At 40.0% G+C, this 127,268-nt stretch overlaps 4 protein-coding genes and 1 long non-coding RNA gene across 10 annotated transcripts; 3 read left to right on the top strand and 2 right to left on the bottom strand.

The window, feature by feature from the left end:
• Positions 1-6,186: 6,186 nt before the first annotated feature.
• Positions 6,187-11,481, bottom strand: LOC137885158 (uncharacterized). The gene is made up of 3 exons (XR_011104789.1): positions 10,743-11,481; positions 6,623-6,708; positions 6,187-6,525 (listed from the first exon to the last, which is right to left on the bottom strand). It is a non-coding gene; the product is annotated as an uncharacterized lncRNA (long non-coding RNA).
• Positions 11,482-14,121: 2,640 nt separating this feature from the next.
• LOC137884683 (myotubularin-related protein 7-like) lies at positions 14,122-54,966 on the top strand. 2 transcript variants are annotated; one of them, XM_068726583.1, is made up of 14 exons: positions 14,122-14,390; positions 15,121-15,246; positions 29,915-30,077; positions 30,242-30,399; positions 38,658-38,786; positions 39,108-39,242; positions 41,833-41,965; positions 42,136-42,245; positions 46,584-46,709; positions 46,841-46,890; positions 48,408-48,608; positions 49,381-49,515; positions 49,743-49,869; positions 51,042-54,966. In XM_068726583.1, exons 1-14 carry the CDS (start codon positions 14,367-14,369, stop codon positions 51,414-51,416), a joined length of 1,992 nt encoding a protein of 663 aa, XP_068582684.1. In that variant the 5' UTR covers positions 14,122-14,366; the 3' UTR covers positions 51,417-54,966. The 2 variants fall into 2 exon arrangements, with proteins under 2 accessions (XP_068582684.1, XP_068582685.1); XM_068726584.1 differs by having other exon boundaries at positions 49,743-49,918; positions 51,042-51,208.
• On the bottom strand, positions 54,218-65,063 carry pmm2 (phosphomannomutase 2). 2 transcript variants are annotated; one of them, XM_068726586.1, is made up of 8 exons: positions 64,786-65,063; positions 57,903-58,029; positions 57,602-57,678; positions 57,313-57,404; positions 57,040-57,139; positions 56,639-56,714; positions 56,214-56,329; positions 54,218-54,908 (listed from the first exon to the last, which is right to left on the bottom strand). In XM_068726586.1, the coding sequence occupies exons 1-8, from the start codon at positions 64,849-64,851 to the stop codon at positions 54,804-54,806; spliced, it is 759 nt and encodes a 252-aa protein (XP_068582687.1). In that variant the 5' UTR covers positions 64,852-65,063; the 3' UTR covers positions 54,218-54,803. The 2 variants fall into 2 exon arrangements, with proteins under 2 accessions (XP_068582687.1, XP_068582688.1); XM_068726587.1 differs by having other exon boundaries at positions 57,918-58,029.
• An 8,273-nt stretch (positions 65,064-73,336) lies between these two features.
• hmgb2a (high mobility group box 2a) lies at positions 73,337-76,914 on the top strand. Its single transcript, XM_068727066.1, has 5 exons — positions 73,337-73,443; positions 74,252-74,411; positions 74,822-74,973; positions 75,122-75,296; positions 75,437-76,914. Exons 2-5 carry the CDS (start codon positions 74,265-74,267, stop codon positions 75,608-75,610), a joined length of 648 nt encoding a protein of 215 aa, XP_068583167.1. The 5' UTR covers positions 73,337-73,443; positions 74,252-74,264; the 3' UTR covers positions 75,611-76,914.
• Positions 76,915-78,364: 1,450 nt separating this feature from the next.
• On the top strand, positions 78,365-121,841 carry wdr17 (WD repeat domain 17). Of its 4 annotated transcripts, none has more exons than XM_068726581.1 (32): positions 78,365-78,455; positions 81,566-81,694; positions 82,098-82,281; positions 82,872-83,102; positions 83,675-83,785; positions 84,084-84,224; positions 85,693-85,815; positions 86,247-86,434; positions 86,542-86,710; positions 87,916-88,007; positions 88,293-88,375; positions 88,476-88,562; positions 89,013-89,177; positions 89,961-90,076; positions 93,945-94,031; positions 99,791-99,940; positions 100,026-100,156; positions 101,411-101,536; positions 107,701-107,856; positions 108,522-108,586; positions 109,823-109,955; positions 110,174-110,262; positions 112,749-112,848; positions 113,051-113,190; positions 113,622-113,733; positions 113,869-114,010; positions 114,558-114,660; positions 114,790-114,891; positions 115,660-115,758; positions 118,099-118,166; positions 121,500-121,597; positions 121,693-121,841. In XM_068726581.1, exons 2-32 carry the CDS (start codon positions 81,572-81,574, stop codon positions 121,810-121,812), a joined length of 3,834 nt encoding a protein of 1,277 aa, XP_068582682.1. In that variant the 5' UTR covers positions 78,365-78,455; positions 81,566-81,571; the 3' UTR covers positions 121,813-121,841. The 4 variants fall into 4 exon arrangements, 3 of the variants coding, with proteins under 3 accessions (XP_068582682.1, XP_068582683.1, XP_068582681.1); XM_068726582.1 differs by lacking the exon at positions 78,365-78,455 and adding an exon at positions 78,882-78,958 and having other exon boundaries at positions 82,872-82,964; XM_068726580.1 differs by lacking the exon at positions 78,365-78,455 and adding an exon at positions 78,882-78,958.
• Positions 121,842-127,268: the final 5,427 nt, after the last annotated feature.

Genomic DNA, 127,268 nt, shown 5'->3' with positions numbered 1-127,268 from the left:
ATTAATTAATTAATTCTGGTAGCCAGGATGGAGGTCAAGATTTTATAGTCTACGCATAGGAGGCTTATTGGACGATAGCTAGTACATTGTAAGGGATCTTTTCCTTCTTTATGTAGGACCGTAATGATGGCTTCGGGCCATGATTTCGGTGGGTCTCCCGATTTTAATACATAGTTATATACTTTGCATAGTATAGGAGTGAGGTCATTCACAAAGGCTTTGTAATATTCTCCAGCAAACCCGTCTGTTCCTGGCCATTTGTTGTTTTTAAATTTAGCAATGGTTTCTCTAATTTCGTCTTGTGTGATGGGATCTACTAATTTGATTGCTTCATCATTGGACATTTTGGTCACTTTGAGTGGTTTTAAAAACTCCTTTATTTTCTCTTTTTTGGATTCTTGTGCTTGACTCTTATATAATTGTTTGTAGTATTTTGCGAAAGCATCTGATATTTCTTAGGGTGAGTCTCAAGACGGTTAGATTCAGGGTGTTTAATTTTAGGGATTGCACGATTAGATTGGGCTTTCCAGAGTTGAAAAGCCAGCAACCTGCTAGCTTTATTTCCCATTTCGTAGTATTTTCTATTTATATACCTAAGAGCTCCTTCTGCCTTATACGATAGTGCCTCGTCCAACTGTAGCCTAACTTCTCTGAGCTTTTTAAGTGTATCATCTTTCCTATGTGTTTTATGTTCCCTCTCTAATATTTTTAGTTCAAGTTCCAATTCCTGTTGTTTTGCAAGTCTTTGTTTCTTTATTCTAGATCCTATAGAAATAATCATCCCCCTCATTGTGGCCTTTCCAGTGTCCCATACCACTGAGGGAGAAACATTACCATCATCATTTATGGCAAAGTACTCAGATAGATCGGATTGTATTTCTTGTTTAATTTGAGTGTCTGCCAACAATGAGACATTGATCCTCCAGTATCTAAAATTATTCTCTAGACCTAAATTAATTTTCATAATGACTGGACCATGGTCGGAAATTGTAATTGGTTCAATTGTACTTTGTTTAACTCGATGTATGTCTCTCCTTGACATGCAGAAATAGTCTATCCTCGAATAGTTCCCATGTACTTGGGACATGAATGTGAAATCTTTCTCCCCAGGGTGAAGATGTCACCAGCTCCTTCAACATATCTGATAGATCCTTATACATCCTAGACTGGGGTCTTATTGTTGCTGGTAGTCTGTGTAATTTGGTGTTCAGTATACAATTAAAGTCTCCTCCTAGAAGTATAATCCCTTTGGCTTTATCAGCCACTAGAGCCGCAATCTTCTTAAAGAAAAGTGGACAGTCTTCATTTGGGGCATATATGTTTAAGATGGTTATCCTCATGCCCCCAACGGTTCCAATCACCATTACGTAACGGCCCTCCGCATCTTGGAAAGTTTTCTCATTACTGTAGTACATAGATTTATTAAAAAGGATAGCTACCCTTCTTTTCTTCCCCTTCTTACATGATGCACTATAGACCTGGTCCACCCACTCTCTTTTTAGTTTTAAATGTTGTAATTCAGATAAGTCTGTTTCCTGAATTAGGGCTACAGAACACTGCATTTTTTTTAATTACCCTAGGATTTTTTTCTTTTAATTGGGTTGTTAATTCCTTTTATATTGTAACTGATGAAATTCAGATAAGCCATAGTCTCTACGTATTGTTATAAGATGTTCTCTTCTCTGCCTGTGCATGCATGTCAAAAATAAAGATAATGAAAATAAAAATAAAAATAAAAAAAACTTGAGTTGTGTAAACCTCAACATTCTTGGGTCTTTAACATCTGTCAATGAAAATATGAAAATAACATGAATAATTAAAGCTGCAAGCAGCATTGATCGGGCCCTCGCAACGTCACACACGTCGAGGGTACTGGCAGGACTCTGGTTGATGCGGCAATGCATTTCTGTGACCATCATACACTGCATGCGACATGCGTCGACCAGCAGCATAGCAAGACCATGTTGCCAGGTCTTAAGCCTCAAATGTTTTGAGTGTACCTCCGATACAATCATAAATGTAAGCCTGTTAAGATCATTAAGAAAATGAATGTGTGAATGTGCTTCAGTATTTGTAACATAACAGACTGTCAGGTTACTGGGATGGAGTTCAACTCCCTGCAGTGTCCTACTGATTGTATTTGGACTTACATGAAAGTTAACAGAACAGCAGTGTCATTTGTTTTTACTTGAACACTTTAATTTGACACTGTTTTCATTCTAAGCTCTTCTGTAACTTTAGATTGTAGTGTGAAGCATTCATTGTAACATTTAACCTGATTCTCATGTAGAAGCTCTAGACAGATCATTTATACTAATGCCCACTGACATGGTTTGAAAAACACTGTTGATTAACTTTTGTTCTCCAAGCATCTTAGTTTGCACATATTTAGATCAGAGAAGTCTTTTTCTCATGGTGTGCCCACAAACCCTGTTTGGGCTGCTGTTATTATAGAATTCTGTTTACGTCCGTGGTTGCCAGTAGGTGGCGCTATGACTATGAGTTAATATTGGCATGCAGAAGTCCTAAAATCACGACAGCAATCAAGCATGTCAAGTTTGGGGCAGTTTTGACAAAGTACAGTTGAGTTACAAAAGCTTGATGGATGATGGCGAATCATGTAAAATTGCCGCGACACCAAGTCCATGTTATCCGATGAAACATCAAGCTTTTAGTAACTTTTAATCGTTAAGGTCTTTAGGTTGTTCTGACCAAATTCAAAGCTGATTGGATTATTTCCCTAGGAGGAGTTCGTAGTGCAGCACCTGGAAAAGGAAATAAAACCACAAGAAATTCATACAAAATTCAAATTGGCTGACTTCCGTTTGGGTTTAGAGCATGGACCCCTAAGACTTTTTTTTAAGTCTACATGTGATACACCTGCTTACTTAATTTCATACATCTAGGTGAAACGTACTGCGAGGGCTGCATCGTCGAAATATTGTAGGGGGCGCTATCGAGCCGAGTTGCCACTCTGAAGCATTAAAATCACATCAGATAACTACATTCAGGATTTTAAATGTGTGTGACAAGTTTGATTTTGTTTTGAGTATTTTTAGCCCCTCAAAAACACCTTTGTTTTTCATGGCGAGGAATGCATCGCCACGGCAACGGCATTTCACGAAACAACAAGCTTTGAGTAACTTTTAATCACAAAGGTCTTTAGATTGTTCTGACCAAATTCTAAGTTGATCTGATTAGTTCCCTGGGAGGAGATCGTTAAAGTAGAGCGCCTGGAAATTGAAAAAACGACACTAGAAATTCAGACTAAATTCAAAATGGCTGACTTCCGGTTGGGTTTAGGGCATGGCCCCAAGAGACTTTTATTTAAGTCCACATGTGATACATGTGCCTACCAAATTTTGTTAATCTATGTGAAACGTACTGCGAGGGCTGCTTCGTCGAAATTTTGTAGGGGGCGCTATTGAGCCGATTTAACACTGATTGAATAAAATCATATTATAGAACTACATTTTGGCCTTGTGATCTGTGTGTCAAGTTTGCTTGTGTTTCGAGCTTTTTTAACCTCTCCAAATGACCATCGTTTTTCACGGCGAAGACTGCGTTACCACGGCAACGACGTTCAACGAAACATCAAAAGCTTAGAGAACTGGCATTATGAACTTCTTACATTTGTGTGGAACAAATTTGATATTGATCTGATTTTCCAACTAAGAGAAACAAGCCAAAGTATAAAGACTTTAACTTACTGTTGCCAGTAGGTGGCGCTATGACTATGATTCAAAATTGGCTTGCAGATGTCTTCAGGCCTGGAGTTTAATCAAACATGTGAAATCTGGTAAAGATCTGATGATGCAGAGTCGAGTTACATCAGTTTATTCGTTCATGGTGAAGGATCGAAGTTCGCCGAGCCGCCACGTCGCCGCCCTTCGACAACTTCCTACAATTTTCACAATGAAGCATTATCAAGGTCTTAAGGCTTTTGTGACAAAATTTGAGAGAGATCTGATTAATCTGTGAGCAGTAGGGTGTCAAAGTACACAACCTATGACTTCCTGTTGCCACTAGGTGGCGCTATTACTATGATTCAAAATTGTCATATACATGTGTTCAGGGTCAGGATGTTATGACATATGAGAAATTTGGAGCAGATTAGGCAATGTACAGCCGAGTTACAACAACTTCCTGTTTCATGGCGAATGGTGTTTTTTTGCCGCCACGCCACGGACACATAGTTCGATAACTTTTTGATCTTTGAGTATCGTTTCACTGCCAAGGTCTCAAGAGCATACTGACCAAATCTGAAGGCAATCGGGTTTAATCTCTAGGAGGAGTTCGTTAAAGTACGGCGCCTTGAAACGGTCCAAAAACGTCATAAAATTCAAAATGGCCGACTTCCTGTTTGGTTTAGGATATACCTCCTTTTGACTTTTTTGTACGTCCCATCACGTTCCACATACCTACCAAATTTCATACAGCTAGGTCAAACCCAAAGTTGGGGCTACTCTGTAGGGGGCGCTATCGAGCCAAAATGTCATGCACATATTGGACACCCCAATAATACTGGAATTTTCACCACGATTGAATTTTGTGCCAAATTTCAAAAGATTCCCAGTATCCCAAGCACCTCCTTTTTGCGATGAAACTGGTACGATAATAATAATAATAATAATAATTAAAGCTGCAAGCAGCATTGATCGGGCCCTCGCAACTTCACGCACGTCGAGGGTATTGGCAGGACTCTGGTTGACGCGGCCATGCATTTCTGTGACCGTCATACACTGTGTGCACGAGTTAGATGATTTTTCCTGCGTCGACAAGCAGCGTAGCAAGATCATGTGGCCAGGTCTTAAGCCTCAAATGTTTTTAAGTGTACCCCCAATACAATCATAGATGTAAGCCTGTTAAGATCATTAAGAAAATGAATGTGCGTGAATGCGCTTCAATGTTTGAAACATAACAAACTGTCAGTTTACTGGGATGGGGTTCAACTCCCTGCAGTGTCCTGCTGATTGTATTTGAACTTACATGAAAGTTAACAGAACAGTAGTGTCATTTGCTTTTACTTGAACACTTCAATTTAACACTGTTTTCATTTTAAGCTCTTCTGTAACTTTAGATTGTAGTGTGAAGCATTCATTATAACATTTAACCTGATTCTCATGTAGAAGCTCTGGACAGATCATTTATACTAATGCCCACTGACATGGTTTGAGAACCACTGTTGTCTAGCTTTTGCTCTCCAAGCATCTTAGTTTGCACATATTTAGATCAGAGAAGTCTTTTTCTCATGGTGTGACCACAAACCCTTTTATTAAGTTCAATGTTTGGGCCGCTGTAATTATAGAATCCTGCTTACGTCTGTGGTTGCCAGTAGGTGGCGCTATGACTATGAGTTAATATTGGCATGCAGATGTCCTAAAATCATGACAGTAATCAAGCATGTCAACTTTGGGACAGTTTTGACAAAGTACAGTTGAGTTACAACAGCTTGATGGATGATGGCGAATCATGTAAAATGGCCGCTACACCAAGTCCATGTTTGATGAATTCTAAACTTTTAATCACAAAGGTCTTTAGATTGTTCTGACCAAATTCTAAGCTGATCTGATTAATTACCTAGGACTAGTTCGTAGTACAGCACATGGAAATGGAAAAAAACAGGAGAAATTCATACAAAATTCAAAATGGCTGACTTCCGGTTGGGTTTAGAGCATGAACCCCTAGACTTTTTGTTAAGTCTACATGTGATACATCTGCTTACCAAATTTTATACAGCTAGGTGAAACGTACTGCGAGGTACTCCGAGCTCTGTTAGTAGCGTCGCTGCATTCGCTAGTGTTGTGAAGGTCTTCTCTCCGGTGCTCAGTTTAAGTTTCAGTTGTGCTGGGTACAGGCATTTCGCTTGTATGTCCTTCTCTTTAAGCTGCTCGACAACTTCGTGAACTTTCATTCATCTCTTTTGTAGATCTGGTGAATAGTCCTGGTTGAAGAAGATCCGTGTGTCTTGGAAAAAGACCTGTCCCTGGCTCCATGCTTGCCATATGATCGTTTCTTTCACCGCTGTGTGGACAAATCTTACTATTATCGATCTCGGGGGGGCTGTAACATCGCTAGGCTTGGAGACCAGCGAACGATGAGCCCTTTCAATCTTAATGTCCATTTCTGGTTGTCAGGTTTCACAAAACGACAGACAAGAACCCAATAGCACGACACAGAAAACAATTCAGGTGTAGAAACAGGGTTTAATAACCAGCAGAGGTCAAACCAGGTAGTAACCCGCGTAGCAAACAAATCCAGTGGGAGCAGGCAAAAGGGAAGGTCCAAAGTCCAAAAAGGCAGGTCAATACACGAACAATCAGAATTAGAATCAGAATCAGAATGATAGGTTGCTGGATAGCTAGGGAAACACACTAGACAATCTGGCAAAGAACTGAGGGAAATGGACCGGTACATATACACTGAGGGGCTGATTGCTGATGAGGAGCAGGTGAGTATGGAGGTGGGGCAGGCCAGGTGAAATGAAATCAGCAATTAGTGCAGAGCAGGAGGGAGTGGCAGATTCTGAAATGACATGAGAGTTAGTGTGGCAAAACAGGAGACAGACAAATGAAAAACTAAAGCCTGGCTGAAGTTGTGACACTGGTGGTGGTTTGAGTACCTTATGCAGCAGCTCTTTCACGAGTCTCTTCCTTCACTTCCTTCTGGGATTTTAAAGATTCTTATGTTGTTCCGTCTCAGTCTGTTCTGGAGGTTGTCACATTTCGCCGTGAGATCCATGTCGCGGTCAGAGATGGGCAAAAATGCATCGATACAAAACACAAAATACCCGTCAAATAAATGTATTCAAATAAAATACAAAATACTGGTGCCAGAAAATGTAACAAAATACAATACATGTATTTTGTATTTAAAATATAGGAAATACTTTTTTCTGGATTTTCAGTTTTCTCACAATTTGGTATAGCAGAGCATTCAGGTTTGGGCTATATAATGTACACAAAGCTCTGGTGAACCCCACAAAAAGGAAGAGCAGTCACAGAATGCCAGTGTAACTAAGCAAAGCTATTAAAAGACAACAACTTGATTGATTATATATATATATATATATATATATATATATATATATATATATATATATATATATATATATATATATATATATATATATATATATATATATATTATTAATGGGACTTAACAGCCCATAAACTTTGGCTTTGTATCAACAAGAAAATATTCATCACATATGAATAGCATCACACATTAGGCCTATGTATACTATAAAAGCAAAATATATAATTAAAACCAGTTGTACACAGGTAAAGAGCCTAAATAAATGACTGTACTGAGACATGTTGTCCACCTGGCCAACTGTAGAATGTATGAAATAATACAACTAAGAATACTTTCATAATATGCCTTTTAAATAAAATAAATTGGATATTTAATGTTTTTTAATTTTTTTTAACAAATGGACATCTACTGTCATAGCCTGGCTAACTGTGAACTATATTATCTGCCAGTAATTGAGAAGATACAGCATCACTTGTAATACAGTGCAAGATTAGATGGTCAGACGTCTCTTGATAAGGTTATCATGAACATACAAGCTCCCAATGTCCCTCTTCCTATAGCTAGCTACTCGACTGATAAGTTAAGTTGCTAAACACTGGCTATGCACTAGCCTAGACAGCATGCTAGCATTATTAGCATGTTAGCATCGATCACTAGCTTGATATTATAACCATCACCATGTATATACGATAGGCTATGAAGCCAGACCCAGACATAAATCATACATCAAGCTAGTTGACATCTGTCACACTCAGATCAAATATTGACCTTGACAGACAATCTGTTGAACTTGAAAATCTGAAGACTGGACTCGTGAACTGTTTTTTGATTCGTGGAGAAAGTATTTTGAGTATTTTAAATACAAAATTACTCCACTCTAAAGTATTTTGTTACAAATTACGTTCGATTTTTTATCGGCAATATCAAATACAAATTACAAAATACTTAAAAGCAAGTAATAGAAATACTGCCCATCTCTGACAGTGTAAGATACAGTGCAGATATTTAAACCATCCTGGTTCAACTTGATTGACAGTCAACAGTCATAGTTGTGGTAAAGTTAGACTGCTGTGGAGGTTTAAGGTTGAGTTTGAGATGTAAATGTACATCAAAGAGGGAAGTGTTGCTCTGTTTTTGCCATCAGTCACAACAAGTTATTATATTAATCCAACGACAAGTCTAGGCAGAGGAGGGCCTCCAGGTATCCCATACAAATTCACACACACAAATGCCAATCACAACATGCTCACAGACACACTCTTACATACACATGAACATGCACAGCCGATCTGAGTGCACAAAATCACAACCTTGAACAAGGAGTGGCTGGATAAGACTTGCAGAAACTTGACACCTGATGCATTTAGCTCTACTGTTATCTGAGGCAAATACAGAGTAGTATGAGAAGAGGCTACAACACTTTACAAAACAAGAAGAAAAAAAAAATATTTCAGAAGAACTACATTAACATCTATTGCTCAAAGCCAGGATTTGAAATGTGTTATGAGATAGAAAGTCAAAATTATGAGATAAAAAGTCATAATTATGAGATAAAAAGTCATAACTATGAGTTAGAAAGTCATAATTATGAGATAGAAAGTCAAAATTATGAGATAGAAAGTCATAATTATGACTTTTAATATCATAATTATTAAATAATTATGAGATAGAAAGTCAAAATGATAAGATACTTAAACACAACAGTCATTGAAGCAGCTCTTTGGCTTAGGTTACCCTACATTTGACATAGAAATGGATTGTGAGTACATTGAAGACTACTTTAAACGTGGCTTTACAACAGATGAAATCTATGGGTAAATGGGTGCATTTTTGAAGCAGTGCATGCTAAAAGTATGTGAGCAGGTGTGCTCCGACCAGATACAGACTTTTAAAAATGTCAGTTTGTGAAGAAACACCATCGCATACTGAGTTGACCGTCAGTGAGGAGCTCTTGGATGTAGCTGCTTGAATGGGACGACGAAGGGGAGGGACATTAGTGATGCAGAGAGGTGACAAAAATAGCTTTGAACAAAGTTAATGTAATAACTTGTGTTTGATGATATTTGTCTTTGATATTTTCTTTAAAAGTTTGATCTTTGATAGAGAAATGTGGGTTTCTTAACCCTAAATAAAAAGATTGATATAGTATATATTATATATTATAATAACAGAAATGTGCAATGTTGTTGCACTTGATTAAACAATAATCAAATGCAGAGACAGTTATTTAACAATATGTTAGGGAGTAGTTACAGTTATACAGTCTTACAATTACAACCGGCCCTTTGAGGGCAACCATAATGCTGATGACAGGGGTGTCAGAGTGAAAATGAGTTTGACACCCCTGATCTAAAAAGTAATATTTGTCATTTGTCATTTTTACTTGACAGACTTTTACTTGTGGTAAAGTTATTTTCAGCTGAGCAGCTGAAAAACTTTTCACAGAAAATGTGCACCTGAGATCCTTTCGGCCCCCTGTGATTTGCTGTGAGAATGAAGTAATTTTATAAGTACCCTGTCACATGATTACAGATCTCGTATTCATAGTTTCAACGCTTGTGTGCTCATGTTTATTTTTATTAAGAACATCTCGTTATGTAAGTTTGAGAAGTATTGAGTCGTACTTCATACTGGTTGGTTGGAGCATTTTATCCTAGTTAACCTAGTTGTTCTTATGCCTTTCTTCAAAGTTACTTGTGTAGACCTGCACTACACCAATAAGTAATTCAAGACATGTATCAGCTCCCATAACAAGGAATTGCAATGTACTGTACTGCATGGGGCAAACCAATGTCACAAAGTGACTTTTGAAAGACAATAATCAGCACTTACAGATAAGTAATGGGTTTATGTTACTGCTATTGATCAACAACCACATAAAAACGAGGCCCATGTTATCATTATATGTGTTCCTGGCTGTGGCAACGGAGGTGCATACCACACACAGAAAGCCCCAAGGAGAAGCTCTGAGTCTTTTTTAGTCCTGGGCAGCCCTGCAGGATGATGCAGAGGACAACACCTTATGTAACACTGAATGTAACACAGATTCCTGCTGCAGAAGAAATATCCATTAGGTTAGGCTACACCAAGCACACTTTGCTGTATGGACACTCACTATATGCTATAGGCAGTAGCATCGACATTACTGCACAATGCCATTCATAAATGCAACAGCAGAGGGACTTAGACATATGCGCTTGGCCTAAGTAACCACACACAATCATACAAATACAGCTTGCAAATTGCTAACACATGTACATACAACTGCAGGATACCTGCTTGCACACAGACATGCACTGACATGAAATAATAATCCAAGTTCCTTGAAAGATCTGTTAGGCTGCTGAGAGTATACCATTGTAGAGTGAACGGGTCCCGCCCCGGGGAAAGCGGGGTAGGCTTACACACCTAACACGGTGGTAACTCCGTCGGCTGTCCCACCTGCGAGGATATACGTTCCTCCTGGAGGTGTCGAAACAATACCTCTGGCCTTTTATCTCACCCTGTAGTTGAATCGTTAGGATTTCGGATTAATCGTCTTCACGAGAATGTTGTACGGCTACACCCTTGGCGTTCTCGTTAGGCTGCAACCCTAGTACCCAGTATGGATAGTTATGTAGAACGTCTGTACTTTACTATCGCCTATTGTGAACATTCTCACCATTTATGACTAATTCTGCCAAGTCTTCACCAAGGGAACTTACCTTAAGCTCCTCTGGTAGAGTCGGTCGTCACCTCTGTATCACACAGATGAGGGACAGGGAAGAGGGTCAATTTGTTCTAAAAAACAGTCTCTAGTTTAGGTCCAGTTACTTAAAAATGGCAAGGCTGTGGTTTTATTAAAGTTTTTCACACAAAATTCACATACTACAATTTAAATTCAATGAAACGGTCTCTGTGCTACATTTACTAATTCTAACACTCCTACTCTAAAAGAGTTTTGATTTTTTCTAATCAGTTTTCACTGATTTGCAATGATGTAAAATCCCGGTCTCTCTTGGGATCTACCCCTCCTCTTCTCCTCTGCTCTGCTTTGCTCTCTCCCTTCCTGTTTTGCAGGCTTTCCTCAGTCCACTCTCTGAGAGTTTTTTTTTTTTCTTTCCCCTTTTTTTGTTTTTCTCTTCTTCATGCTTCCCTCTGATAGCAGAAGGGTCTTCTGTCCCCCTACAAGTAAGTAAGACAGAAGTCTTCCTGTCCACTCAAGAAGTCTATCCCATTCTCTAGTTGGGGAAAAGCCCAAACTCACTTCTCAGGGTGTAATGTCCCTGACTTGGGGGGAAAAAAGAACCCAAGCTTACTTCTCAGGGTGTAATGTCCCTGACTTGGGGAAAAAAGCCCAAGCTCACTTCTCAGGGTGTAATAAAATATCTCCCTTTAAACCGGGGTCTCTAACTTCTTGTGGAGAAATCTGTCCCGTCTCTAGAGATGGGGAAAAAAGCCCAATCTCACTTCTCAGGGTGTAATGTCCCTGTCCAGTTGGGGGGGAAGCCCAAACTCATTCAGTTTTCTGCTGCTTTTATGCTACTCTCTGAGGCTAGTACCTCCTTCAGGTTCATGCGTCACTCACATGAGTCCTCCTCTTTCTAAGTCAGACACAGAACGTAACTGGTTGTGACTGGTTTGGCCCAGATAGAACCGAAGTACTATACAAGGCTCAAGTGACCTTGTTACATTAAAGTGTCTAAGCAGGCTATATGTTTCTATCACTTCTATCATGAAAATAAAACAGTTTATGTTAAATCACATCTAATATGAAATAAAACAATTTATAGGTTACAATTGGTTATAATAAGTGTAAACAAGTTATATATATTGTGATGATTATAAAAAGTGAACAAGCTATATGTTATGATGGTTATACTTTTATGCTTTCATATTTTTCTACAATCTCTTAACACCAATTACATTAATGTTGACATAGTGAAATATTCAATATTACAAGCTAACCATCGTCGCTGCCTTCGCCGGAGAAGCTGGGGTATCAGGAGAAAAATAAATGTCTTTATTTTCAGTGATTTACTTTAAAAAAAAAAAAATCACAAATCACAAATTTACCTCAGAGGGCTTTACAATCTGTACACATATGACATCCTCTGTCCCAGGACCCTCACATCGGAACAGGAAGAACTCTTAGAGAGAACAACAGAGGAGGGATCCCTCTATCAGGATGGACAGAAGTGTGATGTCATGTGTACAGAATGAACAACATAACAGAGTTACAACACATTCAATGCATATGACAGAAATTATTAATATAATAAGTGTACGCCTAATAATGATGGAAACATCACGACTAGCAATAACAGCAGAAGTGGATATAGTAGAATAACAGTGATAACAAAAGCAGTAATGGTATCACTTACCATTTTAGCCCTGTGTGATTATGAGCAACCTGCTGACCGCAGCGTTCCCCTGAATACACCCTGACTACATTATGACTGCATCTACATCAGATTTATAACGCAGATTCTCCAAATTCATGCTTTGAGGTCGGAACAGCAATGGTCCAATTGACTAATTCCCTTTTAGATGTTTAGTGCTTGCTGTCAGTTTTGTCACGAAGCCCCCCTCCCTCCCCACACACACACACCTTCCCACACTCACGCACCTGTGGATAACAGTCCAGCCTACTCATGTGTTCAGGGACTATTGTTTTCTTGGACATTAATTGCGGTAGTGATACTTTTTTTTGATATAGGCGAAGCCATACGTCACTCAAGCTCATGCATTATGTAGATTTTATTGTTATCCTCTACACAATGCTAGGCTAGTTCACATGTATATCGTCACATCATTTATTGTGTTTTTGTTTTGTTTATTTAGTCCTTTTGGTGTATTCAACTGCTCTACCAAAGGACATTTTCATTTCTAACACTGCAATCTAGTGGCCAAATAAAGACTGACAAGTGGAGATTACATGGACTTTAGTCCTGACTCTACTCGATCAGTGTGACACAGTAAAGTAGTTACATTTAAAACAAACATTTAAGCACTTGGAGAAATGTGACCGATGTGGGGTATTGCTACAGTTGCATGACGAAAAAAGTGACAAAGTATCAGTTTAGTGTAAAAGTGTTACAGTATATAATTACTTAATTGCATTGTGTAACATAGAGTAAAAGTGTAACTTTGTCAGGAAGTAAACCATATCCAAAATAACAGATAGCTAAAACACATATACCATTTAAAGACGATAGGGTAAAATTAAAGAGTGAATTAATGAAAATAAATATTTCATGGAACAAAGATTCCAATACGAATTATATAATCATTCAATCTTGCTGTATAAAGTTTCAAGTTCAGGTATCATTGTTATTGCACAAAAGTTTTTTACTACTATGGAAGGCATGTGACATTAGCTATGTAGCATCGCTTAAAGTGAAGTGTTTCCAGAGAATTAAACCTTTACGATGACAATAAACTTGATTTAGAGTCACATTGATAAAGATCCAAAAAGACTGAAAAAGTGAGTACCAACATTACACAAAACTTCAAAATAGGACTGCAAAAAAAAGTTAGTTTATCCAAAATTATTGTTGTGAAATTAAATGTTAAATCACTCCGATTAAACTCCTCATTCATGGATGGATCACTACAGAAGGAGGCTGCTGGACGTTAAAATATTGAAAAATAAAAGATTAAGATAGATGAATAAAAACACAACAAATATGTAATTACACGATTTCTACATTTGAAAAAGCAGGATTTTGCGCATGCGAGCATGCTCTTGGCAAGAGCTGTGAGCCAGTATCAAGTTTGCAAAAATGAATGATTTAACTCTCACTCCCAATTTTCAAAATAAAATACAGGTTTTAAATTGATACGGAACATTAGGTATTAAAAACATTGGAAGATATTTCCCGCAAAATATATAGGCTATGGTGAGCCATATATTGTGCAACTGGGGGATGCAGAAACGCTATTCAGTATATCAGATCAGAATGCCACTACTAAAGCTTAGAAACATGTCTTCCTCCGAACATAAACGTACTGGATTTTATTTTGAAAGGAATAACATCCTGATTAACCTGACAGTGTAGTACGGAGTAATGCAGCTGCTATCAGCGTCCCTACATCTACCACTGAGACAGCCTGGGTACCCATAACAACGGGCAGTGGTAACGCTAGTATAGAATCCCTTTTCCTTCCACTTTAATAGAACAAAGGAAATCATGGGAATTCCTCCAGGCCACTGCGGGTACAACAGCCACAGAGTTTACGCCTCATGTGTTGAGGTAAATCTGGGAATATAACTGCTGACGGCAAAAAAAACCTAAAAAACACGCCAGGGCACTTTATCTCCATCTCCACCATTTTGGTTGTCGGTGATGGAGCACATCCGGACGCCCAAGGTAACAACACTCGCCATTTCAACATCTCGTCTGCCTCCGTAACACGGCACAATTTCGATCAATTATCTGTAAAGCATCCCCGAACTGATGGGGCAGCCTGCAGGAAGACGTCCTCTGATGGGGACACCATGCTAGCAGGAGGCTACATTTGAAAAAACCGTGTGTCCAGACGGTGGAACCCTGTTTGTTTGTCGCTTAGCGAATACTAACATACCGTTTTCACAGGAAACAGCAAATCTCTGCGAAGCTAACATGATGTGTCTGATAAATGACTCATCCATTGAATCCCCGGCTAGCTCAAGTATTTGGCTATGATGCTCAACGTTTTTTCTGACTACATATGGAATATGAATGTGTAATTATATTCTGCCCAATCATGATGTAGCATTGTACTGGCAAACAGGCCATCCCCTCATCACCACATCACTGATCTGACGGTGTCTATAAATATGAATTAGTTAATAGGCCTATGCAGAATCTGTACTGATATACTCACTACAGAAACAAATCCTCTCAACTAGTGCAAACACAATGTCCTTGATTTTCAGACACTTTAATTTGAGCTCAGTGAAATATGTTGAGTCATGCCAGAGTAAGCAGTTACTACAGTTAAATAATGTGTGCTGTGTTCATGTGTGTGTCTTAGTGAGTGAGGAGACATATTTCCTAACTATTCGTCATGTTTCGATCTGAGTATTTTTCCATCTCTAATAATTTGTGCCTCTGGTAGGTGGAAAATGTGCGTCTCCTGGACCGGTCGTCAGGACAGAGAAAGGCCAGCGTCGGGACTCTCTACCTTTCTGCCACGCACACCATCTTCGTAGAAAACAACCCTGAGACACGCAAGGAGACATGGGTAAGCTGGGCACTACACTATGAGCACTACCTCTACACTTAATCTGGGTCACAGTCAAGGTGGATACATTTTATTAGGGCCCGAGCACCGACGTAGTCGGAGCGGAGGACCTATTGTTATTCTAATGTTTTTTATTATTATTATTATTATTATTATTAGGGCCCGAGCACCGACGTAGTCGGAGCGGAGGACCTATTGTTATTCTAATGTTTTTTATTAGGGCCCGAGCACCGACGTAGTCGGAGCGGAGGACCTATTGTTATTCTAATGTTTTTTATTATTATTATTATTATTATTATTATTATTATTATTATTATCGTACCAGTTTCATCGCAAAAAGGAGGTGCTTGGGATACTGGGAATCTTTTGAAATTTGGCACAAAATTCAATCGTGGTGAAAATTCCAGTATTATAGGGGTGTCCAATATTTGCATGACATTTTGGCTCGATAGCGCCCCCTACAGAGTAGCCCCAACTTTGGGTTTGACCTAGCTGTATGAAATTTGGTAGGTATGTGGAACGTGATGGGACGTACAAAAAAGTCAAAAGGAGGTATATCCTAAACCAAACAGGAAGTCGGCCATTTTGAATTGTATGACGTTTTTGGACCGTTTTAAGGCGCCGTACTTTAACGAACTCCTCCTAGAGATTAAACCCGATTGCCTTCAGATTTGGTCAGTATGCTCTTGAGACCTTGGCAGTGAAACGATACTCAAAGATCAAAAAGTTATCGAACTATGTGTCCGTGGCGTGGCGGCAAAAAAACACCATTCGCCATGAAACAGGAAGTTGTTGTAACTCGGCTGTACATTGCCTAATCTGCTCCAAATTTCTCATATGTCATAACATCCTGACCCTGAACACATGTATATGACAATTTTGAATCATAGTAATAGCGCCACCTAGTGGCAACAGGAAGTAATAGGTTGTGTACTTTGACACCCTACTGCTCACAGATTAATCGGATCCCTCTCAAATTTTGTCACAAAAGCCTTAAGACCTTGATAATGCTTCATTGTGAAAATTGCAGGAAGTTGTCGAAGCATGGCGACGTGGCGGCTCTGCGAATTTCGATCCTTCGCCATGAACGAATAAACTGATGTAACTCGACTCCGCATCCTTTACCAGATTTCACATGTTTGATTAAACTCCAGGCCTGAAGACATCTGCAAGCCAATTTTGAATCATAGTCATAGCGCCACCTACTGGCAACAGTAAGTTAAAGTCTTTATACTTTGGCTTGTTTCTCTAAGTTGGAAAATCAGATCAACATCAAATTTGTTCCACACAAATGTAAGAAGTTCATAATGCCAGTTCTCTAAGCTTTTGATGTTTCGTCGAACGCCGTTGCCGTGGTAACGCAGTCTTCGCCGTGAAAAACGATGGTTATTTGGAGAGGTTAAAAAAGCTCGAAACACAAGCAAACTTGACACACAGATCACAAGGCCAAAATGTAGTTCTATAATATGATTTTATTCAATCAGAGTGTTAAATCGGCTCTATAGCGCCCCCTACAAAATTTCGACGAAGCAGCCCTCGCAGTACGTTTCACATAGATTAACAAAATTTGGTAGGCACATGTATCACATGTGGACTTAAATAAAAGTCTCTTGGGGCCATGCCCTAAACCCAACCGGAAGTCAGCCATTTTGAAATTTGTATGAATTTCTAGTGTCGTTTTAGATATTTCCAGGGGCTCTACTTTAACGAACTTCTCCTAGGGAATTAATCAGATCGACTTCAAATTTGGTCAGTACAATCTAAAGATCTTTGTGATGAAAAGTTACTCAAAGGTTGTTGTTTCGTGAAAGGCCGTTGCCGTGGCGACGCATTCTTTGCCATGAAAAACAAAAGTGTTTTTGAGGGGCTAAAAATGCTCAAAACGTAACCAAACTTGTCAAACACATTTAAAATCCTGAATGTAGTTATCTGATGTGATTTTAATGCTTCAGAGCGGCAAGTTGGCTCGATAGCGCCCCCTACAATTTTTTGACGATGCAGCCCTCGCAGTACGTTTCACCTAGCTGTATAAAATTTGGTAAGCAGATGTATCACATGTAGACTTAACAAAAAGTCTTAGGGGTTCATGCTCTAAACCCAACCGGAAGTGAGCCATTTTGAATTTTGTATGAATTTCTCCTGTTTTTTTCCATTTCCATGTGCTGTACTACAAACTCCTCCTAGGGAATTAATCCGATCAACTTAGAATTTGGTCAGAACAATCTAAAGACCGTAGCGATTAAAAGTTACTAAAAGCTTGAGGTTTCATCAAACAACATGGACTTGGTGTAGCAGCCATTTTACATGGTTCGCCATCATCCACCAAGCTGTTGTAACTCAACTGTACTTTGACAAAACTGCCCCAAACTTGACATGCTTGATTACCGTCATGATTTTAGGACTTTTGCATGCCAATATTAACACATAGTCATAGCACCACCTACTGGCAACCACAGAAGTAAGCAGGATTCTTTAATTACAGCAGCCCAAACACTGAATTTATTGAAAGGGTTCGTGTGCACACCATGAGAAAAAGACTTCTCTGATCTAAATATGTGCAAACTAAGATGCATGGAGAGCAAAAGTTAGACAACAGTGGTTCTCAAACCATGTCAGTGGGCATTAGTATAAATGATCTGTCCAGAGCTTCTACATGAAAATCACGTTAAATGTTACAATGAATGCTTCACACTACAATCTAAAGTTATAGACGAGCTTAAAATGAAAACAGTGTTAAATTAAAGTGTTAAAGTAAAAGCAAATGACAATACTGTTCTGTTAACTTTCATGTAAGTTCAAATACAATCAGCAGGACACTGCAGGGAGTTGAACCCCATCCCAGTAAACTGACGGTCTGTTATTTTATAAACACTGAAACACATTCACACATATTCATTTTCTTAATGATCTTAACAGGCTTACATTTATGATTGTATCGGAGGTACACTCAAAACATTTGAGGCTTAAGACCTGGCAACATGATCTTGCTACGCTGCTGGATGAGGCAGGAAATACTGTTTAACTCGTGCACGCAATGTATGATGGTCACAGAAATGCATTGCCGCGTCAACCAGAGTCCTGCCAGTACCCTCGACGTGCGTGAAGTTGCGAGGGCCCGATCTTTGCTGCTTGCAGCTTTAATTATTATTATTATTATTATTATTATTATTATTATTATTATTATCGTACCAGTTTCATCGCAAAAAGGAGGTGCTTGGGATACTGGGAATCTTTTGAAATTTGGCACAAAATTCAATCGTGGTGAAAATTCCAGTATTATTGGGGTGTCCAATATTTGCATGACATTTTGGCTCGATAGCGCCCCCTACAGAGTAGCCCCAACTTTGGGTTTGACCTAGCTGTATGAAATTTGGTAGGTATGTGGAACGTGATGGGACGTACAAAAAAGTCAAAAGGAGGTATATCCTAAACCAAACAGGAAGTCGGCCATTTTGAATTTTATGACGTTTTTGGACCGTTTCAAGGCGCCGTACTTTAACGAACTCCTCCTAGAGATTAAACCCGATTGCCTTCAGATTTGGTCAGTATGCTCTTGAGACCTTGCAGTGAAACGATACTCAAAGATCAAAAAGTTATCGAACTATGTGTCCGTGGCGTGGCGGCAAAAAAACACCATTCGCCATGAAACAGGAAGTTGTTGTAACTCGGCTGTACATTGCCTAATCTGCTCCAAATTTCTCATATGTCATAACATCCTGACCCTGAACACATGTATATGACAATTTAGAATCATAGTAATAGCGCCACCTAGTGGCAACAGGAAGTCATAGGTTGTGTACTTTGACACCCTACTGCTCACAGATTACTCGGATCCCTCTCAAATTTTGTCACAACAGCCTTAAGACCTTGATAATGCTTCATTGTGAAAATTGTAGGAAGTTGTCGAAGCGTGGCGATGTGACGGCTCTGCGAATTTCGATCCTTCGCCATGAACGAATAAACTGATGTAACTCGACTCCGCATCATCAGATCTTTACCAGATTTCACATGTTTGATTAAACTCCAGGCCTGAAGACATCTGCAAGCCAATTTTGAATCATAGTCATAGCGCCACTTACTGGCAACAGTAAGTTAAAGTCTTTATACTTTGGCTTGTTTCTCTTAGTTGGAAAATCAGATCAACATCAAATTTGTTCCACACAAATGTAAGAAGTTCATAATGCCAGTTCTCCAAGCTTTTGATGTTTTGTCAAACGCCGTTGCCGTGGTAACGCAGTCTTCACCGTGAAAAACGATGGTCATTTGGAGAGGTTAAAAAAGCTCGAAACACAAGCAAACTTGACACACAGATCACAAGGCTAAAATGTAGTTCTATAATATGATTTTATTCAATCAGAGTGTTAAATCGGCTCAATAGCGCCCCCTACAAAATTTTGACGAAGCAGCCCTCGCAGTACGTTTCACATAGATTAACAAAATTTGGTAGGCACATGTATCACATGTGGACTTAAATAAAAGTCTCTTGGGGCCATGCCCTAAACCCAACCGGAAGTCAGCCATTTTGAATTTAGTCTGAATTTCTAGTGTCGTATTTTCAATTTCCAGGCGCTCTACTTTAACGAACTCCTCCCAGGGAATTAATCAGATCAACTTAGAATTTGGTCAGAACAATCTAAAGACCTTTGCGACTAAAAGTTACTCAAAGCTTGTTGTTTCGTGAAAGGCCGTTGCCGTGGCGACGCATTCTTTGCCATGAAAAACAAAAGTGTTTTTGAGGGGCTAAAAATGCTCAAAACGTAACCAAACTTGTCAAACACATTTAAAATCCTGAATGTAGTTATCTGATGTGATTTTAATGCTTCAGAGCGGCAAGTTGGCTCGATAGCGCCCCCTACAATTTTTTGACGATGCAGCCCTCGCAGTACGTTTCACCTAGCTGTATAAAATTTGGTAAGCAGATGTATCACATGTAGACTTAACAAAAAGTCTTAGGGGTTCATGCTCTAAACCCAACCGGAAGTGAGCCATTTTGAATTTTGTATGAATTTCTCCTGTTTTTTTCCATTTCCATGTGCTGTACTACAAACTCCTCCTAGGGAATTAATCCGATCAACTTAGAATTTGGTCAGAACAATCTAAAGACCGTAGCGATTAAAAGTTACTAAAAGCTTGAGGTTTCATCAAACAACATGGACTTGGTGTAGCAGCCATTTTACATGGTTCGCCATCATCCACCAAGCTGTTGTAACTCAACTGTACTTTGACAAAACTGCCCCAAACTTGACATGCTTGATTACCGTCATGATTTTAGGACTTTTGCATGCCAATATTAACACATAGTCATAGCACCACCTACTGGCAACCACAGAAGTAAGCAGGATTCTTTAATTACAGCAGCCCAAACACTGAATTTATTTAAAGGGTTCGTGTGCACACCATGAGAAAAAGACTTCTCTGATCTAAATATGTGCAAACTAAGATGCATGGAGAGCAAAAGTTAGACAACAGTGGTTCTCAAACCATGTCAGTGGGCATTAGTATAAATGATCTGTCCAGAGCTTCTACATGAAAATCACGTTAAATGTTACAATGAATGCTTCACACTACAATCTAAAGTTATAGACGAGCTTAAAATGAAAACAGTGTTAAATTAAAGTGTTAAAGTAAAAGCAAATGACAATACTGTTCTGTTAACTTTCATGTAAGTTCAAATACAATCAGCAGGACACTGCAGGGAGTTGAACCCCATCCCAGTAAACTGACGGTCTGTTATTTTATAAACACTGAAACACATTCACACATATTCATTTTCTTAATGATCTTAACAGGCTTACATTTATGATTGTATCGGAGGTACACTCAAAACATTTGAGGCTTAAGACCTGGCAACATGATCTTGCTACGCTGCTGGATGAGGCAGGAAATACTGTTTAACTCGTGCACGCAATGTATGATGGTCACAGAAATGCATTGCCGCGTCAACCAGAGTCCTGCCAGTACCCTCGACGTGCGTGAAGTTGCGAGGGCCCGATCAATGCTGCTTGCAGCTTTAATTAATTATTGTATTTCAAAACGCTATTAACATAATTTGTATTTCATCAGCCTTTACAGTCCGAAATGTTTACAAAACCTGGCAGACTAATGTAGAACATTCTGAGTAGTGGAGAAGTGCTTAGTGGCGAATTGAAAACCACCTCTAACAGACCTAGCGTCTGTGTCACAGTGATATCCGGTCTGTCCAAAGACGAGGATTGTAACCAATTAGATGTAGAAACTGGGTCCGCCCACTTACTGTCAAAAAGAAAAACTGCAAGCGAGCGAGCGAGCAGAGTAAAGTTTCGCGCGCGAAGTGATGTCAAAGTCGTCAAAGTAAAATACGCGCGCAGCTGTTTGATTTGTGCGCGCGCGTGGATCTCATTTGCGCTCTCGGATTTTGACAGTGATGTTTGACGCGCTCAACCCAGTTAGTAAGGGATTGCGCAATCTGAGGTGAGGCTTTTGTGCAATAACAATGATACCTGAACTTGAAACTTTATACAGCTCTTCGCCGCCTCACCTCATGTCCCTCCTCTATTTGAACAGGACATGCGCTAATTCAGCGATTTTGATTATAAAAATACTTGAAATGATTGGAATTATAAATTACATTTACAGCACAGATCTGTAGAGAAATATTAATATTTATTTTATTTTAGCATTATTTGTTTTTTACTTTTCATATCAGGTGAGGCTCTGCCTCCCCTGACCGCACGTCCCTGAGGTAATAGCACCTCTTTCAAAAGGCTAGGATGATTTTCTTTCACAAATATAAACATGCAAGATGGAGATTTCAGCCTGCTTGATTCAAACCGTACTGAAGCTCAACAACGGCTAGCTTCCTAGTGCCCTGTCATCATGGCAACTGTACCTTAATGCCACAGAAGAGGAGGAACTGTAGAATGACATATTTCGATTTAGTAAATGTAATTAAAGCTGCAAGCAGCATTGATCGGGCCCTCGCAACGTCACACACGTCGAGGGTACTGGCAGGACTCTGGTTGATGCGGCAATGCATTTCTGTGACCATCATACACTGCATGCACAAGTTAGATGATATTTCCTGCGTCGACCAGCAGCATAGCAAGACCATGTTGCCAGGTCTTAAGCCTCAAATGTTTTGAGTGTACCTCCGATACAATCATAAATGTAAGCCTGTTAAGATCATTAAGAAAATGAACGTGTGAATGTGCTTCAGTATTTGTAACATAACAGACTGTCAGGTTACTGGGATGGAGTTCAACTCCCTGCAGTGTCCTACTGATTGTATTTGGACTTACATGAAAGTTAACAGAACAGCAGTGTCATTTGTTTTTACTTGAACACTTTAATTTGACACTGTTTTCATTTTAAGCTCTTCTGTAACTTTATATTGTAGTGTGAAGCATTCATTGTAACATTTAACCTGATTCTCATGTAGAAGCTCTGGACAGATCATTTATACTAATGCCCACTGACAAGGTTTGAAAAACACTGTTGATTAACTTTTGTTCTCCAAGCATCTTAGTTTGCACATATTTAGATCAGAGAAGTCTTTTTCTCATGGTGTGCCCACAAACCCTGTTTGGGCCGCTGTTATGATAGAATTCTGTTTACGTCCGTGGTTGCCAGTAGGTGGCGCTATAACTATGAGTTAATATTGGCATGCAGATGTCCTAAAATCACGACAGCAATCAAGCATGTCAAGTTTGGGGCAGTTTTGACAAAGTAAGGTTGAGTTACAAAAGCTTGATGGATGATGGCGAATCATGTAAAATTGCCGCGACACCAAGTCCATGTTATCCGATGAAACATCAAGCTTTTAGTAACTTTTAATCGTTAAGGTCTTTAGGTTGTTCTGACCAAATTCTAAGCTGATCGGATTATTTCCCTAGGAGGAGTTCGTAGTGCAGCACCTGGAAAAGGAAATAAAACTACAAGAAATTCATACAAAATTCAAATTGTCTGACTTCCAGTTGGGTTTAGAGCATGGACCCCTAGACTTTTTTTTAAGTCTACATGTGATACACCTGCTTACTTAATTTCATACATCTAGGTGAAACGTACTGCGAGGGCTGCATCGTCGAAATATTGTAGGGGGCGCCATCGAGCCGAGTTGCCACTCTGAAGCATTAAAATCACATCAGATAACTACATTCAGGATTTTAAATGTGTGTGACAAGTTTGATTTTGTTTTGAGTATGTTTAGCCCCTCAAAAACACCTTTGTTTTTCATGGCGAGGAATGCATCGCCACGGCAACGGCATTTCACGAAACAACAAGCTTTGAGTAACTTTTAATCACAAAGGTCTTTAGATTGTTCTGACCAAATTCTAAGTTGATCTGATTAATTCCCTGGGAGGAGTTCGTTAAAGTAGAGCGCCTGGAAATTGAAAAAACGACACTAGAAATTCAGACTAAATTCAAAATGGCTGACTTCCGGTTGGGTTTAGGGCATGGCCCCAAGAGACTTTTATTTAAGTCCACATGTGATACATGTGCCTACCAAATTTTGTTAATCTATGTGAAACGTACTGCGAGGGCTGCTTCGTCAAAATTTTGTAGGGGGCACTATTGAGCCGATTTAACACTCTGATTGAATAAAATCATATTATAGAACTACATTTTGGCCTTGTGATCTGTGTGTCAAGTTTGCTTGTGTTTCGAGCTTTTTTAACCTCTCCAAATGACCATCGTTTTTCACGGCGAAGACTGCGTTACCACGGCAACGGCGTTTGACGAAACATCAAAAGCTTAGAGAACTGGCATTATGAACTTCTTACATTTGTGTGGAACAAATTTGATGTTGATCTGATTTTCCAACTAAGAGAAACAAGCCAAAGTATAAAGACTTTAACTTACTGTTGCCAGTAGGTGGCGCTATGACTATGATTCAAAATTGGCTTGCAGATGTCTTCAGGCCTGGAGTTTAATCAAACATGTGAAATCTGGTAAAGATCTGATGATGCAGAGTCGAGTTACATCAGTTTATTCGTTCATGGCGAAGGATCGAAATTCGCAGAGCCGCCACGTCGCCACGCTTCGACAACTTCCTACAATTTTCACAATGAAGCATTATCAAGGTCTTAAGGCTTTTGTGACAAAATTTGAGAGAGATCCGATTAATCTGTGAGCAGTAGGGTGTCAAAGTACACAACCTATGACTTCCTGTTGCCACTAGGTGGCGCTATTACTAAGATTCTAAATTGTCATATACATGTGTTCAGGGTCAGGATGTTATGACATATGAGAAATTTGGAGCAGATTAGGCAATGTACAGCCGAGTTACAACAACTTCCTGTTTCATGGCGAATGGTGCTTTTTTGCCGCCACGCCACGGACACATAGTTCGATAACTTTTTGATCTTTGAGTATCGTTTCACTGCCAAGGTCTCAAGAGCATACTGACCAAATCTGAAGGCAATCGGGTTTAATCTCTAGGAGGAGTTCGTTAAAGTACGGCGCCTTGAAACGGTCCAAAAACGTCATAAAATTCAAAATGGCCGACTTCCTGTTTGGTTTAGGATATACCTCCTTTTGACTTTTTTGTACGTCCCATCACGTTCCACATACCTACCAAATTTCATACAGCTAGGTGAAACCCAAAGTTGGGGCTACTCTGTAGGGGGCGCTATCAAGCCAAAATGTCATGCCGCAGCTGGACACCCCAATAATACTGGAATTTTCACCACGATTGAATTTTGTGCCAAATTTCAAAAGATTCCCAGTATCCCAAGCACCTCCTTTTTGCGATGAAACTGGTACGATAATAATAATAATAATAATAATAATAAAAAACATTAGAATAACAATAGGTCCTCCGCTCCGACTACGTCGGTGCTCGGGCCCTAATAATAATAATAATAAAAAACATTAGAATAACAATAGGTCCTCCGCTCCGACTACGTCGGTGCTCGGGCCCTAATAATTAAAGCTGCAAGCAGCATTGATCGGGCCCTCGCAACTTCACGCACGTCGAGGGTACTGGCAGGACTCTGGTTGACGCGGCCATGCATTTCTGTGACCGTCATACACTGTGTGCACGAGTTAGATGATTTTTCCTGCGTCGACAAGCAGCGTAGCAAGATCATGTTGCCAGGTCTTAAGTCTCAAGTGTTTTTAAGTGTACTCCCAATACAATCATAGATGTAAGCCTGTTAAGATCATTAAGAAAATGAATGTGCGTGAATGCGCTTCAATGTTTGAAACATAACAAACCGTAAATTTACTGGGATGGGGTTCAACTCCCTGCAGTGTCCTGCTGATTGTATTTGGACTTACATGAAAGTTAACAGAACAGCAGTGTCAGTTGCTTTTACTTGAACACTTCAATTTCACACTCTTTTCATTTTAAGCTCTTCTGTAACTTTAGATTGTAGTGTGAAGCATTCATTATAACATTTAACCTGATTCTCATGTAGAAGCTCTGGACAGATCATTTATACTAATGCCCAGTGACATGGTTTGAGAACCACTGTTGTCTAACTTTTGCTCTCCAAGCATCTTAGATTGCACATATTTAGATCAGAGAAGTCTTTTTCTCATGGTGTGTCCACAAACCCTTTTATTAAGTTCAGTGTTTGGGCCGCTCTAATTATAGAATCCTGCTTACGTCCGTGGTTGCCAGTAGGTGGCGCTATGACTATGAGTTAATATTGGCATGCAGATGTCCTAAAATCATGACAGTAATCAAGCATGTCAACTTTGGAACAGTTTTGACAAAGTACAGTTAAGTTACAACAGCTTGATGGATGATGGCGAACCATGTAAAATGGCCGCTACACCAAGTCCATGTTTGATGAATTCTAAACTTTTCATCACAAAGGTCTTTAGATTGTTCTGACCAAATTCTAAGATGATCTGATTAATTACCTAGGACTAGTTCGTAGTACAGCACCTGGAAATGGGAAAAATACACGAGAAATTCATACAAAATTCAAAATGGCTGACTTCCGGTTGGGTTTAGAGCATGGACCACTACGACTTTTTTTAAAATCCACATGTGATACATCTGCTTACCAAATGTTATATATCTAGGTGAAACGTACTGCGAGGGCTGCATCGTCGAAATATTGTAGGGGGCGCTATCGAGCCGAGTTGCCACTCTGAAGCATTAAAATCACATCAGATAACTACATTCAGGATTTTAAATGTGTGTGACAAGTTTGATTTTGTTTTGAGTATTTTCAGCCCCTCAAAAACACCTTTGTTTTTCATGGCGAGGAATGCGTCGCCACGGCAACGGCATTTCACGAAACAACAAGCTTTGAGTAACTTTTAATCACAAAGGTCTTTAGATTGTTCTGACCAAATTCTAAGTTGATCTGATTAATTCCCTGGGAGGAGTTCGTTAAAGTAGAGCGCCTGGAAATTGCAAAAACGACACTAGAAATTCAGACTAAATTCAAAATGGCTGACTTCCGGTTGGGTTTAGGGCATGGCCCCAAGAGACTTTTATTTAAGTCCACATGTGATACATGTGCCTACCAAATTTTGTTAATCTATGTGAAACGTACTGTGAGGGCTGCTTCGTCGAAATTTTGTAGGGGGCGCTATTGAGCCGATTTAACACTCTGATTGAATAAAATCATATTATAGAACTACATTTTGGCCTTGTGATCTGTGTGTCAAGTTTGCTTGTGTTTCGAGCTTTTTTAACCTCTCCAAATGACCATCGTTTTTCACGGCGAAGACTGCGTTACCACGGCAACGGCGTTCGACGAAACATCAAAAGCTTAGAGAACTGGCATTATGAACTTCTTACATTTGTGTGGAACAAATTTGATGTTGATCTGATTTTCCAACTAAGAGAAACAAGCCAAAGTATAAAGACTTTAACTTACTGTTGCCAGTGGGTGGCGCTATGACTATGATTCAAAATTGGCTTGCAGATGTCTTCAGGCCTGGAGTTTAATCAAACATGTGAAATCTGGTAAAGATCTGATGATGCGGAGTCGAGTTACATCAGTTTATTCGTTCATGGCGAAGGATCGAAATTCGCCGAGCCGCCACGTCGCCGCCCTTCCACAACTTCTTACAATCTTCACAATAAAGCATTATCAACATCTTAAGGCTTTTCTGACAAAACTTTAGAGGGATCGGAATAATCTGTGAGGAGCAGGATGTCAAAGTACATAATGTACAACTTCCAGTTGCCACTAGGTGGCGCTATTACTATGATTCTAAATTGTCATATACATGTGTTCAGGGTCAGGATGTTATGACATCTGAGAAATTTGGAGCAGATTAGGGGCCCTAATAATAATAATAATAATAAAAAACATTAGAATAACAATAGGTCCTCCGCTCCGACTACGTCGGTGCTCGGGCCCTAATAATAATAAAAAACATTAGAATAACAATAGGTCCTCCGCTCCGACTACGTCGGTGCTCGGGCCCTAATAATAATAATTCCTACAGTTTCAATAGGGACCTCGCGGCCCGACGTTGTCGGTGCTCGGGCCCTAAATATGTGTTTCTCTTGTAAATGGAGTCAATTTGCTCAGATTGATTTAAATTCACGCATCATTCTATTACAAACAATGTGTGTTTGATAGTCAAACCTCTTGTGACAAACAGCTCAAAGAAGCTCTTTGATCTTAATTGATTAAAACATGATGTTATCATATTTAATCAGAAGAAATATAATGTAGTTGTATATAATATGAGCAACAATTTGGACCCGCTCAAGGATCTGTAGCCAAGATTAGGGACCACTGTTTCTATATTAACTGTTTGCCCAACTTAAATCACTGACAAGTAATTAGTGGATGAAAAAGTATTCAGATCCTTCACTGCAGTAAACGTACTAATACTGATGAAACAATCCATTACGAGTAAATACTTGCATTCAAAACCTTAGTGAAGTATGTTATTATCAGCAAAATGTACTTTAAGTGCAGAAAGTAAAAGTACCCGTGCAGTAAGATGTACATTATTACTGCACGAGTAGTGCAATCTGAAAATCTCTGAAAATCTGAGTCTGTCACAGTGATATCCGGTCTATCCAAAGACGAGGATTGTAACCAATTAGATGTAGAGACTGGGTCCGCCCACTTACTGACAAAAAGAAAAACTGCGAGCGAGCAGAGTAAAGTTTTGCGAGCGAGCGGGAAATTTGCTCGTGGAGTGATGTAAAAGCGCTCGACAAAGTAAAATACGCGCGCAGCTATTTGATTTGCGCGCACGAGTGAATCTCATTTGCGCTCTCGAATTTTGACAGTGATTTGCCTTCATACTTTTGCTTTCTCATTGTTTGTCACCACTGTAATATTTGTAGACACTTTTATTATATGTCCTTTCTTTCCATAGAATAGGTACTGTATTTCACGTATGTGTAGAACATATTTAGTGTTGCTGATCTGACAGAAACCGCAGTGAAAAAGCACAGAGGGGCAAACACTACTCTGCCTCAAAAATGAGGGCGTGCGAGAGCCCACAGGTCGGGTTTATGCTTGTTCTGTCATTGCTCTTCTTCTACACTTTTCTTCTTCTACACTTCTCTTCTTCTTCTTATATTTTGCTTTGACCACAAAAATGTAAGATTCTATATCCAAGCTTAAAAATGTCTCAGAAAACAGGGAAATATGACCAAATCAACAGCAATTAAACGTCAGACAGGTAAAGTAACCTTTTATGTGTTTGTTGTTCTCTTTACACATCCGTGGTTGTTACACAGATTATCGCGGGATCTCACGATTTTCGCGGGTAGTACCCGCGAGTGCTCCGCTTCTGAAACGCTCTTGGTGGGGCAGATCGCGGCGCACACGCTCGTGGTGGAATCAAATATGTACTTTACCTATGTGTGTGTAAAGAATGCTGATGTGAAATATGAAAAACAACCAGTAGTCAATGTGCAGGTTGCCAATTGAATGGTGATTTGAGCTACTCTATTGGGTTTATATATTTGTAAATGTGACTTATGTAATGTCAGTGCCTCACCAGCCACAAACCTCACCGCACGTCACTGTATTACCTCATCACTATTCGTGATGACGGATTGTGTAAGTGCTGAGTTTCTAGACTCAGGAAAGAAAGATGTCCCCCTTCCCCATTTTAAATCTCCTGCAGAAGGTGGTGGAGGATACTGTCCTGGCCCCCTGGACGTGATTAGATAAAACAGGCATCCAGGGGTGTCAGATTTCACCCAACAGGCAGCAACTCTGTCAACCGGATTAGCAGAGACAAAAAAGACAGATTCCAATTAGCTTGTGTAAAAAAAATGACTGCAAAAGCAACTGTATTCTTCTTCTTCTTCTTCCCCAAACAGAATTCACTTCCTGTGAGAAAAACCCAAAAGATTCCTATTAAACTGATGTTGACATTCCTATTTGAGTAATATAGCTCACAAAACAGATACACAATAATGTGACTTGTGATGAGGCTATTTCTTTTAATAGCGATGATTGATATCACTAACTTCTGTTCACATTAAAGCCCCATTAGTTATTTACAAAATGGCCTGAGATGAAATAAATAGAACACTGTGTGTGTTGTGTTTGTGTGCACCTCTTTATGTTGGATTATTGGATAGCTGTGTTGGAGGCTTCAAAGAGCCCAGTTGGCTGTTTGTCTCTTCCTGCACTGTGATATTCATTTATCTCTGTTATGTTTGTTTATTTTTAATTTTATTGTTTGAATTGTGCAAAATAAATAAACTAAACTATAAACTGTGTGTCTATGGGTGTTTCAGGTGTTGCACAGTATGGTGAGCAGTGTGGAGAGGCCACCCACCATTCCCGCAGGAAGTCAGCTGATCCTGCATTGTAAGGACTTCCGGGTCTTCCAGATCCTCATTCTGCAAGAGAGAGACTGTTTGGACATCCACACGTCATTGGTCAGATTGTCACGGCCAGGTGTGTGAGTGTATATATGTATGTAAGTTGTTAAATGTGTGTTAGAGGGATTTCATGCACACAAGACTTGTATGGCAGGGTGTCATGACAGGTGTGTTAGTGTAATGCTTTTACAGTATGTTAAATGTATATAGGATACTGATTTAACATGATCCTCTCCTCAGAGAAGTACAGTGAGCTGTACTGCCTGTCCTTTAATCCCAATGTGAACAAAGTGGAGAGAGAAGAGTCCTGGAACTTCATAGACCTCATGGCCGACTTCAAGAGGATGGGAGTTCCTAATAACTTGTGGGTCGCTACAGTGGCCAACAGCGAATACAGGGTCAGTCCATCTGTTACTTGTGCGTAACGTGTAGAAATAAGTGTCAGGTATAAAAGTGTTTTTTTTTTAAAAAGAGGAATAGAACAACCCATCAGTTGAGGAGTTTGACTTTGAGAAGAGAAGAGATAATGGCTACATTTATTCTGGATGATAGATAGATGAAAGATATTTCATAAAACAGGATGGACTTGAAGTGAATTTGTACCTCAACTAAAGTTAGACTCTGATATACTCTGTCTATGGTTCTCTTGTTATTTGGAGTGAATTGTATCAAGGCTATTTACAAGGTCATAGATGAGATAGTACGAGCCCTCCTTCAGCACTGACTGCTTATCAACAGCTCTCCAACATGAGGTGTATACAACAGTCCTCTCAAAGTGAGACCATAGAGTATTAACTCACATTTTTAAAAATCTGTTATTACTATCACTGAAACGTCCCTCTATTGCTGTTTGTATACCTTGAAAGACAGAGGAGAACAGAAGACCTCAGGAAGGGACAGATGAGGAGAAAGAAGCAGGAGACAAGGATAAGAAAGTCTACAGGCGAGGGAAACAAGAGAGGAAAGGAAAGAGGGGAAGATGTAACAAGCTCACAAAAAACTTCCAAAGATAGGAAGTTACAATGTGACCCAAATTAGCCTGAAAAACAAAGGTTGTACTATACTTAAAATGGTTACGTTTTAGAAAAATGTCTGCATTTTTGTCAGTACTATATTCCTCACATCATCAGGAGGGTTTTACAGCAAGGGGCAGACATTTGACTCAAACATAGCTCAACCATGTTATTAGGGCCCGAGCACCGACGTAGTCGGAGCGGAGGACCTATTGTTATTCTAATGTTTTTTATTATTATTATTATTATTATTATTATTATTATTAGGGCCCGAGCACCGACGTAGTCGGAGCGGAGGACCTATTGTTATTCTAATGTTTTTTATTATTATTATTATTAGGGCCTGAGCACCGACGTAGTCGGAGCGGAGGACCTATTGTTATTCTAATGTTTTTTATTATTATTATTATTATTATTATTATTAGGGCCCGAGCACCGACGTAGTCGGAGCGGAGGACCTATTGTTATTCTAATGTTTTTTATTATTATTATTATTATTATTAGGGCCCGAGCACCGACGTAGTCGGAGCGGAGGACCTATTGTTATTCTAATGTTTTTTATTATTATTAGGGCCCGAGCACCGACGCCCCCTACAGAGTAGCCCCAACTTTGGGTTTCACCTAGCTGTATGAAATTTGGTAGGTATGTGGAACGTGATGGGACGTACAAAAAAGTCAAAAGGAGGTATATCTTAAACCAAACAGGAAGTCGGCCATTTTGAATTTTATGACGTTTTTGGACCGTTTCAAGGCGCCGTACTTTAACGAACTCCTCCTAGAGATTAAACCCGATTGCCTTCAGATTTGGTCAGTATGCTCTTGAGACCTTGGCAGTGAAACGATACTCAAAGATCAAAAAGTTATCGAACTATGTGTCCGTGGCGTGGCGGCAAAAAAACACCATTCGCCATGAAACAGGAAGTTGTTGTAACTCGGCTGTACATTGCCTAATCTGCTCCAAATTTCTCATATGTCATAACATCCTGACCCTGAACACATGTATATGACAATTTAGAATCATAGTAATAGCGCCACCTAGTGGCAACAGGAAGTCATAGGTTGTGTACTTTGACACCCTACTGCTCACAGATTAATCGGATCCCTCTCAAATTTTGTCACAAAAGCCTTAAGACATTGATAATGCTTCATTGTGAAAATTGTAGGAAGTAGTCGAAGCGTGGCGACGTGGCGGCTCTGCGAATTTCGATCCTTCGCCATGAACGAATAAACTGATGTAACTCGACTCCGCATCATCAGATCTTTACCAGATTTCACATGTTTGATTAAACTCCAGGCCTGAAGACATCTGCAAGCCAATTTTGAATCATAGTCATAGCGCCACCTACTGGCAACAGTAAGTTAAAGTCTTTATACTTTGGCTTGTTTCTCTTAGTTGGAAAATCAGATCAACATCAAATTTGTTCCACACAAATGTAAGAAGTTCATAATGCCAGTTCTCTAAGCTTTTGATGTTTCGTCGAACGCCGTTGCCGTGGTAACGCAGTCTTCGCCGTGAAAAACGATGGTCATTTGGAGAGGTTAAAAAAGCTCGAAACACAAGCAAACTTGACACACAGATCACAAGGCCAAAATGTAGTTCTATAATATGATTTTATTCAATCAGAGTGTTAAATCGGCTCAATAGCGCCCCCTACAAAATTTCGACGAAGCAGCCCTCGCAGTACGTTTCACATAGATTAACAAAATTTGGTAGGCACATGTATCACATGTGGACTCAAATAAAAGTCTCTTGGGGCCATGCCCTAAACCCAACCGGAAGTCAGCCATTTTGAATTTAGTCTGAATTTCTAGTGTCGTTTTTTCAATTTCCAGGCGCTCTACTTTAACAAACTCCTCCAAGAGATTAAACCCGATTGCCTTCAGATTTGGTCAGTATGCTCTTGAGATCTTGGCAGTGAAACGATACTCAAAGATCAAAAAGTTATCGAACTATGTGTCCGTGGCGTGGCGGCAAAAAAACACCATTCGCCATGAAACAGGAAGTTGTTGTAACTCGGCTGTACATTGCCTAATCTGCTCCAAATTTCTCATATGTCATAACATCCTGACCCTGAACACATGTATATGACAATTTTGAATCATAGTCATAGCGCCACCTACTGGCAACAGTAAGTTAAAGTCTTTATACTTTGGCTTGTTTCTCTTAGTTGGAAAATCAGATCAACATCAAATTTGTTCCACACAAATGTAAGAAGTTCATAATGCCAGTTCTCCAAGCTTTTGATGTTTTGTCAAACGCCGTTGCCGTGGTAACGCAGTCTTCGCCGTGAAAAACGATGGTCATTTGGAGAGGTTAAAAAAGCTCGAAACACAAGCAAACTTGACACACAGATCACAAGGCCAAAATGTAGTTATATAATATGATTTTATTCAATCAGAGTGTCAAATCGGCTCAATAGCGCCCCCTACAAAATTTCGACGAAGCAGCCCTCGCAGTACGTTTCACATAGAACAAAATTTGGTAGGCACATGTATCACATGTGGACTCAAATAAAAGTCTCTTGGGGCCATGCCCTAAACCCAACCGGAAGTCAGCCATTTTGAATTTAGTCTGAATTTTTAGTGTCGTTTTTGCAATTTCCAGGCGCTCTACTTTAACAAACTCCTCCCAGGGAATTAATCAGATCAACTTAGAATTTGGTCAGAACAATCTAAAGACCTTTGTGATTAAAAGTTACTCAAAGCTTGTTGTTTCGTGAAATGCCGTTGCCGTGGCGATGCATTCCTCGCCATGAAAAACAAAAGTGTTTTTGAGGGGCTAAAAATACTCAAAACAAAATCAAACTTGTCACACACATTTAAAATCCTGAATGTAGTTATCTGATGTGATTTTAATGCTTCAGAGTGGCAACTCGGCTCGATAGCGCCCCCTACAATATTTCGACGATGCAGCCCTCGCTGTACGTTTCACCGAGATGTATGAAATTAAGTAATCAGGTGTATCACATGTAGACTTAAAAAAAAGTCGTAGTGGTCCATGCTCTAAACCCATCCGGAAGTCAGCCAATTTGAATTTTGTATGAATTTCTTGTGGTTTTATTTCCTTTTCCAGATGCTGCACTACGAACTTCTCCTAGGGAAATAATCCGATCATCTTAGAATTTGGTCAGAACAACCTAAAGACCTTAACGATTAAAAGTTACTAAAAGCTTGATGTTTCATCGGATAACATGGACTTGGTGTAGCGTCAATTTTACATGATTCGCCATCATCCATCAAGCTTTTGTAACTCAACCTTACTTTGTCAAAACTGCCCCAAACTTGACATGCTTGATTGCTGTCGTGATTTTAGGACTTCTGCATGCCAATATTAACTCATAGTCATAGCGCCACCTACTGGCAACCACGGACGTAAACAGAATTCTATAATAACAGCGGCCCAAACAGGGTTTGTGGGCACACCATGAGAAAAAGACTTCTCTGATCTAAATATGTGCAAACTAAGATGCTTGGAGAACAAAAGTTAATCAACAGTGTTTTTCAAACCATGTCAGTGGGCATTAGTATAAATGATCTGTCCAGAGCTTCTACATGAGAATCAGGTTAAATGTTACAATGAATGCTTCACACTACAATCTAAAGTTACAGAAGAGCTTAAAATGAAAACAGTGTCAAATTAAAGTGTTCAAGTAAAAACAAATGACACTGCTGTTCTGTTAACTTTCATGTAAGTCCAAATACAATCAGCAGGACACTGCAGGGAGTTGAACTCCATCCCAGTAACCTGACAGTCTGTTATGTTACAAATACTGAAGCACATTCACACGTTCATTTTCTTAATGATCTTAACAGGCTTACATTTATGATTGTATCGGAGGTACACTCAAAACATTTGAGGCTTAAGACCTGGCAACATGGTCTTGCTATGCTGCTGGTCGACGCAGGAAATATCATCTAACTTGTGCATGCAGTGTATGATGGTCACAGAAATGCATTGCCGCATCAACCAGAGTCCTGCCAGTACCCTCGACGTATGTGACGTTGCGAGGGCCCGATCAATGCTGCTTGCAGCTTTAATTAGGGCCCGAGCACCGACGTAGTCGGAGCGGAGGACCTATTGTTATTCTAATGTTTTTTATTATTATTATTATTATTATTATTATTGTACCAGTTTCATCCCAAAAAGGAGGTGCTTGGGATACTGTGAATCTCTTGAAATTTGGCACAAAATTCAATCGCGGTGAAAATTCCAGTATTATTGGGGTGTCCAGCTGCGGCATGACATTTTGGCTCGATAGCGCCCCCTACAGAGTAGCCCCAACTTTGGGTTTCACCTAGCTGTATGAAATTTGGTAGGTATGTGGAACGTGATGGGACGTACAAAAAAGTCAAAAGGAGGTATATCCTAAACCAAACAGGAAGTCGGCCATTTTGAATTTTATGACGTTTTTGGACCGTTTCAAGGCGCCGTACTTTAACGAACTCCTCCTAGAGATTAAACCCGATTGCCTTCAGATTTGGTCAGTATGCTCTTGAGACCTTGCAGTGAAACGATACTCAAAGATCAAAAAGTTATCGAACTATGTGTCCGTGGCGTGGCGGCAAAAAAACACCATTCGCCATGAAACAGGAAGTTGTTGTAACTCGGCTGTACATTGCCTAATCTGCTCCAAATTTCTCATATGTCATAACATCCTGACCCTGAACACATGTATATGACAATTTAGAATCATAGTAATAGCGCCACCTAGTGGCAACAGGAAGTCATAGGTTGTGTACTTTGACACCCTACTGCTCACAGATTACTCGGATCCCTCTCAAATTTTGTCACAACAGCCTTAAGACCTTGATAATGCTTCATTGTGAAAATTGTAGGAAGTTGTCGAAGCGTGGCGATGTGACGGCTCTGCGAATTTCGATCCTTCGCCATGAACGAATAAACTGATGTAACTCGACTCCGCATCATCAGATCTTTACCAGATTTCACATGTTTGATTAAACTCCAGGCCTGAAGACATCTGCAAGCCAATTTTGAATCATAGTCATAGCGCCACTTACTGGCAACAGTAAGTTAAAGTCTTTATACTTTGGCTTGTTTCTCTTAGTTGGAAAATCAGATCAACATCAAATTTGTTCCACACAAATGTAAGAAGTTCATAATGCCAGTTCTCTAAGCTTTTGATGTTTCGTCGAACGCCGTTGCCGTGGTAAAAGTCTTCGCCGTGAAAAACGATGGTCATTTGGAGAGGTTAAAAAAGCTCGAAACACAAGCAAACTTGACACACAGATCACAAGGCCAAAATGTAGTTCTATAATATGATTTTATTCAATCAGAGTGTTAAATCGGCTCAATAGCGCCCCCTACAAAATTTCGACGAAGCAGCCCTCGCAGTACGTTTCACATAGATTAACAAAATTTAGTAGGCACATGTATCACATGTGGACTTAAATAAAAGTCTCTTGGGGCCATGCCCTAAACCCAACCGGAAGTCAAAAAGTCTAAAAGTCTAAAAGTTTAGAATTCATCAAACATGGACTTGGTGTAGCGGCCATTTTACATGGTTCGCCATCATCCATCAAGCTGTTGTAACTCAACTGTACTTTGTCAAAACTGTCCCAAAGTTGACATGCTTGATTACTGTCATGATTTTAGGACATCTGCATGCCAATATTAACTCATAGTCATAGCGCCACCTACTGGCAACCACGGACGTAAGCAGGATTCTATAATTACAGCGGCCCGAACACTGAACTTTATAAAAGGGTTTGTGGACACACCATGAGAAAAAGACTTCTCTGATCTAAATATGTGCAAACTAAGATGCTTGGAGAGCAAAAGTTAGACAACAGTGGTTCTCAAACCATGTCAGTGGGCATTAGTATAAATGATCAATCTGGAGCTTCTACTCGAGAATCAGAATAAATGTTGCAATAAATGCTTCACACTACAATCTAAAGTTACAGAAGAGCTTAAAATGAAAACAGTGTTAAATTAAAGTGTTCAAGTAAAAGCAAATTACACTACAGTTCTGTTAACTTTCATGTGAGTCCAAATACAATCAGCAGGACACTGCACCCAGTAAACTGACAAGTCTGTTATGTTACAAACACTGAAGCGCATTCACGCACAATCATTTTCTTAATGATCTTAACAGGCTTACATTTATGATTGCATCGGAGTAAACTCAAAACATTTGAGGCATAATGCCTGGCAACATGATCTTGCTACGCTGCTGGTCGACGCAGAAATATCATCTAACTCGTGCACGCAGTGTATGATGGTCACAGAAATGCATGACCGCGTCAACCAGAGTCCTGCCGGTATCCTCGACGTGCGCGTAGTTGCGAGGGCCCGATCAATGCTGCTTGCAGCTTTAATTTGTTATGCTACTTCAGTAGACTTTAAGAACAAATATTACTGGGACCAGTATAGAAAATCGCACAAGCATTTAATGTCCAAGAATTGACATTATAGACAGCCTGACTACCCGTGTACCAATTTGACTCCAATTTTTAGCACATTGATCATACACTGTCCAGGTTTCCACCTAGTCTTGTTCAGCTCAGTCTGGCTCCAGACTGTGTATTATTACATTATATTCACGATGCTGGTGGACTGCATATAGAATGCATATTAGCAATACTTGTATTATATTAAATTAATAAGATATAGTTAAATAGTTTGTTATATATTAATCAGGACTAGGCACTCATGTTCCCTAAAGGAATAGTTTAAACACTTTTCTTTTTTTTTAATTAGTTTAAGATAGATAGTTAAGTGGACATGGTCAATTTTAAATGTTTAGTGATTATGTCCATGATATTGTTGTAATGTCCCATTACTGCACATTATGACCCAAGTTTAGCACAACGACTGTACTTACTGGTCCTTGCCAAGAAATAGTCTAACATGTAGCCTCCTGTAGAAAGTTCCACAAACAAGATACAACATGTTAATTAGTGAGCTGCAGAGGTGCTGGTAGACATATTGTGTTGCCTTTTGACAGAACTAAGCTTACCGTTGGCGGTAGTTACTTATTTAGCTTGTAGACCTAAGAGTGGTTTTGATATTCTCATCTTATTCTCAGCAAGAAAGCCAATAAGCATATTTCCCAAAATGTTGAATTTAAAGTGATGTCATTGAAACCACACATTGTGTCTCCTCTTCACTGACACACATCATTATAAACAGAAAGGAGAAAGTGATGCTCTAGATGTTTGTTTGGAATGATAGCCTAAAGATTTCTAACATTCATCCCCTCAAACCAAGTCTGAAAAGCCTTCAATAGTCAAGAATATACATATGTTCATAACACCACTGTACTCAGAAGCCTTTCAAATGCTGGTAATTGTGGTAAAGGTATAGTTAAAAAATACATTAAGCTGCAGAGTGACCATTCAGGGAATGTATAGTAAGGACTTTATTAATGACTAAGTTTGGCAATATTCTGTTCTTTATTGTCAACAAATGCCATGAAGAGCCCCAGACTGCTTTTGACATGTTTTTTGTCAGCTTTATCCTTTAGCCTTACACTAGATTTGACTGCCATCCGAAATATCTCTTAATATATGTGGTGGACAGAAACATAATTCAGAAATAACAGTTTCTGATGTGTATCAAACTTGTGTGTGTGTGTGTGTGTGTGTGTGTGTGTGTGTGTGTGTGTGTGTGTTTGTCCCAGGTTTGTGATACATACCCATCACAGCTGTTTGTTCCAAAGTCTGCCACATCCGCCATCATCGTGGGCAGCTCAAGGTTCAGGAGTCGAGGACGATTCCCTGCTCTGTCCTACTTCCACCAGGACACACTGGTCAGTGTGATGCACCCACACACACACACACACACACACACACACACACACACACACACACACACACACACACACACACACACACAGGAAGAATCATGTGTATATCTTTTGAAAGATTGAACCGTTAACTTATCCTTTAAGTAAGAGTTGAGTTGAGTGTACAACAGAATTATCCAGATCATCAAAATCTAAATAAGTTTGGAATCAGTGATGTTTTTTCTATTTTTGACTTTTCTACTGATGCAAATGGAAACATTGACTACATCTGTACTAGTAAAATGTGTAATGTTTAAATGATTATGATGTTTCATTGTCATCCAGGCAGCAGTGTGTCGGTGTAGTCAGCCACTGTCCGGCTTCAGTGGACGCTGCCAGGAGGATGAGATGATGCTGCAGGTTGTGATGAAGTCCAACCCTGGCAGTGACTACATCTATGTGGTGGACACCAGGCCAAAGGTATCTTCTCCCCCCACTCTCTTCGTAACTCACACATCCAAGTATCACAAGTTAATAATATGAATATACTATTGAGCTATATACACAATATACAATACACATATTCGTATTGAACCGTACGGTACGAGGCTCACGGTTCGGTACGCATTACGAACCGAACAATATGTTTGAATAATACTATTGCATTTACAGTTGTGGTCAAAAGTTTACATACACTTGTAAAGAACATAATGTCATGGCTCTCTTGAGTTTCCCCGTTATTTCTACAACTCAGATTTTTCTCTGATAGAGTGATTGGAACTGATACTTCTTTGTCACAAAAAACATTCATGAAGTTTGGTTCTTTCATGACTTTATTATGGGTTAACAGAAAAAGTGACAAAATCTGCTGGGTCAAAAATATACATACAGCAGTGCTAATATTTGGTTACATGTCCCTTGGCCATTTTCACTTCAATTAGGCGCTTTTGGTAGCCATCCACAAGCTTCTGGCAAGCTTCTCGTTGAATCTTTGACCACTCCTCTTGACAGAATTGGTGCAGTTCAGTTAAATTTGATGGCTTTCTGACATGGACTTGTTTCTTCAGCATTGTCCACATGTTCTCAATGGGATTTAAGTCAGGACTTTGGGAAGGCCATTCTAAAACCCTAATTTAGCCATTCCATTACCACTTTTGATGTGTGTTTGGGGTCATTGTCCTGTTGGAACACCCAACTGCGCCCAAGACCCAACCTTCGGGCTGATGATTTTAGGTTATCCTGAAGAATTTGAAGGTAATCCTCCTTCTTCATTATCCCATTTACTCTCTGTAAAGCACCAGTTCCATTGGCAGCAAAACAGCCCCACAGCATAATACTACTACCACCACCGTGCTTGACGGTAGGCATGGTGTTCTTGGGGTTAAAGGCCTCACCTTTTCTTCTTCAAACATATTGCTGGGCATTGTGGCCAAACAGCTCGATTTTTGTTTCGTCTGACCACAGAACTTTCCTCCAGAAGGTCTTATCTTTGTCCATGTGATCAGCAGCAAACTTCAGTCGAGCCTTAAGGTGCCGCTTTTGGAGCAAGGGCTTCCTTCTTGCACGGCAGCCTCTCAGTCCATGGAGATGCAAAACACGCTTGACTGTGGACACTGACACCTGTGTTCCAGCAGCTTCTAATTCTTGGCAGATCTGCTTTTTGGTGGTTCTCGGTTGACTCTTCACCCTCCTGACCAATTTTCTCTCAGCAGCAGGTGATAGCTTGCGTTTTCTTCCTGATCGTGGCAGTGACAAAACAGTGCCATGCACTTTATACTTACAAACAATTGTTTGCACTGTTGCTCTTGGGACCTGCAGCTGCTTTGAAATGGCTCCAAGTGACTTTCCTGACTTGTTGAAGTCAATGATTCGCTTTTTCAGATCCATGCTGAGCTCCTTTGACTTTCCCATTGTAGCGTTTGTGGGCGTTTGTATCCAATGAGCCCTATTTAAATGGCCTCAGAGAAGTCACCAGCTGTAGTCACTCATAATCACTCACAAGAAGTTAAGAGGCCATGCTATGAAGCTCATTTCATTGACACAACTTTCTGAGTCACCAAAATTGCTAATTCATGTTGCTGTATGTATATTTTTGACCCAGCAGATTTTGTCACTTTTTCTGTTAACCCATAATAAAGTCATGAAAGAACCAAACTTCATGAATGTTTTTTGTGACAAAGAAGTATCTATTCCAATCACTCTATCAGAGAAAAATCAGAGTTGTAGAAATAACTGGAAACTCAAGAGAGCCATGACATTATGTTCTTTACAAGTGTATGTAAACTTTTGACCACAACTGTATGTAGAAGCTTAAATTGTGGGAAATATAATGTTCTCTCGGTGGAGCCACTGTGCTCAACATGGCAACCCACCCTGACACGTAACAGACAACCTGCTGTCTGACACTCCCACCACGTAAGAAAAACATTCTACTCTGGTGAGCCACGTTTGTTCTGAGAGGCTATGCTAATCTAGTTTAGCAGGAAAACCAACACACACGCTAAAAACTCTCCCGGCAGCGGTTAGGTAGCTATTCCCCACCAATTCAAACAGGGCTAACGGTATATTTATAGCTGCGGATATGAGACCCTACTCTGGAGAGGAACACGCAGGCTGTACGAACATGTTTAATGTTATTGAGCCCCGTGACATTACTCATTCACGAGCCCATTTCGCCAGACCATAATTCCTGCTTTGTAAAAGAAAACAAAAGCTCAAACAGAGAATAAAATGTCCGAAGCACCTGCTGTCGCTCTGACAACAGACGGCCGGACGTCACGGACTACACAAAACTACCTGACTGTAACGACACATTACCTCACTACTGAATGGAATGAAGAGCCATGTTCTTCAGACACGTCTCCTTGAGAGGGTCACCAGCAAGGGTTTTTGCTGTATTAGAAACGTACCGAACTGTGGCACCACTGTATCGTATTGAACCGAACCGAGAATTGAACCGTTACACCCCTAAAATATATATATATATATATATGAGCTAATATTCACATACAGCACTGTGTGTGTGTGTGTGTGTGTGTGTGTGTGTGTGTGTGTGTGTGTGTGTGTTCAGCTGAATGCCATGGCAAATCGAGCAGCAGGTAAAGGCTACGAGAACGAAGACCACTACACCAACATCAAGCTGCAGTTCATCGGCATCGAAAACATCCACGTTATGAGAAGCAGCCAGCAGAAAATTATTGACGGTGCGTGCGTGTGTCCAGAACAAATTATACAAAGATGCAGCACGAGATGGAAAACGGAAAACAGCTATTTTCAAGTTATCACACAGATCTGCTATCAGTAAATAATTCAGACTTTCTCTAATAGCATCTCTCTTCATTTTCCTGTGTGTGTCTCTCTCTGTTCAATGCAGTGGGCGAGATGAGATCTCCGTCCATGACTGACTTTCTGTATGGTCTGGAGAACTCTGGTTGGCTCAAACATATTAAAGCCATACTGGATTCGGGGCTCTTCATAGCCAGAGTGTGTACTCAGACAGACATACACAAACCCACACACAGGCAGGCGCCCAGACAGACACTCTCACAGCTACCACAAACACTTCTATAATCTGTAAGAACGTATAAAACCCAGGTGTAAATACAACAAAGAATCAATGATGATCTTTTCAAGCTTTATATAACAGCATCATCATGCTATTACAGAAATGGTCACAACATAATCAAATTCTCTTGAGGCAGCACGCATTTTAGGAAACTGAAAGATGGGGAGAAAGCAAAATTAGGTGTTTACTGCTTTTTTTTAAAGGTACAGTGTGTAGTATATTGAGGATCTATTTGCAAAAATGGAATATAATATTCCTAACTATGTTTCCATTAGTGTATCATCACCTGTAACTAATAATTGTTGTGTTTTAGTTAGCTTAGAATGGGCCATTCCTATCAACATAGGTAGCGGGTCCTCTGCACAGTGTCCACCGAGTTGCACCGCTTTTTTTCTAGAATAGGCCAGAAGGAACAAACCAAACACTGGCTCCAGAGAGAGCCTTTTGCATTTTTATGTTACCCATTGTTACCCATACAGGCCATTGTAGTTCTCCAACACTCTGCGGTAATGTGAGCCACAGAGTGCAAAACTATGCTACTTCCAGCACTGTCGGACTTCCATTGCTCCTTAAGTAGTGTCATTGTGGTAAGGATGGCCAACAGCTTTACTCAGAGGCTCACTTTATGGCAGTTCTGGAAAGGAAGGAGTAATCGGAGGGGTAGTCAGTTACTGCTAGATGCCACCAAATCCTGCACACTGCCCACTTAAATGGCAAAAGAAGGCAACTGGAAATACATTCCCTGTTGTGTAAACCACTGATGCATAGTTAGCTGTCAATGTACTCAAGCTACATAATAAAGATATGCAACAACAAGACTGTTGTAAATCCCAGATGAAAAGCCAATAAAGGTGAGACATACCATTTTTCATATTGACACATGGCATATTAGTTATAAGACAGAAGTCTACAATAAGTTACATAAACAATTTCTAATTTTCTAATTTCAGTATAATTTAATATGATTGATTAATAGTATCTATTTATCCATTCATTGTCTACAAAATCAGTCGGGTGCGCTGCCCCATGGGTGGCAGTGAAGGCCAGGGATCTCGATGGACCAGACCCGGGCAGCAAAGGCTGGCTCTGGGGACGTGGAACGTCACCTCTCTGTGGGGGAAGGAGCCGGAGCTTGTGCGGGAGGTGGCGCGCTACCAGTTAGATCTGGTGGGGCTTACCTCTACGCACTGCATCGGTTCTGGAACCGTACTCCTGGATAGGGGTTGGACTCTTTTCTTCTCTGGAGTTGCCCAGGGTGTGAGGCGCCAGGCGGGTGTGGGGATACTCACAAATCCCCGGCTGAGTGCTGCTGCGTCGGAGTTTACCCCGGTGGACGAGAGGGTCGCCTCCCTACGCCTGCGGGTTATGGGGGGGGAAACTCTGACTGTTGTCTGTGCATATGCACCGAACAACAGTTCAAAGTATTCGGCCTTCTTAGAGACCCTGAATGGAGTCCTGTATGGGGCTCCAGTGGGGGACTCCATAGTTCTGCTGGGGGATTTCAACGCGCACGTGGGCAACGATGGGGATACCTGGAGAGGCGCAATTGGGAGGAACGGCCTCCCTGATCTAAATCCGAGCGGTCGTTTGTTGTTGGACTTCTGTGCTAGTCATGGATTGTCCATAACGAACACCATGTTCGAGCATAAGGATGTTCATAAGTGTACGTGGTACCAGAGCACCATAGGCCGAAGGTCGATGATCGATTTTGTTATTGCATCATCGGATCTGAGGCCGTATGTTTTGGACACTCGAGTGAAGAGAGGGGCGGAGCTGTCAACTGATCACCATCTGGTTGTGAGTTGGGTCAGAGGGTGGGGGAAAACTCTGGACAGACCTGGTAAGCCCAAACGGGTAGTGCGGGCGAACTGGGAACGTCTGGAGGAGGCCCCTGTCCGGGAGATCTTCAACTCACACCTCCGGCGGAGCTTTTCTAGCATCCCTGTGGAGGTTCGGGGCATCGAACAGGAATGGACAATGTTCAAAGCTTCTATTGCCAAAGCTACGGCGGTGAGCTGTGGTCTCAAGGTCTTAGGTGCCTCAAGGGGCGGTAACCCTCGAACACCATGGTGGACACCGGTGGTCAGGGAAGCCGTCCGACTGAAGAAAGAGGCCTTCCGGGATATGTTATCCCGGAGGACTCCTGAGGCAGTTGCAAGGTACCGACAGACCCGAAGGGCTACAGCCGCTGCCGTGAAGGAGGCAAAGCAGCGGGTGTGGGAGGAGTTCGGAGTGGCCATGGAGAAGGACTTTCGGTCGGCACCAAGGTGTTTCTGGAAAACCATCCGGAACCTCAGGAGGGGAAAACGGGGAAACATCCAAGCTGTATACAGTAAGGATGGGACTCTGTTGACTTCAACTGAGGGGGTAATCGGGCGGTGGAAGGAGCACTTTGAGGAACTCCTGAATCCGACTAATACACCCTCTATTGTAGAGGCAGAGCTGGAGGCTGATGGCGGAGCATCATCAATTTCCCTGGTGGAAGTCACTGAGGTAGTCAAACAACTCCACAGTGGCAAAGCCCCAGGGATTGATGAGATCCGTCCAGAAATGCTGAAGGCACTGGGTGTGGAGGGACTGTCTTGGATGACACGTCTCTTCAACATTGTGTGGAGGTCTGGGACGGTGCCTAGGGAGTGGCAGACCGGGGTGGTGGTTCCCCTGTTCAAAAAGGGGGACCAGAGGGTGTGTGCCAATTACCGAGGTATCACACTACTCAGCCTCCCTGGTAAAGTCTACTCCAAGGTGCTGGAAAGGAGGGTTCGGCCGATAGTCGAACCTCGGATTGAAGAGGAACAATGCGGATTCCGTCCTGGCCGTGGAACAACGGACCAGCTCTTCACTCTCGCAAGGATCCTGGAGGGGGCTTGGGAATACGCCCATCCGGTCTACATGTGTTTTGTGGACCTGGAGAAGGCGTATGACCGGGTCCCCCGGGAGATACTGTGGGAGGTGCTGCGGGAGTATGGGGTGAGGGGGCCACTTCTGGGGGCCATCCAATCCCTGTATGCCCAAAGCGAGAGCTGTGTCCGGGTTCTTGGTAGTAAGTCGGACTCATTTCCGGTGAGGGTTGGCCTCCGCCAGGGCTGCGCTTTGTCACCAATCCTGTTTGTGGTATTCATGGACAGGATATCGAGGCGTAGTCGTGGGGAGGAGTGTTTACAGTTCGGTGGGCTGAGGATTGCATCGCTGCTTTTTGCAGATGATGTGGTCCTGATGTCTTCATCGGGCTGTGACCTCCAGCACTCACTGGATTGGTTCGCAGCCAAGTGTGAAGCAGTTGGGATGAGGATCAGCACCTCTAAATCTGAGGCCATGGTTCTGAGCAGGAAACCGGTGGATTGCCCACTCCGGGTAGGGAATGAGTCCTTACCCCAAGTGAAGGAGTTCAAGTACCTCGGGGTCTTGTTCGCGAGTGAGGGAACAATGGAACGTGAGATTGGCTGGAGAATCGGAGCAGCTGGGGCGGTATTGCAGTCGCTTTACCGCACCGTTGTGACGAAAAGAGAGCTGAGCCGCAAGGCAAAGCTCTCTATCTACCGGGCAATCTTCGTTCCTACCCTCACCTATGGTCATGTGGACTGGGTCATGACCAAAAGAATTAGATCGCGGTACAAGCGGCCGAAATGGGTTTCCTCAGGAGGGTGGCTGGCATCTCCCTTAGAGATAGGGTGAGAAGTTCGGTCATCCGTGAGGGACTCGGAGTAGAGCCGCTGCTTCTTTGCGTGGAACGGAGCCAGTTGAGGTGGTTCGGGCATCTGGTGAGGATGCCACCTGGGCGCCTCCCTAGGGAGGTGTTCCAGGCACGACCAGCTGGGAGGAGACCCCGAGGGAGGCCCAGGACCAGGTGGAGGGACTATATCTCCAAACTGGCCTGGGAGCGCCTCGGGATCCCCCAGTCAGAGCTGGCTGATGTGGCCCGGGAAAGGGAAGTTTGGGGTCCCCTGCTGAAGCTGTTGCCCCCGCGACCCGATCCCGGATAAGCGGACGAAGATGAATGAATGAATGAATGTCTACAAAATATGAAAATAATAATAATAAAAAAAAACATTGCAGGGGCCAAGCTTGAAAATTGTTTGCTACTGTGATAACATGCAGTCAAATACTTTCTCATAATATTATATTATTATATGTTTTAGAGACCCAAAGATCCACTACTCAAGCTTGGATGTTTTTAAATACAGGGCTGTTTTTGGTCTGAATGCCTGGTCAGGTTGCTGCTGTAGTTTAACTGCTCTCTCCCTCTCTCTCTTTAGGCAGTGGCTGATGAAGGTGTCAGTGTGTTGGTTCACTGTTCAGATGGCTGGGACAGGACGGCCCAGGCCTGCTCTGTAGCCAGTATCCTGTTGGACCCATACTACAGATCCATCAAAGGACTCATGGTAACACACACACAATACTGACAATTCTTATTTGGAGACCATCTCAGTTCTCATCTCTGATTCTTGCTCTCTCTCTCTCTCTCTCTCTCCTCCCTCCCTTCCTTTCCATCTCTTCATCTCCTCTCTCCTAGGTGCTGATAGAGAGAGACTGGGTCTCCTTCGGACACAAGTTCTCCCACAGGTAACTGTGGTCGTCTGACTTAAACAGTCTGCAGACAACAGTGTCTATAACATCATTACAATAATTATTCTTACTTTATTTTGAAAGATGGCCAACCAAATGGGTCAAACCAGTCAAAATGAAAACTACAATAAAACTAGTTTCATGCAATAGATAAACAGAAAGTTTATATGGTTAGTTGTTAATGTGTCAGTCCTGTGATAGTCTGGCATCCTTTCCAAGGTTTACCCCGCCTCTCGCTCAATCTCAGCTGGGATCAGCTCCATCCTGTAAAGGATGATTACAAATAATGGATAAATGTATATAAATCACATACCCAAATTAGAGAAAAAATAAATAAAAAAATTAGAACAATTTACAAAAGAGAGAGGGAGGTAGAATAGCACATTTTTAGGTTGAAATTACCTGTAACCTTCTTACATGATAAACTCGCCAAACATACCTTCCACAACAACATGTTATAATCACCACTTTATGATCTAAGTTTCTTTTTTGAATGAAAAAACATCCACATATGAATTCCAGTTTTACACATTTCCATATTTACCTGTCAATGTTGACATTGAAAGCCTAGCACAACGGTCTGGCTGGAAGACTTTTATGTGAACGATCTGCTGCAATCATGATTACTTTTCATCAATTGGGAAAAACAGAAAAGTAAAGAACATGGATGTTCTTAAGAGAGCTGCAGGTTCTTATAATACATCCCTTTACTGGAATTTATTGATGAATGAAAACAACATTTCTGTTAGAGAAGAGAAAACGAGAGCAGCAGTGTGGTAAACCTGTCTTTTAATCTGCCTGTACAAAATAAAGGACTGTTTTTTTTCTCTCATTGAGGTAAATAATAAAGGCCACTATTTGAGAATCTACAGTAATAAATAAACTTCCATTATTCGTTTTTACCATTTCTCTTTTCATTAATGAGCTTGTCTTGCAGTTATGCTAAAATAATGCTTAATAGCTAGACTTTTGTTCATATTCCCATGAACAATGAAGTTCTTAGTGTGTTTTTTGTTTAGTTGTTTTAATAAATGTGGTGAAAGTTATGTATAATAATTTGTACCTTAGCTTGAACTGAGAATAACTTCTTTTTTGTACATTAATTGAATTACTTATGAAAGTTTTGGTAAAATTGGATTTGACAAAAGCCCAAACATAATATTTCACATACCCTTTGAAAGTTACCAGAGCTCAAAGTGATAGTTGTCATACTGCTAATATTTCATGAGGATGTGAAATTGAGCAAGTAAATCTTAACATTTGTGATGCCCTGACCTCTGCTAGTTTTCATTTTTCATTATATTAATATAATTATTTATTGTCCTTTCAATGTCAAATGTCCTCTTTCTTGTTCCTGGAGGAACTGTACAGCACTGAAGTGTGTCTTATCCAGCTCTTTAGAATTGAGACTGTTTTATCTTCATGTATGTCTGTTCAATATTTAATAAATAATTTGTTTTTTTTGAAGGGTGTGTAGTGTGATGGACAGTTAAGACGGAGCTGTGTCCCTACAGGTACGCCCACCTGGATGGAGATCCCAAAGAGGTGTCTCCTGTCATCGATCAATTTCTGGAGTGTGTGTGGCAACTGTCTGAGCAGTTTCCGTGCGCATTTGAGTTCAACGAGCGCTTCCTCATCGCCATACACACACACATCTATTCCTGTCAGTATGGGACCTTCCTGGGCAACTGTCAGAAGGAACGTAGGGACCTGAGGTTGGACACACAGTGTGTGTGTGTGTGTGTGTGTGTGTGTGTGTGTGTGTGTGTATGTATATATGCAGATATTTATTCCCACTTCTATACTTGACCCTGATGTTTTATTGTTTATCTCATTATTAACTTCTTATGTACTTTTTTGGTTTATCAAGGACTGTCACGGTGTATAGCCATAAAAGGTCAAAAGGCATCACAGTTATAACAGAACAACAAGTTAAATTAAGATGCTTTGAGCAAACAGTAATGTGTAACCTCCGGTTCTGAAGAGTGAATCCAATGCAGAAGTGTCTGAAACTTGCATTCTCTCTACTGGCCATCAGGGGGCGACTCCTCTGGCTGCAAAAAGTAGTCTTAATTGTATAGAAGTCAATGAGAAAATCGCTCTACTTCTTACTTGATTTATTTCCTGAGGTAATGGTCTCGATCGCTCGTTTCATGTCTTTTTCAATACAGATTGATGTTCGTTTAGTAAATTATGGCGTCTCTGCGTCATTCCTGTCAGTCCAAATATAGTAACTTCCGTTCACTGGTTGCAAAAACCCAAGATGACAATGGTCAAATCGCCAAACTCAAGGGTTCAAAATGGCAGTCTACCAACCAATGGGTGACGTCACAATGATTACGGTCGCTTCTTATATTCAGTTTATGTGTGTCACCTTATTTATGACACAGGACAGTAACATCCACCACATAATCGTACAGCCATTATAAGCAGTGCAGCATCATGTTGACTGCATTGTTGGTTGATGTGTGTGTTGTTTGACTGCAGGCTCCATGAACGCAGTCATTCTGTGTGGCCTCAGCTGTGGAAGGACAGAGTCGAGTACACCAACCCTCTGTACAAGGATGAGTTGAGCCAGAGTCAGGGTGTCCTGAGACCCAACACCACCCCGTACTGCTTCAAGTGAGCTGCTGCAGCCAACTGACACCACATGATTGTATTCTGCCAGAGAAAGCTAAATGTATTCTTGGTTCAGTAGTGTATGATAAATATGTAGTGGTACAAATTCAAATTTGTGTTGAGTTATACAATACATTTTATTCATGTATATTTTTTGGTTAAACATTACTCCAGAAAGCATTAAACGGCCTAAAAAGTATTACATTTACTTTTCTGATGCTTGTGTCCAGAATGTGGAAGGGTCTTTATAACCACGTGGAGAAATCATCGCCTCCTCGCCAGTCACCTGCCGACTTCCTGTCTGCTGTGAGGGAGGAGTCCCATCAGCTGGAGGAGGAGCTTAGCAATCACCAGGAGGTACCGCCAGGAGGAACCGCCCACCACCACCCCCTGGGCTCCAGACAAGGCATACAAAACACAAAGACACCCCCAGCTACAACACCACCATAACCCCTATTCAACATCCATTGCTCCAAAATGAATCTGAGAATCTGTTTAAATAAAATAAATTGAGAGATTGAGATTAAATACAATTTTCTGAGCAGAAAGTCCAACTAAAATGTAGTTCTTCGCCTTTTGCCCAAATGGAAAATGAACAGCATTTATATAGTGCTTTTCTAGAAAACCCCATAAATCTCTTTACATTAATTAATTCACCCATTCTCACACTGATGGCAGAGACTACCATACATGGTGCCACATGCACAATCACACAATTTAAGTGTCTCAGTATCTTGCCCATGGACACTTTTACATTTAGACTACAGGGGCCAGGAATCAAACCACCAACCGACTGATTAGTGGACGACCGCTCTAACTCCTAAGCCACAGCTGCCCATATTAAACTCGTAATGTCTCATTTGTGCCCTCATCCAAACAAAAGTTTAAACTGAGTTAGCTCCCTAAACAGAGAACCAGGAAGGCACTTCATTTTCTTTTTATCAAAAAAGTCAGTATTTACAAAGAGCAGAATCAGAATTACTAACTTCCATAAAAAAATCCTTGACATTGATTTATAAATCCTTGTATAAATTATAAATGAAACTACCGTTTAATTTTGGTACAGTAATACTACCAGTTTAAAATCTCCCCAGCTGTCCCCTCAGTGGGTAAAACACATACAACTTTTTTTCCATGGCAAAAAAAACCTTCCAAAAAGTATGTTAAATCTGTTTGAGGACTAATTGAAAGTGTGTACATATTTGTGGTTTCTCATTAGAGAATGTTAAGCCAAAGTCTGACATCCTCAGTCAAGTTTGAAGGAGACTTAGACTTAGATATTAGCAAATAATCAGATAATCCAAGTGAGAATGAGTTATGTCTCTAATCACTTAAATTCAGCCATGTACACACATGTCCCACCTCCTAACCCTCTGTGTGTCTCTCTGTCTCTGTCTCTCGCTCTCTCTCTTTCTCTCTATACGGTATATATATACAGAGTGAGAGAGGAGTTTGTCAACATTGCTGATAAATGAAACACCTTTTTAATTATAGAAAGTGCTTGTCTTGTTGTTCTCTTGTCGCTGCAGAGGTTAGCAGCCCTGACAGGGAAGCCAACCACAGGGGAGAAAATCAAGGTTCCGAGGAGGAGGACTAGCCACCTGTGGCAGATGCACTGCGGGCCGGACCCGCCCACCACTTACACAGACCCATTCAGCAGCCCCGCAAAGGACAACGGACACGCCCTCTCCTCTGAACCAGCCAACCAGAAAACTCAGACCAAGGACCCTGATCTCGCCCTGCTTTTAGGGCCGCACACCCAGTTTAAGAGTAACAACTCTGATGACTTCTCCACTTGCAGCGACCTGGAGTCGGGCGTGGCCGACCTCAGCAGCAAATCGTCCAGCGGTGGGGAAGACAGCAAGGACCCGGACTCGGATGAAGCTGTCTTTACTACTGCCTGACTGGAAAAAGGTAACCCTGCCGCCTGGCTGGAAGGTGAAAGAAGAAATGATGATAAATATTCCTCTCTAACACCCAGAGGGGCAGAATGTGATGAGTTAAAGATGGTTACGGACTGAAAGGCGAATGGATTTTATCTCTTGTTTTTGAGCTGTAGTTTGCCTCATTCCTTCTCAGTCTAAAGGGAGTCACAGTGAATTACTGGAGGGAGAAACCTCACTGGCTGTTGTTCAGTTCCCCTTTTTGACAAAGGCACTGAAAGACCTTTTTTTTTTCCTTTTTTTTTAATTGCGTTGTTTTGTTGCAAATAGCCAAACATACTTTTTTTTATATGTCGATGTGTTTTTTAGGTGGCTCAATTTGTTTAAGGTATGCACTATTACTATTACTTTTAGATTGACAAATGTTCTATGAAACCAGCCTGAAATATAGTAGGACACATAGGCTTGAGGAGGGGAGTGAAACAGTCCGATGAAACACTTAAACATTTTAGTAGAACAAACTCCCTGGACTAACGCAAACATATGTCCATATTTATCATCACCTCTTTAAGAAAATCTAAAAATAATTTACAACACGATGGAAGATTTACTGAATGATTTATTTACACCCAATCTTCATTCCTCCTCACTGTAAAATAAAATTTGATTATAGTTATAAAGTCATAAAATTATTTTCTCCCTTCTCTCCTTGAGTACTTATTCCACAGTTTGGACCAAGTTAGGTGTGAGGGGCCACTAGTAAAGTTCTACAACTCAGTAATGATAACAATTAGAAGCTGGGTCATATGATTACATTTTCTCTGGAAAATTATGTTATTTGTTTATGTAGAGGAAAGCAGATGAATGTTTTCAGTGAGTTTGAGGGTTTTCAGATGTGGACCCAGGATCAGCCCTCCATCCTCTGGGTTGAAGCTTTAGTGCTGAATGGAAGAACAGAAATCAAGCTGGAGAGTTGCTGCTCGGGGAAATGCAAAATGTTCTTTTGTGTAGTCTAAACACTGGGAGGCCAACAATAACTACAACCACTCAGTTTCTTCCCTGACATGAACTTAGATGAAACCTTTGGTTGCACTCAAGTCTTAAATAATTGTAATTGTAACTTTACCTTCTCCAAAACCATATCACTCCAAAAAACAAAAATCTGCCACTATGTCAGTATTTATACAAATTCAAATACAAGCCGCTTAAAAAAAAAAGTGGATCTTTTTTTTACAATACAACTTTCCTTTCCCAGCCATGATGGAGGTAAATAAAAGGAATGACGACAATATGTCCTAGATCTACAGTCTGAAAGGATATTTCTAGAACCGGTTTGTACTATTGGTCATTAACAAGGAATTGGAATCAACAAGAACAAAATGTGAACAAAAATATGAATGTTTATTTAAAGCCATTTATTTACTAGTTGTTGTGCACTGTCATCATTCTATATCCACAGTGATGTTATAATATACATCCTCAGCCCAACTAAATCCTTCAGATGAAAATCATCATGAAATCCAATGAAATCAGATAAGAGATTTTTCATACGTCATCATATACAGTAGACTGAATGATGCGTGCTTCAGGACATAAACTGCAAACTCTGAAGTTGTGAAATGCCCTATAACTTTTTACATTAACATTTAGGTAAAGTACCAACAGCAAAAAGAGATTTAAACACAACTTTCATTTCATGTTCTCTACACTACGTTTTTCAGGCCAAGGACCCCCAAACTGATAGATGGAGCAGGGATCCCCTTCTATATATATTGTTAATTCTGTTTTATATTAAACTGGGCCTAGTGCCATGTATAAACATACCTTGTTATTGTGCATTCAATACTAAGCTATTCAAATAATACGCAGGTTCATATATTCATGTTTTTATTTTAAACATGTGCAAGGTACAGTGAGTAGGGTGGCCGTGCCACTGCCATTTATAAACATACCTTGTCAACTGACACCAATGTCAATATTAACATTGTCTGTCATTTGCATGATAATCATGCATACAAGCTATTCAAATTGACGTTTTTATTTTAAACATAAATATGGAAACGAAAAATGACTGATGGCCTATTAGTGCCACTGCATACATAAACATACCTGTTATCTTGCATACAATACTGAACTATTAAAATAATGGACAGATTGATGTTTGTGGGAAAAAAATTGTAATAAAAAAAAATATGAAAAACTGTCTAATCAACCAAAAATGTCACAACCCCCCCAGCAGTACCTCCGCGGACCCCCTGTTGAAGACCTCTGATATACAGTGTTTGGATTGGTTTGTTCATTGTAAAGTTGGCTGAAAACCCACTGTGAACATGACTTGCTCCATGTGTTCCCTCAATATGGGTAGACAGCCTACAGGTTTATAAAATAAGAGAAATGGTTTTGCCCTCTTTCTATTGTTGAAATCTTTTTTTAAGTTTCCTTTTTAAAGCTTAGCTTATACAACTGCACTCAGTTGGGGGGAAAAAACTGAATCAGAATAGGCTCTGACAGGTGTACCAACACACAGATATGATAAGGTCAAAGTGTGTGAGGGTAAATGTCACCATGCTGCTGTGGATGAGACAACACTGACTCAATCTAGTGAGCTATAGGATTCCCTCTCCTTTTCAACTGGAACATTTCACTGTTCCCTGTGGTGTGTGTGTGTATGCGTGTGCATATGTGTTCTGTATCAATTGATGTAAATAATGTATCAATAAATGCCCTGTTAAAGGGAAAGAACTGCAACACAGTGGCTCAGACAGTCAAAATGACATGAAAAGCTGAAGAAAGCAGCTTCAAATAACAAAACCCGACAAGGCTTTTGAATTGTCAGAACAATGGAATCACTTTCATTTTTATTGGTTCATCACAGTGTCACAAAATGAGAAGGAACCGACTGGCAAATAGTCAGAGGGAAAAAGTTGATCCGTTACCTGCATACATGGATTTGACAAATATCAAATATGTCTTATTCATCATATATCTAAATGTGTGCATGGCTAAGGGCTTTAATTTCTCAAGGTTTGGCTTGCAGATGGATGATTAAAATACGCTGGTCTTCAGTATCATTTCAAAATTTGACATTCAATTGAACAATTCAGCCTCTGAAAAAACTCCATCATTAAAAAAATTAAACAATACATTTTAACCCATTACATCACATTTGAAGTTGTGACAGTTCTCATATAATATCCAACGCAAAATACCCAGAAATCCCTTTCTCTCATTAGTCAGTGAGTCTTCTCTCTCCTTCCTGACATTACCAAAGACACCAAGACTGTCTCTTTCTGCATTCAGATTCTGCGATCATTTTTGTGGTCACGCCTCAAGATAGGTTCTTGACAGATAAATAAGACCTTGAATAGAAGCCTGTTTTGGCAGAGAGTGACAGTTGCTGCTTCTCTCTCATGAGAAGAAAAGCTGCTGACAAAGTTGTTGTGTTTCCTCTGGACAGGAGACCTCATGGCCGATGGTCCGAGGGTCGCTGAAGATCTCATAGTCGTTTCCTCCCTAACACACACACACACACACACACACACACACACACACACACACACACACACACACATTACACGCTTACCTACACTGATTTATCTGAATAGCAAACTAGTTGAGCTCTACAAGGAACTACAAAGAAACCCCAGGGCCATTTATTTCAGAATTTAGCACAAACTGCTCTTTTGTGAATCAGGCAATACAGACCTGACTTTTTATACCTGTTAAATTAACTATTGCCTTCAACAAATGATATAGTGATAACGTGAAAATGTTTTTTGAAAGTTTGATGACTTTCAAAATAAAACTTATAAAACTTTCCACAAACTGTATCTGTTTGAGTTTATAGAGGAAGATTTGAGAGAAGATCTTAAGTATCAAACACGTACTTACGATCATTAAAGACTACTTTATTACTCCTGGTTGCTTAGTTACAAAATACGACAATCTACTTCCTGTTTACATCGGCGCATGCCCAGCGTACGTTAAGAGTCACGTGATATTCGTTTTCAGGCGTGTAGTGTGGACGGAGATCATTTCGGAAACGATGGCTGAAACACTGTGTGGACGGAGATCGTTTTCGTTTCCAAACGAAAACGGAGTAGTATGGATGTAGCAGTCTCCCAGGACACAGGATCATGTCACTTTTCAGAGGAATTGTACATGGTTAATTATAAACTGTTTTTGTTTTCTTCTTCCATCAACTGCTATTATCATTATAATTATTATTCCAGGCAGAGACAAACTGAAACTCGACAGTGAAACTTTTCAATTTTTATGTTAATCATCTCATTTTTGTTTGTGTGAACAACATCTGGCTTGGCAATGACCACACTAAGCTGGCTAAATCTGCACCTTGTGTATTTAAGAAAATATGCCTCCGCTGCTCTGTTTTCCTAAAAATCTCCATCCATACTGAAACCCCAAAACAATGAGAAAACAGCTTAATCTCAACACAAAAAGGCAACTACAGCTTATTTGAAATCACATCCTTTCCTCTCCGCCATGGCCTCTGTTCATACTAGATCATACCCCAAAACACAAAACTAGTCTACAAAAGTGGCTGTTTGGAAATGCCAGCTAAGCAAGTGTGAATGGCAAAAACTGAGAGAAAGGGATGAGTTTCTAACATGAGACGGGTTAGTAATGTTAGAGGAACGTGGATGATTCACTCAGCAAGTACACTGTATACACTGTACTGGTCTGTGTTGTCAAAAACAACCATTCCTGTGTGTCTGGGCTTACCAGAAAGTTCTATTGATAGAACAATGTGCGTCCTACAGCCATTCTTGTGCGTTCAGCAGTAATTAGCATACTCACAGGTTTGGTCTTGTCTCCAAAGAAGTGAATGGTTGAGTAGTTGTCCTCCTCAACAAAACCCAGACAGAATCTCTTATCCCAACCATCAGGAAACACATCAAAGCTGATCTGGCCCCCTGCAGATAAACAAAGGCCGAGACGCAGGGAGAGATGATATGGACAGTTTACATCACACTGACAAAGAAATGGAGAGATGATGTGGACAGTTTACATCACACTGACAAAGAAATGGAGAGATGATGTGGACAGTTTACATCACACTGACAGAGGAAGGGCCACAGCTGAACTGGTGTCTCATACTGCCCGAGGTCGGCACCTGGGGCACAGTTGTGAAGCTGCTACGGTTCTGTGTTCCTTGCAGACTTGAATACAGGTTCACTAAAAATACAAACACTGTATAATTGTCATGAATGCAGTTGACTCACCGATTGAAAATGACAATCCTTTTCCTTTGAACTCTTCCTTTAATATGGACACAAATGTTTCTCTGATTTTCTCTTTCTGAAAGAAGTACAAAAAGACCAGATCTCACAGGCCAATTTTGGAAATTGACATTTAGCTGTTAATTATTATTATTATTATTATTATTATTATTAAATATGTTGAGGGTGTACACCTGGTGGCAGTGAAATGATCATGGGTAAATAGAAAAAACACAATATCTGATAAGTTAGCACATTAAATGACAAACAAACAGTTGCCTAATTGCAGATCAATCAGATACAAAAGGAACAACGTTTCTTTGGAGTCAACTTTACGGCCACCTGACCCGCTCTACAGCACCCATTCTATCCTATCGGCTTGAACCTGCTGATGTGTGTACTACCTGATCTAGCTCGTAGAACTCGTTCCTCTCTTCTTGTGTACAGCTGCGTCCAATGGGGGAGATGTTCAACATGCCGTTACGAAATTCAATAAATGTCCCCCTGTGAAACATAAAACATAACCATTTAGTCTCCGTAACGCTAAATCAGATCGTTACTATCAATTACTTTTTACATTTTCATGGCTTCCCAGCACCCTTCCATTCCCAGTGCATCCAAAATACAGGACCCAAAAACAAATTAATAATGACATCATGACTCTGATAAAACTGTACCTCTTCTTAGGCAGTTTGATCTTGGCCATGTAGTTAAGACAGAAGTTAATGAAATCTTGGAGTAGCTCTTCTCCCATATGGGCCTGGATGGACTGACAACAGCAAGCAAACAAAGTAACCCTGGGGCCTGTTACACAAGGTAACGCCATCATATTCAGGCTTTTGTTTCACAAAATCAAGATTAGGATGGCAAATCATTTGAATCTGTCATACAAAGTCTTTGACAATGCAGGCATACAATCATTCACCAAAAAGAAGATGTGCTTTGGTCACATTACGTCAACCTTACCTGGACAGAGAGTAACTGTCCATTCTTATAGGCCACAAGACCGTTCTCAGCAAACACATAGTCCACTTTCTGGATCACTGCACACATAAACATACAGGAAAACGAAGAGTCAAACTAACTACATATTTGAGATATATTTGAGATAGATAGATAGATAGATAAATAGACATATACACATACATATATATACACACACACACACACACACACACACACACACACACACACACACACACACACACACACACACACACACACACACACACACACACACACACACATCTAACTACAATATAGGAACCTATGTGTGTTTCACCGTCATTTCCCAGCTGCTCTTTGATCTTACAAAGGTCCGACCCTCCTACCACTCCGACTCCAACTCGAGTCCTGAGCTTCTCGAGGAACTCTGCCATGTTTGGAGTTACACGCTGAAAAACACACAACACATATACTTTATAGAAGTCATCAGTCATAATCATAACAGTCTCCAGCTTTTGCACAACATTGAGTACCAGACTATTTTTCTAAATTAAAAACTGAAATTACTTTTGTGTTATAAGAAACAAAATACGTATTTTCTAATTCCTTTTTTCATTCATGTTTTATATTAAAAGGGATACAGATGAAGATACTTATGGAATAATTCATTCCTATGCCACGAAATCTCTAGAAGTAAGGGCTGAGGTGGAAGTTTTAACGGTACTGAAATAAGAGGATTTGTGCTTGCTCAGCCACTACCAGAATCTGGAGGGATGCCAGAACATCAACCATGCTGAAGGAAAGGAATATTGAAATCGTTGAAGATCTGACACAGGAGACCAAGGATGTTGGGAACAAACTGTGGCCGCTAGTTGAACAGGCAAGGAAGGAGGGGAAGGAAACAGGTTTCAGAGGACCCTTTGCACAAATTGATGGTAAAAGGGTTACAGAGAATAGCTATGAGCTAGACTGTTTTTCAACATATTTGACACAGCACTGCCTTATGTCTGGTTTACAGATATTACAATTGATCTTGAGTATTTGTTCTCTAAGTAGTCTCAATTATAACCATTGTTATTGTGATTATTTTATTATTTATCCAGAGTAAACATTTCTACTTCTGCACTCTTGGGAGCGGCCGTGGTCGTCCGGCAACCGCAAGGTCGGCGGTTCGATCCTTGGCTGCTACATGTCCTGTGCCGAAGTGTCCCTGAGCAAGACACTGAACCCCTAACTGCTCCCCAGGCGCTTCTCAGCAGCCCTCTGCTCCTCCTCTCACAGTCATGTTTTTTTTTTTAATGGGAATTTTATTAGATGCCTGGAATAGGTTCTGTGGTTAACACAAGCTTAGGAGATTTCAAAGTTTTGTTCTACGGTACAAAAGACATCAGTAAACACACCATTTGTAAATTTTGAAGATTTTACGAGTTTTAAAAAGACGAATGCTAACAAGTGGCCAAACGGGACTACAAAATGCAATAACGCAGACTAGTTCATCATGTATAGATACGCAACCGTGGTATAGCCTAACGTTAGATTTTTACTTCTGCTGATTGCATTCACGCTTAAAAAACTATAAAAGTGGTGTTCATTCATGAAGATTATCTTGATGAAGAAAATGTGTCAGTATCATTGACTTGTGTTTGCCACAGAGCTCAATTTCTGCAATAGCCCGGAATCCAATGGAAAGATCCCATTGGCTTTTTGTTGAAGGAACCAGTGTGATGCTAAATTCCATGGTGGGCCTACAAAAATATGTCATCCCTACAGCACTCTATTACAGTGTTGTGCTATTAATGACCATAGCACTCTCTGGGGAGGGGACAGGACTGATAGGAACGGTTTGATAGTGGAGGATGATGGACTCCTTGGGTCTTGAGTGTTTAAATGATGGGAATTTCACTAGAATTAATTGCAATTCGGGCAGTAATTTAAGTTTAGACCTGAGCCTCACGGTCCATGGCAGGTCTTTGTATCAGGAAGGTATGGAATCATTCTACTGTTGGACGTGATCATTACCCCATTTTCTGTAGAGTAGGAAGTGGAAGCAAAGTGGGTTAGAAGATACAACAGGAAGGTGGGCATTTGGAAAGGCTCAGTGGGAGAAATAAATAAATTCAGTTTTAAAAATACATATAAAGAACAGGATTTGGAAATATTTATTGAAAATGTGAGAGATACTATAATTTGGGCCTCCAATCTGACAATTATAAGGAAAGCTGGAACGAAAAGGCAGCATGTCCTGAGAGTGCTATTGAGACATGCTGGGAACATAAAAAAGGGCCAACAAAGCGCTTTGGTTAGGTTTTTAAAAAGAAGGCTAGTGAAATGGGTTTACTGGATAGGAGTTACTATCCAACTGTTGTTCTGCCAGCTTAACCTCCCTGGTTATTGCCACAGCCAGAAATTGATCTTCAACTAATAAGAGATGACTGTGGGCAGAATTGTAAGATCTTTAATTCATACATCAGAAGGAATAACTATCACTATTTACATAATTATAAAGATATATATTAATACTGATAGAACAGCAGCAGCAGTAGTTATCCAATAATTCCATGTTGAGTGTGGGAAGAGACTTGATGATGATTTATCTGTGCTTGCATGTGAGATGATGGCCATAGTTATTGGGTAGAGGACATCAGCAAGAGAGAGCGATAGCTAATCAAATGTCTATGAATTGTGTGGGTCCCTGCCCGTGTTGGAGTTGATGGGAGAGAAAAGGCAGGTAAAGCAGCAAAAAGGGCTTTGAAGAGTGCATGGGACTAATCACATTAATGTAAATATAAGTAAGTCAGAAGCTAATGTGGTGATTAAGGGACAAATCAAAACGATATGGCATTATGGAGTCAAGGAAGGAAAGGAAAATATCTTTCTAAAAATAAACCCTGGGTTGGGAGTGCAGGGTCTGGAGGACCCTATAAGAAAGGGTAGGGGGCAGTGGCGGCTGGTCAATAAAGGGCGCCGTCCCCCCTTGAGCCACAAAAAATTAAAAAATTAAAATAAATAATAATAATAATAATAATAATAATAATAATAATACAAATTGTCAATATTTGTGTTTTTAAAATATGGAATGCACCCAGTAATATGTGTAAAATGATACCTGCGCAAAATATATGCTTTCCCTGCACGTCCTGTCTGCATGTCTCTATGGAGGACGAAAAATGCCTTAAGTATAAATAAATAAATGCATTAATAAATGTATAAATAAATACATACAGGAACAAATAAATAAATGCATAAATAAATGTATAAATACAGAAATAAATAAAATAAATGTATACATACAGAAAATAATAAATAAAATAATATATAAAGCTGAAATAAATACAGAAATCTTTAAATGCTGAAATAAATAAAATAAAAGAATAAATAAATGCTTAAATAAATACAGAAATATTTAAATGATGAAATAAATAAATACAATAATAAATAAATGCTGAAATGAATAAATAAAAGTTGATACCTAAACAGGACATAAATAAATAAATTAAATTCTACATTTCTGTTCACCTTCATTTATTTATTTCTGTGTCCGTATGTTAATGAGGTAGGCGGTCCGAACCTCATTCTTAAGCAGGATTGGTCAAGTAGGGGAGCAAGACAGAAGCAACCGATTCCTAGCAAATCATCCCTGTAGACGACGTCAAAAAACTAGCTAGCAGCACAATGGCATCCACAGTTTGGGAATGCTGTGCGAGGCTGCTGTGAGACTGACCGCCTCTGAGTGCTTTGGAATGGCAGAGGGGCTCACGGCAGCACCCGCTGCTCGTTGAGGACAGTAACTGCAGAACGATACATGCTTCTACGTCAGAGTCTCCAAAACACCAGAAAAGTCTCCAATAACACCAGAGTTGCGAGATTTGTTGCTAGTCGCTATTGACAAAAAGAAGTCGATAAGAGGATTGGGAAAGTCGCCAGATTTAGCGAGAAAGTCGTCAATTTGGCAACACTGGGCTAGCCATCTTCAACATTACTGTGCAAGGCCAAAGTAGTAGACCAGAAGCGATCACACTCCTGTGACCAATCCTGCTTTAGACAGAGGTTAGGACCTCCAACCTCATTAGCATACATACACATAAATGAATAAATGTAGGTGAACAGAAATGTAGAAATAAATATATGATATGTATTTCTTTATGTCCTGTTTGATTATCAACTTTTATTTATTTATCTATACATTCAATTATTTATTTCCATATTTATTTCAGCATTTATTTATTTAAACTTTTATTTATTTATTTCAGCATTATTTATACCAGTATTTATTTCAGCATTTAATTATTCTTTTATTTATTTATTTCTGTATTCAAACATGTATTCCTGTATTTATTTATTTATTCCTGTATTTATTTATTTATTTATACTTAAATCATATTCTGTCCTCCATATGTCTCAGCCACGCAGGGGCGCTGGAGAAATTGCCCACAGAAGGCGGGTCTATGAAGCAATTTAGCCAATTGCTGATTAAAGATATAAATGTGTGACATACAATTTAGCTAATCAGCGTCCTCAAATAGATTTAGCCAGGGGCATAATCGGTATTGCCCCATATTGCGCATCCAGAGACTGGAGAGGAAAATGTCAGCAACATACGAAAGAAAAAATTCTGATGTTGGAAACTCCTCCTAGAGCAGTGGTTCCCAAACTGGGGGGCGCGCAGTGGAACTACAGGGAGAGCACGGCTGAGGGATGTGCGGTCAGGGGAGGCAGTCAGAGCCTCACCTGTCATCATGAAGAGTAAAAAACAAATAATGATAAAATAAATATTAATATTTCTCTACTGATATGTGCTATACATGTCATTTCTGTATGATTCCAATCAGGAGCGTTTCTAGGATTCAAAGAAAAGGGGGGCTTAGCCCCAAGGGGAGGGGCATGTTTGTGCACACAGCGTGCGGCAATTGTTTTTGGGGCCGCGGATATCCATTGTTTCAGACAGTTCATATGTTGGTTCAATCAGAAAGAGTGTGATTTTGTTCTGTAGTTTTGCTTGCATTCAGTATATGATAACACAAGAGACAGAATTTCAGGGTCATAGTGAAATTTGACAACACAAATATGAACTTTTCTCAAAGACAGAAATAATTTTCCTGCTTGTAAAGGAAAGACGGATAAACTAGCTTTCATATCCGCGTCACTCCAAAATCCTAATTCTTAAAAGGGACCGCACACAATGGATGGAGAATGGACCTGACAGTGTCAACTTTTGAGTTGTTTACTGTTTTATTATGAGCAGAAGGGAATACGATTTTGATCAATATTTACATCCATTTTGTTGTCCGTGTAGTTTTTACATACCAGTGATATTTTATGCTCATTTGGACACTATCACTGAGATAAAGATGAACTAGTTCAGTGTCAAATATGCCATTAACTGATTATAAACAACAACATTCTATAGGGACTGATATTATTGTTTCGAAATACTAAAGAGATATATTAATGCAAAGAATAGAGAGATGTCGATAGTTATTTCTTGTATTTTGAATTTGCTCGTTCACTCTTGCTCACTGGAGACAGTTTCTAACAAAATAGCTAGCTAGCTAGCTTAGTGTTAACATAGCCCACTAAAATATTCCCTTTCATTTGCCTCAAGTAAACCTAAATATAAATATAAATATATATATATATATATATATATATATATATTCTTTTTTTTTTTTTACAGCCAACAATGCCAAATTATTTTGGGGGGGCTGAAGAACATTTTAAAATAGGCCTAACGACGCCCCTGATTCCAATCAAGCATTTTTATAATCAAAATCGCTGAATACAAATACATTTTCTTGCACACTAATTCTGTTTGAAAAACCTGTTAAATGAGGAAATGTAAGTTGTTGCACTGTTCCTAAATTCAATTTTAACATTTGAAGTACATTTTTCTTGAAAATATATTCAAGAATGTAATGCAATTAATATGTCTGAAAGCACTACTTGAAAGCAATCTAAAGTCCAATCTTTTTGGAAATTGATTTTATTATTGCTATTTTTTTTCAGTAAAACAAACTGAACAATAAACTGAAGTGGAAAAGCAAAGTGATATGTACTTATTTTAGAAAGAACAACTAATTTCAGAGTTTATATATTATAATGCAATTAATTCAAAACAAGGAAGGTATGACCCATTTGGGGTGTGTGGGGTCGGGTGCGGTGGGGAGGGGGGCTTACAATGTTCCTAAATCATCAAAGGGGGGGCTTGACAAAAGTTTTGGAAACCACTGTCCTAGAGTATTTAGGATCAACAAGACTAATGAATACAATTTGAGAAATATGCATTCCATTTTGTTTGTTGACAGATTAGAGAAAAGGTCCTTACGTCTTCACTCCAGATTAGTGAGTGGCAGTATTGCACATGAAATCTGTTTGCCAACCGCCATAAATATCATAATGACGTGAGCCGTGTGCGAGTTTAACTGGTTTTTGAATAAACTGGTTTACGTTCGAGTGCGTGAGGCATATGTGTCATAGGACTGGCCTTTCAGGATCCACGTCAAATAAACAAGAAATAAACATGTCGATCGCCTCTCCTCTCTCTTTCACATAGTTTCTACGGTATCTTTTGAAAGACTGACAGATGACCACACAGATTAACTTGTGAATGTTACACAGTTGACAGTCATCTATCTGTACGCTGTGTTTGAGCTCAGTATGTTTAACGAATGCACGGACGGGTCTATCGGTCTCAAATCGACTTGACGTCAGATTAATAACGATATTTGATACAAATATAAGACGGACAAAGAGCGTTTCTTAAAGGATTTATTGGCGTAAGTACTTTTGAACAGGCATCGACACCTACCACCAACTTTGTCATTCACTCTGATCCGCGTTATGAGCCCTCTGAATCTCAACCACAGCTTCACGAACGAGTAGTGCATTTTTCCGTTTATAGTCTTTCAAAAGATACCGTAGAAACTACGTGAAAGAGAGAGGAGAGGCGATCGACATTTTTATTTCTTGTTTATTCGACGTGGGTCCTGAAAGGCCAGTCCTATGACACATCTGCCTCACGCACACGCACTCGAACGTAAACCAGTTAATTAAAAAACGCAGCTAAACTAGCACACCTGTGCCGGATGTTACACTGACACATCATTTGACAGCTGTTTGTGTCAAGTATACATTAAAACACACACACACACACACACACACACACACACACACACACACACACACACACACACACACACACACACAACCTGTCTCGCGGCAGTCAGCGTGCCGTCAACATCGAAGAGGCAGAGTGTGCTAGCGGCTCCACTCATCTTCTTGTCCCAGTTCTTCCCTGTGGACACGGTGCGTCGGCGTTCCCCCGGTGAATGCCTGCAGTGATCACTCCGAGTGTGTCCACAGTCAGTCACGCTTTGCTCCCAGTATTCTTCTGTATGTAGTTCGCTCGACAGCAGCCTACATTCCCGATGCAGAGTTACTTGAGGATTTCTTTGTCGTGTTGTCCCCCATCTTCTTCTTCTTTGAGGTTTATTGGCGGTTGGCAAACAATGAATTGGCGCATTACCGCCACCACCTGGTGAGTGTGGATCAGAATGTCTAGTACTTACAATTTAAAAAGTAACAAAACAAAACAATGGGCTCATAGTTTCTTATAATATTAGTTAGTCTAAGATACAGAAATATTACTTGATAACACCTATACACATATACAAAATAAATTTAATTGAATTGAACTCTGTAAAACCATGTCTCTTCTTCCCATTGCTTCTGCCCCCTTTCCTTCAGCCTCTGTTATTTAATAATTTTGGTTTCTGATTTACTGAAGCTGACTGTAACATTAGTGCAGATATCTTTTGCAGCTTTATCTGCCATTTCATTCCCTTTGACTGTGTATTGTATGCAAATTTAAATGATCCCCTCTACCCTTGTTCTTCTTTTTTAATTATGTAAAGTCTACTGTTGTATCAGGAAGTATCCACTGTGCTATTGCTGTCAATTACCTATGTTAAGTTCTGTTGCTTTCTGTGCTACTGTCCATCCAAAGCTTCTTGTCTCCCTCCTCTCCTTTTCCCAGCAAGGTTTTAAAGCTTCCTGTGTTGGATGCATTACATTGCATTACATTACAGTCATTTAGAAGACGCTTTTATCCAAAGCGACTTACAATAAGTGCATTCAACATTGGTAATCAAAAGAACTACTAGTCACCAGAAGTCATAAGTACATTTCCTTTTCCAAACAAGCATCTAAGAACATGAAGCAGAGCATAACTCAGAGCCAAAGTACAGTGCAGAAACAAGAAAAACAGTTAGTGCTATAAGTAATACGAATACAATAAGTGGTAAGTGGAAGGCTCAGGGTAGCACTTCCTGAAGAGGTGGGTTTTCAGCCTGCGCCGAAAGATGGGCAGCGACTCCGCTGTCCTGACGTCAGTGGGAAGTTCATTCCACCACTGTGGGGCCAGGACAGAAAACAGCCGTGACCGGGTCGATCGGCCGCCAGGACCTCTGAGCGACGGGGCAACCAATCGCCCCGAGGTAGCAGAGTGAAGTGGTCGGGCGGGGGTGTAAGGCTTGACCATGGCTTGGAGATACGAAGGAGCTGTTCCTTTCACTGCCATTGGCATAACAATAGTAGAAGAAGTCATGCGAGCAAATAACAGAACCCAGAGATGTTGTGTAGAGCGAGAAGAGAAGGGGGCCCAGGACTGACCCTTGCGGAACCCCCGTAGTCAGCATGCGTGGTTCCGACACGGCCCCCCTCCAGGTCACCTGGTAGGATCGACCCGTCAGGGAGGACGCAAACAGGGAGAGTGCAGAGCCTGAGACGCCCATCCCCTCGAGGGATGAGAGGAGGATTTGATGGTTGACAGTGTCAAACGCCGCAGACAAGTCCAGGAGAATCAGGACAGAGGAGAGAGAGTTAGCTCTCGCGGCGTGAAGCGACTCTGTCACCGCAAGGAGGGCCGTCTCTGTCGAGTGACCCACTTTGAACCCGGACTGGTGGGGGTCCAAAAGGCTGTTTTGGTGGAGATAGGAAGACAGTTGGTTAAAGACAGCACGTTCAAGTGTTTTGGATAGAAAGGGTAGAAGAGAAACCGGTCTGAAGTTCTTGACATCAGAGGGGTCAAGTGATGGTTTCTTCAGAAGGGGGGTGACTCTGGCAGTCTTGAAGGCCGTGGGAAAGCATCCTGAAACAAGAGATGTGTTGATGAGGTGGGTGAGGAAAGGAAGGAGTTCAGTCGCAATAGACTGAAGAAGAGGGGAAGGGATCGGGTCAAGGGAGCACGTGGTGGGGCGGTTAGATGTAACAAGGTTGAGGACCTCGTTAGGGGAGAGAGGAGCCAGATAGGGTAAGATGGGGTGTGGAGACGGGAGGGAGAGCTGTGGGGGCAGGATTGGACAGGGAGAGAGGGGCTGAGAGAAGGAGGATCTGATATCGTTTACCTTCTTGTCAAAGAAGTTGGCGAAATCATCGGGGAGAAGGGAGGAAGTAGGAGGAGGGGATGGGGGTTGGAGGAGTGAACTGAAAGTTTCAAAGAGTTTTTTAGGATTGGAAGCAGAGGTTAGGATTTTAGAGCGGAAGAACGCAGCTTTAGCAGTAGATAGAGAGGAAAAGTAGAAAGAAGAGCTTGGAAGTTAAGAAGGTCCTCCGGGAGTTTGCCTTTTCTCCATTTACGCTCAGCCTCTCTTAGGCTCCGTCTATCAGTACGCACTGAGTCCGACAGCCACGGGGCAGGTGGAGTTGGGCGTGCAGGCCTGGAGGTGATGGGACAGAGTTTGTCCAAAGAAGAAGTAAGGGTGGAGAGGAGAAGATCAGTAGCAGTATCAGGGGATAGGAGAGAGAAGGATTCAGGGTCAGGGAGAGCAGAGGTGACAGAAGAGGAAAGATCAGCAGGGGAGAGGGAGCGGAGATGACTCCGGGTATAAACCATGTGGGTAGGTGGAGGAAGTGATGGGGCAGAGGATAGGGAGAGGGAGTAGGACATGAAATAGTGGTCAGAGAGCTGGAGGGGAGTGACAGAGAGGTTAGCAGTAGAACAGTAGAAGGATGCTCTTTACTGTGTCCCTGTAGATTAGCCCAATAACTCAATGTTAACTGTGTTCTACTTAATTTAACAGCATTTCACACATTTCCGCCTGTAATGCAGCCGCTGGGGTTGTTTTAAAGGCATCGGTGCATAATCTTATTGCCTGATACTGAATATTATTAAAAATGTTTTTGACAGATGTGCTTGCTGCTGATCCATACACCACACAACCATAATCTAATATAGATCTGGCTTTGGAAGCAGTTCTATCTGCCCCCCATTCACTTCCCACCAAAAACCTAATTATATTTAATACTTTCTTACATTTATCCTCTACTTTTTTATGTACAGCCCATGTGCCCCTTTCATCAAACCACAAACCTAAAAATGTTAAGTGTTTTACTCTCTCCAATTCATGATTATATAGTTTTAGTTTTACTCCACTACCAATTTGTTTCCTTGTAATGAACATTGTCTTTTTCTTATCTACTGAAAATTTAAAACCCCATTGATATGACCACTCTTCTACCTTCAAAATGGCTCTCTGCAGTTTCTTTACTATGAATTCTACATTTCTCCCCTCTTCCAAATTGACCCATTATCTGCAAATAGTGACAATCCCATTCCATTTTCTATTTCACTGAACACATCATTTATTATTATGGAGAATAGTAATGGACTGACAATACTACCTTGAGGTGTTCCATTTTCAATACCAAACTCTCCCGAATAGCTCTTTCCTACTCTGACTTCTATAAATCTTAATAAAACATCCTTTATCCATCTACATCATATCTTTTCTCATATGTCAAAGAAGACAGCCACAACACGTTTTTTGTTTATCTGTGCTTCCTAATTTAATGTTCCAAACTTAAAGCTGGATCTATTGTACTTCTCCCTTTCCTGAAAACCACTCTGGTATTTGGCTTTACTTTCTACATAATACGTTAATCTTTCATTTATCATTTCCTCCATTATTTTGCAGATATTTGATGTCAAAGCTATAGGTCTATAGTTCCCTGCCATCTTCACCGGGTTTGCGTATCGGGACAATGGCCTCTTTCCAGCTTTATGGCAATTTCCCACCCTCCCAAACTTTATTATATAATTTGATATCCTTAGAAGATTCACTTAGATTGCTTAACATGATATAACAAATCTGATCCTTGCCTGGTGCCGACATTTTGGTTTTCTTGAGACAGCATTTTACATACTTTGTCAATTTTTTTCTCCCTTCCTATCGAGTTACAAAATTTCCTCCAAGTCCTTCTTTGTATTTTGTATGTGGCCTCTAGAATTGGTTGACAAACAGAATCATTTACATTTTCTACATCTTCACTAATACACACTTTCTCCATTTCTTGATCACTAACCCTTCTAAATTTATCCCAGTCAGCACTGCTGAAAGACCATTTCTGTAGTCCTTCTGTCTCATATTCTTCTGAACTCTGCCCTATTTCAATCATTATTGGATAATGGTCACTTCCTACCATTGTGCCTCTTATTACCTCCCAGGAGCTAACTCCTGCCAATGAATTAGATACTAAAGTAAGGTCTATTGCTGACTCTGTCCCTTTTCTCATGTTAAATGTTGTTCCAGTTCCATTATTTAAGCACACTAGGTTTTTTATCTTCATTAATTCTTCTATCAATCCATTGTCATCATTACTATTACCCCATACTGAGCTATGAGTATTAAAATATCCACAACATATCACTTTCCCTTCTAACTGTACAGCTAATTCATCCAGTAAATTGATCGACAGTCTCTTAAATGGGTTATAATAGTTTGCAATTCTGATAGTTCCTTCTCTGGTCCAAACTTCAATTATCACATATTCCAGCTCTGTTCCTTTCTCCTAAACTTTATACTGTATTCCTTGTTTTACAACTATTATACACCCTCCTCCATTTTCCCCCTCTCTATCTCTGCGAATATTATTTCATCCTTTATTGACAAAGTCTAACGCTGGTTTAAGCCAAGCGTTCCTGAACACATATGATTTCTGGTTTCTTTTTAAGGTTTTTAATGAATTCTTTAAACTCTTGTCCATTTGCTAATTAGGTTCTTGTGTTCCATTGTAGTACAATCATACTGTCTATACCCTGGGCCTCCTGGCTTCCCATCTTCTCCGAGGCTTTTATTAATATGCTCCCAAGATACAACTTTTATCTAAAATAAATTCTTATCTCCCCTCACTATTATTTTGATTTTCTCTGTTTTGTGTTTGACTTGGTCAGTACAATTTATTACATATGCAATAAACAGGATTAACTTATCCACTGTCAGTGCTGTATTGGTTTCCTTAGACAGACCTGCCTCTATCTTTCAAAACTTGGTTAGGTTTTTCATTAATTTCCCTTTGTCCTTGTACCCTCCTCACAGCCTCTGCATATTTATGTTGTTTCCTGCTATTACCTGTTGGATTTCCACAGCCCTCTTCCTGACTTCGCATCCACCATATGTTACCCAAAACAATTACAACATTTATCCTGCACATTATCCTTACAATCCTCAACTCTGTGATCCGCTCCACACTTGGGACACCTCGGTTTCCCTTTGCAAACTGCTGCTATATGTCCATACCTCTGGCATTTGTAGCAGCGAAGCGGGGGATAGATATAGGGCCTCACCAGGAAACTCATACATCTGATTTTGACTCTTTCCAAAAGTACAGACACCTGAAACTCGAACAATCTCCACCTTTACGGACTCACAGAATGAGGAAAGAGCCTGGAAGACTTTCAAATCAGGGAGTACAAAGTATAAAATAAATACCCACAATTATGCATCTTATTTTTTGTCGTTGTCATAGTAACGTGATATGTTGCCTCAAAGTGCTGTCCCATTTTTATTTACACCATTTCAAGCCCTCACAGTCTCTCACACTCAACCCCTTACCAGGTGACGTCAACCTAGAGGGTTCAAGGTTTGAGGCTGCCAATGTAATTTCAGGCTCTCAAGAGGACAAGTGGAGGAAGACTTATCTACAGCGTTTCAAAGCTAAATATAATCACTGATATTTGTCAGTTTGAGTCTCTTCTTTGCTAACTAGGACCTTATGACTACAATGGGACCACACTACATGAACAGACAGCAAACCAAACGACCTGTCTGTAACAGTGTTTTCGCGTGTCTGTGGACTCTGTCTAACCAGGAGTCATATAGGGATGTGGCAGACAGATTCAACATTTCAAAATCTACACTTTCAACACATCTCCATCATTTCTGTTCCCTGGTCACTACACATCTGTCTCATCACATGTTGTGGCCTACAGGGGAAGCACTTCACACGTCCCAGTTACACTTTGAAACAGCTGGATTTCCAAATACAGTCTGTACTGTTGATGGATGTCACATTCCCATTGTTAGACCACATTGCAACAATCCCACAGCCTATTATAACAGGAAACAATTATATTCCATCATTGTTAATCGATGGACACATTCAATGCTCTGACTGAAAAAATGTTGACATCGTTGGATGTAGGCTTTCTCAATAAATATATTTATTTACAGATGCTAAATAAATAACCTTATACTATCATTATTATTATTATCAGCCACATCATTGCACAAAATGAGACTATTGGCCAACAATGTAGCGTTAAGTATTACAATTAATTACACAGAAAATTAGGATTTTCTACAAAACGTGTTATTTGTTGTCAAATCTAAGAGCCAATCAGCTCTTTGATCCGAAGACAGTCAGAAGTTTCCCATCATGCTCTGGGGTCCCGCAGTCGGTGGAGAGCAACTCTGCAGCGCCTAGCTCTGAAATCTGCGGCCGCCTCGCTCTCGTGAGGTTAACGTTGCCCACGTTGTCATGACGTCACAGCAAGTCGGACGCAAATCTACCCGGCATGCATTGTGCGCCGATCGATTATTATGATCGATTATGCGCACGCCTGGCTTATGTCGAACGAGCCTAATGGCAGGTAAAGCTTTGTGGCTGTCAAATTCTAACACTCGCCTACTTGCCGTCGTGTGAGCATGGACTGCTGGCCAATCCTTGCACTTAAATGCTACACAGGGCGGGTCTTGGGCGTGTCTTGCCAAGAAGCGCAGTGGAATTCAAATTAAGGTCACAGACACCCAGGGCATGATGGAAAACCCCTGGCTGTCGTCCGATCAAAGAACTGATTGGCTCTTCATTTTGACAACAATAACCACGTTTTGTAGAAAATCCTAATTTTTCTGTGAAATTGTAATATGTAATGCTAGATTGTTGGCTATTAGTCTCACATTGTGCAATAAAGGTTTAGTCTAAAAACATATATTGTGTGGTTGATAATAATAAAGCGTATGTCACTTAGCAAAACGAGCATCATAGTGTTTTACAGGGCAGACATAAAAATAACAAAGAATAGCATGCAATGCAATTTCCACATAAATATATATTTACAATTACATCTAAATAAAGCCAAACGTGGTCTGCAAACTACAAGTTGCCTACAGATCGAATCTAACAGGATGTAACCGATTCTTTAACTTCCTGTATATTCATTGAAAGCAGCTGAAAACTGTCCGACTAGTCCGCAGTTTTTTTCAATGCTCCAGTCCCTGCTGCTACCGTCTGCTCTCGTCCACCTTCCAAGCGAGTCGCAGCCCATCTCAAACGAGCCTAATGTTTGCATTCATTTTTAATATGTTGTTGTTGTCGTGTGTGTGTTACTTGTTACGACCTGCCATTGAAAACTTGCCAGTCCTTTGTAGAAGGATTAAAACCGTTTCTAATACATGCACTACCACTACAGTTATTCACTTATTCACTGACGATTGCAGAGAATAGCCTATTGCCATATTGTAATTTTTTTAGGTAATGCTCAATGAAATAGATCAACGCAGGCATATTCTCTCACAAACCAAAACTCAAAAAAGTGAAAAATTCCTCTATTAACCAGGATCCTTTCTTTTAATCATTTAAATGCAAAAGATGTGAAGGACCAAACAAAAGAGATTTTTAATAATAGACAGCAAAGGACGAATACTACGTGACATATTATGCACCCCCCGGCTCTGCCTGAATTGTTGATAAATTATTACAAATTACATTATAGCTCATTGATGGAAAACTATGATATATTCAGCTTTTGTTAATTTCACATTGTGCACGTTGCTGTTTATGAAGAAAAAACACACACACCAAAGTTAATTTGTATCATTTTTTGTACTCGCATAATCATACATTGCACTTAATAGCAGATGTTGATTTGTTGGTTTGTAGTATATAATCAATAAATTCAGTCAAAAAGCTAAAATATAGTAGTTTTAATTATTAATTTGACTTCTCCCTTATTACATGTGAGAAACGGGTAAGTTCCATTTTGAGGTGGGAAACTAAATCCAAAAATATTATTTTAATTTTCTCAAGCTAGTTTGCTGGCTAAAGAAAGCAAATGATTAGTTTTGTTTTTTGACTTGTCCTAACCAGGATAGTTAGTCTCCTTGTAATGTAGCTTGTTCAATGAAACGAAATAGAAACAGTCCTATAGTTGTTTTTGCTGCTGCCAGTCTCATCTAGAAAAAACGGTCAAACGTACACAAACCCCCGACAACCCATAAACAGATGAACATATTTTGACTCGAAGCAGACAAAGAAATCTTCGCGCCGTATGTTTAAAAGCCCAGTTAAACCAATCATCGTACAAACAACGCATACAAACGTGATCACACTTAATGCAACCAATCACAGTTGTGTTCCTTTCTCATGCCCTATATTCAAATGTAAATGTTTAAATCCGGCCAATCATATGACGGCTGGGAGGAGTTGTGGAAGTACTTTGTTTCAAGTTTGTTCGCCCTCGCAGACAGTGACAAAACAGTCGAGCTTTTTGTCCTCGTTCAGTCGTTTACAACTTGTCTAGCTGAGAACAGGTAAGACCGTTGCTGCAATTTTGTCGAAATATTACTGTTATTGAAAGTCTCCAGCGGTTTCCATGGTAGTATGTCTCCGACCAATTTTGTGCATTTTTTCAAACTAAAGCCTTTTAGCGAATTAAGTTGTTTGTATGTTAGCCTGTCGTTAGTTAACGTAACATCATGTTTCCTAAATGTATCCAATTGGAGCAGTTTTATTCTGCTTAATCTATGTTACAGTTTTTGGCCTCTTTTGATACTGTGAAAGGCAGCTAAATGGTGGTCTATTGCGTTGTACGCAACATGCAGTTCAAACGCCATTTGGTTTGGTAGCTTAGCTTGCTACACGATACACGATGGTAGCCCCGCATTTAAGTTAAAGTTCGACTTAACCATTTAGTCGAGGACCCACTCGCGTGGTTTAAAGGCGGAAGAGCAGTTGTGCTTAATTCAAATCATAGCGGTTAGGTACCTTCGTAGTATAGTTTTTGTAAGCTTTTGGCGCAGTAAAGTTTAGGCGGGAAGATACAAAATGGAGTCCCGTCTTTTTGTCCCAGACAAGCAGAAATCCGATTAGAGCCATAACACATCCGTGGGCTTTTGCTTCAGCTAACACGTTGCTTTCAATTCATTTGCTTAACATATTAACGGGATATGTTTACACGTGTTTAAGTGTAGTTATTGGGCCGTTAAGTTACAAAGTGATGTAACGTTAGCGCTAACGTTATAACCTTAACTTAACATGACCTCACGCATTTGCTACGAAGTGTGTTCGTAGTGTCATGTGACGGTTTTTTTTTTTTTTTTTTTTTTGCATGTGCTCTAGATCAATCGCAGCCATGACAAAGGACCCAAATAAGCCAAGAGGAAAGACCTCATCATATGCTTTCTTTGTTGCGACCTGCCGCGAAGAGCACAAAAAGAAACACCCGGGGACCAGTGTAGGCTTTGCAGAGTTTTCCAAGAAGTGCTCTGAGAGATGGAAGGTAAGCTGGCATCAATTTCTTATATAGCATTTTACAAACTATATATTTAGCATGAAATGGGTGTGGCTTTCCCTACATTATACAATGAATTTAATGATGAAATACTAAAATGTCACAAACTATCAATAATATAAAGTGAGACTTTTAGTCTAAACCACAGAACTGTGTTGGAATTTGACAGCCGGAGGTGGAATTTATTTTAGTGCAACTTTGCTGTGTCCCTCCCTATTTTTCCCATCCCTGCATAGCCCTATGCCCTCTCTGTTGGTAGGTACATAGGGTGTGATGCTCTTGATAAAGATTGTTTATATGAAAATAGTACGGTAACTGAGGATGTTAAGTTGTCCATGGACAGTCTTGTGCAGAAAGATGCATCAAGTCATAATTTTAAGGTGTTGAACTTTTTGTAGACCATGTCAGCCAAGGAGAAGGTGAAGTTCGAGGATATGGCTAAGAACGACAAGGTCCGGTATGAAAGAGAGATGAAAACGTACATCCCTCCTAAAGGTGCTCCAGGCAAGGGAAAGAAGAAGAAGGACCCTAATGCACCCAAAAGACCACCGTAAGTAAATCTACGCCACACTGCCCCATATACTGTTTAAAAACATTTGACTAAAGAAGAGTTATCATATTTAGTTGCTTCCTACTGTCATGTGCAGGAATGCAGCCTGGTGTGTTCTGACAATAATTTATTTTTGATTTCTCTCCAGTTCCGCTTTCTTCGTTTTCTGCTCTGATCATCGTCCCAGAATCAAGGAGGAGAACCCTGGTATTTCCATTGGTGACATTGCCAAGAAGCTTGGAGAGTTGTGGTCTAGACAGACTTCCAAAGACAAGGTTCCTTATGAGGCCAGGGCTGGCAAACTGAAGGAAAAATATGAGAAGGTATCTACGCATTGCCTGTTTTTGCTTGGTACTAACGGTCAAGCAACTTGTAGATATGTCTGACAATTAATATTTTTGTTAATGAAACTCATGAAAAACATCATCGGACAAGGGTTTACGTAAATGTCCTTTCTTTTTAGGATGTTGCGGCATACAAAGCCAGAAGTGGCCTGGGGAAGAGTGATGCTGGCAAAAAGAGTGGCCCAGGCAGGCCCGCTGCCAAGAAAGCAGAACCAGTTGATGATGATGATGATGATGACGACGACGACGAAGACGAGGAAGATGATGATGATGAAGATGACGATGATGACTAAGTGGTCTATATGTTAAAGGGTGTGAATTTTGCAATGCATTGTTCAGATCAAATTTTGTGTGGATGATTTGAACGGTATAGCCTGCTGTCCCTGTTGGTCTGCCTCTGTAGGATACCAGACCTGTATTCCTTTTCACATTCAGGGATTTAGTTTTTATTTTGTAACTTAGTCCCCTAATTATTATTATTTTTTTTTTAATGTTTTTTTCTGCTGATCTCGTTTGTTACATCTAAGACCCCTCATTGCTATCTTAACGGGCAGCTGGATATGAATTTCCTGTGAAAATACAATGTACTGAAACTCGTGTACAAGTGGTGGACAGCAGCAAATCGGTAAAGTTTTTAAAAAGTGTATTTTCTGGAAGCACTGCTCATGTTTTCTGTTTAGTGGTGTGGTTTCTTCACTGTCATTTTACTACCAAGAGTTATCTGTAGTTTGATTAAAAATGTTTGAAGCCATTTTTAATGTGGAACTTTGAAAACCTTCATGTAGAACTTTTTTTCTTTTTTTTTGTAATAAAATTTTGTATATTATAACTGTATGGACATAACATTTATTCAGGTTGTATTTTAATTTCTTAAGACCAATAAGCATCTACTTAAGTTCTTGCGTTAGTTGAGCAAAGCTGAACAAGGTCCCACCCATTGAAATTTATTATATTGTGTACATTTTTACACTTATACAAAATTTGGTCATACACCAGAATTATAATTAACTAGTTTTAGGTTAAAGACTTTGTGTAGTGCAATCACTCCCCTCCAATCCTAACCTCTATCAAATGACCAGTGAAATGGATATATTTAAAAAAAAATTAGGAGTGCCTAAATTAGGATTTTACAATGACTTGACTAATGACTTTACTATCGCACAGACATGTTGCACCCCAATATGTTTTGCATTAATGGTGCGGCTTAATGTATGAATGGCGGTGGCCAAGTAGCAAAGACCATGATTGTCATTAATATCCCTAACTTCCTCAGTGAAATGATCACACAAAGGCATTTATTGTTGGCATGGGGGTCTTACAGGTTGTAGATATAGATGGAATCCACCCAGGATTTTTATGAACTTTTTTTTTATTTGGGGGGGCAAAAGCGCCCAAATATGCAGAAAAATTATTTCACTTTGAAGCTGTCCTTCTAAAATCCTGATAATCATGACCACTTCAGTGTGCTTGGGGGCCCATTGTCCCATAGTGTGCCTATGCTTATAGGTTAGGAAGGGGTAAAGCTAAATTCTTGGCCATGTAACCCTGTGTTTTATTTTTTACTTGTAAGCAGTAATTAAAAAAAATAGTGAAATCATGTGCTGGCTTAGTTATGATTTCTTCAAGATGTTAAGGTCAATTTTATGATAAGGCAAGTTGACCTAGTGTAGTGGACTGGTTGCTGTGCATCCAGACAGGGTATACGGTTTGCCTTGTTCACTAATGTTAAAGGATAAATATTAAAACAAAAACATTTTAAGCCTCTTTCCTTATTCAACAATACACTATAATATATAGTAAATATTCCAATTTGTGCAACTTGTGTATACAGCCAGGCTGACCATTTGTCAGGCATTAGAAAACATGAAGAAAAATTAAATATTCCATCCTAAAATATTTTGAACTTCCCTAGTTTCTAACACGTTGTGAGATATGGCTACCCAGCGTATACCACATACTATTAGGGAATCATTTTTAGAATAGATTTACTCATGGGACGATACCGACCACCAGCTCCACACGTCATATATATCTGTTCATGCCTACTCTATTGTTTATTGTATATTAATTTAGTTTATTGGTCAAAGTATAATTTTGGAGAACACAGTGCAAGTTTAAACATTTAATATTTACCAGAATACTTTTGTGTTATATCATAATGACATCTTGGTTATGTGTCAGCAGAACTTTCAATGGTTATTACATAGATGATTTTGATGGGGAATCCAATGTTGATTAGATGCAGTGCAGTGATACGTCTACATTGTAGTCTGTGTTGTGGGATAAGGGTTAGTTATTTGATAACAGCTACTCTTATTGATCTTCTTTTTTTGGCCTAAAACATACAAAACCAGTATTTGTTCAATAGATTTGTTCCTGTTATCTTGGAAACGGGTGGACTGAGTACATTTACTCAAGTACATAAATAAATACAACTTTGAGGTACTTTACTTGAGTTAGTCCATTTCCTGCTATATTTCTACTAAAGTTTTATCTGTAATAGAGTCCTGAATGGTTTACTTCATCATACAAATGTAAAAGTCTGCCAGCTTAGGCAACGCAAATTGATTTAGTAAAGAATAGGATTCATCTTTTTCACGATTGTAGTGCAATATCTCGCCTAATTTTTCCTGAGTCAAGAAACGGACACTCTTTTCCAGAACGATTTAAACATGTTTATTTAAATAAAAATCTGGTTCTGACTTCAAAAAATAAATTACAGACAAAATAATACATTACAGAGAGACATTTCTAAAAAAACGCTGAACACTTTATAAGTCGTTCAAATCAGCTCCACCTCGACCATCCACAATCAAAAATGTTGCTCACACATGAATGCTGCGTAATAATGATCCCATAATATATGTAACACTAGTCATTCAGCATACGGACTAATTCGACTATTAATAGTCTCTATAGCCATGGGGCCGTGTTTGAGTGGCTGCACGTTTTGTTTATGTTGTGCACACGCGCACACAATGAACAGGTGGCGGTACAGCAATGCTCCAGCAAAGGGAGGGTAGAAGAATACAAGCAGCAAAACATGGATGGAAACAATGCAGGATTTTAAATACTTAAAAAAATTGGCTTTGCAAATGTGTAGTGAAGAGGAAAGGTAGCCTCGGCACGTGCGTTTGGGTGAGTAACACTGAATTCAACTTTTGATCGCTTACAATGAATATTGTGCTGACAGTCTACTAGTCTACTTTTACGTAGTAGCTTGATAATTTGATTGCAGGACTATTGTTGTATTACATTAAAACACTAGCCTACTACTGTAAAGGATCAGAATAGGACTTCTTCCGCCCCTGCTCGAAACTGACCTTAACTGAATTTGAACTGTTATCGAAGAAAGCGATAAGAAATCTGGATAATTCAGATCCAGGCACCAGGGTTTACGCAGGGAAATAATATAATCATACATCATGCTGGACGGAGTCATGAGAGGAGACTGCACTTCTGGATTTGCACAGAAGGAAGTCTTACTGACACTCCAGACAGCCAATAGCTGATCAAATTGATTATTCCCACGGACCAATCATTGTCGTCGTTACGACCCACCTCAAGCGGAGGACAGTGAGCAGGGGGCATTTCAGAACCTGGGAACTGTCCATTGTGCACGAGCCAGCTGAGAACAGACGGTAAGAATAAAAACAGATAGCCAACACATTAGCTGCCCGCTAGCACTGTAATACAAATCAATAGCCATGACACACTAAACAGAGATGTGAAATCTTGTTGAATGCACGTTTGTTATCAACAAGCTGCCGCTCAGTAGTATTCAGACCTACCATATCTGCGACACTCAAGTGCCTCAATAACAGACCGTTTCCACACGGATTAGTTTGTGCTGTTGAAACCTGTTGATGCCGTCTACATATTTAGAAGTATAACGGGAAAACAAATGCGTCTGTATGGCGAGTGGTGGCAGCAATTCCGGATGAAAATAGCTAACGCTAGTTGGTATCTTAAAAAGGGTTAGCATATTGGTTTAACGGTGGTTCAGATGAGCATTTATTTGAGGCGATTGTTGCTATGATCATGTCTGAAACGAGGAATCTGTGATAATAATAGTTCCGTGGTCAGTGAATGCCTCTTTGTTAGCCTAAACCAAGTAGGCGACTTGCTTGTGAAAAATAGATCTTAAAACCGGGTCCTTTGAGCTAGAAATAACGGTACATTAGCTAAATGTAGTAGAAACAGCGTTTCCATAGTAACGTAACATTATTGTAGCTCATGATGACTATCCAGCCTAAGGAGCTAGACAGCGCCATTGTCTTATCTAAGTATATATACAATTTTAAGAGACACCTCAATTATTTTACAATAGCAACATGTCTTTTAATGACTGCATCTTTTTACAGTTTCGTTCTGTTCTGAGCTAATCTACTGTATAGAGAATACTCATTTTCAAAGACTGTGAAATAAGACAACCCAGTCAGTTTTTTCTAAGCTGCCCAGATCAGAAAACATGTGATTCAACAAGCCATTCAGATTTGACTCCCCTGTTAAATGCAGGCTCATTAGAATATACTGTCCATGGTTTTAGAACTACCTTTGCAAAGGTTGCCCCATGATTTTTTCTCACGCCAATCATAACAGACTCTGCTTTTTTTTTGGGAGTATATATGAACCTGACAATTAGCATGATAAGTTCCCTTTAAAACAGCTTAATGACAGCTAACAGCTTAAATTAACAGTTTAATGCTGCAGTCCATGGTGCTAAAAAGATTGATGAATTAAATTTCAAGAAACATGTCAAATTTCACTTTTTGTATATTAGAAACACAAAACATTGTCAAAACATATTTGAAATATTTGTCTATTCTTAAAACCATCACACAATTTATTGCAAAGTTATAGCTTAATGTACACTCTGAGGTGAGCATACAGCAAGTATGAGAAACAACATTTAGAACAATGTAATCAATATGGTTGTCCCTTCAGCCTCAAATCAAGTGGTGATAGTTCTTAAAAATGTCCTAAACAGGAACGGCATGAACAGCAGAGCATGTGTCATCAAGTTGAAACTCCTGTGTAAGACGTCTCTTGGACGCCATCAATTATTTAGCAGAGAACTAAGAACTAACTCCAAACTCTACAAGAAAAAGGAAAAAGACATGGAAATAGAATCAAGAAAATCAAGACAGTGGCTTTGGGCTGTAGGAGATTAACATAACATTGGAGGTAGACCGTTTCAAAGACATTAAGCTTACTGACAAGTCAAATGTAATCATGGGATGTCAAGAAAGGTCCAAATGCTGTGTAGTCATTACTTTGACAACTGCACCATTATTGTTCAGATGATCACACTATCAATTAATGTTAAAGATAAATTTATATGTAAATCAGCCAATTTGCAACTGACAGGAAGAGGTTATTGTAACTGGTTAACATCTTTTTGAAGATTACCGTTGATAGGAAATCCTTACTCCCTTGTTTGGGTGAACATCCTAGGTATAACAAATATACCAAGTATGACATGTAGGCCAAAGTTCTATCTAAAGGTTTATCTTTTTGGATTGATTTGGTTAAAAATAAACAATGGCTAATACAGAATTACTAATACAGAAACTAAATTTTTACAGAAACCTTTTTACATCTCTTGGTTTGAAGATGTGTAGTTGCTATAATGAGTACAGTCCTACCATTCAGACATACTGTACGCTGTACAACGTACAGTCAGTTCCTAAAATGAACAATAAGCAGCCGTCTTAGCCAATCACAACAGAGATTAATTAAATCCTCTCTTTCTCTTTAATCTTATCCTCCTTAACCTGTGGATCTACATAGTGTATTGTGAGTGTTCATCTGGTACTAACAGAACTGTACACTGGAATTCAATCCATAATTCACAACAAATAATAGTTAGAGAGGTGTTGATTCAAATCTGAGTTGTGTGGTTGGTGTTGCAACACAACACCTAACAATACAATGCAATATAAAAGCACAGATGATTGTCTTTCAGCTGACAACTGATCTTTAGACCCTGTTTAACATACATACATTTTAGCTGTGATGTGTCCAGAGATACTGAGAATCTGATCAGTTATTGGTAAGTTATTTGCAAAAAATGCACGATCAATGCTTGTTAGTCTACAAAGTTGTAGCCACTCAAAAAGATTAAACAGAATATAGAAATACACAGAACATATAACTGAAAGCTATGCAAAAGCTGAATCTTTGGATTTGCAAGAAATACTTAAACATGACACAATTAGTATCTGCATGTGTTTGTGTGTCTCTAGGTGATAATGGCCAAGGTGAAGCAGGTGGGCTTGCTGGCAGCAGGCTGTCAGCCCTGGAATAAAGATGTGTGTGCTGCTAGTGGAGACCGCTTCGCCTACTGTGCTACTTTGGCTATATACATCTACCAGGTAAAGTACTTGTGTGTATTTGTGTTAATGAGAGTGGTGAACGATTCAAATCTAAGATTGCATTATGTTAGCATGCCACTTTCATCCTTTATCATAGGAAATGTGAGTTTACTGTATGGTTGACCTAATACAGTGTACAGATACAAATGGTATCGGTATAGGCAATAAACAACAATCCATGCATCCTGGGGGCTGCAACGCCTGCAAACCATAATTATACACAGTGTAATGTATTCAAATCTTAAACAGAACTATTTAACTCATTCAAACACAATACACTGCAACCCATTTACCCATGTGATGTTTTATTTACTTTAGTTTGAAGTGCCTACATATAAGGACATTACTGCATTAGTTTCCCCCTCTTTAATTCCTTGTCATTCTCTCTGTCTCCTTGTTGTAGTTGGATCTGCAGTACAATGAATTTAAGTTGAGGTCAATCATGTCAGAGCACAAGAAGACCATAACAGCCATCAGCTGGTGTCCAGACAACCCTGATCTGTTTGCGTCAGCCTCTGCTGATAACCTGCTCATCGTATGGAACGTGGCAGAACAGAAGACTGTAGCCAGACTGGACAATACTAAAGGTAGATGATCCACACCAGGTTTTATTGGCACACTAGAGTGTTTCACCCTCAGCCTACCAACATATTTGATATACAGGCACTACCGACTGTGGTCTCTGGGGAATAAGAATAAGAACTAAGAATAAAGTACTGTAAGAAGCAACCATCATAGCAAAATGGTCATCTCAAATTGTTATTAGTCATGTATATAATATATTTTTTAGTTAAGATACAGTTAATTTGCTTATTGTGTAAAAGGAAAATTAACAGCACATGAGGTCTATGTCATAATGACTTCCCCCCTGATAGTGTGTGATACTTAATGTTCTATCTATTCTATTCAATCTATTAAAACTGAATAGGCTGCAATTGGGTGCTTTTGAATGGGGTTCTCCAGGACCCAGCTCTACTTAAAACAGAAACAGAAAACAATGATATAAAGTCATTAGGAACAAATTGATTGACAAAGTCAAAATAGAATATAGCACCTGTGAGATATGACAAAAAGTATACTTCTGGGATCTGCGGGGACCCCAGTTGGTAGGATGAGGGTTAAGGTTAGAGTACGGCAATGTCCTCTCCTGCATAAAGAGTCTCCTCTTCTTTCCCAGGTGTTCCTGCATCAGTAAGTTGGTGCTGGAACTTTGCTGAAGGAGTGGCGTTTGTCTCCCAACGCGGCCCGCTGTACATCTGGGTATATGGAGGTACTGACCCCGGGGTCACAGTGCATAAAGAAGCCCACTCCTTCCTGTCTGATATCTGTCTCTTTAGATGGCACCCCACCAAGAAGGGCAAACTGTTGTTTGGACACACAGATGGAAGTCTGTCTGTTTTTCAGCCAGGTACCTATGTTTTGATTAAAACACATTCACATTCATTTGTGGATTTTTTGGGGGACATTTCTTTGACTTTCGTTCATTGCTTGGAGGTATACACTTTGAGCCAAACTATAACATACAGTATACTGTGCGTGTTGTAGAAATAGAAAAAATGTTTTCATTTACCACAAGAAAGACCACAATATGTGTCAGTGCAAATCCTGGTCAGCCTCACTAAGAAAATCTTTCTTAGCATATATAAGAATTGCGGTTTCTGAAATCTCCCTAGGAAGGTGTGGCAGTGACCTTTCCTTCACTTGGAGTCTGGAGACAGACTCAATTTCCATACAGATCATTATAGTTTTAGTCTCCCTCTCTCTGAATGTCGATCTTGTTAGAAGAGATTTCATGAGTAAACTATCTCTCTATCTATCTATCTGCCCAGTGAAATAAATCTCAACATTACCATCATAGAATTGGGCCTGCCATCAGTCTTCTACAATGTCTAACGCTACTCTTGTCTTCAGTTTCCACAAGCAGAGGTATGTTTCTGTAAACACACATTTTCATTATTCTGTCTGTCCTCTCTTGTTTAGGGAGTAAAGGCCAAAAGCATGTGTTGCGTCCAGAGTCATTAGAAGGAACAGATGAAGAGGACCCGGTCAGTGCTCTAGAATGGGACCCTTTGTCAAGTGACTATTTACTAGGTGGGACAAAATATGATCAACATCACCAGTATTTTGTTAGCTGGAGTGATTTGAATTTGAAATAAGAAACAGGACTTCAACAAGACATACAGAATAAAACCATAAAGTAATTGATTGATTTTTGCGTACAGTTGTTTATCTGTGTTTTCTGTGCAATTACAATTTAGTACCATAAAATAACAAACACTTAACTGGGTCTATTTATGGGTCCAACCCATTTACTGGGTATTACACAAATCTCTGTGACAATAATTGCAGCCTCAGATGTTAAATGATGAAAACATTCTCTCTATCACAGTGTCTAACCTCCATAATGGCATCAGGCTGGTGGACAGCGAGGCCTTGGCTTGTATCACATCCTTCTGCTTCCCCTCAGCTGCTGCATCAGTTCAGTGTTTGGCCTGGGTCCCCTCTGCACCAGGCATGTTCATCACCGGAGGTAAAGACTGGACATTTCTGTGTGGGATGTGTGTGATCTGGGTTCTCTTCTGCCTTCATGTGTTTACCGCTACAGTTTCGACTTGCCTTTCAGCCAGCTGGTATGTGGGACCTGTTGTTGCCACAGTGCCTCTGTCAATGTATTGATGCATATTAATTAATACATTTGGCTTCTTAAAAAAACAGAAATACTTAGTATTATGCAACTTTAAGATAGTATGGAGTTTATATTAATTAGTGCTGGGCAAGTTAACGCGTTATTATCGCGTTAACACATTCATTAATTAACGCCGACAATTATTTTATCGCGCGTTAATGCAGTTTAAAAAAAATATATATTATTTTTAAAGTTCGTTGCTCACTGGTTCTGAATACACATACAGACAGACCATGGGTCATCGGAGGGGCGGGATGTTGATCAGGATTAGCTTGGGATGGGCGTCATCATGCGTCTCAACCAATGAGAGCATTTGGGGTGGGCGCTGCGGCGCGATAGCCTATCAGCGTTGAGATGCTCCTCCTGTCATCACTGACGTCCTGACGTTGAATCAGGAAACAAACACTGTATCCGTCTGTGTTCACCCAGAGATTTACGATACCTCGTATTAGTAGAGACTGGACCAAACTATGTGATTAAATGTTTGTGTGTAAACCTTACGGTACAAACAATGAATAGACGCTGCCGTATTTACGCCTAGATTACGTTATGTTGAGTGTTGATGGAACTGCTACAATGTGAGCTTAGCCTAGCACCGATCGATCCAGACTCCATTGAGAAAACAAGTATTTTAAAAGTTATTTGCTTGTCGTCTTGTGGAGAGAACTAACGAAACATGAATTCTGACTTGAAAAAGCCTTTTTGTCCGTTTACTGCAGTTTAATCAATCAGTTTATTTTGTGTTCATACAGCTGTAGTAAACAGCCGACGTGTGGCTTTCTCCTCCGGACTATGTTATAAAGCAGACAAGAAGGTTTAGTTTCCTGATATCTGGGACTTCCACAACAAGTACTAAGCAGTCCAATTTGGGGAAGATTTTCGATTCAATTATCGTGGCTTAAATTATTCATAGAATATTATTTCAAAACACGTTGCTTTTTTTGTTTTGTTGATTTCACAAAAATATATATAATATACAAGAAATATTTTAACTGCTACTGTGTAAATGGAATACTGCTGTTAAAAAGCACCTTATTTATTTAAAGTGTTTGCAAACCAAATGTTATTGCACTTTTGTTCATATAGCAGTACTTTTAAAATAAAAGTGCGCAATACACTACTTTTGAATTCATTATTTAATTTTGCGCATAACAATGCGATTAATCGCAGAAAAATCAATCATGCGATTAATCACAATTAAAAATTGTAATCGTTTCCCAGCACTAATATTAATACAACCCATGCAATATGACAGGGCACGTTTACAGACCAGTACAAATATTCAACACATTTGCATTATCATGTCTGTCAGACTCCCAGGTTGGAGTGTTGAGGGTATGGAATGTGTCTCGCTCCACTCCTTTGGACAGCTTTAAACTGAAAAAGACCGGATTTCATGCTTTGCATGTCCTAAACTCCCCACTTGCCAAGAAAGGTAGGTATGTTTTGGACTAAAACCTTTTGAACTTCAAAAAGTGGTTTGACCTGAAAAATACATACACCACAGCTTTTATAAGTTGCCAGGGTTCTATTTTATGGTTGGTATCAAAATCTTGTGCCAAATTAAATTATTACAATTGCAAGTTTGACACTAAATCCACATCTTCAGATTTGTGCTCTCAACGACAGCTGTGTGTCAGACACCAAAGCGTAACAGATGAGATTGAAAATCTCATAATGTCTTTTCTTAAATATACACTGTGTGGGAATAAAGCAGCTATTCGAACACTGACCAATTGTACTTCTCCTCTTGTGTGGCCTTTGATTAGCTCAACAGCTCTCTGTCCCTGAAATAAGGTTGACTGTTAAGATATGTAAGGATTACCAAAGAATTTTAGAATAACACAACAGATATTGTCTCTACAGCTCAGAGTTCCTGTTCTCCCAGTAAAAGTCACCACACCAGTTCCACCAGTGAAGCTGTACCTCCCCCAACCCTGTCTCAGAACCGGTCCTTCTCTCTGCCTCCTGGCCATGCTGTGTGCTGTTTTATGGACGGAGGGGTGGGACTCTATGACATGGCGGCCAAGAAATGGGACTTCCTACGGGACTTGGTATTCTTTAACATCCTTTGTAAAGGCAACGGCCTACACATGCCTACACATGACTGAATGAAGAAGCCTTGTACTGTGATTTTGACTTGGTTTAATATTGTTTCCAGGGTCATGTAGAGACTATTTTTGACTGTAAATTTAAGCCAGATGATCACAACCTGCTGGCCACAGCTAGTTTTGATGGAACCATCAAAATCTGGGACACAGACACACTAACAGCTGTTTACACATCCCCCGGCAATGAAGGAGTGGTCTATTCCCTGTCCTGGGCTCCAGGTATTTTAGCTCCACCTCTACACACACAAGCACATGCATGCATACAGCCCACACAAAAATCTATTGCCAGGTTTCCACCAAGAAGTTCCTGGTAATTTTTGTTCTGCGACTACTTTTTGAGGTACTAAAAGGTTCCTTCAGCCAATTGTTGTAGTTTCCATAGTGCTCTAAAGACCTGCGAAGACAAATTTGTCTGTGGAGTATTAAAAACAACATGACATGGGACGAGGGCTGTTGATGGTCGCAGGGTAAACACGCCCGTCCATTTTATCTAAAAAACATGTTGCAAAAAAACAACAACCTTGGTTTTGTCTCGCTGCAACGACATCTACTGCTGCATAATATTTACTGCTGCACGTTGGATATAATGAATGAAATGCAGAGGAGGAAAATTAAACTAAGATTGTCTGTGTCCACAGTAAATCATCTGAAACAATCAGGAAATAAACTTTTTTCTCTTATTCACAGCACAGTGCGTTGTCCCTTCTATCACTCGCCCTCTCCGCTTGCAATTTCTCTGTCTTTTTAAAAATGAGTCAGAAAGTGACAGCAAAGCTAAAGCAATGTTATCAAACATTAACATTCTGAGAGACAGTAAACCTTAGCTAATTAATGCGCTTTTATAATCGCTTTGATACGGGCAGTGAATGAAAGAGGAAATGAAATAGCCTCTGTAAGACGAAGGAGATGGAGAAGTTCAGGGTTTGTTAAAGAAAACCTGCTAGCGAGCAGGTTAGGTTCACAGAGTCAGTTACAATGGTAACAGACTCAGTGTTTAAGTTTCCTTTCTGGAACTTAAAACCCATGATTTCCCTCATCTTAGGGTTAACTATCTCAGAGTTTTCACTAAACCTGCTTTCTGAAACAGGACCCAGGGTCTTTTGGGGGGTAAAATGTCCCATGACTTAATTTAGACCCTGTGGTTGAAAAGTGATGAGATTCTTTTAAGATTCCTAGTTCTGGGGGAAAGTTCCTGTGGTTGAAAAGGGACTTATGCATGAAACCTTTTGACCATGAAGTACTAAGGAAGGACTTACAATCCACTGTAGGTGATCCAAACATCTAAACATACATAAACACAACCTAAACATCCCGGCCTGTAGAATACAAGTACATACACAAACAGGTCAGGTATGTGGTACAAAAGACAATAAAGTGCACCATCTGTTGCTTATGTGTTGGTGACCTTTGTGTGTGTTTTGAAGGAGACCTGAACTGCATTGCAGGCGCAACATCTCGTAATGGAGCGTTCATCTGGGATGTCAAGAAAGGAAAGATCATCACTCGCTTTAATGAGGTTACTTTGACTTTCAGTTCAAAATGACCTTGTAAAACAAATCTGTGTATCATGTATGAAAATCACCAGTTAATCACTTGTCTTAATAATTTAGAATATGGTGGCTGTCTCCCCCTTTGTTCTGCTGACAATCTAAAAAAAAGTATTACAATTTAAAATTAGCCTTTTATAAATGATTATTCTATCCTTGCTAACTACCCCTTAGTGAAACATCTGTCTCCAACTTATTCAAAATTATTGATGGTGTGATGTGTCTGCAGTGACGACCTCTCTTTCTTCCTCCAGCATGGTAAGAACGGTATATTCTGTATATCATGGAGCCATAAGGATTCTAAGAGGATTGCTACCTGTAGTGGAGATGGATTCTGGTCAGTCCCCATTTTCCCTGATACCTCTATTCTGACAATAATAAAGCACAATATTTGTCTTTCATAGAAGTCTTACACGTTTATTTATTTTTTACTACAGTATCATCCGGACCATCGATGGTAAAATCCTCCATAAGTACAAACATCCGGCTGCTGTGTTTGGTTGTGACTGGAGCCAGAACAACAAGTAGGACCTTAATCCATGAACCATCTTTCTCAGTGGGGAGGTCAATTTGCATTGGAGAGTCAGATACTTCTTTCACTTATTTAAACAGTTTATATACAACTGGACCTGAGAGACAAACTTCTTTTCAACAGAAACAACATATTGAAACACAATTACAGGCTACTACTAGATAAACAAAGCAGGATTACAAAAAAGATTTTAAAAAAAGGAGGCTGATAAAAGTTGAGAAGAATAATACAAAAAACAGGAGAAATTGGTAAAAATGGTCTTTTTTTGTGTGAGATAGGATGGAGATGAGTGTAGGTGGGACAGTTGGTGGGAGTGCTCACAATTACTTTCAATGCAAAAACAGACCAGTTCCCACCCTGTCTAAACTTTTTGCACATAAACCCTATTGTGACATTTGGTAGTTTTCCACACATCTTCCTGTCTCTCTTTCTCTCTCTTTAGGGATATGATAGCAACAGGCTGTGAGGATAAAAATGTTCGTGTGTACTACCTGGCCACCAGCTCCGATCAGCCTCTGAAGGTCTTCACTGGGCACTTAGCTAAAGTATTTCATGTTCGCTGGTCTCCACTTAGAGAGGGAATACTGTGCTCTGGATCAGATGATGGGTGAGTGCAGACAAAGATAGCTACTGCAAATTAACACTATTTAATAGGTTTTTTTTTTGGATGAGATGGACATTTAATTTGGAATCTTGTTTCACTGCAAATGATAAGGTACAAAATAAATCAAATAACAATACTATAACGCATACATCAACGTGTGGATTACAAAATCTGGACATTGTGTTTTAACAGCATGTATGTATTGATAGCCAAATATGAAATGTGTCATGTGTGTCAACTTGAAACTCTAAATGAAATGGAATCTTTAACGATTTTTATAGAGAGGTTTTATAGAGTTGACATGTAGAAACACATTTTTACCAGTTTCAAAACATTTGCCCAACAATTATTTGTCCCTTTTTGTTTTCGACTTTTTTATTTGTCAATAGTTTTTTAAAGATATTTTATTGTGTATTATTATAGTGTCATTACCAATCCCTGATTCATAAGTGTCACCCACCAAAATCCAAAGCACGCGATTACTATCATTTATTTTTAAATCGATTGACTCGTCTTTTGCAGGGACTAACTTTAGACAGCAAACAAGTTATTTCATTATTTCAGATGTATCAGTAATGTTTAGCATAGACAACAGGCATTTGTTTTTATTATTATCTGTTAATAAACACACAAAATAATGATCAATCATTTAGAACTCAAACTCTGCAGTCATTAATGTGAATATACCTGCATTTCATATGGGGAAGAAAACAGGCATTAGGCATTTATATAATCATTTGAAATGAATGAAAAGAGAAACCCCTGTCTGTGTGTCTGTCTGTGCAGCACTGTTCGTATATGGGACTACACACAGGATGCGTGTATCAATGTGTTGAGTGGTCATGCAGCTCCTGTCAGAGGCTTGATGTGGAACACAGAGGTTCCGTACCTTCTTATTTCAGGTAACGTCACGAGAAGTACTTATTTGATTTTCCAGTTACCTTCTTTTACACCAATTGTTTTGTGATCAGTGTGATATAATTATCTTAACTGTTCAGTTACTTTTGTTCTTGCTTGTCAGTGTCTGTCCACTGTAGTCCGAACAGGCCAACAGATATTTAAGAACTACAGAAAATAAATCAACATAAGTACCAAGGCAGTGTTTCCACATATTGTTCTGTTCAATGTATATATTTGAATCATATAACATATATAATATATATTTGTATTTTTATGTTCTTTAGTAACAGCTGTCACCATTTTGCCTTACCAAATGTTACAGTGGAGAGAAAGTGAAAGGCTGATGGTGGGTTTGAGGTTTATATTCAGAGTAACAACTGGTTCTGTGGAATTAAATCAGAGAGCTGTACACAGGTCAGCCAGAAGCCAGTAGCTCTTCTGTAAAGAAACCTCTTGGTAAGATTTTTGTCACTATCAACTGATGATATGGAAAATCTCTATAGGCAGTTGTAGGAAACTACAACAACGTCAGCAAATAGCCTACATGTCTCCTCTGCACTCCTCTGTTTTTGAACAAATTATGCATTCAATTTTCAGGTTTATTACCTGTTGCTTATAGCTCATATTGTGCTTCTGAGATGGTTCACACCTATGTATATTCACAGAGTTAGTTACTATGGTATGATCCAGAGCAGGCCTGGCCAACCCGCGGCTCCCGAGCCGCATGCGGCTCTTTGCCCGGTTTCATGCGGCTCTTACGTTTATATCGAAGTTTGTATTTGTGTTTTTTTAATGTGCGTGTTCGCTTCGTTTGAGTTCAATACGGTATTTTCGTCAAACGCGCATGTGCGTGTTCGCTTCGTTGGAGTTCAATACGGTATTTTCGTCAAACGCGCATGTGCGTGTTCGCTTCGTTTGAGTTCAATACGGTATTTTCGTCAAACGCGGATGTGCGTGGGATGAAAATACCTCTGTGTCAAGTTTGCTCTCAAAATGTCAGGAAAAAAATGCACAGAAAAGCGAAAATATGAAGATGAACACAGGACGTTTTTAACAGAGTGGGAGAGTTTATATTTTTTTGTTGAACGTAATGGAAAGCCATTCTGCCTTATATGTCAGGCGTCATTAGCGCATTTCAAAGCTTCAAATCTTCAGCGCCACTTCAGCTCACTCCATGCTAACATCGACCAGGAATTTCCAAAAGGGACTGAACTTCGCAAGCACAAGTTGGTCACTTTGAAAAGTCAGGCAGAAAAGCAGATACAATTTTTCCAAAAATTTACGAAGCACTCAGAGACTGTAACGCTTGCATCGTATCAACTGGCTTGGAACATTGCACGGGCCAAAAAGCCATACAATGAAGGGGAGTTCGTTAAAAAATGCCTCGGTGACGTTGTTGAAATGTTGTCTCCTGAAAACGACAAACTAAAACGAATGGTATCAGACGTCCAACTGTCCCGCCACACTGTTGAACACAGAATATCGGACATTAACAAGGCTATTGAATCACAGTTGCACTCTGACCTTCAAGCATGTGAGTATTTTAGTGTCGCATTGGATGAGAGTTGTGACATACAAGACAAGCCTCAGTTGGCAATATTTGCACGGTCTGTGTCAAACGATTGTTTGATCAAAGAAGAACTCCTTGATATTGTGCCATTAAAAGACAGGACCCGTGGCATAGATGTGAAAGAAACAATGATGGCTGCATTTGCGAAAGCAAATCTGCCCATACCAAAACTAACTGCAATAGCTACGGATGGAGCGCCAGCCATGATCGGATCTGTGAACGGGCTTGTGGGGCTGTGCAAAGCTGACCAAACATTTCCCGAGTTTTGGAATTTCCACTGCATCATCCACAGGGAGCAACTCGTGTCTAAATCATTGAATTTAAACAACGTCATGAAGCCTGTGATGGAAATCGTCAACTACATCCGCACACATGCGCTTAACCACCGGCAATTAAAAAATCTCATCGCTGACCTGGACCAAGGGCTTCCAGGTGACCTGCCGCTGCACTGCACTGTGAGGTGGCTGTCAAAAGGCCAGGTACTCTCTCGCTTCTTTCAGCTTTTGGATGCCGTGAAACTGTTCATGGAAGAGAAGGACAAGGACTATCCTGAGCTCTCGGACCTCGAGTGGATTATGGATCTGGCCTTTTTGGTCGACATGCTGAGTCACTTGGACAGACTGAACCTGACCTTGCAGGGTAAGTTAAAAATGCTGCCTGACCTGGTGCAAAGTGTGTTTGCATTTGTCAACAAACTGAAGCTGTTCAAGGCGCATATTCAAAAGGGAGATTTAACACATTTTCCCACTCTGCTAGAAGCCAGCGGGCAAGTCACCAGCGCCGCCCTGAATAAGCAAAGAGTCAGATATGCAACACTGGTTGAAAACCTGCACGAAAGCTTTGTGGCCCGGTTCCGTGATCTACAACTGAAAAGGCCACAGATTACATTCCTCGTCGACCCATTTAATGCTGAGACGGACTGTTTGAAAGCCCCGCTAGTCACAGATGAGGCTGCGGCTGAGTTGGAGATGATCGATCTTCGTGAGGAGGACCAACTGAAACCTGCTTTAAGGGAAGATACCATTGAGTTCTGGAAAAGTGTGCCAATGGAAAAATACCCCAATGTCAAACGGGCTGCGCTTAAGATACTGTCAATGTTTGGGTCAACATACGTCTGCGAGTGTGTTTTCTACCCTGAAACACGTGAAATCAAAGCATCGCTCTGTTCTGACTGACACCGATGTGAAAGAATTGCTTCGAGTGGCAACAACGGAATACAAGCCAGATTTGAAGAGGATTGTTCAAGGCAAGGAATGCCAGAAGTCCCACTAAGTGACATGCATAGTAAAAGAAAAACGCTATTGTAAATTATTATATTTTAGTTTGTGGACTTGGTTGAACTGAGAGTTTGTCTGTGTGAGACAGTGCACACAATGTTCATTGTTGAAAATGACTGGCCTGTGGTCTTAGTACTGTAGGAGTCAATTTCTGTCATTATCATGTTGGTGTGTGACATTTACAATCAATCTGGCTGAGCAAAGGTATGTGTGTGTGTGTGAGGAAGGGATGGGGTGATGTTCATGTGTGCCCATGTGTATGATGTGGCTCTTTGCGGTAACACAGTAAAAAATGTGGCTCTTGGTCTCTGACTGGTTGGCCACCCCTGATCCAGAGTTTATATTACCCCTCTTTCTGACACTGAAAACCTTGAGTTTCCCTCATCCCAGGGTTAACTAACTCAGAGTTTTCACAAGAGTTTTCTCCTGCTTTCTAAAACATGACCCTTACTGAATACAAAATGATTCAACTGACTTGGTACTCAAACTGATGTGTTTCCTTCCTGTTTAAACTGACAAATGGATGGCAAGAGAAGGCACAATGAGAGAATGTCTTGATGTTTGTAAAATGTGGCTAAATGTGATGCTATACCCAGCTGACATTTTCTATGTTGCATCAACAATAACAATAAATTGCTGATATGGCTAAGGTTACTTACAACAAAGGTAATTTACCTATCCAGGAAATAAAATATAATCTCTGCATTAAGTATTGACATTTATTAAGAGTCTAAAGCTCCTTCCATGATTTTATACTCTGCCTGTTTAAAATCTCTGCAACCATTTAGCTGACAAATCAGCGGCTGGCATACAACTGTTGCAAGTCCTTCCATCTACATTATAGAACCAGTAATATATTACTAATTGCATTTTTAACATAATGATGCATGACAGAGTTGGTGGTGTTGCATTTAGATTAGTGGCAGTTTTACTGACGTGTACGATGTATTGTATTTATAGTGATGGGACTGTGCTGTCAGAGGTTGTTGAATTCAAATTCTAAAATGTTGTATTACTTTGTAGGTTCTTGGGATTATACAATCAGAGTGTGGGACACAAGAGATGGCACATGTCTAGATGCAGTCTACGACCACGGAGCTGATGTCTATGGTAAGACAGAACAACCTGAAACAGAACAACCTGCGAGACTTCTAATACAGCAGATGGGTGTCAAGTGTTCATGTGATGAAGTGAAGGTCCTTTACTTATAATGCAATAAAAGCTGTCAGTTATTGCAGTTAGTTATTTAATACACCTTGTGCTGCAACCTGGATACATCATCAGCAATGGACACGATTTCTTCAGGTGTTTCAGGTCTTGACATCAGACACCCTTACCTGGGCGACCCAGCCGGGGTTGATCAAGCCCTGACTTGCACATTATGCCAAGTGTCACACTTCTTCAACAAGAGCCAATGGGAAGCCTTTTCAGGGGCTTCCAATACGTTCCTGATGGCTCATCTTATTCGCCAATAGTCCCAGGGCCGATGTAGAGACTGGCCCCTGCAGCCCAATTCAACTGGCTCACAGCAGGCCTTCCACCATTCCACCAACATTCAGCTACCAGGTCTGCATACTTGGCTCTCTTCCTTTCTTGCCCATCCTCCATCCAATCTTTCCAGGGGATAGTTTGCTTTAGCAAAACCTCTTACTCTGTTGCCAACATCCGGACCATGTCTGGTGTGAGTGTGGTAGCTGCAATAATATCAGTGAACCTCAGTTGCTTCCCTTATGAAGGTAGATTTGTGTCTTTATTACGCAAACAAAAAAATATGTTTTGAAAGCAAATTTCTCGCACTGCAATCAAAAATCAAGTTTGTAAGTGAAAATATATTAACTGAGAATAAATTATTTGTTAGTTTTGCTTATGAAACTATAATTTTTGGTTGCAAAACAAAAACCTTTGCTTTCAAAACCAAAAGCTACGGTTTCATAACCAAAAGCTACGGTTACAAAACCAAAACCGAAACGTAAAGCTACGAGTTGAGTTTGGACGTAGTGGGTGGGGCATACGCTGCTGAATGAGCCAGGAGTTTCTATTGGTGGGTTCGACTTGGATCCCGGCATCTACTTCCACTGTAGAGGTTACTGTGATGAGCGGCATGGAGGTAAGTTGACATTATATTGCTCTGTTAGCACTTCACTTTGTTTTCACGTTGTTAGTGTCGTAGAGTCTCTTTTTTTAAAGAGCGACATGAGGTGTTGTTGACATGAAGCTTCACTTTCTGCGTGCATGCAACGTAAGTCGAACCCACCAATAGAAACTCCTGGCTCATTCAGCAGCGTATCCCCCGCCCACTACATCCAAACTCAACTCGTAGCTTTACGTTTTGGTTTTGGTTTTGAAACCGTAGCTTTTGGTTTTGAAACCGTAGCTTTTCGTTTTTTGAAAGCAAAGGTTTTTGTTTTGCAACCAAAAATTATAGTTTCATAAGCAAAACTAACAAATAATTTATTTCTCAGTTTATATATTTTCACTTACAAACTTGATTTTTGATTGCAGTGCGAGAAATTTGCTTTCAAAACATATTTTTTTGTTTGTGTAATAAAGACACAAATCTACCTTCATATTCCCTAGGTTGACCAGGAACTGCCAGCCTCTTGCTGTTGGGAGAAGAACATCCTGGGCACACCCTGCTCAAACAAAGGCGATTGTAGATGTATTTGATTTGTGTATTTGATGAGTAATATGGATTTCAAGCACTAGGTGGTGATTTTGGTACAGGCCTAGGATGGCCTCTGACTATTTAGTTGATGCCAGTAATCGCAGGTGTTGGTAAATGAGGAAGGAAACAGTTTTGGACTGTGCTCAGTTAACATCATGTGGTATTATTTGTTTTAATTTTGGAACTAAACGTATTGAACATCAATAGTCTACTACACTGGAGCTACTGGAGTGTTACCAGGACATCAGGTATCGGGATGTCAGACCGTCTATGCCGGCCATTGTTGGGGTTATGTTGAGCGCTGACTAAAATATGAATGGCCGTTGTTAATGTGTGCACACATTAATAGGCGTTTTAAATCGAATGCATTGGTTGCAGCTGTTTGTAAACAATGTGTGCAAGTTTTGTTTCGCAGGTGTAAAGACTGATGTTAATTGGACTTAAGTAGGTCACTGACTTATTATAAACATGGAACAGGAAAACACGCAACTTCAGGATTCTCTTGCTGATCATAAGCAGGCAGTTAGTGAGACTGAACTTGATGGGGGGGTGAAAGAACCAGAGTTGGGCACTGTAAAAAAATGCTCTGTTAATGAACACCTAAAGCATTGATGGAAAAAATAGGCAATTTACAAAAAGATAGAAAGATTAAATGAAACAAATTATATTTAATGCACGGACCGTAAATTAGGGGAAATGTACATTTTACAAGTTCATGGTGTGATGAAGCAAAACCAATCATTTGACTCTACCAAAAGATGAAGCAGAAAAACATAAACTGTAGTACAAAGCAAAAATGTTGAATGTCAGTGAATTTATTGCTGATAGGTGGTTGTCTAAAACTTAAAAGTTGCCCTGTTGCTAATGATTGTGATAGAGGATCCTTAGTCAACCTCATGACAGCATTTCAAATGTTAAATCAAACACCTCCAGTAAAAGTCATAAAAGCTCCAAAAGCAATACATCTTCTACTTCATCTACACGCATTAAAGCAAAGGCAGACAGGCCACACTCATGGCTCGTGCTGCTGCTTTAATAAAGAAACACGCTATGGAGGAACGGGCAGATCTCTTAAGTTCAGAAAAGGACCAGCTTGAGCACCGAAATATCAGCCTCCACTGCTAGGGTAGCAGTGCTACAGACCTATGACAGCAACAGTGATTCAGATGGACAATCAGATGGAATGGAGTCTTATGTGAGGAAAAAGGCCATTAAAGACAACATCCAACATCTCTCAATCCACATGGCAAAAAATATGAGGCTCATTATGAGCAGTACTCACGGCAGCACGTCTCTTCAATCAATGTCGTTCATTGGGGAATAGAGCAGTTGCATTTAATCACCAGAACTTCAAGGATGAATCTCATAATATTAAACAGGATGATGCTAAATCTCAAAAGTCAACTTTGGATCCTCTGGAGCATCAAAGAAAGCCAGAAGTCGTTCAAAGCGCTCTACATTGTCATGGCAATCATCACACATCAGGAGAATGCTACAGTTGGCTGCAATGCCAACCGAGATTTCAATCAGTAGAGACAAGTCAGATAAAGAAAAGATAATTATTTATTGTGAAGAAATGATATGTGATGATAAAGTCTTGACAGAATCTTTGGCGCTTTGACTCTACAGGGAGATTTGTAATGGATGGGCGTCTGCCCTGAGCAGCAGCAAGATGAATGGAGTCTAAACGCTGGTGGTGATGGTGGCTGATGAGGCTGATAGCATGATGAGTTGATGAAGCTGATGAATCTGATGAAGATTGGGCGGAGATGGGGAGTTGGGGGTTGCATAACAGCAGCATGAACGTACTGAAGGTAGAGAGACAATCATATTTAAGAGAGGCAGCAGCAAGATGATAGGCTAACGGTGTCATTGTTTCGTTGAGCTATCCAGCTGATCTAGACAGTGGATATCATGATCAACAGCCCCAAACAATAACAGCAAGGAAATAATGAGTGTGAATGCATGAGGATTGACTGGCAGATGTATAATAAATAAACTATGGGCTTAAGCATGCAAGAGTATAGTCTTCCTGACTAAACTTACGCGAGAGCTTCATATCAACACTCCTTGTTAAAATGCAAACCTCTCCGTTTTTTTTACATCAAAGGGAAATTCTCTTTTTCAAATTAAAAGCAAGTCTCAAATATAACCATAATTCAAAAGAAACAGTTTTTCAATTATTGATTTATTATTTCTGATTAATTAATAGCAGAAGTTTGCAAGAATAACAAGGTTCGGAATTAAGTTTTCTCAGTGGCGGGCAATACATTTTATACCTGGGTCTTCAGTACTGTCCTACTACAGTTGAACTACCTCCTAATAACCTCAATATGACGCCACAGCTACGGGTTATTATTTGTTTCGTGTAAAAACCTCATATTCCTTTTACAAGTGAAATAAAATGTTACATGAAGCTCAACACCTATGAGGGCTACAAATATACTAAATGCAGAGTGCAGATACATGAATACGTGCAAAACTATAAAGGATGCAAGTCTGTCACTATTACGCAGCATGACGGGATGCTGCGTCATTGACGGGCAATGCATATAGTCAAAATCAATGTAATTAACACAAGAACAAACTCACAAGAACCAGTCACATATATTTATATGACAACAAAGCAGGTAGAATAACATAAAACCCAAATAACACGATTCAACAGGCCTCTGCACATTCCAGCAAAACTGCGGCGCTAAAACACGCATTCAGCCACACACTCAAGGGCACCATTCAGATATTATTCACACCAGAGGGAACGATATTAACCATATAAAAACAACACAATAGAAAAATGAACACAGTAGTAATGCTAGTGCCGATGTAAAAAAACAAAAGCAGTTCACTTACCAAAGCTGCTGTTCACTATTTAAAGGCAAAGTCCATCCTCCTTTCTTTGTTTACAAAACGTTTAATACCATGGTTGTACAGTAACGTTACATCGGTCCGGTTCAGTTCCAGCAAGAGGTCCTTCTCGATTTATGGACGCCAGTGATGACAGTCGAGCCTCCCCAGTTGTATTTCTTGAATATGTTTTAAAGCGTTTGAGGGCTGAAAATGTCTGTTCGACAGAGGCAGTAGATATTGGGATTGTCACCGCCAAACATGCCAAAACGCTAAAAATGTAATGTCACGTAAAAACGTATTACATATCTTTAAAATTGAACTCTTACTACTACAAAGTTCTGCTAGCTAGTTTCACAACAGTCAGACTAGCCCACTGACCAATCAAGCCGCACGTTAGTGCTGACGTACTTGTAGGCCAGTTAGAAGGCTCTGGCATGTCAAAGAATACTCCCAACATGTCAAACTAAAGATCTGATTGGTTGAAGACTATCACAATCAACAATATTGTCCCCATTTACTTAAACTGCAAAGGGATTCACTTGTAATTCTGAAGGTCTCTGGGCAATTTTTTTTTACTTAGAGACAGAATAGGGGCAAAATCTGATTGGATAAAAGCTCTACTTAAAACAAGCTGTGCTGGGAGCAGCGCAACTAATGAAGACAGTAGATATGCAATGAGATAATAAGCTAATGGGAACAATATTTAGAATACATGTAGTGTATTTATGAAAAATAATTAAATTATAAAATAGCTATAACTTTGTGATTCTGTCTAGCAGAGAAGGCCTTGCTGGCCCTGACAGCCCACCACTGAGTTTTCTCTTGCACAAATACATAATCTACCTCCTGTCTATTGTGCACATAGTCACGCATTGGGGCAGTGTCCACAACTGGGAAGAAAGGCACACAGGAAATCGTTAAACTTTCTAAAGGAGAAAGGTCTTTGTTTCGGTTGCTTGTGCACAGGTCATTTCCTTCCCGTTCTGACCTTGATGCCTGCTGATGAGATTTGGATTTCAGCAGAATCTTGTTAGAGCAGGACTTCTCTGGCTTGGCTGACCTTGAACTCCTCTCTCGGACAGCTAAAAGGAAGCTGCAAAAAGGTGCCCATTAAGGGTGATGCTGCTTAGGCTCCGTGGTAGGTCCAGCCACATGCACAGGAACTGGCTGATCTTCCTTTTCAAAGCCCTCCACGATGGTTATTGGGACTTTGTAGAACTTCAGTTACTTTGCTGAATTTTGGTATTACATGATTGCTAACATAGAGTTTTGAACCTTAACTCTCAACCACTGCAATACTATCCCACTATTTCTGTTATGACATGCATTTGCCAAACTGTGCGTGTGTCTGTAGGTTTAACATGTCATCAGAGTCGTCCGTTCACCATGGCCAGCTGTAGCAGAGACAGTACAGTGAGGCTTTGGTCTCTCACACCCCTCATCTCTCCACTGCTGCTGAACATCCTTACCAACCAGCCTTGGGAAAAGATAATAGGAAACACAGGTAAGAACAGGATCCTGCTTACTTCTTTTTGGTGGTGTTCTCTTCTTATACCTCATTTAACCATGCTGTTTGTGTGTGTCTGCAGACACAGCTATGGTTCCCGGCTCTCCACCGCTGCTCTGTGGTAAAGTGTCTCGAGACATCAAGCAGGATCTGGATAAACTGAGCTCTGACATCAGGGTCAAGAAACTCCGTTGGTTCTCTGAATGCTTTTCGGTACCTACATTGTGAATAATTATTTATGACTGGGGATGATATCAGTGTGATACCTTCAGAATGTCTATAGACAGTAATTTTTCACAGTTGTCTCCATGCTCTGATGCAATCTGTGTCTGCATTTTTAGCAGTTCATCTCACAGCTTGCAACACACAGCTGGGAATTGATCCTCATTGATTACCTCAGATTTTTGCTGCTAAACATGAGTTCACTACAGGGGACTTTGTTTTCATGAAAAAAGCCCAGCTGATATTGTATGGAGCTAAATCCAGGTCAAAAGTTTTGATCATTTGAAAAAATTATTTGAACCTGAAAGTTCAAGTTATGGTCTTGAACATTGAAAAATACAGCAATGTGTTCAAAATAAAAATAAGTGAATGAAAAGTTTTTTTGGGTTGAATATAATTGTGATTCAGTTCTGGAATTTTTTTGAATACATTTATTTTTTTCATTTTTCACTTTCATATATATTATTATTCGGACGACGAAAGACTAATCAAACCAGTAGCTGGTTCCCTCCGAAGTTTCCTTCAGGATAGCTGATGCTCACAGTTGTTCCCCTCTGCATTCACGTGAATATGGTGTATAGAAAGTGTTCAATCATAATTCTCGCGGTGCCCACGTTACCTGAAGGTTGTTGAGGAAGGTCCTCAGCCTTCTTTGTGATGCTGTCACTCATGATGACACGCCCCTCTCAGTTGAAGCCACGCCCCCATGCTAGATCAGGGTCAAAAGTCTGAACTGAAAAAAACTATCTGAAAGTGAAAAAAAGATTTGAAACCGAAAAAAAAATTTGAATCTGAAAATATAAAATCTGAAACTGAAAAATACAAGACCTCAAATATCAAAATATATATGAAAGTGAAAAATTAAAAAATAAATGTATTAAAAAAAATTCCAGAGCTGAATCATTGCTGAATCAAAATGATATTCAACCCAAAAAAACCTTTTCATTCACTTATTTATATTTTTAATACATTGCTGTATTTTTCAATGTTCAAGACCATACTAAAAGAACATAGAAGAAGAAGTTCACCTTTCATTTATGTTGAGATTTGAAGTAATTGAAAAGGTACACTTAAACACAAGCAGATAATGAGAAGTTTTAATTTGAACAGTAAAGATGCAGACACATATTTTGTTACATAGTACATTACAATACAATAAATACTACCAGAAAAAAATTCAACATGTAACTTTGAACATGCAGTTGTGTTTGTGTCTGAACATATTTGTGCATACTCCTTTTCTAGCCTCCAGGAGGCAGTAGCAATCTGTGGGACTTGGTCTCAGTAATTAACGGCCAGGACGACTCACTTCTACCAGCCAGCTACAGCAAGGGAGTGATGCACATGAAACACCTGCTCAAGTTTAAAACGGTGAGTAGCTCTGATTCCCTGAGTCACTATTAAAGGGTACAAGGTTTGTTTACTGCTATTCTACAACTGTGTTTTTTTGCCCAAATGTCACAGCTTAACCAGGATGGAGATGTGTGATGACCATGTCAGGTTGTCTGTGATGCTGATTCTGGGGAACCTAAAACTGTTCACTTGCTCCACCTCAGCTTCCCTCATGTAGAAAGGGGTGTGTGTTTACGTCTTTGTTTAAAAAAAATCAACAATCAGCTCCTTGGTTTTACTGACGTTGAGCAGTAGGTTGTTGTCTGAGCACCACTCTGCAAGATTGTTGATTTCCTCTCTGTATGAAGTGTCATCGTTGTTTGAAATCTGGCCGATGTCATCTGCCAACTTCAGAAAACAGTTTTCTTCATGGTAGGGGTTGCAGTCGTGGGTTTACAGTGTGAACAGTATGGGGGTGAGCACACAGCCCTTGTGGGCTCCAGTGTTCAACACTAGAGTGGAGGTGTGGCTGCCAATCCAAACTGACTATAGTACTCATGCCCACTAATTTGCCAATTAGTTTCATGGAGCAGATTGAATTCTAAAAAGAAATCAATAAACAACATTCTGATGTAGGTATTGTTATCTCAAGATGTGTGAGGGCTGAGTGGAGAGCAGATCCTCTGTGGATCTTTTGGCTCTGTATGCAAACTAATTAGAGTTCCAGATGGCTGAGTTGTTGCTTTTGATTCTGGAGAACCAGTTTCTCAAAGCAAAAGTAGTCCTTTACACTAAACACTGCAGACTTTTTAGGTACAGGGACTATAGTGGCTGTCTTGAAGCAGGGGGAGACACTCCTCTGGCTGTGATGTCTTATACGTGTCAATATGACATTGACCAGCTGGTTGGCTCATGTTCTTAGTACATGGCAAGGGATGCTATCAGGCCCAGCAACTTTATTCATATTCCCTTTAGCATAGGTCTTCTGCTGTGAATACTGGCAATGGCCTCTCCTCCTCCTTTCACCGTAAAATAATAGTAACTTACTGGCAGCAGGGACGCCAGTAATTTGCTGTTTTCTTTACGGTGAAGCTACCAGAATTTACTTTTATGGTATCTTACCGTATACTGGATTACGGTATGTGATAGTAGGATAACTGGGTTTTACGGTGATTTTACGGTATATTCCAGAATGTTACCGTTTATTTACAAAGGGTAATACAACCCAACACTTTTGCATTTAATTCCCAACAAATAAAAGAATAACAATAGACATTAAATACATAATTGTTGCAGTTTAATATATGTTCTCAAATAATAAAGGGACATTTGTCACAAAACTCACAATGTACTGCATGTTTAGAAGAAAACAAATAAAATCATAAAATCTTTAATGACCGGCTTAACTGAACTCATGACCTCAGACCAGTAGCGCCGAGATCGAAAAGTGGCCGATGGTATACTGCAGTTGTTCAGCGGTATGTACCTATCCCTGGAGTGGTATGCTACTGTTGTTCAGTGGTAGGTACCTATCCCTGAAGTGGTATGCTACTGTTGTTCAGTGGTAGGTACCTATCCCTAGAGTGGTATGCGTTGAAGAAATCATTCAAGTCCAGTTCAGAAGTTGCTGTGGTGCTGTGAGTTAAATAAAGCATGCCAGCACACCTGTGACCTCACAGACACAGAGCAAATCTGAGCCGGTGAGTTGACACAGAACAAATGAAAAAGAAGCATTTTATACAGGGAGCCAGAGCAGTGTTTAGACTGCATGTAAATACTAGAAAACTAGGGAAGACTTAGGCTACATCCATACTACTCCGTTTTCGTTTGGAAACAGAGTTTTCAAACGAAAACGATCTCCGTCCACACGACGTTTCAGCCATCGTTTCCGAAATGATCTCCGTCCATACTACACGCCTGGAAACGAATATCACGTGTCTCTTCACGTACACTGGGCATGCGCCGATGTAAACAGGAAGTAGATTGTCGTATTTTGTAACTAAGCAACCAGAGTAATAAAGTAGTCTTTAATGATCGTAAGTACGTGTTTGATACTTAAGATCTTCTCTAAAATCTTCCTCTATAAACTCCTCTGTTTACGGTGCTCGAAAACGCCGGCGTAGTGTGGACGCTCAGTGTAAACGGACCAAAACATATGCGTTTCCAAGCTAAAACGGAGTAATGTGGATGAACTCTTAATGTAATTACAAGTGGAGACAAAGGGCAGGAAGGGGGCATTCACATTCAGACCTGCAGGAAGGACACACAGTTGGCATTTGGTCATTCAAGGGGTCGACACAGCAGGGGGGCTGAAGTAGCACCTAGGCGTCATTTGGTTAGGAAGCCTGGCCACAATGTGTATTCTTCATCATATGCTAGTACTTTTTCAATGACACACTGTTTGCTGAAGGCAGGTTCCGCTTGAAAGTGGTATTCCACTGTCAGACAGGCACACCAGTGCCGTCTCTTGATGCATATGCACATTTAATGTAAATTGGTGTGATTCACGAACAGTGATGCTGTAAATGTATTTTTTTGACTTTATTGACAAAGTAGGGTACACAGGTTCTTAATTTTATCTCGTCCTTTTTCTTGTTCGGATATATGAAAGGCTTTTTAAATGACAATAACGGGATTTAGTATTTTCTGATGTGCCCTGAAACTGATATTATGTCTTATGTATGTATGTATATATATATATATCTTAGTGCTGAGCAACAATTACAATTTTTAATCGCATGATTTTCTGCGATTAATCGCGATTAAAAATTGTATTGTATACCAAATTGTTATTGCAATAACATTTGGTTTGCAAACACTTTAAACAAATAAGGTGCTTTTTAACAGCAGTATTCCCTTCACACACTGTGACAGAACGCTGGAGACTGTACGCGATGTAGGAGGCGTGTTCAAAAAGCAGATGTCTCGCAGCAGCGATCATATTTCTTGCACTATCTGTGCTAAGTGTGCTGACTTTATTTGAAACGTTCCACTGCTGTGCAACATGAATGAAATGTTCCGCGCACGTTTCAGCAAAATGTCTTCTGTTTTCATTGCGCGATAAAATAATTGTCGGCGTTAATTAATTAATGCGTTAATAACTTGCCCAGCCTTAATATATAAATATATATATATACATACATACATACCACAGATATGAATGGCATACCAATCTGATTCAATGGCATATACCACTAATATGAACTTTCAAGCGGCACCTGCCTTCAGGAATTGGTGTGCCGTTCGAAAAGTACTGGCATACCACTCCAGGTATCGGTACCTACCACTGAACAACATTAGCACACCCCAGGGATAGGTACCTCCCGCTAAACCACAGTGGCATACCACTCCAGGTATCGGTACCTCCCGCTAAACCACAGTGGCATACCACTCCAGGTATCGGTACCTCCCGCTGAACCACAGTAGCATACCATCGGCCACTTTTCACGTTCACGAGCAGTCGGTCACGTCTTGTCACTCAAAAATGACTTTTAGGCAATAAGCTGTTTGAAAAATAAGAAATATTCTATCGTCATTACAGATACATTAACCTACAATGGACAGTACGATTTAGATGGATTGTGATTCACTGAACTTGTATAGAGAAGCGTGTATCCACCACTTCACAGAAAATACTGTATTAGGCTGATAAATTACAGTAGTCTGCTGTTATCGTTAATTGACGGCATTGACTGTTAATTTACATGCGAGGGATGAACATTTACCTGTATGTTACAGTTATTATGAAATACTGTAAGATACCATTTTAAATCCACTGTAAATTTACAGGAATTCATTACAGTGTACTTGTACCTTGGTGTTGTTGGTGTTAAGAGTTCTCTCCAATCTCGATTACTCCATTTTGCCTCCTTGATGCCAGCTTCCAGTCTTGCTCTGGCAATACTGTATGCTTCCTTGTCACCTGAGTGAAAGGCAGCTTTTTGGGCTTTGGATAGTGCCATCACCTCTACATTCATCTAGGCGTTCTGGTTGGGGAATGATTTTATTGTCTTTGTGTTCACCACATCTTGAACACATTTGCTAATGTATGATGGTCACTGTAGATTTATATTCCTCAAGTATGATGTGGTTTTCCTGGGTGGCAGCATATTTTAACATGTACCAGTCTGTGCACCTAAACAGTCCTGTAGAAGTGCTGTAGCTTCATCTGTCCACACTTTAACTGATTATTTTTCTGATGGTTTGAACTTTTTCATCAACTGGCAGTAGGCTGGGAAGAGACAGAAAGGTCATCATGTGTTCAAAAACCCAGAGACACCACACTGTGAAGTGGAGTACCCCATATGAACTATGGTTTGTAAAAGGCATCCAATCAAATCCCTGGACAGAGGCAGAGAAAAGTATTTCACTCAGGGAGAAGTGAATAGTCTTTGTAAACAGTATGTCAATAACAGGTCTACTTCTACAGGTCTATTCCACTATTGATTCCTACAGTCAAGGACAAACAGTTCTACCAACACACACACACACACACACACACACACACCCACACCCACACCCACACACACACACACACACACACACACACACACACACATATTATTATGATCTATGAATTGAGACAACAATGTTTTGTTCTTTCTAAAACCTTTTTCCTACCTTTATATCCTGATAAATGGTAAATGGACTGTACTCGTATAGCGCTTTATCTTCCAACCACTCAAAGCGCTTTTACACTACATATCATTCACCCATTGACACACATTCATACACTGATGGCAAGGGCTACCATGCAAGGTGCCACCTGCCCATCAGGACTATCTAACTATTCATACCCATTCATACACAGCAGAAAAAGCCTGCGGCATCAATTTGGAGTTAAGGACACATCGACATGGACTTCTCTGATTGAAGGACGACCCTGCTCTACCACTGAGCCACAGCCTACCACATTTATTTATCCTGATAACTAATTACAAATCTGAAAATTTTCCCAAAATAAAGAAAAGCACAGTCATGTCATTTGTGTTTATCTCGAGAATAAATATCCTGAATTTGCACAATTTATCTTTATTTACAATCAAGTTGGCTTTCAAGCTAACCCTCATAAACTCACTATTACTAATTCCTTCCTTAACGTTTACCAGCCGTGACAGTGACGCTGGTATGTCTTCACCTTGAGAGTGTGGGTTGTGTGCGTCGCCATTGCAAAATGTTGTCCTGGAGACTGTGGTGGAAAAATTATTTTACCCGCTGTTGAGTCTTTTTAAGCTGAAATGAAGAATATTGTCAAACAGAACTTGTCTTTTAAAAGTATTTATTCTCTGGCCAGAGAAGAGGCACAGTTAGACAGAGTCACTCAGACTCTGCAGAAGTGTGCACTAAAGAAGTAAAAATCACACAGAGTTAAATAGGGAGTGATCATGGGTGGGGGGCCTGTGTACTGGAACATCCTATTTCAGGCTGTGCAGGCCATGGTAGTAAAGTATAAGAGGTGCTTTATCTGTGTAACAACAGACACACAGACATTTACGTTCTATCCTTAAGGCATAGGACATGTGAATATGCAATAGGTACTTGTTATCCAACACAGAGAAGAAGAGGATATGGGTGCAGGCAGTCAGCTGCTGCATGGATCACAAGTCTCATGACGCAAGTATATGATAAACTGCATGGATCACAAGAATATAAAACAGTTCTACTTATAAGAATATAAAATACTCATAAGAATATCAAGTTTCCATTACACAAACAGCAAGATACATTTGAGCACGTATGTTAACACAAAGGATGAAGATCTAATGAGTTTAGAGCAAAAGTACAAGCATTTACACAGTATAACAAGAAACTTTCCATTACAAGACCTGGTTTTGAGTACTTTTCCTGGTGTTTGTCTGTGGGACAGATTTTGCTACCACGCTAGCATCACAATTATGCAAGATGCAGTCATGCAACTTTACAGGTGTGTAGTTGAGATCAAAATGAAGGCAGAGTTTGAAGATGGTTATGTGTGCCAGAAGTAGTGAGGTAGGAAGTGGGGCCCCCCTCACTTTACACCCTTGGCCCGGTTTGGCATTGCGGCTGGTGTGATCCCGTCAAAAGATGGTCTCTAGTTTTTATTTTCTTCTGTTCTATTCAACAGCAGTCCATTTAAGATGTTTTAAAAAGCAGGTATTTGGATCCCAAACATGTATTTTATGTCACTTTTTTTGTTTCTCTTCCATTCATTCTATTTTTCTCAGTCTGAAGCCCAGGAGCTCACCATAGTCAAGATGTCTAAATTTGGAGGAGGTATTGGGGCTCCCAGTAAAGAGGAGAGGCTGATAGAAGCAGCAGACATCCATCTGAGACTGGGACAGATTCAACGATACTGTGAATTAATGGTGGAGCTGGGACAGGTATGGAGTGAGTGTGTGTGTGTGTGTGTGTGTGTGTGTGTGTGTGTGTGTGTGTGTGTGTGTGTGTGTGTGTGTGTGTGCATGCAGGTGTGAGTATCTGTGCAATAATTTCTCTCTCAAGAAAGCCAGACACTAGTGAGACTCGATTAGTTAGTTGTGTTGGCACTGATCCTGTTTGTGACTTCGACCATTTTGATATTTAACAACATGTTCTTTAATCACTGGCTGGCTCCACATTAGTCTCTTTTTATCTTTTTATACCATGTCAAATGCAAATTCAAGTTTGTTGGACTAAAAGCAAAAACCCTCACCCAAGCAAAGTTTTCCAGCTGTTGTTACTGATATCTGTACCTCCAGTTTGTCTCTGCCATCATCAAATGCTTTGGAAGAACCTGCAAGTGGAAACTGTATAGGTGAAAGAAATTCAAAAGAGATGGCATGTAGCCGTAAGCATGGAGAACTTATAACAGAGTGGAGCGTTAAAGCAGCATGCAGCAGCTGCAGAGATTGAAGCCAGGCAGTCAGTTCTTAGCTTGAAGTATATTTGATCACAGCCTCATTGATGATTCTTTTTCTATTGTGAGAAAAAGACAGAAATAAAAATATAGAAAATAATTATATTACCAATGATAATTGAGCTAATGAAGGGGTTATCTCTCTTCCAGTGGGAGAAAGCATTATCTGTGGCACCAGGAGTCTCCATGAAGTATTGGAAGAAACTCATGCAGAGGTAATCCATGTTGAACTTTTTTGTTTCAGCTTTTTCACTAAACAACAACAAAAGGGAAAAACAACAATGTTCCAGTGGAAGTGTTTTTCAGTGTGAGCTGCCAGGATGATTGTTAAAAATGTTTGCTCAAAAAAGTTGTGGTTCTGGCTCAGTGTATGGCGTAATGCCACAATACTAATGCAGATGAACAGATGTGATAAGAGCAACACTGTTTTATAACAGTGCAATCCAAAGCAATTCTTTCTTGCTTTAGCAAGACAAAGCAGCTACAGCAGATCAGGAAAAGGCCCTTAAAACAATTTGATAATGAATGATAATATATAAATAAATGTAAAAGTAAAGACAACAAAGACAATGTGTGTATTGCAAATGGTGTACAACAGTTTCAGAGACCAATGTGCTGTCCACAAGAACAACTCTTTGTCTCAGGAGTGTTTGTTAAAGGGATAGTTCCGATGTTTGAAGTGGGGTTGTATGAGCTACTTATAGATAGTCAGTGTATAGTAGACTGCGGTCGGCACACTCCCAGCTTGGAGAAACAGACAGGAGTACCAGCACGGAAGCAAAGCAATGTGCTCGTGTATATGGGGCCAGCAGCAACAGCCACCTAAAAGAAAGTTCCTCTTGAAAATAAAAAATAAAAAATAAAATTTGTCTAAGTGTACGGTATATTTAGATTATTTATTATAACTGAAAATTAAACTCATCTAAACTGTTGTTACAAATGGAGTCCTGTGGCTTTGAGGATGGCATAGATAAGTTTCACTTTCAGTTAGGTTCCCCATCAGAAAGGGCTGTCTGACGAGAAGATAAAGGGGTGAAAATATTCTAAATATAGCGTACACTTAAATTAATATTGATTTTTTTTTTTAAGTGAGCCTTTCTTTTAGCTGGTTAAAACAGTACTTTGCTTTGCTCCTGTGCTGTGGTGGTACTGTCTGCTTCTCAAAGCTGGGGATGTGCCGACCGCAGTCTACTGTAGGTAATACACTGGATAAGTACCTCATACAGCCCCACTTCAAAACACTTGAACTTTTCCTTTCAGCAAACAAGTTGACGTTGTTGATTTTGTCACATATCATTACATTCTTAAAGCTTGATTTTAACTTGGATTATTAATTTTGTCATCTTAATTTGACCAATTTTAATATAAATACAAACAAAATGATGAACCTTTATGTGTTGCACTTTGCTTATGTTATTTATATATGTAATTTTAATATACTCATGTCACAGGAGAGCTGACCAGCTGATGGCTGAGGATAATGATGATGCTATCCCATACTGCATCGCCACAGGAGACATAAAAAAACTTGTAACTTTCTTCACCGGCCGTGGACAACTGCTAGAGGCCTTAATAATAGCACAGGTACACAAAGGGAGGGGATGCAAGGAAACAGTAGTTTTCTTTAGTGCTGGATGATGAATGGTAGATCTTGAGTAAATGGTTACAGGTGGGGTGGATAAATAAGTAATGGGAGACAAATACAGAGAGGTCAGGAAATACTTGAACAGTCATTTTGATGCCTGTGAAAATATTGACAAGAACTGATAAAAGATATGATTAAAAATGTTCTTTATTTTTAGGGAGCATGTGAAGGGAACATTCGTGCACCTCAAAGCTCCCCAGTTAACCACACGACTAATGATGTGGATAACAGACTACAATACCAGAGGTAAAGCAAACACACACACGCACACAATGATAAAAATGTTTGGTGCGTCATTTTAATTTAACTTGAAACTAACATTTAACGTAAGTGGGCGGCACAAATACGTTTGGTCTAAGGCTGATCTTAGCATACATACTGTGTTGATATTCTGTGTCTTTGTCAAATTAATGACACTTGGCACTATTGGCTAACGTTAGTGTGAGATCAATTTACTACAGTTTGCATCAGGCAGACATCTGAGTAGTTTAGCATCCAACAAGGTGATTAAATGTCTGAAGACACACTGGAACTGGGATAGCGATAGTGCTGACGTCTCTATGACAGTCTTAAATATGACCCTTTTAATAAACAAAATCATTACGGGTTTGTTTTGACAAGCATGGAAAAACATTGCAGCATTAGGGGTGGCCGTGGCTCAATGGTTAGAGAGGGTCGTCCGGCAGCCGCAAGGTCGGTGGTTCGATCCTTGACTGCTACGAGTCCTGTGCCGAAGTGACACTGTACCCCTAACTGCTCCCCGGGCGCTTCTTAGCAGCCCACTGCTCCCAATAAGCTAGGGATGGGTTAAATGCAGAAGTTACATTTCATGGATGTGTATATGTATATGACAACTCTAATTAAATGTTGTTAACCACCTTTTATATGGATCAGTGTTGATGGTAAATGTAGTCCATTGAAACAATAAATCTCTTAGTGTGTGCTATATTGAAAAAGAAAGCTGAGTTCTCCTCGGTTCATAGTCTAGTCGAGTTGCGCCTATACATATGCAGATAATTACATAAAAACACGAAGACTTCATAGTTCGAAACAGCGTGAACTAAGATGGCAACAACTCTTTATTATTTTCCATATTGTTTGCGCTTTACTGCTTTGCTCCATACGCGTTTACCTTTAACAATAAAAGTTAACTTACAATCCCATCAGTATTTCACTAAGAGGTGACTCAACAAAATAGCTCACAATAGCGTTAGGAAAAAAAAAAACCTACTCAATGGTTACCTGCCCTCTTGACCCTGCTGGTCGGGATCAGCTCTCAAGCACAGCTCTGTCCAAGTGAGGAGGATAACTTTCATGCATAGTAACGCACACACTCTCAGGTTTGTATCGGCAACAACATCCAACAAAAGCTGCCCAAGCTGACATTCAAAGCACAGCAATCTGTGTTTGCTCTCAGCAGCTCAGGTTCCAACGGGTTGGCCATTTTTTCCCCGCTGCAGCCATGGCCTCTCTTCTCTGCATTTCTTTTGGCCGTATGTATGCTCTGGCCGACTGAATATCCGAGTCAGCCAAAACAATGTAAAATGTGTTATCTCCTCTGCACTCATAATTTGGGATGCCATTTTAGCAGTTGGAAACATAACAAGTTAGCAACCCAAGTGAAGAGAATGAGGAAGTTTGTTTTTTGAGTGGCATTCAGAACGCGCCCCCTGGCTATGCAGAGACATCTTAGCTGAGACGGCCTGTAGTCCTTCCTACCGCCAATGACGTCACTGTCAAGTCAAATGATGACGCTGGATGCCAGAGGAACAACAGATTTTGCAGCTGCGCTCCAGAGAGACAGAAAACATTGGCAAGAACTGCAGGTGTTTCGCACACTATATCCCTAACTTCGATTGCTAGATATAAGGGTCAAATTTTCCCTTTAAGAAGGACAAACTAAAATTCTGTTAAGTAATTCTATCAATTCAATATTATCCAACCAGTAATCAGCTTGGATTCATGTCACTTCCAATGGATTCCAATTGTGATCAGGTTTAACAGTGGAAAAATGATAAAAAATTCACCTCAGTTTATTCACAAACACTTAATATACAAGTACAATCATAAGACATAATGGATATATGGTAAATGGGTCATCTCGATAAGCTATCTGAAGGTTTGGTGACTGTGGCTCCAAACGTTTAACCACAAAGATCCGCCTGTCGAAGAGTCCTTGAGCGAGACACGGAACCCCTTATTGCACTTCCCAGGAGACAACTGCTCCTAAATGCTGAGGATGGGTTTCAATGCAAAGGTGAAATGTCATGAATGTACCTGTATGTAGTTAATGAATGTAATAAAAGTTTGTTTTGTTTGAAAAATTACCATGGTAAGTTCTTAAACTACACATGCAACATCTCTTTATTTTATAGACTCAGTCATAATCTTGCCAAAATATCGCTAAATACACTGTTTACATCCCCATCCTCACTGTACTGTAAGTGGATCACACTTAATATTTTTAACCCTGTATTTATGTGTTTATTAAGTGTATTTCATTGTATGCAATCTGAATGAAAAGTCATGTGGAGAAACGGATCTACCGATTATAGTATCTAAAAAGAGCATCATATCTAGAAACTACTTCTTCACTCAGACTCTTGTAGAATACAAAATAACTTGTAAATTGTAGGTTGATTGAATTGCTCCCTGGAATTTATCCTAGTATATTTCTGAGATGAGGTGTTTTGATCACAATCCCTGGCCAGATTTGTTCTTTTTCTCTCCAGTCTCCTCCATAAGGTATGTAAGGAACTAGCTGAGTGGTACTTTCAGGACGGATGCTCTGTCCAAGCAGCATGCTGCCATCTAGCTGTGGACAACATCAAGGTACACACCAGTGTCTGTGCATATCCCAATTAATTACATACAGTGTATTTGCATTAGTTTGTATACAAATTGTGCAAGAATATCGTGCAGTTTCATATGTCTCACCTTTATATTTATTAATCATTAATGATAATGAAAAATCTGATTTGAAAAATGTGGCTGAAATGTGGATGTACGGTATGTGTTTGTTCTATGATTTTAGTTAGCCATGTCGAGTCTTATCCGAGGTAATGAGCTGGAGTTGGCAGCATGTGTGGGTATTGTCCTAGGAGAGGCAGCTAATCAGAGCACTGCATACTGTCTTGAACTCTTGGCCAGGAAATACATGACAACAACTACATGGTACGTCTCAATCCACGCATGTCCAGTTAGTGTAAACTATATTATTCTTCTGTATACTTTGAAAGTAATCCAAATTAACACCGTTCCAGGTTTAGCTACTTAATGCTAATTGTACCTTTAGAATGTTGTATTTATTAGCTTTTACCCACCTTTAAGTAGATTTGATCTTGATTTTTTCATGTTGCAAACCCCATGTTGCTCATAACCAGTTAGCTGATTTAACCATATTTGGTTTGGTGTTAAGCCAACTGAAAAGATCGATTTACAGGATATGTTACACTTCTGTCATGACACATGTCCCATTGAAACCCTAGTTCTTTGAGCACAACTGGGGCCCAGTGACAGCAAACTTTCACCTTCACCTTCATCTACAGTCACTGACTGTAGTCCATGCAGAGCAGAACTTTTATCTCTACCGTTTTTAAATTTAGGGAGCTCTCAGCTGACCTACTGCGAATGATTCCTGACAACCACATTCTATTGGCTAAGCTGTGTGCATTTTACCCAGGAAGTGTCGCTGAAATCAACCACTTTCATGACAGTGTGAGTAGGCAATCATTAAGTTAAATCTAAGAAATGTTTTGGATGAAATGGAATGGATGCTTTCTGTCTGATGTTGATGATATTAACATTGTGATGGTTATAGTGACTACGATTATGTGTTGTTTGTCATTCAAGTGCGGTCTCCCTTCATTAGAGGAATGTAAGGCCCTGGCAGAAGCAGCCATGTGTGAAGGAGATTTGTTTTCAGCAGTAAAATTCCACCTACTGAGCTCTGAACCCGAGAACGCCCTTCGGATAGGGCTAGATCATGTTAAAGGTATTGGCTACTGAGTTTCAGTGTGTGTCTGTTTGTTTATGTGTCACCCACCTATCATAACATCTACACATTTTAAATATGATGGCACAAATTACCTTTAATATGAAACAGTTGGTAATATTTGCAATGTTGATTGTTGTAAAAGTTAGATTCTGACATGCTATCAGTTGGTGTGATTGACATTTTTCTGCCAATAATGTTAGCAATCAATATTATACTGAATACATAGATAAATTGAGCCATTCCATGGTTGTCCCACATGCTGGTGCAGTAACAAGTGGAATGACCAGTTTCCAAACCAATCTCTATGAAGACCCTAAAAATCTGCACTTTCTAATTGATATGGTGTAAAATACAGTGAATTACAATCAAAACATTCATCAAATCTTCAAAAGAAATATGCATATACAATTAAGTTAATCATAACAATAACTTGTTAATACTTAATTGTGCTTTGCAGACAGTGTCAAACTGAAGAAAGTAATCTAAATTTCTGTCTTAAAGCACAGATCAATTAGAAACTCTCTTTGAATTTCCTCCTCACCAGAACAGCTGACTCGACCTGATTGGACAGTGGATATTGTTCAGCCAATCCTGGACCTTATGAGTTACGTCAGAACTGACTGCCTCATCAAGGCCAAGTTAACTGGGTAAGATCATCTATTACTTAATATTAATACTTTTTAAAATTACTTTCACCAATGCTGTTGCTTCCTATACATTGTTAGACCTGATCATCATCCAGGCCTTTGTGCGTGTGTCTGTGTGTGTGTGCGCAGAGCCCGCAGTGAGCTGTTGATCCTGTGTGGTTACATTGGAGGTCTGCTGGCCATCAGAAGACAGTACTCTAGCATCGTGCCTGCACTCTACGAATACACCAGGTAGACACACAACTATATGTGTTAAGAATTATTTGTTTAATATGGCTTCAACCTTCGAAATACTGTTGTTTCTGTGGTGTTTTGCATGTCCCAAAAAGGTGTGGTGTAAAAAAACATTCACATACATTTTATCTGTCTTGTTTGTTGGTGGTAATTTATAGAGGTTTTTTTAATCTATTCTAAGGGTGGAGGACTAATCAGATGACTGTAATTATACTGTTTATCTGATATGTGCCCAGTAGTCATCATGACAACTTAAACATCATTGAACCCACACCTTTATATCAATAATTCACCCCATGTTACCTTGAATTCTTGAAGAAACTATATTTTTCTTGCATGCCTCCACAGTGAAAGAAGAAGCAAAAGTATTGATGAACATGAGTAAATTCAAAAGCCTAACTATATCAAAACATCAGTTTACAAACTCTCACATAAGTTGAACAGTACTTCCAAAACACTTGCATTTTTGCCAAAACTGTTTAAAACACTTCTACTACTACAGTCTCAGTGCGCCTGGGCAAACATGAGACGAAAGGGGCGGAAGGATTTGAAATGGTAAGATTGTAGTGAAGTGATTAGGAACATGAGGAACTCTTACTAAAAAAAGTACTGGGGTATACAGCAATAATGCGCGCTGTGTTTTGCAGTGATACTTTTACCTGATGTAGTATTCAGTATTTCTTTACTTTGATAATTACCATAATCAGGTTTAAATTGGATGAACAATTTGTAAGTCAGTCCAAAAATATTTTGTTGGTTTCTCAGTCAGCTGATGAAGCGGAGGGAAGTGTGTGTTCCTCTGAAGATTGAGCAGCTGTCTATGGAGCTGGATACCTGGCGGGCCTGCACACAAAGTAACAGCAAGTAGGTTACACAGAGACACACACAAACTTCAAAGAAAATGGTATTTCAATTGAATGTTATTAATAACACCATGAAGTACAATAAAAAAAGACATATAAATGAACACCAATTGGGCCGTGTGATATATGAAGTTTAAAGGAGACGATGGGAAAGAGGGGAACCCTGTCATGACTCACTATTACAGTCATGTTTAGTCTCAGTTGCCCAGTAGAGCTAAAAGCTAAGGCCATGATGAGGCCAGTTCCCAAGGCATAGAGGGGAGTTAAGCTCACTTGAGATACATGTGGAGCAGCTGAATCACCACTGGGGAGACGGATGTGTTATGAGTAATGATTAAGATGGTCATGTTGCTGCCTGACGGATAGATCTGGTGACTGAAGATAAACATCTTTTTAAGTATTGAGGACTTGCTGATAAGGAGACGCTGACTACGTTTACATGCCTAATCAATATGACAATCCGAATGAACCAATTGATTTGGTTCATGTAAACATTCCGTTTTCTGAATAAGACCTTATTCAAATGGAGCATTTTCTGACTAATGCCGTGTTCCCACCAAACGCACGAGTAGATTACATACAAAGTCTATGCACAGACGCAATGAGACTGGAGTGACGCGATGGCGCGTCGTGATTGACACCATTCGTGACGTAAAACTAGCCTATCAGCGTTGAAATGCTCCTCCTGTCATCACTGACATCCTGCCGTTGTTGAATTAGAAAACAAATACTGTAGCCATAGGTGTTCACCCAGAGCTCTACAATACCTCATATTAGTAGAGACCAGACCAAACTATATGTAGAAATGTATGTGTGTAAACCATATGGTACAAACAATGAAAAAGACGCTGCCGTATTTACGCCTAGATGACGATATTTTCTCCATTGAGAAAACAAGTATTTTAAAAGTTATTTGCTTGTCGTCTTGCGGAGAGAACTAACAAAACATGAATTCAAACTTTTTATAAATCTGCATCAGTATGTAGTTATTTATTGTAGTTTATTTTGTGTTCACCTATAGTAAACCAGCCGACGTGTGGCTTGCTAGAGACAGTGAATATACCTCGATAAAATCCATGGAGCGCCTCCACATGATGTTATGAACCCAGACAAGAAGGTTTAGTTTACCGGTATATACTAGGACTTCCACAACAAGTACTATGCAAGTACTAAGCAGAAATAGAGATTATTTTTTCCATGGTTGATGGCGGAAATAAATAGCTTAATAACGGCTTCCAGGGCGATAAGCCACACCCCCTCTGAATCATGGAAATTACCAAAAATGGTCCCCCGCGTTACTCGCGGCATGAATGACGCGATTTAGTGTGAGCTTAAGACGTGTGATATTATTCAGGTTTTAGAAAAAAAAAAATTATATGTATACAGCACATCCAGAATATGCGTCTCAATAGGGGTTTTTATGGCACTTTGTGACACACTTCCTCTTTCCTGTTTACGACCAGCTCTGTGCTTTGTACACAAACTAGCCAATAGTGTGCAAAGCTGAAGCAGAGATGCACGCCCAAAATAAAAGCCCACATTTCTGGTCAGAAAGAGAAACCTACTTTTAAACATTATGAAGCCTCGGATATCAAAAGTTTTTTGGACATTCGCAAATATTGCAACACCAACCTTTTCAAGAAGGTGGTTAAAGGAATGAAAGAGGGAGGCTGTGTTCACATGGTTGAACAAGTCCACCACTGGAGAAAACTTAAAAAATATATATTTAGAAGAAAATAGCAAAATAGCATACAACATGTTAGGGCATCGACTCGTCTATAACACAGTAGAGAATGGTTTCGACTTGGGATTATCTGGCCCCGGTGATGAGGATGCGGCAAGGGATCATTTTATGTTAATCAGAATATGGACGGCTGCATGTAAATGTGAATATTTGTGGAATATTAATTTTGTTAACCATGATTATTTGATGCATGTAAACGTAGTCACTGTATCGACCTCATGTTAACTGCACCAAGGAGGAGCTCAAAGTGTTGTGCAGCATTATTAAAACCAATGAAGCTAGAGAAGCTAGAGAAGCTAGAGCTTCTTGACAGACTAATATTAGATATCTATATATCTTTTTCCCAAAGAAGTATAGAGGGTGATTCAGGAGATTCATGGAACCAGATATAGAAATATATAAAGTATAATTTCCTTTGCTGCCAACCTCCTGGAGGTTTTGTTCTGGGTGGAAATATGTCCAACACTCACACACTGATAATAGATATACATCTATCTTCACACTACCATATGTTTAAATTCACCGGCAGATGCTTATGTCTGCTTATGTCTGGTATATAGCTTCACAACTGTATCTCCATCTGTCTGTTTTCAACAGTCCTTCATCAGAGTGTCAAAGAGAGGAGTTCAGCTACCTCGAGAGGAGAATCCAGCCAACACAACCTGGTATAAATAACAGTTCTAAACAAAAGTTTATCAGGGGAGTTTATGGACCTTAAATTCCATCTTTTGATAGATAGATAGTTACTTTATTAATCCTGCAAGGGGAAATTTTTTCTCTACAGCATCAATTATGGTACAGGTAAAAATAACAGAGTAAAAATCGTAAATATCAAATGCAAATATCAAGTGCACAATATATACAATGAAATAGAATAATATTAAATTAACTAACTAAACAGTAGTGCAAAGATTATACCAAACAGTGTAACGAGTAACGCTGTTATAGTTTTGTAATTGATCTGGCCAGAGGTGATTTATTATAAAGTCTTATTGCAGTGGGCAGGAATGATCTCTTGTATCTGTCCTTGTGACAGCAGAGCTGGATGAGTCTGTTGGAGAAAGTGCTCCGCTGTCCCTGCAGTAGGTGGTGGAGAGGGTGGTCCGGGTTATCCAATATGGATAATAGTTTCTTCAGTGTCCTCCTCCACCACCTTTTCCAGACTGTCCAGTTTGCAGCCAATGATGGAGCCGGCCTTCTTAACCAGTTTGTTAAGTCTGTTGGTGTCTCCGGCTCCAATGCAGCTCCCCTAGCAGACTACAGAGAAGTACAGTGCACTGGCTACAACAGACTGGTACAACATCTCCAACATCTTGCTGCACACATTGAGTTCAGTCTGTTGTCGATGGAGACACCCAGGAATTTGTACTCCTCCACCATGTCCACATCCTCTCCCAGAACTCTCAGCGGTTGTGGCGCCGTCGTCTTCCTCCTGAAGTCAGCCACCATCTCCCTGGTCTTGGCCACGTTCAGAAGCAGGTGATTTTTACCAGCTCACTCCACAAAGTCAACCACCACTGCCCGGTACTCCTCCTCCCGTCCGTCCCTAATACACCCGACCACTGCAGAGTCATCAGAGAACTACTGCAGATGGCATGACCCTGAGTTGTACTGGAAGTCAGTGGTGATCCACGAGACGGTGGACGTGTCTACCCCCACCACCCGCAGCTTCTCACTCAGTAGCAGTGGTTGGATGGAGTTGAATGCACTGGAGAAGTCAAAGAAAGTGATTTTTACAGAGCCACCGGTTCCATCCAGGTGAGACTGAGCTCGTTGCAGCAGGTAGATGATGGCGTTATCCACTCCCACATGCGGCTGGTATGCAAATTGCAGAGGGTCCAGCGAGGATTTACCTGCGGTCGGAGGTGGGCCAAGACCAGCCTCTCCAGCACCTTCATCACATGAGATGTGAGGTCAACCGGTCGGTAGTCATTGAGGCCAGATGGAGTCGTCTTCTTTGGTACAGGAACCAAGCACGATGTCTTCCACAGCACCGGGACTTCCTCCTGCTTCAGGCTCAGGTTGAAGAGGTGTTGCAGGACATCAGACAGCTGGATGGCGCAGGTCTTCATGACCCTGGGGCTGATGCCATCAGGTCCTGCAGCCTTACCTTGGTGGAGTCTCTCCAGCTGTCTCCTAACCTGGCCAGTTGTCACAGATAGTGGTCATGGCGTCAGTGATGGAACAGCCCTTTGATGTTGAGGGCTCTGTGTCCATGCAGCTCACCAGGGGGGACAGGCAGCAGAGGTGTTTGGGAGGTGTGGTGTGTGGAGGAGACAGATAAGGGCTGTGAATCTGAACCTGTTGAAGAAACAGTTTAGCTCATTGTCCCTCTCCAGGGAGCCCCCTGGTTGTCTCCCTCCAACCTTAAAGCCAGTTATCTGCTTCATCCCGGTCCACACCTCCCTCACGTTGTTCTGCTGGAGTTTGGCCTCCTGTAGGAGTCCTTGCACTCCCTGAGTTTCTCCTTCAGGCTGTACTCACCTGTTCCCAGACCAGAAAGCTGCTTTCTTCTTATTAAGAAGAGCTTTCCGATCACTGGTGATCCATGGCTTGTTGGGGAATGGAATGATGGTTTGTTCACTGAATTTAATGTATTCTGTGATTCTGTCTGTCATGCTGTTGATGTCCTCCCCATGTGGTCCACACAGCACATTATATTACATTACATTACATTACGGCCATTTAGCAGACGCTTTTATCCAAAGCGACTTACAATTCAGTATCTATCTACACACCGTAGACGCTTTTGGGGTTAAGTGTCTTGCTCAACATGAGACTAGTAGAGCAGGAGCCGGGGATCGAATCGACTTTCTGATTGAAAGGCGGCCCTGCTCTCCACTTAGCCACGGTCACCCCACACACATCCCAGTCTGTTGACTCAAAGCAGTCCTGCAGGGCGTCATTAGCCTCCTGTGTCCACCGCCTCACAGTCCTGGTGGTTACAGGCTGCCTCTGCACCAGAGGAACGTGGATGTGGTAACCAGGTTGTGATCAGACCTACCGGGGGGGGGGGGGGTGGCAGTAGAACTGTATGCATTAGCATACAGTAGGTCCAGTGTTTTATTGTTCTGTGTGGGGCAGTCAACATACTGGTGAAAAGTTGGCAGGGCTTTATCCAGAGTGGTGTGGTTAAAGTCTCCAGTAATTGCCAAAAATGTGCCAGGGTGTTGAATCTGCAGTTTAGACACAGTGGAGTGGATAGTGTCCACTCCACTGTGGCTGATCGAGGAACGTAGACAGCGACATGACTCAGCGGAGGTCTCATCCGCCATCCAATGGCGGATGAGAACTCCCTCGGCAAATAATGACGCATTCCCACGGCTAACAGTTCAATACAGAAACGTTCTTTCACACACACATGGTTGGGTTTGGTCTTCCAGATTTGCTTTTATCTGACAAAGAAACATTTGTGATGTGTAGCTTTGTATTGTGTGTCATGTGTGTTCTTTCTTGTATGACTGTGTTTGATGTGCTTACTCTGTACTGTTTGTTATTGTGTTCTCTTTGTTTTTACCTGCCAAGGGACTGCAGATGCACATTAGTTTAAAGCTATAATCTGGTATGATGCAGCAAATGGTGAGATTTATGTTTTAAACTGTAAACATGGTCCCTTTTAAATCAAATTAACCTAATTAGATTAAATTAATTAAAACACTGCTCATAAAAGGTATATTTTGGGATCAGCAAAATAAGCCCCATACTGAAGCTGGTGGTTGCATCAGCAATAGGAGCTGGAGGCGGTGTGTCTCAGGAACGGGTTTGGCTGATAACAAGTGTGTCGGTTAGTGATTGGCTACTGTGCATAAGAGGCTCTCTGATTGGATGAAGTCTGGCTTAGACAGAAAAATTAATGAAGGAACAGAGGAGGCAAAACTAAGTATTATCTTGCTCGACTCCATAATAATTATGGATTTTCTAATCTGTAAAACTTGATGGTAATACAAACATATTATGTGTAATGGTTAACCGGCAAAACCTGTTCCTTTCTCTCTTAGATGGTTTAGTCCTGTGTGGTGCTGATTATGTGACAGGCTCCAATCTGCCAAGCCACTCAGATGTTCAACTGTCGTGTTTCACTGGACACAGAATACAGGTGTGGGCTTCTTTATTTATTGGTTTGTTTGTATCTACACTAACATGTCTTGTCGACTTGTGAGTTTTCTTATTGTTTTCTTTTTTTATGCGCAGGGACCAGTGTTTTTGCTGGAGGATGATAAATCAGCAATCTCTCTTAATGATGCCTTAATGTGGGCAGAAGTCAATCCTTTCTCTCCTCTGGGAACAGGACTCCGTATCAACCCCTTCTAACACACACACACACACACACACACACACACTCACAAAGAGGACTTTCAAGTGAAAGGTTAATATATTGGAAGGATAGAAGCAAAATGTAAACTGAGCTGAAAATAAAATTTTTGTGCTTCAGCTACTTACTTTGATTGATACAAAAAATAACATGCACAAACAGCAAAAACACTAATGCTACAATACAGAAATATCAACATTAATTAGAAATGCTAACAACTGAAATGTGAAATAATTTTTTTGAAGAATCCCAAATACATTGCAGTGCACTGCTGAAACTAAAATGTAAAACTCAAATCAGAATTGGAAGATCAACCAAAAGATGCTAAGAAAATAAATGCATTACTAGAAAAGCTGGTAGAGAAACATTAGGATGCAGTGTCAAGGGTGGGAATTGAAATGAATCGGATAATAAGGCTGAAAAAATAAATACTTTATTTACTTTAAAAAGTGTATCCATAGAAAAAAGTTGAATACAAGTGTCCGTAAAGAGCATTATGTTTTGGTGTTTGAACAGCTGAAATACATTTCAAAGCACTGTTGATGTAATGTAAAATTAGCAAAATTTGAAGATGAACTGCATTACCTGAAAAAAGATAAGAGCTGAATTACATTGCTATAAAAGCTGAACGCTAAACTGTAATACTTTCAAAGGTGAAAGTCTAAATTGATTAACTGAAAAGCCTAAATGAAGAAATGCTTTGTGTTTTAAAAATAAGCATAAAAGGTAGAAACAAAGTAAAATACAAGCATATCTAAAAATAACGTTTCTGTAGCTGAAAAGTATGCAGAAGTAGTGGTTGACAAAAAAATGTATGGATAAGAATAGATAAACATCAGCCTACTGTAGGGTGGTTCCCATAAGGTGTAGGGAAATGCTGTATGTGCTTTAACCAAAGCGCCACTGATAACCTAAAAATGTCTGCAATTATTAAAGGTGCAACATGTAAGACCTGGCCAGAATTATTGTTTAAAACATGAAGCTTGCCCTGCTTTATGGTCTATTTGACTCTAAATGGACCACAATTTACTAAATGAACATCATACTGTATTAAAGAAGACTTCAAACAAGTGATTAACACAATAAACTCATGTTTATAATGTTTACTGAGGACTTATTTTTGCAACAAGAGGAGTTCAAGGCACAGAATTGGAGGCTGCCACCTGCTGCCAAACCAGCAAGGTCCGGCCCATACTTTCTTGTTGTATCAGTTTTTCCTCAAGAAGCGATAGTGAGTCACTAGTCCAGAGAACAAATAAGTAGAGCTGCCTCGGGGGCTTGTCAATAATACATCCATGGTCCGTGTGCATTTTGATAGTTTGTTAGCCTCGATCCACCTGATTAACAGCGGTGACCATGGATATAACAATCTGCAAATCTCTAATGCAGAAGTTAATGGAGAGGACAGGATTGCATTTCACTCGAGCTGTACCTTACGATTTCATGTGACAAATGAACTGATTGATTGATTAAGTTTACATGCAGCTTGTATTTCGCTATAGCTACAAGGAATATGAAATTGCTAGTGATCTGTCTGCCGAGAACAGCCTCATGGAAGTGATATTTGACTATTTTTATTGTATAAGCAAACGAAATTCAGCAAATAATTTGGCATTATTTAAAGGCATGGCTTCTTTGAGTGGGTGCCATCACAGCCGCTAGGTGTCACCTCAACTAATTTGCGTCACTGAACTTAATCTCGCGGCTGTGTTTGTGTTGTTGATTTTTTTCATGCAAAAAACGGACAAACAATATGGCTTGCTGAGCGTTTATTTGTACGCCGGGCATCCTGCTGGCCAATGATGACCTCCGTGCCCGCATCAGTTTTAAATATTTTTTATATCAGTAACTGTAATGTCTGTGAAACGTGGCTGAATCCTGGAATACTGGGCAGCCCCATTCAACAGTGACTCTTTTTCTATAAACTGATCTGACAGAACAGAGGACTACGGTAGGAAGAAAGGAGGAGGAATTTTCTTTATGGTGAATAATGTTAATGTTAATGCACAGATTGAAGTAGTTCATGGGAGTTGTAACTTTTCCTTGGACGGTTTCATGTGAAAAATAAATTGATTGATTGATTGATTGATTGAAGAGGGCTGTGCTCCAGTTTTTTCGGTGAGTAAATTCTGATGTTAGAATTATTTATGTTATCACCGGGATCAACCACCAACCGAATGCAACAAGACCCCATTAGCTGGGGGACAACACAGAGTTGCATATCCCCTAGCTTGTTAGCCTAAGCTAGCTTGGTAGATTTGAGCTAGCAGGGCGTGTTTCAGCAACCGCTTCATTCAACCTGCCTTGGCTCCATTCACGCCACCTCTTTGCCCATTTTTAGATTAGGCTGCATCGTCACTCATTTCACTTTGACTCTTCAGACACCTATGAGTAATGTCACGGAGACTACATCCATGTTTTTTTCAGTCTATGCTGCCGACTGCACCGCTGCACCGTGTACCGACTTTGGTGTGGTTGCCAGAGCTGATCGCGGCTACTTGTAAAGTATTTCTGTAGTACCTATATTTTGTATGTATCACCCTTTATGGATTATGCCAAGAATGTAACAAGTTTTCCCCATTTTCCAGTTTTGCTAATGTTATATTTCTCGGAAAATAGCAAATTGTTTGGATGTGTATTCCCAAGAATCCCTTTTCCTGGGATTATCCCTAGCACTGAGGATATGATACCTGGGGATTTCCCCGATTCCCTGCCAGTTCAGCAAACTCTCTGTTGTGCTGGCTGAATTTGAGTTGCTGAGGTCGAGTTGTAGAGGTGAACTGCTGCCCTCTATTTCTTTGGAGCCGGTGGCCAGGTATCACACATTGCACCTTTTAACAGTTCAATAAGAGGGAGAGGTCCAAACTGCTTAATCTCTAATGCAGAAGTTAATGGAGAGGACAGGATTGCATTTCACTCGAGCTGTACCTTACGATTTCATGTGACAAATGAACTGATTGATTGATTAAGTTTACATGCAGCTTGTATTTCGCTATAGCTACAAGGAATATGAAATTGCTAGTGATCTGTCTGCCGAGAACAGCCTCATGGAAGTGATATTTGACTATTTTTATTTATTGTATAATACCTTATACCAATAAAAAACTGCTGCAGTGTAATCAATCATCCAATCAACTAACCATGTGTTGCTGTAAGCGGAACAAAAAATAGCTTTAGGTTTTAATACATTTTGAATAATATATAATTCCCCCAGACAGTTCCACGTTTACCAGTCATAGTACAGCTGGGGCAAGACTGCTTTGCCTCTCACATCAGTACTACAAATTGAGCTGAAGGAAGATTGGATTCTTAACCAGGACACTCATCTATTGTTAACAAGGACAACGGCATACAAATTAGGATGTTTTTTATACATCTTTTAATTTTATTTTTTAAGGATTCAAAATATAAATACACATTTATACTAAAAATCACATGGCTGTGGGTATACTGTATAGAGCACTTCCACTGCTGAATCATCAGGGTAAGCACACTCTTCGAATACAATGTACAAACTAAAATCTTAACCAGACCGAGTTGAACAGCATATGAAAGAGTTTACCCTGAAAAATATTAAGACTGAGATGTGACCCTATTTCCTGTATTGTGAAGATATTTGACATACATATTTGCATCTTAATTATTTTTTTATTGAACATACTGTAATGGCTTATTTCCCTTGAAGTCGTTATTAAGCTATTTCTTTCCGCCATCAACCATGGAATAAATAACCTCTATTTCTGCTTAGTACTTGTGGAAGTCCCAGTATATCCTGGAAAACTAAACCTCATTGTCTGGGTTCATAACATCATCTGGAGGAGCTCCGTGGATTTCATCAGTGTATTCACTGTGTCTAGCAAGGCTGGTTTACTACAGCTGTATGAACACAAAATAAACAGATTTTGCTGTGATTTAACTGCAATAAACGGACAAAAAGGATGTCGAAATAGCTACATAATGATGCAGATTTGTAAAAGACGACAAGCAAATAACTTAAAACACTTGTTTTCTCAATGGAGCTTGGATTGATCGGTGCTATACTAACATTGTAGCAGCTCCATCAACACTCAAAATAACGTCATCTAGGCGTAAATATGGCAGTGTCTTTTTCATTATGGTTGTACACACATTTATACACATAGTTTTGTCTGGTCTCTACTGATATGAGGTATCGTAGAGCTCTGGGTGCCCACTTACGTATACAGTATTTTTTCTTCCTGATTAAACAATTGTACATTGACCTTGGCCTGCCACTAACAATAGTCTCCAAGGGTTTGATCAAAGCATACTCTCAGTCAGAGGGAAAAAACATTGCTAGATTACACTACAAAAGAGCCACCCACTCCATCCAAGATACTAATATTAGTAGCAACTGTTTTAGAATAATAACACAATCTACATAAAAAAGTGTAATTAGAGTTAAAGTATCCCACTGAGCAATTTGACGTTGAAAATATGTTTAATAGATGCAGACATTTAGATTCAATGAAAGTTATTCAAGATTGGAAAGTGAACGTTAAGTAGATGTCTCATCTTAGCCTATCCTTCTTCACAATAAGAATAAATAAAATTCATGTTCATTATTTTTTAAATATATCATGATTTTTTTAAAGATTTGGTAAAAAAAAGGGTTATACGTACGTAGGCAATAAATCTGGCTACGTATAACGTCTGATCAACTTCAGAACTAAAGCATTGTTGCAATTATGTTTATTGCTCAGTGGGATAATAAGGGTATAGGTATAGGTATACAAATATTTAGCTGCTTCTGCCGTTCTCTGTGATCGTCCATTTTAAAGGATTACTTCACCCTTAAAATGAACATTCGTATATCAATTACTCACAGCATGTTACCTTGAATTCTTGAAGAAAGCCTTGTCTTTCTTGCATGTGTCCACGGTGAACTGAAAATCAGAAAACAGAGTAGACCCTTGATAAATTTAAGTTGATGGGGGCTGTGTTTAAAAACTTTTAACTTTTAACTTTACTTTTTAAAAACTTTATTACAAGCGTCATTTTACCCATCCTTAGCATATTAGGAGCAACTTAGCATTTTTCAAATGGAATATATTTGTGAATCTCTACTTACTTGTGTGGATTCTTTTGAGACTTTTAACCGTGTAAAATCCCCAAATACAGGGAACATGTGACTCTTAAAATGTAGCGTTTATACAGCTAAAAGTGTTATAGTTTAATGGACCCGTATGAGGCTAAAGCTCTTACGGTGGTGACAGTTTACAAGTTTAAGGAATATATTGTGACCCAACGGAAAACAATAAAGGAGTAATTTCACCAGCAGTAAGTTTCACGCCACTTCATATACAGGGATCCGTTATAACACTATTACATCGTTGGCCTGTCATCTTGCTGCTGTCTTTCTTTAAATAAGATTGTCTCTCTACCTTCAGTACGTTCATGTCGCTGTTACGCAACCCTCCACCTCCCCATCTCCGCC

This window comes from Cebidichthys violaceus, unplaced genomic scaffold (assembly GCF_023349555.1).
Source record: "Cebidichthys violaceus isolate CVI_PGR_0920_01 unplaced genomic scaffold, fCebVio1.0.p SCAF_4, whole genome shotgun sequence".
NCBI lineage: Eukaryota > Metazoa > Chordata > Actinopteri > Perciformes > Stichaeidae > Cebidichthys > Cebidichthys violaceus.
The sequence above is the reverse complement of the archived record's forward strand: the minus strand, read 5'-3'. Positions and strand labels throughout refer to the sequence as shown.

Coding starts and splice junctions, on each gene's coding strand:
- wdr17 (XM_068726581.1), top strand. CDS start 81,572: ATGGCCAAGGTGAAGCAGGTGGGCTTGCTGGCAGCAGGCTGTCAGCCC. Junction 86,435..86,541: donor GGGACTTCCTACGGGACTTG/GTATTCTTTAAC, acceptor TATTGTTTCCAG/GGTCATGTAGAGACTATTTT. Junction 114,011..114,557: donor AGGGCTAGATCATGTTAAAG/GTATTGGCTACT, acceptor CCTCCTCACCAG/AACAGCTGACTCGACCTGAT.
- LOC137884683 (XM_068726583.1), top strand. CDS start 14,367: ATGGAGCACATCCGGACGCCCAAG. Junction 14,391..15,120: donor AGCACATCCGGACGCCCAAG/GTAACAACACTC, acceptor TGCCTCTGGTAG/GTGGAAAATGTGCGTCTCCT. Junction 15,247..29,914: donor AGACACGCAAGGAGACATGG/GTAAGCTGGGCA, acceptor TGGGTGTTTCAG/GTGTTGCACAGTATGGTGAG.
- hmgb2a (XM_068727066.1), top strand. CDS start 74,265: ATGACAAAGGACCCAAATAAGCCAAGAGGAAAGACCTCATCATATGCT. Junction 74,412..74,821: donor AGTGCTCTGAGAGATGGAAG/GTAAGCTGGCAT, acceptor AACTTTTTGTAG/ACCATGTCAGCCAAGGAGAA. Junction 74,974..75,121: donor AATGCACCCAAAAGACCACC/GTAAGTAAATCT, acceptor ATTTCTCTCCAG/TTCCGCTTTCTTCGTTTTCT.
- pmm2 (XM_068726586.1), bottom strand. CDS start 64,851: ATGAGTGGAGCCGCTAGCACACTCTGCCTCTTCGATGTTGACGGCACG. Junction 57,679..57,902: donor TGACGGTGAAACACACATAG/GTTCCTATATTG, acceptor TTATGTGTGCAG/TGATCCAGAAAGTGGACTAT. Junction 57,405..57,601: donor GACAGTTACTCTCTGTCCAG/GTAAGGTTGACG, acceptor TGCTGTTGTCAG/TCCATCCAGGCCCATATGGG.